We start from the raw sequence: 107,534 nt of genomic DNA on the forward strand, positions 1-107,534 counted from the left end.
GAGAAATCTGTGTGCAGGTCAAGAAGCAACAGTTAGCATGGAACATGGAACAGTGGACTGGTTCCAAATGGGGAAAGAAGTATGTCAAGGCTGTATATTGTTACCCTACTCATTTAACTTACATGCAGAGTTGCTGCTGCTAAGTGTCTGACTCTGTGTGACCCCGAGGACGGCAGCCCACCAGGGTCCTCTGTCCCTGGGATTCTCCAGGCAAGAATACTGGAGTGGGTTCTCATTTCCTTAAAATGCTGGGCTGGATAAATCACAAGCTGGAATCAAAATTGCTGGGAGAAATATCAATAACCTCAGATATACAGATGACCCCACCCTTATGGCAGAAAGCAAAGAGGAACTAAAGAGCCTCTTGATGGAGGAAGAGGAAAGTAAAAAAGCTGGGTTAAAACTCAACATTCAAAAAACGAAGGTCATGGCATCCAGTCCTACCACATAATGGCAAATAGGTGGATACAGTTACAGACTTCATTTACTTGGGTTCCAAAATCATTGCAGACAGTGACTGCAGCCATGAAATTAAAAGACACTTGCTCCTTGGAAGAAAAGCTATGACAAAATCAGACATCATATTAAAAAACAGAGACATTACTTTGCCAACTTAGGTCTGTATAGTGAAAGCTATGGTTTTTCCAGTAGTCATATACAGATAGATATGAGAGGTGGCATAAAGAAGGCTGAGTGCCAAAGAACTGATGCTTTTGAACTGTGGTAATGGAGAAAACTCTTGAGAGTCCCTTGGACAATGAGGAGATCAAACAAATCAATCCTAAAGGAAATCAACCCTGGATATTCATTGGAAGGGCTGATGCTGAACCTAAAGTTCCAATACTGTGGCCACCTGATGCAAAGAACTGACTCATTGGAAAAGACTCTGATGCTGGGAGTGATTGAGGGCAGGAAGAGAAAGGGACAACAGAGGATGAGATGGTTGGATGTCATCACTGACTCAACGGGCATGAGTTTGAGCAAACTCCAGGAGATAGTGAAGGACAGGGAAGCCTGGAATGCTGCAGTCCAAGGGGTCACAGAGAGTCGGACATTACTTAGTGACTGAACAACAAGTGTTCACTAAGTGTTTGATCATTTATTCTGAAATTTTAAATACAGGTCAATATTTTTCTTAGCAGTTTAGGGCTTGTTTTTGATCTACCCTTTCTTCCTTTCTGAAAATCAGGACATTTGCCCATCTTCAGTCTTCTGGCACCTCATTCTCTGTCATTTCCTCTAAGGCAAAGATTACATCAGAGAATGCCTCCAGGTCCCTGGGATGTTATTTGTATGAGCTTAGATTATATGTGGCTTGATGCCTTATCCAATCACTTATCTTGGGCTTCAACCTCCCCCTTATGTCCCTCACTTCACCATTTGAAGTAAAATTGCCTGTGCGGCCTGCTAGGCTGCCCTCCCTTGCATATTAATGTTACATGCACCACAAGCCCAAGCCCAACGCAGGTTCCTCTGCTATCCTTATGCAAACTTTGAAAGCACTTTGCTCTGTCTCTACCAGTTTTCCTTGGCTTCTGTTCACTGAGGCTTCTGTGCTTTGCTAACACTATCCTTTCAGATCCCACTAATCTTCTAGATGCATCTTGAGTTCTGCATTTCTCATTGCATCTTGTGTGCGTGCACTTTCCAACCTGAGCTCATTGGAAAGCAACAAGCGCAGCTGCACATAATGTTCTGTAAAACTCCCTTTTCTTTCTTGCCAGCCATGTTTGCAATTCTACTGGCTTGGAATTTCCGGGTTTTATTACCTCCTGGAGCAGCCTTCTTTTACGGTATGATTTCATTCAACACATCTTGTCTTATTTTACCCTCACAGCCACACTGTGAATCCAGCTGAATGTAAGTTTCTCCATTCAAGAGATAGGTAACCAGTTGCAAAAAGTGCATGCGTGATAAGTCGCTTCAGTCATGTCTGACTCTTTGTGACCCTATATACTGTAGCCCACCAGGCTCCTCTGTCCATGAGATTTTCCAGGCAAGAATACTGGAGTGGGTTGCCATTTCCTCTATCAAGGGATCTTCTCAACCCAGGGACCAAACTCACATCTCTTATGTCTCCTGCATTGGTAGGCAGGTTCTTTACCACTAGCACCACCTCGCACAGAGAGATTTAGGCAAAACCCCAAAGACACCCAGCAAGCCAGTGGACCAGCCCTGGATTCTCCAGTTTCTTAGCTGAAAGATGGTTTCCTTTGCCCACAACGGCTGAGACAGGGGTCTGGCCCCCTACCTGGTAAGGCTGGAGCAAACAGCTTTATGGAAGACAATTTTTCCACAGACCAGGACGGGGGTGGAGGGGTAGGGGGGTAAGGGGAGTGGGAGGGCGGGATGGTTTGGGGATGATTCGAGTGTGTTACATTTATTGTGCATTTTTATTTCTATGATTATTGCATCAGCTCCACTTCAGGTCACCAGGCATTAGATCCCAGAGTTTGGGGACCCCTGCCTTAAAGTTCTGGAGGTCAGGTCCATAGGTCCCTCTCCTTTCTCCCAGGGAGGGAAATTCTGCATGGAGGAGACCTTGTCTAGAATTCCATCTCTCCGACTTTGCCGCCTGGAAGGAATGACAAATCCTTTAACGCCAGTAGGCAAGCTGTCCTCACCTGGTTTCAAAGGAGCCCCCTCTCAGGCAGGAGGGAGTGTGCTAGGCACTCGGGGCATAGAGGCTTCCAGGTCTTTCCCCTACCTCTCTCTCTGTCTCACACACATATTCAGGCACACACTCTACAAAGCACTCTAGGTCTTTCTCCCTCTCTCAGTGTGTGTCTGACTGTCACACAGACACACACACACTCAGAGTCACAGTGTTGGGCTCTGGACAGCCCTCTGCGATCAGAACACCCCCTCCCCTCCCCTATCTCTGGGCTAACAGCTCCTCAGTACCCATCGACTCGCCCCAGCCTCAGCCCCGGGGTCACTCACCGTCCATCCTGCCCACTCTGCCCTGCTCCAGGACGGTCCCCGACGGAGGGAGGCAGCGGCCCCTACGAACCGGCAAGGAACGCGGCTCTCCGGTGCTGAGTTGCTGGCCCGCGCCCTTGCCCCACAGTCCCGCCCTCGCAGGCCCTAGCCCAGAGCCGGGTCTTCCTCCTCTCGCCGCGCGGAGACCGGGCAGCGGCCGGGATGGAAGGCTCCCGAGCCGCGCCGCTGCCCGCCCGGCTCTAGGCTCTACAGCCCGCTGCCGGCTGCCAGCCGCTCGCGCTCCCGGTCCGGGGGAGGGGGCTCGCGCCGGGCCTTGCGGTCGTCATGGCACCCGGCACACCTGCGTCGTAGCAGCGCCCCCTTGCCCACGCGCCCGGTCCCCGGCCTCTTCCCAGATGTGGCTCCCTCCGCAGGGACAGAGCACCCCTCCAAAGAAAAGGACAAGCCACTGACCACTGCAGCCTTGGCTGCGACAGAACTCTGTGTCCCTCTCCCTGCGACCTCCATCCCAGCGCCTGGCCCCCACTCCTTGTCCTCACCGCAGAGGAGTCTGACCCCCAGCCAACCACCCTGGGGGCCAGGACCCTGAGGCCCTCCTGAGAAGGGGATGAGAGGCAGCTGTCACACACCAAAAGGCGTGGAGAGCAAGGGACAGTGTGTCGGCAGACAGTTAATTCCACGACTCTGGAATTAACTGGCCAGGCGCTCACCAGATGTCTACTCCGGGGCAAGTGTCTCACCTGCAGCTGAGCCTGTTTCTGCATTTGTGAAATTGTTTTGAGGGAAGTAAATGAGATGATGTCAAAGTTTCTGCCCAGCATGTAGTAGATGCCCAATAAGTGGTCCCTTGGGCTGGATGGGAGGCCACCTCCCTCCCACCTTTCCAGCCCTGGTCAGGCACTACCATAGACTTTTGTCATTTGAAATAAGATCCCAGGTTCCAGGCAGATGGAAGAGAGTGAATGGCCCATTCTTCCCTTTAGTGGGGGAGCTCTGGGGTTTATTCTGGAGGGACTCTGGGGAAACGATTCCCACCAGGCCACTTCCTAGCCTCCCTTATCCCTCTAGCCCATTCTCTGACCCAAATGGCTGGAGGAGTCTCAGGACTGGAGGGGCCTTTAGAGGACACTGAGTATAACCCTGACCTGGACAAGTGTCTTGATCCTAATGGCCTGCAGTGGGTATCTCTGTCTTCCGCTCGCTCTGCCTTCCCCAGGACAGCCCTTCAGAGAGCCTGCAGGAGGGAGGGCGCCCTCTCAGGTCTGCTCTTCTGCAGGTGAAACATCTGAGTTTCTTTGGACTTTTGGCTTCCTGTGACTTGCCTCAGTTTCATGTGTAAATAGGGATGATAGCCTATCTCCTAGAGTTGTGAAGATGAAAGAAGTTCCTCTGTGTAAAGCTCTTGGAATAGCACTTGACACAAGAGATCAATATAAGTTGGTTATATCATTACTATCTTGAGTCTACCTTCCTGAAGAAGTGCTCAAAGTTTCCCTGACAGTCAGGACCCAGAACTGGGACAGGTCTTATCGGGCCCTTTTGAGCAATGCAGAATTCAGGAAACGGCTATAAAATCTGCATACTCTAGCACTGCCATTTATTTTATGTGTGACTTTGGGAAAGTTATATAACCTCATTGTGCCTCAGTTTCCCTTCATTTACAAAATAGGGATGATAATAGCACCTGGTGGTGCTAAGTCATGTCCAACTCTTGCGACCCCACCAGGCCCCTCTGTCCATGGGATTTCCCAGGCAAGTATACTGGGGTGGGTTGCATTTCCTTCTCCAGGGGATCTTCCTGACCCAGGGATGGAACCCGCATCTCCTGCACTGCAGGCAGTCTTCTGCATTGCAGGCAAATTCTTAACAGCTGAGTCTACCATATAGTAAAGCACTTAAAACAGTGCCTGGTGCTAAATAAATGTGAGCTACATTTATTAAGTGGGCTTTTAATACTTCGGTTTCACCTTTTTTGGTTCCTCCTTTTCCCCCTCACTTTCTTCTTTCTTTAGCAGCCACATCATTTTAGTGCATTAAGGTAAGCTCGTGATCAGTTCCCCCCGCTCACCCTCTTTTTTTTTTTGAATGGTTCTGAATCAGAGCCACTTTCCTGACCTTCTCTCTCCTCGTCTACAGACTTCTTTCTTTCACCATCAGAATCTTTGTGCCATGCCCAAGGACAAGTGGTACCATTCAAAACAAACTCAGCAGTTCAGCCTCTGAGGGCCAGGGAGGGCAGTGCCATGGACAGAAACACATGGGTGTGAATTCAGTTTCCACCATTTATTACCCGTGCGGCCCTGAGTAAGTTGTTTAGGCCCTTTAACCTCATTTTCCACATCTTTAAAAAGGAATTTATCATCTTCTTCTCAAGACTGCTATGAGGATTAAAAGCCAAGGGCCACAGACCCAGTGTCCTTCCTTCTCCCCAAAGTTATGGATGGAGGCGAAACAGATAGCTTGAGTAAAAGCCTTTCCATGCAAATTTTAAAAGTGTCACCTTCCACTCCCCTCCCTACTCCAAAGAGTCTCCCAGGAAACCTGCCTACCACTTCTCTGTTTCAGATCATGCCTCCTCCTAGGGTCACCTGACTGTCAGTCTGAGGTACTGCCAGCCTTGAACCTTCAGCCAAGCAAAGCATCATCACTCTTATTTAACACGTGAAACCACGGAGGTTAATGCCTTACCCGATAGGACACAGCTGGACAGTAGAGGAAAGAGAGTGCTCCTGGGGACTCCTAGGGCATTGACTCTGTTGCCCTTCACCTGAGCCTACCTTCAAGGGTCTTGGCCATTTGGGAGCATCTGAGAAATTATGAGTGTGGTCACCCAAGGCTCAGAAGCAACCCCTGCTCCTTTGGGGAGCCCTTTGTCTTTCAGGGCTTCCCACTCTACCCATTCTGGTCAAGCCCTTCATTTCAGAGGCGCTGCTCCCCATCCCATCCCACCCCCAATAGCTGTAGCTGGACCCCTGTGTTGTATCCCCGGGAGTGTTCTAACCATCAGTTCCACCTTCCTGGGAACTGATGTTCATCTGAAAAGCTGGATGCCAGGAGGTGGCAGGGGGCCGTGGGATTGAGAAGGCCCTTGAAGGGAGAAGAGCTTCCGGTGCTGACTGGAACCTGTGTGGACACCTGCTTGGGAAAGGGTCTGAAGGGAAGGGGGAGGGGATAGAGAGAGATCTTAAATCAAGCTTTCTGGGGGACACTGAGGGAAGTCAAAGAGGCAAGAGCCTGAGAAAGCAGTAACCATCAGCCACGGGAGGGAGGGTTTAATGGGCTAGGTGAATGTGGGGGCTTAGCCAGCAGCCTGGCTGAGGTTCAGGCTGACAGTGCGCTGTGTTAGCTTGTGTGACGTTGTGTCTGGGAGTCAAGAGCCTCCGGTTCTAGAGCAAGTTCTACTTACTGTGTAACCTCAACCAAGTGGTTCAACCTCTCTGGGCATCAGCGTGAAGAGGGAGATGGATTGGAAGCAAGTCATTTGGTGATTGCTAATCTGGTCTCCCTTATGGCAGAAAGTGAAGAGGAACTGAAAAGCCTCTTGATGAAAGTGAAAGAGGAGAGTGAAAAAGTTGGCTTAAAGCTCAACATTCAGAAAACTAAGATCATGGCATCTGGTCCCATCACTTCATGGCAAATAGATGGGGAAATAGTGGAAACAGTGTCAGACTTTATTTTTTTGGGCTCCAAAATCACTGCAGATGATGATTGCAGCCATGAAATTAAAAGACGCTTACTCCTTGGAAGGAAAGTTATGACCAACCTAGGTAGCATATTAAAAAGCAGAGACATTACTTTGCCAACAAAGGTCCATCTAGTCAAGGCTATGGTTTTTCCAGTGGTCATGTATGGATGTGAGAGTTGGACTGTGAAGAAAGCTGAGTGCCAAAAAATTGATGCTTTTGAACTGTGGTGTTGGAGAAGACTCTTGAGGGTCCCTTGGACTGCAAGGAGATCCAACCAGTCCACCCTAAAGGAGATCAGTCCTGGGTGTTCATTGGAAGGACTGATGTTGAAGCTGAAACTCTAATACTTTGGCCACCTCATGTGAAGAGTTGACTCATTGGAAAAGACCCTGGTGCTGGGAGGGATTGAGGGCAGGAGGAGAAGGGGATGACAGAGGACCAGATGGCTGGATGGCATCACCGACTTGATGGGCATGAGTTTGAGTAAACTCTGGGAGTTGGTGACAGACAGGGAGGCCTGGCGTGCTGCGATTCATGGGGTTGCAAAGAGTCGGACATGACTGAGCGACTGAACTGAACTGAATCTGGTCTCCCAGTCCTCGCATTCCTAGCTCCCAGTGAACACAAGACGGGAAAGTTCTGCCTCTTTCCAAATCGGCTCATCATCCTTCCCATCCCTTGCTGTCTGTTCCTCCTGCTGTGCTGTCCTCCCAGGGAAAGACCCCCACCTGCACAGCCTGAACACTGACCAGGTGACAGACTCAGGGCCCTACGGGGGCTGGACAGGGGAGGCCAATGCATAAATGAATGTGGCCAGCCACGGCCGCAAGGGTACTCCTGCCTGGCTTCTGCCACCCAGCTCCTGGAGATCGCTGCCATCAGAATGTAGGCTGAGGGTTGCCAGTTTTTCTGATTTTTTCAGAAGCCAGAAACCCAGATATTTTTCATGAATTTCAGCTCTCAATTTTAAATGATTGGGCAACTAACTCAAAATTACTTTTAAACATTGTGCAGGCCAAACAAAATACATCTGTGGACTGAATTCAGCTCAAGGCCCTTTTGCAAGTTCTTGAATCTCTACAGGCCAGTGGTTCTCAACCTTGGCTGCACATTAGAATCCTACACAGGAACTTACCAAAAAAAAATCACCAGTGCTGGGACCATAGTGCAGACAAATTGAATCAATTTTCTGGCAGGCAGGGCCTAGGAATCAGTACTTTTTCAAAACTTTCTGGGTGATTCTAACACGTGGGCAAGGTGGAGACCCACTGCAAGCCCCTTCTTGGCTTTTCCCCTTCCACAAAGCTCTTGGTCTCATGGAGCTCACCATCAGCTATGGGGAGAAACGAATGAATGAGTGAGTGAGTGAATGAATGAATGATCCCCTTGTCTGTGGTTCACCCCCATACTATTCCCAAATCATGAATCTAATTGTGCCCCTTCTGTAGACATCCAGGTACCTCCCAGAGTAAACCTAAATTCCTCCAGGGACTCCCTAGTGGTCCAGTGGTTAGGACTCTCTGCTTCCACTGCAGGGGGCATGGGTTCAATCCCTAGTCAGAGAATTAAGATTCTGCGAGGCCAAAAGACAAAACAAAACCTCCTCCATATGCCATACAAGCCCCTCACAACCCGCAGCCTCGAGTCCTACTGTTTCTCCCCTGATCACCCATGCTTCCCTCAGCGAGCATCCCTGCTCTTCCTGTTTAAGTGCTCCATGCCTTTGCTGTGCTGTTCCCACTGCCTGGCTACCTCCTGGTGTACCACTCTTCATCTCTCCTCACCTGCCCATCAGCCAGTCCCTTGTCCCATCCTCTCTGCTCCCACATCTCTAGAGTAGCTATTAGACCAACCTTTCCCGGTAGGTCTCACCTTGGAGATTTTAAGCCCCACCCACTCCATGCTGAGGCCACACCCTATACCAATTACATCACCAGATAATCATTTTTAAAGATCCCCAGGTGATTCTACTGTATAGCAAAGTATGAGAATCACTGTCTTGATACTAAAGTACTATTTCCCTTCCCACACCTGTCTCCCTAACTAGCCTATAACCACTCCTTCTCTGTCCCAACCAGGAGCAGAGATCCTTGGTTGTTTGCTGCCATACCCTAGCATCCTTCCTTGGTGGGTGGGGTGCACGAGGCCTGTGCTGGCCTCTCCCGGGCAGCCCCTGTCCTCTAAGCATATAGAGGTGTGCTCTGAGATGCCCAAGGGAATTGGGAAGTGCCCAAGCAGAGGGCTGATATGAGGCTGCAGAGTGCCCTGTAGGATGTCTCTCCAGTGGCAGGAAAGTCAGCATCTCCAGTGGGAGACTTGATCTCTCTCCCTGGCTGGAAATGCATCCAGGCCTTTGGGGTGAGGAAGGCCACTGGTGTTGGTGTTGCTACCATTTCGAAAAGGATCAGAATCCACAGGGGAGTGGGGGGGGGGTCTCAGCTTGGCGGCAACATGGCTCTCAGGAAACAGTGACACTGCCAGCATTTTCAGCATCTGTTTGGTGATGGGGGCAGGACTAACCCTGTGAAGAGTGAGGCCAGGGGAGCTTCAGAGAGACTGAGGTTTGGGCCAGAGTGGGTTCCCTTCCTGGGAGTTAGGAGGGGCCCCTCTCTCCTTCACCAGCCAACACTTCCTTCAAATTGCTTTAAAATGCTAATTAATGAGCTCTCCCCAAGGAAGAGTTATTTGCATTTATAAATGACAAGCCAAGGTGCTAATGGCTGACTCACTTCCCACAGCACAGCCAGGGCGGAAGGAGAGGCCAGAAGCGCCAAGCAGAAGAGCTCAGGAGCCAGCAAGGGCCCCAGAAAGAACCCAAGGCCGGAGCCAGAAGCCTGAGCATTCTTCTGGGCTCTGCGCTGCATGTCGCTGGGTAAGGGCTCCACTTGCCCTCTGGAACACTCTCTCTGGAGCTCAGTGTTCCCATCTGTAAAGTGGGAGAGCTGTGGACCAGAAGAACTTCCCACTCTGGGGTCTACCTTCTCTGAGAACCCAGGCTAAGGAGTCCCCTCAGGAGGAGGGGCTGGGGCCATACCAAGGAACTCCAGCTCTCTGGCTGGGGTCCTATGCCCTGAGGAGAGGGGGGTGGATTGAAGGCTTCTAAGTCAAGGCCGGGTCAGGTCAGCATCACAGGACCAGAAAAATAATGGCAAAGTGTTAAGGCCTTTTGGGAGAGGTGGGCAGCTCTCTGGGGGCAGCGGGGCCTACTTCAGACAAGATAGAGCCTTTTGTAAACCATTTCCCAGGCCCTGGTCACCAATCCCTGGAAATATGGACTTGATTCGGTTGCCCCACCAATTAATGTCTGACCTTGGCCACGTTCTCTGTCGTCTCCAGTTCTCAGTGTTTCACCTGGAAAATTGAAATTAAAACAGTAGCTCCTTCCCAAGCTGTGGGGAAGTACTCTGCACAGTCACAGACGTGTGGTGAGCTGCTGGTATGGATTTTCTTTTAGCTACTTTTCACCTCCTCTGTGTACCTCTGGTTCTTTCCTCTCCCCTCCAGCTGTGGATGGTTCCCCATTCTTTACGAGAAACAGAGCAGGTGGTTCAGTTTGGTTCAGCTTGGTCCCAGGAATATTAACATCCTTGCAGGAGAATCGGTCATTAGAAAAGAGTACCCAAAACCTAGAGATGAGGCCAAGATGGTAACTGCATGTATGCATGAAACTCTGTTTAAAGGGCTTGACCACGAATTGTTCCCCTGTGGCTCTGTCAGTTACCATTACTTAAGGGCACAGATGCTGAGAGGTTACATGGTAATTTGTGGATTTGTGTCCAGTAGAAAAGAATGTCAACCCCACTGTTGGCTGTTTATTGCCTTGTAGGACACTGTGTACACTGTACTTTGTACAGTGTTGCATGTAACAGTGATCATATTCCAACATTATTTTTTCTTCCAGGATTATACAAACGCCCTGGGAATCAGCTTTACTGTCTTGGTTCCCTCATTTACTAATGAGCTGAATAAAATCTTTGACACATGATCATCCTGTATTTATAAAAGTCATGTTTTTAGCTTCTGAAAATTACACTTTGGCACTGCCTATCACAGGGACTTTGTGAATATGAGAGGGGATCTCAGAGTCATCAAAATCAAGCTTCTCAAACTTGAATATGCCCATGGATCATGTGAAAGTCACTCAGTCGTGTCCAACACTTTGCGACACCATGGAATTCTCCAGGCCAGAATACTACAGTGGGTAGCCTTTCCCTTCTCCAGGGGATCTTCTCAACCCAGGGATAGAATCCATGTCTCCCACATTGCATGTATTTCAGGCGGATTCTTTACCGGCTGAGCCGCAAGGGAAGCCCCTGTAAATTATGTTGGGGGAGAGGGGTTGGTGGTTAAAATACAGACTCTGGGCTGCAACAAGTTGAGAAGATTGGGGAAGGGGTGTTCTCCTTCCCACTGAGCTCTCTGAGTTTCTGGGCTTGGCCTGCTTAGGACACCCTCCTTTAGTGCTTAGTTCAGTTCAGTCACTCAGTTGTGTCTGATTCTTTGTGACCCCATGAACCACAGAACGCCAGGCCTCCCTGTCCATCACCAACTCCCGGAGTCCACCCAAACACATGTCTATTGAGTTGGTGATGCCATCCAATCATCTTATCCTCTGTCATCCCCTTCTCCTCCTGCCATCAATCTTTCCCAGCATCAGGGTCTTTTCAAATGAGTTAGCTCTTCCCATCAGGTGGCCAAAGTGTTGAGTTTCAGCTTCAACATCAGTCCTTCCAATGAACACCCAGGACTGATCTCCTTTCGGATGGACTGGTTGGATGTCCTTGCAGTCCAAGGGACTCTCAAGAGTCTTCTCCAACACCACAGTTCAAAAGCATCAATTCTTCAGCACTCAGCTTTCTTCACAGTCCAACTCTCACATCCATACATGACCACTGGAAAAACCATAGCCTTGACTAGATGGGCCTTTGTTGACAGAGTAATGTCTCTGCTTTTTAATATGCTGTCTAGGTTGGTCATAACTTTCCTTCCAAGGAGTAAGTGTCTTTTAATTTCATGGCTGCTGTCACCATCTGCAGTGATTCTGGAGCCCAGAAAAATAAAGTCTGACACTGTTTCCACTGTTTCCCCATCTATTTGCCATGAAGTGATGGGACCAGATGCCATGATCTTAGTTTTCTGAGTGTTGAGCTTTAAGCGAACTTTTCCACTCTCCTCTTTCACTTTCATCAAGGGGCTCTTTAGTTCTTCTTCACTTTCTGCCATAAGGGTGGTGTCATCTGCATATCTGAGGTTATTGATATTTCTCCCGGCAACCTTGATTCCAACTTGTGCTTCCTTCAGCCCAGTGTTTCTCATGATGTACCCTGAATATAAGTTAAATAAGCAGGGTGACAATATACAGCCTTGATGTACTCCTTTCCATATTTAGAACCAGTCTGTTGTTCCATGTCCAGTTCTAACTGTTGCCTCCTGACCTGCACACAGGTTTCTTAAGAGGCAGGTCAGGTGGTCTGGTATGCCCATCTCTTGAAGAATTTTCCACAGTTTATTGTGATCCACACTGTCAAAGGCTTTGGCATAGTCAATAAAGCAGAAATAGATGTTTTTCTGGAACTCTCTTGCTTTTTCAATGATCCAGAGGATGCTGGCAATTTGATCTCTGGTTTCTCTGCCTTTTCTAAAACCAGCTTGAACATCTGGAAGTTCACGGTTCATGTATTGCTGAAGTCTGGCTTGGAGAATTTTAAGCATCACTTTACTAGTGTGTGAGATGAGTGCAAATGTGTGGTAGTTTGAGCATTCTTTGGCATTGCCTTTCTTTGGGATTGGAATGAAAACTGACCTTTTCCAGTCCTGTGGCCACTGCTGAGTTTTCCAAATTTGCTGGCATATTGAGTGCAGCACTTTCACAGCATCCTCTTTCATGATTTGAAATAGCTCAACTGGAATTCCATCACCTCCACTAGCTTTGTTCATAGTGATGCTTTCTAAGGCCCACTTGACTTCACATTCCAGGATGTTTGGCTCTAGGTAAGTGATCACACCATCGTGATTATCTGGGTCATGAAGGTGATATTTTTTGTAGAGTTCTTCTGTGTATTCTTGCCACCTCTTCTTAATATCTTCTGCTTCTGTTAGGTCCATACCGTCTCTGTCCTTTATTGAGCCCATCTTTGCATGAAATGTTCCCTTGGTATCTCTAATGTTCTTGAAGAGATCTCTAGTCTTTCCCATTCTATTGTTTTCCTCTATTTCTTTGCATTGATTGCTGAGGAAGGCTTTCTTATGTCTCCTTGCTATTCTTTGGAACTCTGCATTCAAATGGGTATATTTTTCCTTTTCTCCTTTGCTTTTTGCTTCCCTTCTTTTCACAGCTATTTGTAAAGCCTCCTCAGACAGCCATTCTGCTTTTTTACATTTCTTTTTCTTGGGGATGGTCATCATTCCTGTCTCCTGTACAATGTCACAAACCTCCATCCATAGTTCATTAGGCACTCTGTTTATCAGATCTAGTCCCTTAAACCTATTTCTCACTTTCACTGTATAGTCATAAGGGATTTGATTTAGGTCATACCTGAATGGTCTAGTGGTTTTCTCCACTTTCTTCAATTTCAGTCTGAATTTGGCAATAAGGAGTTCATGATCTGAGCCACAGTCTGCTCCCGGTCTTGTTTTTGCTGACTGTTTAGAGCTTCTCCATCTTTGGCTGCAAAGAACATAATCAATTTGATTTCAGTGTCAACCATCTGGTTATGTCCATATGTAGAGTCTTCTCTTGTGTTCTTGGAAAAGGATGTTTGCTATGACCAGTGCATTCTCTAGACAAAACTCTATTAGCCTTTGCCCTGCTTCATTCTGTACTCCAAGGTCAAATTTTCCTGTTACTCCAGGTGTTTCTTGACTTCCTACTTTTGCATTCCAGTCCCCTATAATGAAAAGGACATCTTTTTTGGGTGTTAGTTTTAGAAGGTCTTGTAGGTCTTCATAGAACTGTTCTTAGAGTCTGAGAAAAATGGCAAATATGGATAGTGATTCTAGGCATCTTCTCATCACTGAGGTAGATAATGAAATAAATCCTGGACCTATGAATATCCAGTTTGATTCATCAGATATAAGATCCAAAATGATCCTCATTTTGTATATAAAAAGGAATATATATGAATACGTTTTCTCACTTATATTTGACATTTTAGACTAAACTCCGTATCTCTGTCAGGGTTGGCTGAGGACTGGATAAATGATGGCATATTGATACAATGGAATATTTTTCACCCATTAAAAAGAAGCAAGTGACTTTATTACATACCAAAATGGAACACGTCTTCAATTTATTTTGTTAAATGAAAAAAGTAAAGTGCAGAGCTGTCAGTGTGTATAATATAATGCCATTTGGGTAAAGACATTAACAAGTTATATATAATGTGAATATGTATAAATGAGTCTAGGGGAGTAAACAGGAAACTGTTAAAGAGTGTTGCCTCCTCAGAAAGAAACTGAGTGCTTGAGGCAGGACGTTTGGCGGTTACTGTTAGATAAATACCTACCTATTCAACAACCTCACCTATTCCTTGAACTTCCCTTTTTCAGTTTTCTCCAACTGTTTCCTCTCCCATTTCTCCCGGGACCTTGGGCTTTCTTACTCATCTCTGAGTGCCCAGCTTTTCTCAGAGAATTCACTCAAAAATTCACTCTAGACAATGCTTTGCAAATTATACTTTTTCTTCCTCCCCTTATTCACTAATGCTTATCTATCCTATTCATGCACAGCCCTGATTTTTCTGTCATCTATAAAGGGTCTGTAAAGGGTCAAAGTAGTTTCCAATCCAGGAGATGAAAGAGGATTGGTTTAAACTATTCTTGGTAATCCTGTTTCCATATTCCAGATACTTAATTTTTTAGTCTTTTTTAGCAGCTTGAGCAGTATGAAATTTATCACATGAGAAATGTGTCATTTTCCTTTAAAGTGGTCATCAGATAAGATAATGAAATGAATCTTGTAATTTTTACTTGCAAGTTTCAATATTAGTGAATAGAAGAACTATTGAATGCTGATCAAAACTTCAGAATTTTCTTGAAAAAACAATTGCAGATTCTGATTCAGAAGGTCTGGGGAGGGACCCATCCTCTGGGTCTAACATCCCCCTAGGTGCTGTTGATGCTGCTCATCTGAAGACCACACCAAGAGCAAGAGCCCCATCCAGCCTCTCAACTTTGTGTATAGGAATCCTCGAAATCCTATCAAGGGCTGCAATAGGATCACAGAGAGAGGGTGATGCTAAACCAAAAGCAATGGTCACAGTGGTAGGCTAGTGGGGGAGACCAGGGGATTCCTCCCTCAGATCATGCATACTGGCCACCTGGCACGCCATTAGGAAAAGCCCAGCCACAATACCATGGCTTGTGAGGGCGTGTGTGTGTGTGCTCAGCCACTCCACTTGTGTCCGACTCTTTGCAACCCTATGGACCGTAGCCCACCAGGATTCTCTGTCCAGGGATTTTCCTAGCAAGAACACTGGAGTGGGTTGCCCTTCTCCAGGGGATCTTCCCAACCCAGGGATCGAACTCATGTCTCCTGCATTGGCAGGTGGATTCTTCACTGCTGAGCCACCAGGGAAGCCCTGCTTGTGAGGGATGAAAGACCAAAGCAAAGACTTCCTACTGCTTGTCAGTCCTTGGGATGACAAAGGCCCTGAGGCACGTGCACACCTGGGGTGTTGGAGGAACAGTGGGAGGCCAGTGTGCGCCCCGTGCAGTGAAGTGCAGTGAAGAAGCGGGGATAAAGGACCAGAGAAGTAATGAAGGGAAGATCACACCTGGTCCTAGAGACCGCTGTAAGGACTTGGCTTTTACACTGAAGTGCCATGGAGACCCTGGAGGATGTGGGGAGATAGGGACTTAGGATTTAAAAGGATCCTCTGGGGAATTCCCTGGAGGTCCAGTGGTTAGGATTCCACACTTTCCCCACCAGGGCCCAGGTTCAATTCCTGATCAGGGAACTAATCAATCCCTGTTCACAAATCACACAGCACAGCTAAAAAAAAAATTTTTTTTAAATAATAAAAGGATCCTCTTGGTGCTGTGTGGGGGAGAAACAGAGACTCTTTAGGGTACAGAGGTGGGGGCCCTGCTTTGAGTCTGGTTTACTGGGGTTCTGGTGGGTTTGGAATCTGCATCTTAAAACTTAGTCTCTTATACAGTCCAGAGATCCAGGACCAACCTTGTCCAACCCCCAGGGCCCATGCATGTTATTTTCTAGGTTCATTGAAGGGTTCATTCCCAGGCGTGACCTGCATGCTCAGTCATGTCTGACTGTTTTGCGACCCCATAGGCTGTCATCATGAGAAACGCTGGGCTGGAAGAAGCACAAGCTGGAATCAAGATTGCCGGGAGAAATATCAATAACCTCAGATATGCAGATGACACCACCCTTATGGCAGAGAGTGAAGAGGAACTAAAAAGCCTTTTGATGAAAGTGAAAGAGGAGAGTGAAAAAGTTGGCTTAAAGCTCAACATTCAGAAAACTAAGATCATGGCATCTGGTCCCATCACTTCATGGCAAATAGATGGGGAAACAGTGGAAACAGTGTCAGACTATTTTTTTGGGCTCCAAAATCACTGCAGATAGTGACTGCAGCCATGAAATTAAAACATGCTTACTCCTTGGAAGGAAAGTTACGACCAACCTAGGTAGCATATTAAAAAGCAGAGACATTACTTTGTCAACAAAGGTCCATCTAGTCAAGGCTATGGTTTTTCCAGTGGTCATGTATGGATGTGAGTTGGACTGTGAAGAAAGCTGAGCACCGAAAAATTGATGCTCTTGAACTGTGGTGTTGGAGAAGACTCTTGAGAGTCCGTTGGACTGCAAGGAGGTCCAACCAGTCCATCCTAAAGGAAATCAGTCCTGGGTGTTCATTGGAAGGACTGATGTTGAAGCTGAAACTCCAGTACTTTGGCCACCTCATGCGAAGAGTTGACTCATTGGAAAAGACCCTGGTGCTGGGAGGGATTGGGGGCAGGAGGAGAAGGGGATGACAGAGGACGAGATGGCTGGATGGCATCACCGACTCGATGGGCATGAGTTTGAGTAAACTCCGGGAGTTGGTGATGGACAGGGAGGCCTGGCGTGCTGTGATTCATGGGGTCGCAAAGAGTCAGACATGACTGAGTGACTGAAATGACTGACTGACTGAGACTGTAGCCCACCAAGCTCCTCTGTCCATTGGATTTCCCAGGCAAGAATACTGGACTGGGTTGCCATTTCCTACTTCAGGGGATCTTCCTGACCCAGGGATCACACCCGCATCTCGTGCTTTGGTAGGTGGATTCTTTACCACCGAACCACTTGGGAACCCATTTTCTAGGTAATTGGTGCCAATGAGCTAGAATGCCTCATGACCGGCACCCATCGGAGTTGCGTTGTGTGGCAGTTCTGCATGGTCCACCCCTGAAGACACCCTAATTTAAGTGTTTTCCATCTAGAGGAGAGAGGGTGTCCAGGTACCCTTGGCTGGTGAGAACCTGGATGTACACAGAGGAGCATGAGCCTCAGCTGACTCCTGGCCAAGGCTCTGAGTCATACGAGTTATTAGTTGTCCTTGGCGGCCCAACGCAGAACCTCCTAGATTCCTGAGCTGTGAAGATGGGGGACCAGTGAGCTGTCTGTCTTGTCATTTCCTGTGGGATGAAATCTCCCATCAGCATCCAGATGTCCTCCAGGGATGTGTGACAAACATCTCTGTGCTTCCCTGAGAGACAGGTTCTTGTCAGGGCACTCAAGTTGAGCCCACACAAAGGCTGGTGTAAGCAGAAGGATGAGGAAGCTCTTAGGTATATGAAGTGGGCATAATGCTGACTGCCAAGAGCTACTTACCTCTACCACCTGAGGTGTGACGGGAGGCAGTCTTAGCACCCATTTTATGGATTAGAAAAGCAAGGGTCAGGGGCTCTTCACAGGAATGTGATGGGAGAAAGAACATGTGAGTTGGAAAAAAAGCAATGGCATCTCCCATTCCAGCCAGTCTTCCAGCTCAAACTCCAGCTCTGCTTCTTCCGAGGAACACATTAACCCCTAGGCCCTAAGGCTGTCCTCATCTGCAGAGTGAGGACCAAGGGTGTGTTGCTGATAGTAAATGAGAAGACAGAGAAGTGCTGCCCAGAGCTGATAAACAGTTGGGGCCCAATGAGTGCTCCTGCTCGGACCTAGAGCAGCTGGGCTTGTGCCCGTTTTCTGAGGGACAGGTTTAGCCCACTCAGCCCTGAGGCTCATGTTCACAGAGTGATCTGACTGCTCTTGGACCCAGCCCAGCTCATGTCCTGCCCAGTGGCCCAGTGATGCAGACTCTCAGGCCCACCCTTCTTGGCCTTGGCATCTCTCCCAGCACTCTGGCCAGAAATTCTGGGCCCCTGCCAACGCTCTCTTCCAGGAACTGCTCCCCGCCCCAGGGCCAGCTTTCTGAGAAGGGACAGGCACGTTTCAGTAAAGTAAAGGGTAGCTCCAAAGTAAGGCCTAGGGTCCAACACCGAATCTGGGGGAGACTATGAACCAAACCCCTCTATGTGTGGTGATAGATGTTAACTAGACTTACTGTGATGGTCATTTCACAGTTTATACACATAGGGAATCACTGTTATACACCTGAAACTAATATAATGTTATATGTCAGCTGTATTCTCAAGCAAAGCAACCCTCTAGCCCCACACATCTTACTGTCAACATTATTAAGTCTTTGTATCTTATCATAATCAACACAGCAGTAGTAATCCAGGAAATTCTTGCCCAGAGAGTAAAAGTTATAAATCACTGTATTGTTCATTCTAGGAAATCCCTGAAACCATCATTTAAAGGAACATCAGACTGCCTAACTCTTTAGTAAACAGCATCAAAAGAGAGCTTACAAGGACTTCATTGGCCATCCAGTGTTAAGAAACCGTATTCCCAATGCAGGGGGCACAGTTTCAATCCTTGGTCAGAGAACTAGGATCCCACATGTCACTAAGCACAGCCAAAAAAAAAAAAAAAAAGAAAGAAAAAACTGTTTTTTTTTTTCGTTTTAATAAATATTTCATTTTTTTTTTCACTTTTTTAAACTGAAGGATAATAGCTTTACAGAATTTTTTGGTTTTCTGTCACACATCAACAAGAATCAGCCACAGGTACACCCATGTCCCCTCCCTCCGGACCCTCCCATCTCCCTCTCCATCCCACCCTTCTACATTGTCGCAGAGTTCCTGTTTGAATTCCCTGAGCTATACAGCAAATTCCCGCTATCTATTTTGTACAGGGTATTGTAAATTTCCATGTTTCTCTCTCCATACATCTCACCCTCTTTCTCCTCCCCTCCCTGTGTCCTTAGGTCTGTTTTCTATGTCTGTTTCTCCATTGCTGCCCTGAAAAGTAATTCACCAGTACCAACTTTCTAGATTCCATATATATGCGAGAACATATGATAGTTACATTTCTGACTTACTTTACTCTGTGTAATAGGCTCTAGGTTTGTCCACCTCATTAGAACTGACTCAAATGTGTTCCCTTTTATGGCTGAGTGATACACCAACTCGATGGACATGAGTTGGAGTAAACTCCGGGAGTTGGTGATGGACAGGGAGGCCTGGCGTGCTGCAATTCATGGGGTCGCAGAGTCGGACACGACTGAACGACTGAACTGAACTGAACTGAGTATTCCATTGTGTATATGTACCACAGCTTCTTTATCCATTCATCTGTTGATGGACATCTATGTTGCTTTCATGTCCTAGCTATTGTAAATAGCACTGCAATGAACGTTGGGGTACATGTGTCTTTTTCAATTATGGTTTTCTCAGAGTATATATCTAGGAGTGGGATTGCTGGGTCATATGGTGATTTTATTCCTAGTTTTTTAAGGAATCTCCATACTGTCTTCCATAGTGGCTGTATCAATTTACATTGATACAGCAATGCAAGAGGGTTCCCTTGTTCCACACCCTCTCCAGCATTTATTGTTTGTAGACTTTTTGATGATGGGCCATTCTGACTGGTGCAGGGTGATATCTCATTGTAGTTTTGATTTGGATTTCTCTAATGAGTGATGTTGAGCATCTTTTCATGTGTTTGTTAGCCATCTGTATGTCTTCTTTGGAGAAATGTGTTTAGGTCTTTTTCCCACTTTTTGATTGGGTTGTTTGTTTTTCTGGTATTGAGTTGTATGAACTGCTTTATATTTTGGAAATTCTTGGTCAGTTTCTCCCATTCTGAGGGTTGTCTTTTCACCTTATTTGTAGTTTCCTTTACTGTCCCAAAGCTTTTAAGTTTAATTAGGTTCCACTTGTTTATTTTTGTTTTTATTTCCATTACTCTAGGAGGTGGGTCATAGAAGATATTGCTTTGTCATTGAGTGTTCTATGTTTTCCTCTAAGAGTTTTATAGTCTTTATAGTTTTTATAGTCTTTATAGTTTTCTGGTCTTACATTTAAGTCTTTAAGAGCTTACATCTTAAGAATCATTGAACTCCTCGCCTCAAAACGTCTCCTTGTTGTGTCCACCGATCCTAAACTCTATCACGATCTTTATGCTATCCTAGTCAAGGCATCCTTCCCTGCACAGAAAGCCCCACCTGAAACCAGACTCGGAAATCTCCTTCTCATGACTGTGCCCTCCCTACACTGGCACACTGGGAAGGCATGGTAAAGATCTCCCTAACCCGGAGAAGAGCTGTTTCGGTTCTGTCTGGCCAACAGCTCTCAGCCTGTGATATTTTTGGTGAACCAGCATTCAGCAAGAAGAAATGGAGTCAGGGGAGTCTTCTGTTTGACCTTTGGGGTGGGGTGCGTGGCAGCCTGAGTCCAGGCTGATCCAAAAGACACAGCTATAGTGAAGCCCCCCAGAACCACAGACAGGGTGAGTTCTAGAAAGTCTCTTGGGGATCTCCTTACAGCCCCTTCTCTTTACAGACAGCAAACAGGGTCCAGAGAGAGGAAAGGAATTTGCCCAATGCACAGAACTCACTGCACTTGTTGGTAGATTAAATGAGTTAATATCCATCATGTGCTTAGACACTGCCTGGTGTGCCCTAAGCTCTATATGTGTTTGTAAAACAAAAGTGATGGCAAGGCTGGCCTAAAACTCAAGGCAAACTTGGGCTGATCTCCCAGATTTAGAAACAAAAACTGACTTAAACCTCAAAGCCAGGAGCAGTTTCTCACGTGCATCAGAACAGCTGGAGTTAAAGATTACTAAAGTGGCGTGCTGGGCTCCACCTCCAGAGCATCTGATTCTGTAGCTGTGGAGTTGGAGTGAGATCTCTAACCAGCTCCCCGGCTGGTCCTGAGACCCCTCCTTGAGAACTTTGGACCCTGAGAAATGAACCACTAAGGGTGTAATTTCTGGCATCAGTCAGGGAGAGATGGCAAGGCGGGGACAGTGGGCCCCTTCATCCTTCTGCGGGTACCAGGTCCCCCCAGACTGATGTTTAGACCTCTGCAGCCGCACAGCGTCAGGGCAGGCATCAACTCTGCCTGGCTGTGCCTCCGCCCACTGTGAATATTCCAAGCCACACTCGGGTCAAGCTGCTTTACCCCATAATTTCAACCAAAGGGGCAGCCCCTCCTCTTTGCCGATGGATGGGGTCACCACCCAGGCCATGTGAGATCTGTGCCATGAGAATGAATCAAACACCAACAGGCAGATGAAACCAATGCATTCTTTATTGCAGACTGAAGCGAAGGGTTCACTCACACAGTGGGCTTTGATTTGGGGCCTTCTCTGAGTGCCCAAGCTTTCCCAGCAGGCATGGGCAAACTCTCCAAGCAGAGTAGAAAACAGCTTCCAGAAGCCACCCCATCTAAGGGCTTTAGGTGACAACCTGGGGAAGCAGTAGAAGTTACCCAGGAAGGCCAGGCAAAGCCAGCTCTCCTCTCTTGGTGGCTTTGGGTCAGTCCCTTCACTGGGAGCACCACACAGCCTCTGGAAAGATAGAAGGGGCCAGGGTCTCTGGGGGCTGGTTTAGGGGGACATGAACAGACTTAGACTCCATCAATGGTGCAGAGGGAGAGCCGAGAACCTTCACCCTCTTCTCTGAAAATGTCCCTAGGATCGCCCCAGGCCCCGACTTGTGGGAATCAGCTCTTCTGAAATGCAGTTTCTGGTTCCAGAAGTCTAGAATAGGGCCTGGGATTCTGCATTTCTATCGAGCTCCCATGGATGCCAACTCTGCAGGCCCACAGACCACACTTGAGCTGCAAGGCTCTGGCTATACAGTGTATTCCTGCATATTGGAAAAGTGCACCCCTTCTTTGACAAGGAAAAACCCCACTCCAGGACACAGTCTAGGGTATCCCAACCAGCCTGGGCTGGACTACAGGCTCACTCGTCCCCACCATCCACAGCTGAACTCCAAAGCCCTAGAAGATCCCATTTTAGTCTCCTCAACCTGAAAACACTTTCTCCCAGAGCTTCACCAACCAGGCCTTGAAAGATGAGCACAGCGAACATCGATCATTCATCAATGGGCCAACAGTGGCCCAACCAGTCAGCCTCTTGCCGAGACCGAAGGCCTGGGCAGGGGCAGGCCGTGGAGCCGGGGAGGAGGAATGGGCCTGGGAGCATTCTGAGAAAGGGTTAGTGCTCTGAGCAGTGGTCTGAGCTGTGAACAGCCTAACCTCAGGACAGGAAGAGGGCCACTAGTCCACAGATGTAGGGTCCGGGTAGTCTGGCTTGCTGCAGACTCCTGAGGCCTCAGCTGTCTCCTGTAGACCAGGCCAGGTGGGCTCTGGGCTATGAGTATGCTTGCTCCACAGATGAGAAGGTGGGAGGTAGATATATCTGGGGACCAAGGGGTCAGCAGCTGTCCAAACCACAGGTGTGGTCAGGAAGCCAGAGCCCCAGGCCCCATGGAGGGACAAGCTGCCCATTTGCTGAGTGCTGTCCCAGTGTTAGCGCTGAAAGTCCCACGTCCCAGGAAACCCCTCAGTCCCGGGCACACAGAGGTGGCTGGTCACACAATTTCCTGGCCACACCCTAGACTCCAGATCGAGGGCCTAGAGATGACTAGGTCATCAGGGCTCTGGGTGGTGGCGGCCTGGGAACTGGTCACAAATCCAGGGGTCCATGGTGCCTTCTGCCCCCACGTGGACCAATGACAAGGCAGCCAGACAACTGTCTGAGGGCGACTGTGTTGAGCGTGGCACAGGTGCAGATGTCTGTGTTTCTCTCTGGGCCGTCATTCCTGCAGCAGGACCGACGCCAGGCAGACCCGGTCACCACGGGGGAGGGATGCAGCAGCCTGGACTTCCAGCCCCGCTGACTTCTTAGTCGTGGGGAAGCACAGGGCCTACTGGATATGCCCCCGCCGGTCCCTGGGCCCCTACACAAACTTTCTCAGCCGCGCCTCAGCGCTGGGCCACACTCTCTCTGCAGCTTTCCCGTGAAGCCTAGTTCCGGTTCGCGCCAATCCAGGGGCCCAGAGGGCTGAGGACGGGGCACAGTGGAGGGCCTCATCCAGGTCGGTACTCAGGAGACAATTAATAGATGGAGGTTGTCTTCTGTCACTCTCAGGGCAGCTGCTGGCTCTCAGCACTAGAAACAAAGCCTCAAACCCACAAGGGCCCGGAAAGTATGCAGCAATGCTCATCCATGGGCCCAGAAGGTACTGACGACTTGCAGGTAACTTGGAGGTATGTGTTCTGCCAAAAGCCTTCAAGGAGCCAAAAGGAGGCAAAAGCCCCTGCCAATGCCCCCTTTCTCAAATTGCACGGCTCAGAGGACCTGCCCAGGTTTGCACAGAAGCTGTGAGTGCCGGTTGCCTGGGCTCCAAGCCCCTCCTCGCCTCCTCCATCCAGGTACTCCAGGGCCCACTGCCGCTCTACGCTATCTACCTGGGACCGCCGCACCCTCCCACCACGCGCTACTCAGCCCGCCCGCCCCCAGCCCCCCAAGCTTGGCCTCACACAGGCCCATGGGACTCCCTCCCCTGGGGCGCCGGGCCAGGTGGCCTCCGTCCCCTGCTGGGTGGGCATGAGGGGGCAGGCCTAGGGTGGGGGGGCCCGGGCGCCCTCTGGAGACATGAGCATGTCGAACTTGATGAGGGGTGGGGCGATGACGCGCACCTCGGCATTCAGCGGGTTGAAGCGCAGGTTGATGCGGTGCAAGGCAGGCATGGCAGCCAGCTTCTCCACGGGCACGTCTGTCAGGGAGAAGGGGACAGGTTAGGTGGTCGGGGACACGCGGGCAGAGAAGAAGGATGATGGATTCACTCACTGTATGTGGGCTCAGCGCCTGGCACCCGGCCCCCTGTGAGGGGCCATTGGGACCCACCAGGGAGATACAACCACAGGCAGGAAAGCATCCTATTAAACACAGGATTACTACTTATCCCAGCCATGCTACTCCTGAGTGGAACTCACCGAATTGCAAACAGGTACTCAAAACACTTGTGTACATGTATCCACAGCAGCATTATTCACCAGTGTCCACCGATGATGAATGGATAAACAAAAAGCAGTATAGACAAACCACGGACTATTAGCTTGACACAGGCTACAACATAGATGAACCTGAAAAACGTTATGCTGAACGAAAAAAGTCAGACATAAGAGCTCACAGAGTACATGATTCTATTCTTATGAAATGTCCAGAACAAGCAAAACCACAGGGACAGAAAGTAGATTAGTGGTTGCCAGGGACTGGGGAAGGAAGGACTGGAGAGGGACCGTGCAGGGCCTCCTTTGGGGTGATAAAGTATTTTGGAACTAGATAGAGTTGACAGTTGCAGAGCAGTGTGAATGTATCAAATGCCACTGAACTGTACATTTTAAAATGGCTAATTTTATCACATTTTCTTTAAAGCTATACTAAAACTTGGTAACATTTACAGTTCCTCACACCTAAACTTTAGGATCCCTTGGTCTCTGGTTCAAGTCCCAGGTCAGCCACATAACAGCTGTGTGCCTAAAGCAAATTACTAAATTTCATGTCAAATATACGGAAAAGACATAAACTCTAATTTGAAAAGATACATGCACCATAATGTTCATAGTAGCACTATTTACAATAGCCAGGACATGCGTGCAACTTAAGTGTCCATCAACAGAAGAATGGATAAAGATGTCGTGTGTGTGTGTGTGTGTGTGTATATATATATATATACACATATATATATATACATGATGGAATACTACTCAGCCATAAAAAAACAATGAAATAATGCCATTTGTAGCAACACAGATGGACCTAAAGAATAATATACTGAGTGAAGTAAGTCAGATAGAGACAGACAAATACCATATATCATTTATGTGTGGAATCTAAAATATAATACAAATTAAGTTATTTACAAAACAGAAGCAGGCTCACAGACATGTAAAGCAATGCATGGTTGTCCAAGGGGAAAGGCAGGGTGCATGTGTGTGTGCTCAGTTGTGTTTGACTCTGCAACCCCATGAACTGTAGCCCTCGGGGCTCCTCTGTCCATGGGATTTTCCAGTCAAGAATACCAGAGTGGGTTGCCATTTCCTTCTCCAGGGGAATCTTCCTGACCCAGGTATCGAACCCAAGTCTCCTGTGTCTCCTGCATTAGCACTGGATTCTTTACTACCAAGCCACCTGGGACTCCCAAGGCAGAGTGGAGGAGCGATAAATTAGGAGTATGGGATTAACAGATCCACACCACTGTATATAAAAAAATAACAAGGATTTACTGTATAGCATAGGAAACTATATTCAATATCTTGTAATAATCTATGTGGGTAAGAAACCTGAAAAAAGTATATATTATATTTGTATAGTTGAATCACTTCACTATATACCTAAAACTATACTTTAATTAAAAAATAATAAAATGAACTTCATATCAGGATAATAACAGTATATACCTCACATGGTTGTTTAAGTGTGAATAAGAGAATATCTGTGCAGTGATTCCTCAGAGACACTGTGGGTTTGGCTCCAGCCCACTGCAACAAAGTGAATATCTCAACAAAGGGAGTCATCTGAATATTTTGGTTTCCCAGCGCATATAAAAGTTGTTACCCTACCCTGTAGTCTATTAAATATGCAATAGCATTATGTCTAAAAATATATACACGTACCTTAATTTTAAAATACTTTATTGCTAAAAAAAAATGTTCCCCATCATCTAAGCCTTCAGCAAGTCACAATCTTTTTGGGGATAGTAACATCAAACATCACTGATCACAGGTCACAGGAGTTTGCTCTCCCTTTAGTACCCTGGGGTGACTGGCTCTGAGCTCCCTGGGGACTGGCTCTATCAATTAGACCAAGGGTCTAGTGCTGGAGACAGGAGAAATTCTTAACCTCCTAAGTGTAGAGTCTTTTCTTTGTCCTTGAATCCCCAGGGCCAAACACCATAGGTGGCACATAGACATGGTGGGCACAAGAACATGTTCTGGGCAGCTGGCATGGAGTTACTAGGGTGGGTCATGGCTGGGGCTGGGTCCCAAGCAAGACTGGCTAGAGGGCTGCCGGGGGGCTCCGTTTGACAGACAGGAACCTACGTGATGGATGAGAGGACAGGAGGCATGAAGGAGGTGATGGGGAGGGACCCAGAGCCCAAGGCAATCATGAGGCTCAGGTAGGGAAAGAAGCAGAGATAAGGCGTTTCCAGATCACTAGGTTGTGAGCAGACGCTGTTCCTGAGAGTGGAGGAAAAGCAAGATCAACTGCTGTCAATGCCCACTCAGCTTCTGCTTTCTCTGGAGCACATCCGCATGCTAATGTCACATTAGCCAGTTGCTAGCAGCCTGCTCCCCTATGCTCCTTGCTGGGCGGGGGGGCTGCAGGAGTGGGAGCCAAAGGAAGGGGCTGCCTATAGAATTCCTCGTCTCTCTTCACGCACAGTGAGCTCCCAAGTGCCCTACCAACAACGGCTGGGAAGAGAAGGACTAATGACTTGGAAGCTTCCCCTTCTCTGTATTGGCATACCAGCTTTGTAACAGCCATGGCCAACAGCACAGCCAGCAGCTGGGCACGTGTGACAGACATCATTCTCTCTGCCCCTGATGGCCCAGATAAGAAAATCCTCTTGCCTTGGGCTCTTAAGAAGTCAGTTCATGGACCGCCCTGGTGGCACAGGGGATAAGAATCTGCCTGCCAAGGCAGGGGACACAGGTTCCATCTCTGGTCCAGAAAGATTCCATATGCCTTGGAGCAACTAAGCCCCATGTGCCAAAACTACTGAGCTTGTGCTCTAGAGCCCTCGAGCTACAACTACTGAGCCCCTGCACCCTAGAGCCTGTGCCCTGCAACAAGAGAAGCCATTGCAATGAGAAGCTCATGCACTGCAAGGAAGAGCAGCCCGCACTCACCACAACTAGCGAAAGCCCGCACACAGCAATGAAAGACCTGGCTCAGCCAATAATAAATAAATAAATAATTTTCTTTTAAAAGTCAGGTCATCAGTAAGCTCGAGGCATGAAGCAGGGCACTCAAAGCTGGTGCTCTGGGACAATACAGAAGGATGGGGTGGGGAGGGAGGTGGGGGGGCGTTCAGGAGGGGGAGACACGTGCACTCGTGGATGATTCACGTTGATGTATAGCAATAATCACAGCACTGTAAAGAAATTATCCTCCAATTAAAATTAATTAATTAATTATTTAAAAACTCAGATCATTTCACAGAGTATTTACCATTCTATCCCAGGTGACACAGGAGATAATCAAGGCCCAGGGAGGTTAACACATTGTTATTCATAAAATGGGTCCCAGAAAAGAGGCTGACTCTGAGAATTGATATTTGAGGCCCTGCACTAGATGGTCCTTCATAGTGACCCATTTGGCAGATAGGGAAACTGAATCATAGAGTCTCTATGCTGACAACGATTCTCTGACTCTACTCTAGCTCCCCTGGATTTTTCATCTAGGCCTGACTTTTGCACTTCTGTGTTCATCTCTCATGTTCAATGTTAGCAAGAATTCTGCTAAGTTGGTTGAGCCAGAAAGTTTCACTCTCAATACCTAATCAGGTTTCCCATCATCCACCATCCCCTAAGTGATGTCTGTTCACCCTGGCCTGCCTTCAAGCAAGAACTAGGGGTTGCTAACGACCTCTCTCTCTGAACTATATGACTCCTCCATCCTGCAGCAAGGGTTATAAAGTGGCCAGTGCTCCTGAGATGGGGAGGAGGGTCTCCCTGAGATGCCCCTGCCGAGGTTTGCTGGGCATGGCATGAAGACCTGCTGCAGCCCAGCCTTAGAGCAAATCTGCCTGACTCCAGGCCTAGAGAGAGCAGCGCTCCCCGAGTTTTCAGTGCTCCCTGAGTTCTCAGCCTGTCATTTCCAAGTACCACCCACGGAGTTGGCCTCTTCAGAGTCTTCAGTGTTCTCCAAATGGCTCTGCTGGAGGAGAGTGATAGCGTGGGATTAACTGTATTTCTTTCCCCTGGTTAAACATGAAGGTCATTTGAGCAGCTTAGAGGAAGAAGCAATGGGGCCAACAGACTGCATTAAAGCTGGCAGAATCAACTGGCCTAGCCAAGCTAGCAAACAATAAGCCCAAGAGGCAAATGGAGAGTTTCTGGATAAAGCACAAAGGAGAACAGTCAGTCTCCAAGCATCCTAAGAAGAGAGGGATGTGGCTGGATGGTGAAGAAGAGGATATGAAATGATCTGCATTTTGTGGGTGGTAAAACTTAGGCTTAGAGAGGTTACATAAGCTCCCTAGGGCTACATGGTACATTGGCATCATGCTGCTAACAGAAGCCAGATCTTTGGACTTTGGCACACCTGGAGAGGAAGAAGAGCCCCAGCCCACCCCTCCCGTGGGGGCATACCCTCATCCCCATTCACTGAGTCTTGTGGATCCTCATATTCCAGCTCAAAGGCCCCCTCCTCTGTCTCTCCCTCTGGTCCCCATTCAAACTCCCGTACCACTTGACAGGAGAACATATCTTATATCACACTCTGGGGCTATGTTCATGCTGTAAGTACAGTACCTGGCACAGTGCCCACAGGTGCTCAATAGCTATTTGTTGGATGAATGAATGAACAAATAAATGAATGAACGTTTTACCTCCTGAACTAGATCATAAGTTCCTTCAGGCTCAAAACCAACCTGAGCTGGGCACACAGTGGACCCACCATCAACACCATTTGATTAAACAACTCTAACTTCAGGACTTTCAAGAGTTGGGACCCTTCCTCTGACCTGACCCACTCTGGGCACTTTTGCTAGTCAGGGCCAGGCCTCTGTGGGCCAAGGTTGTGATAGGTTACTAGTTCTTTAGCACAATAATCCAATTTGGAAAATGAGAAAATATTGATGAGCAGAAATAAAATCACCCATGTTCCACCATGTAGAACCAATTACTTAATGTGAGGTATATGGTCTTACCAACTTTTTTATACTTGTATGTGTGTGTATGTATGTGTGTTCACAACTATGTTTCAACAATGGCCTCCTAGATACTATGCCATAACATAGTTTTTCTTTTTTTTTTTTTTTTAACATAGTTTTTCTTGATGACACATTGTAAACATCTTTTCAGGTTACAAGTCAGTGACAGTATTATGGCCATTTGGTGGTCCAAAGAATGGAGCAATCACGCTTTGGCTCATGTTTCTACTGTTAAAGACATTCAGGTTGTTTCCAACTTTCATTATTCCAGAAAATGAGAGATGACTCCAACCCTCTTTCCACCATAGACCGCCCTCCCAGACTCCTGCTTATGTCTGTGGAAGCTTAAAATAATCAATAATAGCAGCATCAGAATGGACAGTGTTTAGAGAAAATTACTTCTCCAAGGTTAGCTTGAATTCTCTTCAGTAATCATGGGCACTATTGACTGGCAAACTTGTTTCATGCCAGGGGCACAAGCTAGACGCAAGATGATAAAAATGGTCCCTCCACGGCATGATTCTTCATATGTGTGGCACTTCTGGTCTAAAAGGATGCTGACAGGAGAAGGAGTCTGGGCCCAGGGAAGTGGCAAGTGTTACTGAGTGAGCTCCAGAAGTCACAGCAGAGGCCAGTGGGACTTCTGATTCCCACTTCGGGTGGAGCTGAGGCCCTCTGGTCCCTTCCAGAATTGGGATCAGAGGCTCCCCAGCCTGGTGGCCTAGGGCCCTAGTCCGCCAGTTTTCTTGGCAGCTTAGACACAAATCATGGTGCCCTGTGGGCTGCCCAGGCTGGATCAACACTGTAAGCAACACTTACACATGGCTGGCAGTCTCACTTCTGATCCAGAAGATAACCCTTCCAGCCAGAATGCCTGAATTTTCAGGATTTTTTTCAGCATCTCTGCCTCAATCCCCAAGGAATCCCGAGCAGTGAGTATGGAGCCTGATGCCTCCTTCAGTGGGACCTGGGATGCTGGGTAAAGATGCAGGGCAGCGCCCCAGCCCTGGGCTTTAGACTGGTGGGCAGCACATGGGGGCTATCTTAGTCTCCCTGGGGTGGGGGTGGGGGGCTGCAGGCACATTCATGCTCGAGAATCCAGGCTGGCCTGGCAGCCAGAGCCAACCCCACACCTCAGCCCTGACACAGCTCCTGGTGCCTGGAGCCTGCAACAACTACGATCAAGGATACCGAGCTTCCAGCCCCTCTTGAAATGCCACAGGACACAAGCAGGCAAACTATGGTAAACTGGTGGGACAGAGAATCGTGCCTGTAACAAGGAGGGACACTGACAGCCAGGGCTATCCCTTCAGAAGACGGGGTGGGGGCCGTGACTGAACCTCCTCCGCCCCACAGCGCTGGACGGAGCCCTGGGTGTGTGGGGCGGGCGCGGCACAGGGAGAAGGCTGAAGCTGCCCCGGGCTCAGGCGGCACAGGTGGCACCACACGCACCCGCCAGTCCTGCAGGCCGAGTCCCTCGGGGAGGCTGTGTGCGGGCAGTTCTAAGCCCTCTGGTGAAGACAGGCCATCTGCGGGAGAGGACGGGGCAGAGATTCGGGCCCTGACCTCAGATCTGCCACTTGGAGTTGTGCAACCTCAGGTGGGCCCCTGACCTCTCTGAACCTCAATCTCTCATCTTTAAATGGTCCTCTGCCTCATGAGGCTACAGAGGCCCACAGAAGGGACCAGATGGTGCTCCCCAAGAAGGTGCAGACAGCATGGCGGGCAACCCTATCAAGAGGATGGGGAGCACAGTGTTTTAAGGAATCCACCAATGAACCTTGAGACACTATGTTTCCCTAAAGGCAGGGTTCCGGGGAAAGAAAAACATAGAAGGAGAAAAGCCCCACTGTGATTCCCTCCTCCTCATCACAGGCTGGCCAGCAAGGTGAGCCCGTGGGCTTCTAGTGTGGCTGCCTGCCAGAGGCACTCTCCAGCCCAGATCTGATATGCAGTCAAAGCCAGGTCATAATGATTCTCTTCAGAAATAACACGGTTGGGACTTCCCTGGAGATCTAGTGGTCAAGACTCTGTGCTCCCAATGCAGGGGGCATGGGTTCGATCCCTGGTCAGGAAACTAAGATCCCGCATGCTGGAGATTGTGTCCAAAATAAATAAATAAGAAATTAAAAATAAAGAAATAACATAGTCCTATTTCTGGCTGCTCTGCAGACAGCCAAGTAAGTAACTCAGATTGCCTGGCCCAAGCCTGGCAATTTGTCTTCCAGGGCAGATTTCCCCTTTTTCTCTCCTGTGTCCCTCCCCTTCCCCACTGAAGTCCCTGCACCCGCCCACCCCCACCCCGCTGCTCCTCCAACTGTTTCAGTTAGAAGCTCTGGGAGGGCCTCAGGAAACAATGGCAGTTTTGCTGTGACCTCCCATTAAGTATCTGCCGGTCCCTCCTTTGTGCTGGAGGATGGAGGACAAGAGCCGCCTCATCTGCTGTGTGTACAGCAAGAGTCTGGAAGTGAGGGGTGAAGGACACGTGGGATGGAAAAGGAATGGCCTCCTGAAAGCTCCTCTCCCAGGTGGGGGTGGACGTGTGAATGGCTCCTTTGTGAATCCTTTGTAAATCCTCTCCGTGGTCAGAACCTAAGCTCACTGCTACCAACTTTACAACTCTTTCTGCTCAGACTTAAGATCATTGTCAGCGAAATCAGACCTCCTTTACAAACTGGAAAAATAGGAAGAAACGCTTTTAAGATAAGCACTAGGTGGGAATGAGTACGGGAGGGCCTCACCAGGGAAACCAGCTTCTAGAAAACAAAATGAGTTACAGGTGGTGGTGGAGGCGAAGTGGGAGGGGTGGGAGGGCACCAACAAGGAAGTGATGAGCTGGCTAAGGTTTAACACTCCACTTCCCGGAGGGAAACATCCCTGATTTGTGGCATTTGCCAAGGTTTTCTTTTTTTTTTTTTTGGTTGTACTACACAGTGGGATGGCAACCCATCCCGGTGTTCTTGCCTGGAGAATTCCATGGACAGAGGAGCCTGGCAGGCTACATACAGTCCATGGAGTCTCAAAGAGTCAGACACAACCGAGAGACTAACACACAGTGGGATCTTAGTTCCCTGACCAGACCCTCAGCAGTCAAAAGCCCTGAATCCTAACCACTGGACCACCAGGGAATTCCCAGCATGTGCCAATTTTTTCATAGTATAAATATTCCTACCATGGTCAATTTCAAGCTACCAAGCTGAGGTCATTGAACTTGAGTGAGCATGTCCAGTACTGGGGAGCCAAGTCAAGTAGGCCACCCAGGCAGGACCACAGGCTCCCGAGCACACGGGGCCAGAGCTCAGGCCTATTCCTGTCTACTTACACTATGATTCTTTGGAATAAACTTGAACTCTGGGAACTGGCCCACAGTTTTGCTATCTATATGTTCTCAGTTGCCTTTGGTTCATTTATAAATGAAAACGCTAGGTGTGCGACAAGGAAATCAGGAGGGGCAGTTTGTGGGACAGCAGAGCACCATGCCCAGGGTCCAGTAGGGTCAGTGGGAAAAGAGGCCAAGAGGCAAGTCCACAGAGCTCACCTCTGTCACCCTCCCAGCCAACTGTCAGCTCTCACGGCTGGGCTGATTGCTCTTCCCATCCTGATGTAGCTAAGCATGCGTGCACACACACACATACAACTGACATAGGGAGGAGAAGGAAGGAGGTTACAGTTTCCTGAGGGATGGAATGTATGTTGTTGGAAAGTTCTGGTTTAGCTCAGTGATTCTACCTTGCCTGCACATTGGAATCATTGGGGAGCTTAAAAAAAAAAATCATCAAGCCCCAAACCCTCCATCAGAGATTCTGACTTAACTGGCATGGGGTATGGTCTGGACTCAGGTACTTTGAAATCTTCCAGATGATTTGAATGCAGAGCTAGTTTGAATACCACTGGTCTTCCTGGTGAAGCTTAATGAGAGAATTTGGTGAAAACACTCATCTAGCACTTCCATCCTAGGATGCTGCCCATCTGCTGCACTGTGTGGGGCGGAGCCGTCAACAGCCAAGCTGATTGCCTGAATTCATGGCTTAGGAAATCCTGCCTCATTACCTTACCCCCATTCTCTCCACCCCAAGGGAATTTCCCTCCAACCAAAGTTGTGTGCTTCAGCCATAATTTTCCTGTGGCTTTCAATCTCCCTCCAGCTATAGGTCCCTCTTCTAATGCAAAGCACTGTCTTCAACAGCTAGGTTTCTGGAGAGAGACTGTCTGGGCTGGGATCCTGGTTTTGTCCAGGCAGCATGACCTTGACCAAGTTATTTAACTTCCCTGAGCCATGGTTTCCTCACCTGGAGAGAATAATAGTACCTGCCTCATAAGGGAAAAATTGAAGGCAAAAGAAGATTGCAGAAGAGGATGAAATGGTTAAATAGCATCACTGATTCGAGGGACACGAATGCGAGCAAACTCCGGGAGATAGTGAAGGACAGCGGAGACTGGCGTGCTGCAGTCCATGGGGTTGCAAAGAGTCACATGACCTAGCAACTAAACAACAACATAAGGCTGTCACCCACGTTAAACAAAAGCACACTTGAAAATGCTTAGAGAGGATCCAGATGTGAAGTAAACAGTCACTAAGTATCAGCCAGGGTAACTGACATGCCACGACCCTGAAAGAACAGGGAGCGTGCTTTGTCCATCTCCATCTCCAGCACAGTGCCAAGTGAAGAGCAAGCTGCCCAGTCAAAAAACAGCTGGTGAATGAACATTTCCCCATTGCCTAAGTCTGTGTTTGTGCCCCTGGGAGCCTCTTACTCCCTGAATAAGATCCTTGCAAGGCTGAGTTCTGAGAGTCAGAGCATCTGGGCTGCTCTCCAGCACTCTGGACAGAGACAGGGACAGACCGTCTCTTAGTGCTTTGTTTTAAGCAAATGTCAGAGAACTTTTCTTGCTCTTCTCCTGTGTGCTACCGACAGAGTGTAACGAGCATCCTGGATAATTGGAGGTTCTGGGTAATCAAGGTTTTACCACTCACTGGTTGGCACAGAGGATGCCATTTGGGCAGAGACCAGGTGTGTGAAAGGTCTTCTGTCCAGAGGCTTGGCTTGCTAGTTCCCTCCAGGCAGACACATGTGCAGGAGCTGCAGCAAGAGCTTTCCTCCCCTCCCCGTCTGGAAGCCAAGTCTAATTGATGTTGAAGACTGTTTGTTTACTCCAAGCTTCTCCCTCAAGGGGCTCCACAGCCAGCAAGCACTCCTACACTGTGTCTAACGATGGCTTCACGATCGATGCATGCACTGACTTCTCACTGACGGTGGGGTACGCGGCAGCACTCTGCTGGTGCTGAACAAGGACATACTGGGCGGAGGGCATGAGTCCACCGTGCCACACGGACCGCTGCCACCTTGGAGGGCGAATTCTCTTCTCCCGGGCCCTGTAACACTTAGTGCCTGGTGGAAGGGGTAGGGCAAGGCTCAGACTGTTGTATGCTCGGGGCGGGGGGCGGGATTCAAACCCAGTGCCTAGGAGTCCCCTCAGACAGGCTTAGAGTCCAAGATCCAGGGGCAGGAGGATAGTGTCAGGGATTTGACGTTGTCTTCCCAGACCTCCTCTGCTGTGACACGTCTTAGGGATTAGCAGGGCTTCCCTGGTGGCTCAGACAGTAAAGAATTCGCCTGCAAAGCAGGAGACCCAGGTTCGACCCCTGGGTTGGAAAGAGCCTCTGGAGAAGGGAATGACCACCCACTCCAGTATTCTTGCCTACAGAATTCCATGGATAGAGAAGCCTGGCAGGCCAAAGTTCATAGGGTCGCAGAGTCTAACACAATCAAGCGGCTAACACACACAAACATGCACAAGTTAACAGCCTTCTCTGGCAGGCAGGAAGCTACAGGAAATGTGCTTGCCAATTGGCCCCTTGTTAATAGCAGCTAAAAGCCCTTGTAGTGTGACTCCTTGCAGGGAGAGCTCCCTTCTCTGCCACCATAGGGATCGTGCCAGGGCTGAGCAAGACCAGGGTAGGAAAACTCTCCCCTTGTGACCTGGCCAACATCATACTGGTGCTACCAGACATGTGGCACCTGTACATGCTTCTCTGGGCGCCACCCACACCCTCCACACCCAGCACATGTAGACCAGGCAAGCTCTGGAACACCAAAGACAATGTGGGCCCAGGAATGCCAAAGACCTGGGTTCAAATCCTGCCTCCACCACACACCCCTGTGCAATCTGTTTACTCTCTGAGCCTGTCTCTTAGCTGTCAAGTGAAGGTAACACCTCCTATCCAGAAGAGAGGCCTGAGCAAATTAAATGAGAATTACATAAGAGCAGTGTCAAGCAGCCATGGCTGTTAGATTTTGAAATCGGTGCGATTTTATCTTTTCAGATCAAATGGAACATTAGTTCCACTTCTGCTTTTCTAGGGTTTCCTCTATTTAAAAACTATTTCCTGGGCTCTTATGAAAGAAGTCTCCTTCTGTCCCCCAAGAGGCACAGAGAGGCTGTGCTTCAGAACAAGAGGACTGGGCCCCACTCACTCCTGCTCCCCAGGAAGCCCTTCCCTGCTCAGCCGCTATGTGGCCCTCTCACTTAGCACTTGGTACTCAGTGCTAGTGGCTCATCTCCCCACCCCCTCGAGAGTTTCCAGAACAAACAAACAGAGCCTGCAGAACCTCCCACTGAGGGGCAGCATGGTAGAGCCCCAGAGTGAAATAAAGCCAGGCCTCTCTGCTCCTGTGATGCTGATTAACTCATTCTGTGAAACAGGGTGAGGCTGGCATACTGACACCAATGCAGTGGGAGGGCAATCCTGAGGCCCTAGTGGGCACCTGTGCCCCAGGCTCAGGGAGGACACCCTGCAGACTTTCTTCTATTGATGGAGACCAGAGTGAAGCTGTGGTTCCCTGCAGGGATCTGCCTCTTCCCCCCACCACCTTCCCAGAGGAGGGAGAAGTTACTGCGACAGAGGGCCTGGGCCCCCAGAGATACATTGGGCTGTGGCAGGCGTGCAGGTGTCCCCTTGGGGCAGGAGTGCTCCCCCCAAGTCTCCACAGTGCCCCCCTCATTGTCATCCTTGTATCCCAGGGGATGAGGGTCCTGTACTTTGTGGAAACCTTATGTTTGAGGGCTGGCGCCATGGCCCAGATAAACTATGATGAAGACTGGGAGTCAGGGGTGGAGGTTGTGAAGTATGAAAGGAAGAACCAGTTGCAATAGATGATTCAGAAAGCAGAGTGGGCTGTACTAGGCACTAGCTGGATGGATGTGAGGAAAGGAGAGAATGATAGACATCAGTTGCACAAATTTTCGATCAACACACCACTGCCTCGCCCAGGGCACGTGTTAGAAAGGCAGATTCCTGGGTCCCATCCATACAAAATCTGATGTGGTGGGTCTGAGAGGAGACCCAGGAGCCTTCCTTTTTAACAAGCGCTCCAGAGGGATCCAAATGTGGATCTGTGGCAGGTACCCTGAGGAATTCCATGAGGCTCAAGGAGCACTGTGCTTGGGAGGAGGGCGGGGCCAATTAGCAGGCACTGGGGGCTTTAGGAAAAAGGTCCTGCTGTGCACAGAAGGCACCTGGGTGTCTTTCTCAAGTGCAGATTATGATTCAGGAGGTTGGAGGTGAAGCCTGGGTGTGCTCAGTCACCAGTCATGTCCAACCCTCTGCAACCCCATGGACTGTAGCCCACCAGGCTCCTCTGTCCATGGAATTCTCCAGGTAAGAATCCTGGAGTGTGTTGCCATGTTTCTGACCCAGGGATCGAGCTCACATTTGCTGCATCTCCTGCATTGCAGGCAGATTCTTTACAAACTGAGCCACACAAGAGAAACTGCTAGTCACTCAGCTTTGTCTGACTCTACAACCCCATGGACTGTAGCCCACCAGGCTCCTCTGTCCATGGTTCTGAATTTCTAACATGAACTCCACCCTGCCCCTGGGTGACACCTGGAGAAGCCAGAGCCTCGACGGGGGTTCTCAAACTTCAGCATGCGTCTGCATCATTTGGGGGCAGGGTCAGTGATTATTCATATAAATCGCCAGGGAGTTCCCTGGTGGTCTGTTGTTGTTCAGGCGCTCAGTTGTGTCTGACTCTTTGTGAGCCCTTCACCAACTCCCGGAGCTTGCTCAAACTCATGTCAATTGAATTGGTGATGCCATCTAACCACCTCATCCTCTGTCGTCCCCTTCTCCTGCTTTCAGTCTTTCCCAGCACTGGGGTCTTTTCCAATAAGTCAGCTCTCCACATCAGGTGGTGGTCTAGTGGTTAGGATTTAATACTTTCACTGCCATGGCCTGTGTTCAATCCCTGGTCGGGGAAATGAGATCCCACAAGCTACGTGGCAAGGTCAAAATGAGAAAACAAAACCATTTGCTGTCCACTTCCCTCCCCCAGTTTCTGATTGAGGAGGTCTGGGGAGGGGCCAGAAAATATGTACTTCTATCAAGTTCTAAGGTGATGCTGCTGGTCCTGGAACCACTCCCACCCCCACCAACTCTGAGAATTGTTGGCCTCAACAGTAAGAAGTGAAACTGTATTGGGCAGAATTAAGTAAATGCAGCCCAAAGCATCTCTGTGCAATACAGATACAGATGTATCCCGCTATCCAAAAGCAGAGAGTTCACATGAAAGCTTTTGTAAGCAGAAATGGTACAAAGTGAAGAAGCAATCACCTTAGGACACATCTTGTTTCCCTGATAGCTCAGTTGGTAAAGAATCTGCCCGCAATGCAGGAGACCCCGGTTTGATTTCTGGGTTGGGAAGATCTGCTGGAGAAGGGAAAGGCTACCCACTCCAGTATTCTTGGGCTTCCCATGTGGCTCAGCTGGTAAAGACTCCATCTGCAATGCAGGAGACCTAGGTTCAATTTCTGGGTTGGGAAGATCTCCTGGAGAAGAGAAAGGCTACCCGCTCCAGTTTTCTGGCCTGGAGAATTCCATGGACTATAGTCCACGGGGTTGCAAAGAGTCAGACACAATTGACTGACTTTCACTTCCACTTACTAACAGACACACAAAATAAATGGAGATAAAGCACAGATGTTCACAGACACAATTCAAAGCAATGGCGGCTTGATGCTGAGTGGGGATCCTGGGTAGAAGCTTGGCGGGGCCACTCTCCCTGCTCAGGATAGGAGCTTCCTCTATTAACACTTGCTGCAAAATGAATGCTGAATGCTGTTTGCACTTTTCCTAGTTTTTCATAAAAGTGAAAATCCTCTTCAGATTTCTTTGACTAGTGAAATCAAAGTGAAGTGAAGTGAAGAGGTGTAAAGCAAACCTTCAAAAAACCAAGGATAGCTGTACTTTTCCTTTTACAAGTACCATTGCTCTATTTGTTAAACTCTTAGCAAGATTTTCTTTTCCTATGATCTCTTGCTCTCTCTGGAACAGTGAATGCATCAGGTTAAAAAAAAACAAAACAAAACAGTGAATTGAGAGTGACAAAAAGTGAAATTCTAGCTTAGCCAAAATAGTCTCCTACTTAGCAAAATGAAGGTTCTTCAGTACTTGGTTTCCCTTCACCCCACACATGCTCTAGGGCCATGTTGAATTGCTCTGCAGCATCAAGCACTTCCAAGTTCTTCGGCGTGAACACTGCTTCAGCACCCACCTTCAAGCCCTCTGTTACGGCTGCCGGGGTAAAGCACTGACTCCCTGGCTTTCATAGGATGAGTGACCCATCTTCTCCTTGTGTCAGCATTCACAGTCAGACTAAATGGCTCCACCTCCTCCAAAGCTTTCCCAGGGCTCTCTTGGGAACCCCACCTCACAAGGATAGTTGGATGGCCACTCAGCCCTCCCGACCATGTCTGGTCTTTTTTTGGCTGTCCCAAAAGACATGCAGGATCTTAGTTCCTGACCAGGGGTCAAACTCATGCCCCCTGCAGTGGAACATGGAGTCATAACCACGAGACCACCAGGGAAGTCCCCCGACCATGTCTTATCTAGCAGCTTACTCTCCACTTCCACTCAGACCTCCCCTACCGTCTGTAAGCTGCTTGAGGTCAGGATCTGTATCTCCTTCATCTCTGTAGCCCCTATCTCTGCAGAGACTCTCTCTCCCCAAGCAGTCTTGTTTATACACACTCAGAAGTTTCCATATACCTCTTTCTGGTTTGGAAAATATAAGGACCATCCCATATCCCAGAAACCTGTGATGCACTGTTGTTGGAATAAACACTCTAAGCTACAAACCCTTTTCTCTCTCTCGGGAGTGCCTGGAGGAAACCACCATGTCCTGGCAGGCTTGTCTCCAAGGACCCAGGAAGCCTCCCATCTGGATGGGGGCACTTGCGGTGTGTGTGCTGGGAGCCAGCGAGTGGGGGAGGGAGAGTCCTGTCACCTGCACCACTTCCTGTTCATCTGCACCAGGCTCGGACCTGCACTTGGGGGGTTAGGACAGAGGCAGGGAAAATGGTAAGACCAGAGGCAGGACTTCTGGACTATGAGCTCAGGCCATGCAGGGTGTGTGAGGTGAGGTGGGATGGGGTAGAGGGCCAGGTAGCACTGAACCTACCATCTACCTGGCTCCATACTCAGGTAAGAGGAGAGCTGAGATCATCCCCTCAGCTGGGGCCCCACAGCCCATCCTCACAACACTCCCAACAACTACTCGCCAGGAGGATGCAGTGGTGGTGACCAAGATGGACAGAGATGCGGGTGGAGATGGGAGGAGGGAAGAATGTAGCGTAGCTGAGGGAGGAGAGCTGAAGGACAGGGAGCTAGGCCGGCTGAGCACAGACCCCAAGTCACTGTGGGACAACTCAGAGAAGCAGCTTTTGTTATTTTCTCATTGTGACTCACAGCAAGAAATACATTTTAGGACTTCCAGTGGTCTAGGGGTTAGGACTCCACGCTTCCACTGCAGGGGGCATGGGTTTGATCCTTGGTCAGGGAACTAAGATCCCACAAGCCTCGTGGAGTGGCCAAAAAAAAAAAAAAAGAAATACATTTTACATCATGACCCAGTACCTATATTTATGCAGCATATAGAAAAACTGAAATAAAGTCACAAAGTGGTTGTGTATCATGCTACAGGTGAGGTACCCTGGCACATGCTGGTCTCACAGCTTACTAGTGGGTCACAGCTGGCAACTTGAAACAACTGGCCCTATTCAGTATCAGTCATTTCAGAGAGCCTTTGAGACTTTGGGATGCCTGCTCTGCACTGTGCTCCCAACCAGCTGCAAGCTGGCTGCATGCAGACACCGTGCTCACGCTGGCTCTGGACATGACAGGACTTGAAGGCCAAGTCACACACAAACCAGAGGACTGTCTGTAGGAGGCAGCAGCAATGAGGCCTCCACGTGCCACCCAGATCCTCAACCTGAGGGCCTCCTGCTACCAGTGAGCACCAAGGATGAGCATCCTCCCATCACCCGCAGTTGAACCAGAAAGCAGAGGGCAGTGTCCCTGCCTCTCCCAGCCTGCATACGCTGATGAGGCCCTGTGTCTTCTCCCCTCCATGGACCTGAGCCGAGCCTCTCTCCGCATCATGGCCCAGAGAGTGCTGGCCAGTGGCACTGTTCAGAAACAAGATGCCACTGCTAGGGGCTTCCCTGGTGGTCCAGTGGCTAAGATTCGGTGCTCCCAATGCAGGGGGGCCTGGGTTCGATCCCTGGTCAGGGAACTAGATCCTGCATGCCGCAACTAAGAGTTCACAAGCTGCAACTAAAGTCTTAGCATGCCCTGTCTGGAGATCCCACACACTGCAATGAAGATTGAAGATGCTGCGTGCTACAGGTGAGACCCGGAGCAGTCAAATAAATAAATGGAAAAATAAATAAATATTAAAATTAAAAAAAAAGATGATGCCACTGCTCTTGGAAGCTTCCAGGCCTTCCTGAGGCTGGGCCAGAGGCATCTTTTGAAGAGGTCCCTTCAGATGCACCTGGAGCTTGTTTCAGAGCTGCTGCTTCTTTACGTACTGAACTAAAGCTTTAAGGAGATTCATGCACCTCCAATTTATTGCTTTAGAAAACATTTTCTTGAAAATCTTCCAATCCCCTCTGAGAGCTCTGAGGGGAAAAATAAGCCAAACTGAAGACATCCTAAGTTCCTTCCACAATTATTCCAATGAGCTCCTGCGGGAGATTGTCTACAACCAGCCAACAGTGCAAAGCTGTTTCCACAATGAAGGAGCATGCAGCCCTCACCTACTTCACTGTGATTACAGCCCTCCTCCCTCCAACCTGGGCTGTAAAGGCTGTGGCCTGGTCTTGCACTGGTCTGGGAGTCAGGAATCCATCCAAGTAACTAGGGTGGGCTGGAGAGAGGTAGAACGTAGAAGTAAGGAGATTCCAGCAAGGAACCACCACTGCCCCTCTCTACCCATGTGCCCCTCTCTCCATCTGGTGTGGGGAGAATGCCCAGGGCATCCCACAGTGGAGCAGTCCTAGGATCAGCCAAGCATCTCTAGGAGCCATTGGGCACCTGGGGAAAACTTGGAGGCAAGGGCATTCCCCAGTATCCCCATGACCCCCAGGCCTGGGCAGCAGGAGACTGTCACAGACTGAACTGACTGGGAAACACAGCCCAGTGGCTGAAGTCCCTGTTACCTGGCCAGGTGTTCAACAGACACTTGACCATGAAGGCCGGGGGAATCTTAGTGCCTCAGTTTCTACATCTATCAAATGGGATGATCACCCTCTTGTCTTGGGCCTGCACATGAGCGTTCTTGGTAAACTGCAAGATGCTTCCATGTGCAGAGTTATTACTGTCACTGTAGAAAGGAAGAGATATGCGTACAAAAGAATAAGCTAAAACAGCTGATCTAGGTTCTGGGAGCTGTTGCTACTAAGGAATGTTGTCAACCTTGCTGGAGGGAGGAAGACTAGGGGATCTGTCACCCTGTACTTCTCATTTCGGGGAGAGTCACTCCTTATGCTACAGCCAGAAGAGATGCCCACTCACCCTGCTCTCCTGCTTGAGGAAAAGCCACCTTTTGGGGCAGGGATTTGGGGAGGGTCGGAGAACCACCATGTGAAAGCGGAGATGAAGCAGAAGCTTAGAGAAAGGATGCAAGTCTTTCAAAGATACAGTCAGTAAGTGAGGAAGCCATTGGCCAATACTTATCCTGACCTGCCTGCCTGCAGCTACCCACCCAGCTCTGGTCTTGACATTAGCCCAAACAAGTAGCCCTTTCTTGGTTACTGCCCCATTTGGAAAAGCCGCAATCAGGAATGCCTCGAAGAACAAAAGGCAGCAGAGGAAGGGACCAGCAAGGAGGGCCTGGCCGAGAATGAAGAGCTCAGGGCAAGACCCCAGTGATCTGGAAAGTAAAAGTTGCTCAGTCGTGTCTGACTCTGCATTCCCTGGACTATACAGTTCAGTTCAGTCGCTTAGTCATGTCCGACTCTTTGCGACCCCTTGGACTGCAGCACACCAGGCTTCCCTGTCTATCACCAACTCCCGGAGCTTGTTCAAACTCATGTCCATTGAGTAGGTGATGCCATCCAACCATCTCATCCTCTGTCTTCCCCTTCTCCTCCTACCTTCAATCTTTCCCAGAATCAGGGTCTTTTCCAGTGAGTCAATTCTTCGCATCAGGTGGCCAAAGTATTGGAGTTTCAGCTTCAACATCAGTCCTTCCAATGAATATTCAGGACTGATTTCCTTTAGGGTGGACTGGTTGGATCTCCTTGCAGTCCAAGGGACTCTCAAGAGTCTTCTCCAACACCACAGTTCAAAAGCATCAATTCTTCGGTGCTCAGCTTTCTGTAAAGTCCAACTCTCACATCCGTACATGACTACTGGAAAAACCATAGCTTTGACTAGACGGATCTTTGTCAGCAAAGTAATGTCTCCACAGTCCATGGGATTCTCCAAGTCTGAATATTGGAGTGGGTGGCCTTTCCCTTCTCCAGGGGATTTTCCTAACCCAGGGATCGAACCCAGGTCTCCCACACTGCAGGCATTTCAGTTCGATTCTTTACCAACTAAGCCACCAGGGAAGCCCAAGAATACTTGAGAGGGTAGCCTATCCCTTCTTCAGAGGATCTTCCCAACCCAGGAATTGAACCAGGGTCTCCTGAATTGCAGGCGGATTCTTTACCAACTGAGCTATGAGGGAAGCCCTAAGTGGTCAGGAGCTATACAGTAAACAGGCACTTCTGTTTAAAGACAGCACAAAGGCCCAAGAGGCCAGGGGTTGCCAACCCAGGGGCCAGACATTCAGTGATCCTGGTCTTGGGATGGCAAGTCTGAACCAGAGCCCACCCCTAGGGCCTTCCCAGAGGCCAGACAAGGGAAGCCCTCTCCAGGCATAGGGCTGAGTTTTAGAATCATGTACTCTTACCCCGGCATTTCTGTGGTCTCACTGTGCAACCCCATGCTCTCTCATAACCTCTCTGAGCCTCAGTTTACACACCTGTAAAAGGATGGACCCCAAAATTCAGAGCTTAGCTTGTTCCCCCTCCCACTCAGCCAGAGCCTGAGCCCTGCAGGCAGCATCCTTGATAGAAGGGAGGCTCACCAGTGCACTAGGCAGCGCCAAACCACCAGAGACCTCTTGCTTTTAATCTAATAGCATAATGCCTGTAAAAGAGCTTACAAAAATGAATGCATAACTGAAGGGGGTTATTATTAACCATCAACATTAGAGGCAATGTGAGAGAAGGCAACATGCAGCTGGAGATGGGCTTCCAGAGCCTGCCAAAGCAGCTGCAGGAGGAGCCGAGGAGGAGGGGTACCGAGGGACCCTGTGAGTGCCGGACTCTCTCTTGGGGAGGCTAGACAGCAGTCGGAGAGGATGCTCAGGCCAAATGAGACCAGGAGGTATGCAAGTGTTACAAAAGGAAGAAAGGAACCCCTCTTCTACCTCAGAGGAACCCAGCTTGCTGGGGTCTGCTGTTTGCAGGAGGCACACCTCCGACTCAGAGGGAGAGAACTTCTGCTTCCCTGAGGGGGAGCATATTTGTACTGGAAGGCACAGAGAGGCTGTTCTGAACATGTTTGCCTAGGGGTTCCTGCTTAATAATGGCAAAGAGCTCCTGTGAAGCCAGGGAGGGAGAGCCAGGGACTCAGGCAGGAGTTAACACATAGGTCTGAACTGAAGGGTCGTAAAGGCAGCCAAGGCTGGCAGATGGAGACAAGAGAAGGAGAGCCTGAGGTCCAAGATGGCCCAACTAGTTCAGGGCTCGCAGTGTGAAAAGCCAAGACCTTCCACCTGCCAGGTGAAAGTAAGTATCCAGCCTGGCCCCTGGCAGGCAGCAGGACCTCATAATAGTTACCTTTCTAGGCTCAATGCCCTGTACTCAGGAAACTCAGACCAGACAGCCCAACCTTGCACTCTTGTCTATGAAACTCTGCCTCCAGAGCCCCATGCCTTGTGCCCCAGAAGGCCCTGTGAGCCTCAACTCAGGCAAGGGAGCTCAGGGCAGGCTCTGTAGACAGAGGAGGGGCAGGGCCACGGGCTGGGTCCACTCACCCACAATCTCATTCTCTTCCAGATTGATGTTCTCCAGTGCAGGCAGGGTGGTGAGCTGCTCAGGGAAGTCGCGGAACTGGTTCCGGGACAGATCAATGGCCTTGAGGTGCTGCAGGGTGCTGACCTCATTGGGAAGGCGGTGCAGGAAGTTCCCTTCCAGGTGGAGTTCTGCCAGGTGGGAAGGAAGAATAAGGAGGGGGGAAGCAGAAACAACCCAGAGCCCACAGTGACTGCTGGCTGCCTGGGCCAGGAAGGCTGCGAGGAAACCCAGATGCAAAGGAAGTCCTTCCAAAGGGTACATTCCATATTCATGCACAAGCAGGGGTAACCCTGACCACTGCCACCCATCATTCCAGCTGGGCGCCCTGCTTTTGGCTTTGGAAAGCAAGGCTCTCACCCCTGCTTAGGATGGCACATCTGGGGTCCTTCCTGAGGTTGGTTTAGGGGCGACAGCATCCTTGCACTGAGGTATCCAGAATGACCAGACAGGTTTTCCTTACTGCAGCTCAAACAGGCTCTTGAATTTGTTCCCCCCAGTCCCTCTCACCTGGACCACTCTGGCAGCCTCCTCCCTGGACTCTTGCCTCCAGCCCCTTTCCAATCAACACTGCACAATGGGACCTATTTCACTTCATGAGCACAGCTCTGAGCTTGTAACTCTTCAGTACACCCCCAAGGCCTCCTCCGGAGAAGGCAATGGCAACCCACTCAAGTACTCTTGCCTGGAAAATCCCATGGATGGAGAAGCCTGGTAGGCTGTAGTCCATGGAGTCGCGAAGAGTTGGACATGACTGAGTGACTTCACTTTCACTTTTCACTTTCATGCATTGGAGAAGGAAGTGGCAACCCACTCCAGTGTTCTTGCCTGGAGAATCCCAGAGGCGGCAGAGCCTGGTGGGCTGCCGTCTATGGGGTCGCACAGAGTCGGACATGACTGAAGCGACTTAGCAGCAGCAGCAGCAAGACCTCCTCCCCCAGGTAATCCAGGCCCTTTATGATCAGGCCAAGGATCTGCAGGTCCAGCACTCACATCTGGGTCTGGGCCCCGGTTGCCCTGGAATGTCCTCTGGGGTGATCTTCACACAACACACGAGAAGTCATACAACATCATCTTGCTGGACTCCAGTGCGGTACTAAAGAAGCAGTAACAAGAGCTCCATTTTCCTGTTACTTACTATGAGTCCAGATGCCACCAGGAGCAGACACTTATTGTCTCATTTGATCCTCAAAACAGCTCTGCAAGATTTGTCTTACTCTGTTCCATTTGATGGAAACAGAAATGGTGACTTAAGAGAGGTTAAGCAATTTGCCCAAGATAGAGAAGCCAGGATTGGAAGGGCCTGGATGCCCTGGTACTGGTCACCAAACATGGGATAAACACGACCAAGGTGACAGGAGACAGGTGTGAATATTTAACGAGTGATGCTATGTCCCAGGCAATGTATTAGTTGTTCATGAAATCTCACAAATATCTCCCAGTTTACGGATGAGAGCACTGAGGATCACAGAGGTCAAAGAACCTGCCCAAAGGTGCACACACCTGGCAGATGTTCCCCATGTCCCCTGAGATTCACGGATAAGAGAAGGAAGGGAGGAATGGAATGACAGGCTCACTTCCTCAGGGAAGTGGGGTCGGGGAGGGGTCCATCCAGGCACTGATATCAGGTCAGGGCTGAGTGGGGCCTTCAGGGAGCAGAGCCTCTGAGGGAGGCTGGAGACACCTCCGTGCAGAGCACAGTCTGTGAGTCCTGCTGGGGAGATGTGCCTGGGATCAGCCGGGAGCATCTCCGCAGTTGAGAAGCTGAAAAGCTTTTCATGTGACTGACAGCGTTTTAATGAAAGCACAGCGTGACCTGCCAGCTCTGTTTCTTTGCTGTTCAATAGCTTTTCTCCACATCTCTGTCTTGCTGCATTCATGACTCAAAGGCTCTTTAAATTCCCTGCCATCATGTGTGGCTACAATGAACATCATCCCCAGGCTTTTGCATCATCACGTCCTCTCCTCTCAGGGCTGGGGGAGAAGCAGGAGGGCAGGGATCTTTTCTGTTCAGGCTCAGAGCCTGACAGACCCGTGGGAGGCTTGCTCTTCTAAGCTTTACAAACCAACGTCAACTCTCCACATCCCAACACCCAGGTGTCAGAAGGTCAAGACTGCTCCCTTATCAGTGAGGTTAATTAAAAAGCCCAAGCTACGACTTCCTTGGTAGTCCTTTGGTTAGGTATACGCCTGCCAACGCGGGTTCAATTCCTTGTCTGGGGAGATTCCACGTGCCTCGGGGCAACTGAGCCCATGCACCACAACTGCTGGGCCTGTGCTCTGGAGCCCGTGAGCCGCAACTACTGAAGCTCAAGTGCCCTGGAGCCCATGCTCTGCAACAAGAGAAGCCACCACAATGAGAAGCCAGTGCACCACACCGAGAGTAGCCCCCACTCGCCACAACTAGAGAAAGCCCGTACGTGGAAAGATGACCCAGCACAGCCAAAAATAAATAATAAAAATAAGTAAATAAAAATTTTAGAAAAAACTCCAAGCCAAACAAGGCATTCCTGTTTCAGGAATGTTTGCTCAAGAACCACTCTGAGCAGCAAGTTCTTCCTAAGCTCTTTTTCTCCTCATGCTTTCTGGCTTGATTCCATCTGGTCAAACCCCATTCTAGAAAAGGGCAACTCTCACTCCTATCAAATTACAGATTATTTTCTCACTAGGTGGTCCATCCCAAAGGTACAATAGATCCTCCTGACACCTCTGGATACCTCAGGTCCTCTTGGGAGGAACAGACAGAGTCGGGACATGACTGCACAAGGGGACCGATCACATAATGATCAATAGAGCAAACCATCTTGAACACTCACTACATGCCGGTACCCTCTTTTCAACGTTACCACGTTTTACCTCAACTTAATCCTTACGATGACCCACTGAAATGGCGTAGAATGGATAGCATCATATAGATCAGGACATTAGCAACAGCAGAGCCAGGTTCTGACCTGAGGCCAGTGTGGTTCTAGGTTCTGCAATTGTAGTCATGCCACTTACTGACTCTCCACACCCTCCTGACACACACACAGGGTCGCTTGGCTAGCTACCATGGACAACGCTTGCAGCTGGTTTATCCAGGAGAAGCTTCAGAAAGATACACTACTTAAAGTTAGATGTTCTTGCTGAAATTTACTATCATCAAGGGAAATTATTGTTGTCACTGTTTTATTATTTTCCCCACTCTGTGCACAGCCCTCCTGGGCCATATTTGTGCTGACTTATCTTCTCAAGAAAATTCAGGTCTAGTCCTCCATCACCACTGCAGGCAGCAAGTCGCCTAGCACTCAGTTGTGTGAACAGTGCCGATAACCATCACAGACAGTCAATGCTATCCCAACTGTAAATACAAACTTTTGTTGTTTGAAGCCATTGAGATTTAAAATTATTTGTTCCTAATGCAAAACTAAGGCTTCCCTGGTAGCTCAGATGGTAAAGAATCCACCTGCAATGCAGGAGACCCCGATTTGATCCCTGGGTTGGGAAGATGCCCTGGAGAAGGGAATGGCAACCCACTCCAGAATACTTGCCTGGAGAATTTCACAGACAGAGGAGCCTGGCAGGCTACAGTCTATGGGGTTGCAAAGAGTCAGACAAAACTGGGTGACTTTTACACTCACTTTAATCCAAAACTGGCCTATCATAACCGATACAGTTTGTTTCACTTTAAATGCATCTTCTACTGATAAAAAGCAATGAGTGCTCATTGTAAAAATAGAGACATCACAAAATATGGAACATGGAAAATGAAAATCCTGTTTCCAACCCTAGAACCACAGTTGTCTGGTTGTCTCTAGTCTGTATTTTTCTACATACATACTAATAGATAGATGGATGGATGGATACTATTTTTTAAAAACAAATGGAGGAGGACTTCGCTGGTGGTCCAGTGGCTAAGACTCCATGCTCCTAATGCAGGTGGCCCAGGTTCAATCCTTGGTCAGGGAACTAGATCCCACATACCGTAACTAAGAGTTCCCATGCCACAGCTAAAGATCCCATATGCCTCAACTAAGACCCGGTGCACCCAAATAAACATTTTTTAAAAATGGAATCATAGACTATGTACTCTTTTGATTCCTGCTTTTTTACTCAATAAAGCCAAGGCAGCTTTCCAAATCATCGCTTGGTGTAAACTCCTCTAGAGATCACTGCCGTCAAGATTGAGACTTGGGGCTACAAAATCACACCCCTGCCCAGCTTCTTGTTCCCCAGGGAAGGTTGCTCTCTGAAGTCCAGCCTTTTTTTCAGCTCCAAGCTCTAAGGCAATGCTCAGCTGCAAGGAGGAGCTGAGGCTGCCTGAAAGGCAGCCTCCCCACCAGCTCAGAAGCATCATTGAAAAGCAAAAGGCGCAGAGAGAATTGTGGCTGGAAAGCAGGGTTTGCACCCTTGGCGTTCAGCTCCTTGGTTGCATTAGGGTAATCAGAGGGGCTGTGCTGAAACTGGGAAGGAAGGGAAAGTTTTCCATTACTGATCTTCAAAGGGGGCCCAGATCTGCACTAGAAAGGCAATGTGAACCCAAGCCAGTGAGTCAGGCTCCGGCTGGGTTAACAAAGCATTGAAGTGCTGGGATTGGATGGGGGAGGGGGTTCCAGGCAAGAGCTCTTATGCCAGATACCCAACGTCTCAGGATATGGGGCTTGAAACAAAAAGGAATCACGATGGCTAACATCTAAGGAGTAGCACTCTGCTCCAGGCACTTGTTTTCTGGGGTTTACACACAATCATCATTTTCATTGTACTATAATCTGTTACCTCCAATTTACAGAGAGATGAAATAACTTGTTCAAGGTCACACAGAACCCCAACCTCTCCCCTAGCTAATCTGACTCTCCTCTCCCAACCCCCAAACTAGGATGCAAACCCCAGCCAGCTTCCCCAAGAAAAGTGGACCTTCTTTTTCCAGTTTTGCGTGCCTAATTCCTGCTGCACCTGTCCTCAGAGTAGATCCTCAGCAAGTCTCTGCTAATTTAGTGGTGAATGAATGATGGGATAAAAACCAAGAGGACCTAGTACTGACCTAACTCATCACGTGTCCTTAGGCCCATCCTCTCCCTGAACAGCCTCCATGAGAAGGTCCTCCCTGCCCATTCACAGCATGGCTGTGAGAATGAGTTGTGAGTCTTGTGAAAAGCAGGATGTGTGGCAAAACATAGATATTTATTAAGCACCTACTGCATGCTCGGTCCCATACTTGAAAATGAAAAGGATAATCTCTGAAAAGTAAAAGCACTCAATAAATGGAACTGTTTTCTGTTAGAGGGATATGAGATCCACAAGACTTAATTACTGGATTATTGAGCTTTTTGTGGGGAAAAAAAATTAAAAGCTAACATTAAAGGCGAGAATCAAAAGATAAAAGAAGAGAAGGTGGTTGCAGCTGGGACACATGGCTTCCAGGAAAATCAATCAGACTTTCACAATTATGCCCAGGGTCTCAATACCCTTTTGGCCCAGGGAGCTATATTCAAGGAGCTCCACATATTTCTTCCTGCTGTCTTGTGCCAGGGTTCAGAGTCAAACAACCTGGGCTCTCAGGACAGACAGGGGCTCTGGGAGAACGTCCTCTATCCCACTCCCCAGACTGTCCCCCGCCTGAGAGCAGACAGGCCTGACATTCACTTATTTACTATCTCTTCTGAACTGTGGTTTCTGGTGTCAGCTAGATGGATCTCTCCTTCCCACAAGCTCCTCTTATTATTTCTGCATCATCTTTATCTTGGACAATTGTCAGGGCTGATTCAGGGGCCTCAGACTAACCCCAGGCAAGAGACAAACCCTGCCGATTCCATTAAGGGACAGATGTGGCCAGCCTGTAGTAATTACTCAGTCTGGTGGTAAAGGAATGTGCCAGCTCCAAAAATACCCGCCCACTGAGGATCAATCAGCACCTTGGCTGCTGGGACCCTGCAACACTGAGCAATTACTGTTCTGCCTGCAAGGGCCCTCCTGCAGGGCAGAGTCAGCGGGTTGGGTGGGACAATGATTGTTCTTCAAATGGCCCATACTCAGCACTGAAGATGCTTTGCACAGAGACAGTTGCTGCCTGTGGGGGACAGAGGGGAAAGGAGTGAAGTTTCTGAAAGCCACATCTACTTCTTGGGTAGACAGAAAGAAGGGGGAGAAAACTCTTCTAACTGACGAATCTGGGACAGACTAAACTGAAGTGTTAATCGTCCCACCCCCATGAAAAGGACAATGTGGGTCTCACTGTACCGACATTAACCAGTTCCTAAAATCTATCGCCAAGTAAAAGCGGCAAGTTGCAAAACTGTGCAGACACTTACTCCCGTCAGTAGTTTATTAAGGAGCTCTGGATCTGGACCCACAGTCCTGACCCCATCCTCTCACTGTGTGACCTCGGGCAAGTTCCTTAAGCTCTCTGTGCCTCAGTTTCCTCATGGAAAACAAAGATAATAGGCGTACTGACTTCCCAGAGGCTCCAAACTTGGAGTAAACATCCCCTCACATTATGATGTGGTTCTGTGCTTAAACACCTGCCTCCTTGGGAGACTGTGAGCTCCTCAAGGACCGGATCTAGCTCTTGGTTTTCTTATCCTTCCCAAGTGTCGCTGCTATTGTTAGGGGAAGCACACTGACTGAAACTGCCCACCCTGGCCAGGCACCATAGTAACCATATGCATGAGTTGTTTTTACAACAGGAGGTCCTGGTAAGGAACACGGAACTAATAAGCCACCACCAACTGGAAGAGTTCAGGAAAGGTCAAAATGAGACACCACCTGTCCGACCACCTCCCAGAATCCTTCTCTCTGGCGTCCATCTTGGCTGAACAAGGCGTGCACCACCAGGAAGGACTCTCAGTCAGAATGATTGGCTAAAGACAACCCGGAAACTAATCCCATCACCATAAGACTGCCAGCCACGGGGCAGAGCTGTTCTCCTGGGTTCCCTTACCCTCCTGCTCTCCACCCGGGGGGCCCTTTCCCAATAACATCTCTTGCTTTGTCAGCACATGTGTCTCCTTGGACAATTCATTTCCGAGGGTTAGACAAGAGCCTAGTTTCGGACCCTGGAAGGGGTCCCCCTTCCTGCAACACCATGACAGTGAAATGAGATGACACATGTAAAACCCTCAGTGTGGAGCTGGGGATGCTAAGTGCCCAGTGAATTTGGGTCCAGTGTTATTAGTCACTTGTTCATGCCCTTGCCAGGCCCAGAACAGGTGCTCAGGAGAAGCCAGTGAATTGAGCTGAAAAGCAGGCTGTGAGACTGAATATACACACAGACAATGGCCAGACCAAGTATAAAAACAGGTCTGCAACCCATAACCTGCAGCATCCTGTCCAGGAAATCATCCTGTTAGTAAAGCAACCACCTAGGAAGCTAGCCTTCTGTTAAGTCAGACTTGTAGGCAGTCAGACTACCATCTCCATCAACTATCCAGGAAGCCAAATAACATCCTCTGTAACAGTTGGCCTCAAATGGCCAGAACTTGATTACTAACTGAGTTTCCCTAATGTTTATCCCAATATCCCACACAGGACCAACTGGAGACAGCCAGAAGTACATCCTAAGCAATCACATAGGACGCCCTGCAGCCAGCTGGCCCGCCTGCCTCCAGGTTCCCCGGGCTCCCAGCCTGCCTTCAGGCATACCTGAGGCCTTCTCCCTTTCATCCACTATAAAGCCTTCCCATTCCTCTGTCTGCCTTTGACTCCCTGCTAAATGCAAGTGACAGTGGCTGAATCCTTGGCTAGAGCAAGCTCTGAATGAAACGCCTCTGCTGGTTCTCATTTGGATGGTCTTTGTCTATTTCTGCAGGTGTATCTTGGACACCTCTGGCCTGGCAGACTCAGGATACACTCAATAAAAACACTTGAATGACCTGCATTGGGAGGAAGTGGAGAGATGGGAACATGGGAGGAAGAGACGGGCCAGAGGAGCCACAGGCAGACATAGGGACCCGCTCTCGGCAGAGCCTACTTGCCCTTGGGACAGATACAGTCTGTGCCATTGTCCATCTCAGATCTTGCTTTTTCCTACTATAAGTTGGGTGAAAGATGTCAAGGGGATGTAACCAATAAAGACGACCCTGGTGGCCCAGTGGTTAGGACCTAGCACTTCCACTGCAGAGGGCAGAAGACGGGGCACAAGTTGGATCCCTGATTGGGGAACTAAGATCCTGCATGCTGCATGATGTGGCTAAAAAATAAAAAAATAAAGTGAAAAAAAGACCATCCAACTTCAAACAGGCCATGACTCCAGCAAACGAAAGTGTCCAGGGTACCCACAGGAGACCACTTGCCAGGCACAGGCGGGGAGTAAGCAGGCCACTCTCTCCCCAACACTGAGGCAGCCAACTTTCTCTGTCAAGGACCCACAAGAGGATGCCAGCAGGCGGTAAGGAGCTCAGCAACGCCTATTCAAGCCTCCTCATCACACTTGAAAGGAAAAGGTTTTTCTATCTGAAGGAGAAACCAGAATAAAGGTTGGGACCCAGAGCCATCACTGTGGGAGCCAGGTGAGTCTCTCCACTCCAGCCCCTCTATTCCTGGTCACCCTCCCTGGGTCCATTGCTGCCTCTGTGAAATCCAATCACTGGGCACACCAGGGCCTTCTCTTTGTAATCCAAGGTAGTATAGGGGAGGCAGGAGTACCAGGGCACAGGAGGGAGGGCAAACAGCATCCTTCTACAGACCTCCGATGGAAGGCTGTCATGATAAGTATATTTTCATGACTGACTGATGGAAGGGTATCATGGTAAGTATATTTTCACGACTGAGGCATAAATATAGGTACCCTAAATGTATTTCTCTGGCACTTGCTCCTGTGTCCCCTGGAAGGGGCCTGCTCACTCATTCCACAAGGTGCTGCCAAATGTCAAGTCCTCTCCAGGAGGCCCTTGAGCTAACTAATGCAGGTGGTCTGGAAAGGCAATCCCGGCTGCGGAGTGGGTGACATGAGTGTCCTGCTAGAACACCCTGGCCACATCGCTTCTTTCCCTGACCTTCCTTTTCCACTGTGAGATGAGATGGCAGAAACAGCGCTAATATTTTATGGGAGATTCTCTCAACTGGTGGCCCACAGGCTAAGTCTAACTTGCAAGATGTGTTTTATTGGCTTCCACATTAAAGTGAAAATGGATAAATTTCACATAAAGATCCACCTTTCTAGCTTCAATTGAATAAAATAATCCCAGGGACTTTCCTGATGGTTCAGTGGTTAAGACTCCACACTTTCACTGCAGGGGGCACAGGTTTGATCCCCAGTTGGGGAGCTAAGTTCCCACATGCTGCACGATGTGGCCAAAAAATAGAAGATGGGAAAATAAGAACAATTCCATGGCACATCTGGCAGAAGTTGAGCAGGGCAGGTACCAGTTGGCCACAGCCCCCACCACTCCTTATCATTACCAATCTGAGTCACTCATAACTTCATGCTAGTCTCTTCGGCATTTGCATTTATAACTCCTAAACTATGGTCTCAATTTTAGCTGCCAGCACTTTAGAACAATTGATTTAGATTTTAACAGATGCCTACACCCAGACCCACACCCAGACATTCTGATTCAATGGGTCTTGGGGTAAAGCTGCGGCAAATTGATTCTAATTTCAGCCTAATTCTAATTTCAGGCTGAGAACTGCTGGTCCAAGGGCCCCACTGGCTGGGAGGACCCATCTCACCTGTGTAAAGAAGTAGGCACAAGAAAAGGAAGGATGGTAAAATGGTCCTGGTGAAAACCATTCACAGATGCCCCCGGGAAAACATGTCTTGCCCTGGGATTCCTTGACTCATCCTCCATCATAAGCACTTTTAACATTTTAGGCACAAATGCAAAGAGCTTTGTGAGCTTCAGTCAGAAACGACCACACAGATCAATCCCTCCTCCTGGCCCTTGTGTCTGCACCCAGTCTAGGTCCCGCCTGTAGCTTTCTCCCAAGCCACTGTCCAAGAAGCTTCCTATCCCTGGCCCAGGTTTGCCAATTCACAGTTCCCTCTCCTTTCTGGGCTCCACCAGAGTCCACATCTCCTCTGGGAAGCTGCAGGAAATAGGCTGTTCAGGTCCCTCAGATTCCATCAGCAGCATTTTACATACTGGTTTCTCTAAACAGACTCTAAGACCCCTTTCATGCCCTTATCAGACAGAGAATTCCAGAAGGCAGGAATTACCTCTCCTGTGCCCTTCCCAACTCTCCCTCCCACCCCACCATTTCATAAACACACACCAAGCACCCAGGCTGCAGCTCCACCCCACAGGTCACTGGGCTGAGCAGCAGTGAACTCCTGTGGAAGGATGAGGGACTCGCAGAAGGATAAAGGAGTGGGGAGTGGCCACGCAGTGGCCACTGCATCCTGCTCCTCCATCCGGAGGAGAAATTTCATATGCATCTACAACGCCCACCTGTCAGCCTCCTGCCCGTCTCTGCCAAGCACCCAAGTCCACTTGCTCTGCATTGGCACAGCAGAGAAAACAACATCCCTGACATGTCACTCCTGAGCTGAAAACAGCGCTAGATTGGTGGGGTGCAGAAGGGGGCTTGCTAACAAGTCTACCGAGAAAAGACTACTCCAGAGCTGCAAGACCCCAGATACCCTGCTGTTCTATTCAAAACAAAACAATCACTCCAGGACCCACGGCCTTAACCATGAGTCAATCTGACTGACAGCCAGCTAGAGGTAGGGGAGATATCCAGGCTGCAGGGAGGACACCCTTAAAGGCCCTCCTTGGGAATTCTTTCCTGAGACTAGCTGACCAGGGCACCAGCCCTGGTGACAGTCCCCAGAGAGGGTCGGAGCCTTCAGGGTGAGAGCCAGAATGCCCTCCCGGCCTACCTCGGAGCTGACAGAACGTGGTCATGAACTTGCTGGTGAGGGACTTGAGCTCGTTGTTGGCCAGTGTGATGAGGTGAATCTGGTCGGTGACATTTCGCAGGACCTTGTAGATGCCGATGGGGAAGGAAACCAGCTTGCACTCGGCCAGGTCTGCAATCAAAGGACAAAGACCAGAGTTAGCAGCCACAGTTGACCATGGACTTGCCCCCAACCCCAAAGAACCTGACCCTGTCTCTCCTACTGCCTCCCTTTTCCCCACCCATCTTCCCTGTGCCAGGCTCAAGACCTTGTCCTCACTCCTCCAAGAGCCTTCATTACCATTCACCACACTTGTCCCCATCTAGCTCCCTGAACTTAGGGGGTGATTCTAGCACAATCTCTAATAGCACGGCCTGCTAGCCAAAATGCAGAAGGCAGAGCTCTGCCAGCACACCGATGACCAGGCCACATGGCTGTGTGCCTGAGGCCCTGCAGGACCCACAAGTCCCTCCGGGATCATCAGACTCGACAGTGAAGTCGCAGTCTTCAGAGTGCTTTATAACAGTCTACTTCTTTAAAAAGAGGTAATTCACACAGACTTTGTGGTTTGACCTTCTTCCCTGTCCTGTCACTCTGAAAATAGGTCTGTCTAAGAGGCAGCAGGGAAGCCTCTCTGAAGAATAGTCTGGTAGTTCTTTGAATGGTTAAACCTAGTTAGCACATGACCCAGCAATTCCACTCCTGGGTGTATATATGGGAAAGATGAAATCACGTGTCCATACAAAACAGTGCACATGTTCACAGCAGCATTACTCATGTTGTTATTGTCCAGTTGCTCAATCATGTCTGACTCTTTGCAACCCCAGGGACTGCATCACACTAGGCTCACCCGTCCTTCACTAACAGTGTGCTGAAACTCATGTCCATTGAGTCATGATACTATCTAACCATCTCATCTGCTGCATTATTCATAATAGCCAAAAAATGGAAACAGCTCATGTGTCCATCCACAGATGAATAGATAAAATATGGTATATTCATTTTGTTTGGCAACAGAAAGGAATAAAATACCAATATATACTATAAAATGCTGCTGTTGTTTAGTCACTAAGTCATATCTGACTCTCTGTGACCCCATGGAATGTAGCTCACCAGGCTCCTCTGTCCATGGGATTTCCCAGGCAAGGGAAAGGTTGCCATTTCCTTCTCCAGGGATATTCCTGATCCAGGGGTTGAACCCGCATCTCCTGGTTGGCAGGAGGATTAGACGGGCCTTAAAAACACTATGGTAAGTGAAAGAAGCCAATCACCAGGACAATATGCTAGATGAGGCCATTTACATGAAAGGTCCAGAATAGGCAAATGTAAAGACAGGATGTAAAAGAAAAAAAGAAAAGACAGGATGTAGATTATTGGTTACCCAGGGCTGGGGGTACTGAGGGGTGAGGGGTTTCTTTGCAGGGGTAATGCAAATGTTCTACAGTTGAATGTGGTGATAGCTGCACATTGAACATACTCAAACCACTGAACTGTACACCTTAAATGGATGGACTATATGGTATGTGAATTATATCTCAATAAAGCTGGTTCATATATATGGCAGCAGAGAGACACTGAAAGCACGGAGGCTCAGAAATTATCTATCCAGCTCATCTAAGTCACTTATCTTTGCTGAGCCTCAGTTTTCTCATCTTTAAAATGGGAGCATCATTGTCTACCTAGTAAGCTGTCAGGAAAAGTAAATATAATAAAAAGTACTCAGTGGGGCTTTCCTGGTGGCTCAGTGGTAAAGAATTCATCTGCCAAAGCAAGAGACACAAGTTCCATCCCTGACCTGAGAAGATCCCACCTGCCACAGAGCAACTAAGCCCGGGCACTGCAACTCGAGACTGTACTCGAGAGCCCGGGAGCTGTAACTACCGAGCCCACATGCCACAACTACTGGAGCTGGTGCACCTTAGAGCCTGCGCTCAGCAACAAGAGAAGCGCCACAGAGAGGCCTGTGCACTGCACCTGGAGAGTAGACCCCACTCACCGCAACTAGAGAAAAGCCTTTGAAGCAGTGAAGACCCAGCACAGCCAAAAATAAATAAAATTATATTTTAATAAAGTACTCAATATACTAACCAAGTGCCTAGCAGGTAAACATTGGGGCTACTACAAATGTTGCTTCCCTCCCCTTCGCATCCTACCCACACCTGTCCATGCTGCAAGGCCAGGTCCCATCCCACCTCTCCTAGAAGTCGTTCTGGATGCCCGCATTGCTGGTGACTGCCCCTGCCAGGAGCACTCACTGCCTCAGACGGCACTGATCCATCTCTCAGCAAACTGTGGTCTTTTCCCTCAAGAGGCCAGGCTTCCCCAGGCCTCTAAGCCTTTGAAGCTTGTTCCAAAATTAATACACAAAGTTCAATAACATTCCTATATGCCAACAATAAAATATAGCTTTTAAAGATCCTATTCTGTGAAGAAAGTCAGACAGAGAACAAATCTTTCTCAGTTATATAAGAGTATGATATCACTTATATGTGGAATCTAAAAAAATGGTACAAATAAACTTATTTTCAAAACAGAAATAGAGTCACAGATGTAGGAAAAAAACTTACGGTTACGGGGTGAGGGGCACGAAGAGGGATAAATTGAGATTGGGATTAACATATACACACTACTATTTGTAAAAGAGATAATTAATAAGGACCTACTTCATAGCACAGGGAATTCTACTCAGTACTCTGTAAGGGCGTATATGGGGAAAGAATCCAAAAAAGAGTGGATATATGTTCATGCATAACTGACTCACTTTGCAGTACAGCAGAAACTAAGACAATATTATAAATCAACTATACTCCAATAAAAAATTTTTTAATTTGTATTTTAAATATTTTAAAGTATGCTAAAGAGAAGATAGGAAGAAAGGAAGGGAGGGAGGGAAGGGGGAAAGAAGAAAGAAACAGACCCTATTCTGAACAGCAGCAAGAATGCAAAGTCTATAGAAATAATCAAAACCAAAGCCCTTCATCCTTATCTGCCTCTAATAGCAGCTCAAATGTCACCTCCTCCACGAAGCCTTCCCTGACAACCCTAAGCTCCAGTCCCTGAGTCTTACATGGTATGAAAAAGACCTCTTCACCCGTTACTGTATTAACCTCCTTTTGCATCTACTTTCCCAGTGGAGTAGGAAGACCCCCAGAGAATGTTACCAGCAGAGGTGGACCAGGCTCAGCGGCAGGACAGAGTTACTGGTGACCTCACTGAGCTGGTCTGAGGAAAGAAAGGGGACAGATGGGGGTAAGGGCAAAAATCCAAAAGACTGAGGAACCAGAGAGGTAGGGCATCCCATTAAGAAGTGTCTTCAGAGACTCCCCTGGCGGTCCAGTGGTTGAGAGTCTGCACTTTCACTGCAGGGGGCCCAGGTTCAACTCCTGGTCAAGGAACTGAGATCCCGCAAACCTCGAGGCTCAGTCAAAAAAAAAGTGTCTTTACTGTTTCCTCTGGTCCAGGGCTAAGCTAGGTGACTCCAGCCCAGCTGCTGTCCAATGTCAGGAACCTGCTCTTAGATCAGCAAGATGGGGTTTGCAGAAGAGAGTGCAAAGTCTTACGGGGAGGGATGAATGCCCAGAGGTCAGACTTCCAGTAAAAAGAGATTGAGGACTGGATCAGCCCTGCAGGCTTGAAATTTGGGGCAAGTTGAGGATTCTAGAAAAAGCAAACCTTCCAAACAATGAGCCCCCTATTGCTTTGTGCCAGATGCTCAAAGGTCCAGAAAGGTTTCTTGTTGTGGTTATAAATCATAAGAGCCCCTGTGGATAAAATCAATAGATCTCAGACCTGCTAGGAACAACATCAAGGAAAGTATCAGAAGCTTTCCCTTTAAAACCAAGAGCAAAATAAGGATGTCTTCCATCATCAGTATCCCTAAATATGGTCATAGACATTCTGGCCAAAGAAATAGAAAGCATAAACATCAGAAACAGATAAAATGATGATTATGTATATATGAAATGACTGCATAACCTCAACAAAGCAGTCGTCTGACAAGGTACACAAATTAAAAAGATCTCAGCAAAGTGGTTAATCAAACTAAACATGCAAAGTTCAATAATATCCCTATATGCCTACAATAAATATAGTTTCAAGGATCCTATTTCAAACAGCAATATAATATAAAATATAGAGCTCAAAAATACATAAAAATAAAAATTTTAAATAAAACAAAACATAGAGCTAATCATAATGGAAAATGCATCTGACCAATATTAAAAAAAGTGGGAAAGTTCACAAATATATTTTTAAAAATGGGTTTGTACACTGAAGATATATAACATTCATTGACAACAAGTCAAAATACTGTAATAATGGTGATTTTTTTTAAGAAGTTAAATTATAGATTGTTTAATGCAGTTCTGACCCAAATCCCAAAAAGTTTTTTTTTTTTAACTTGATGAAATGGTTTTAAATTTCAACTAGGGAATAAGCAAGCAAGACTCTCTAAAAGAGAAGAAAGTAGGGAGATAAACAGTTTTATAAGGTTGCAGGGATTAAAACAGAGGGTAATAGGAAAAGAGATCATATAAAGAAAACCTACAGTCCAGAAAATACAGCCCCTAAATTCAGTTCAGTTCAGTTCAGTCGTTCAGTCATGTCCGACTCTTTGTGACCCCATGGATCACAGCACGCCAGGCCTCCCTGTCCATCACCAACTCCCGGAGTTTACCCAAATTCATGTCCCATCGAGTCGGTGATGCCATCCAACCATTTCATTCTCTGTTGTCCCCTTCTCCTCTGGCCCTCAATCTTACCCAGCATCAGGGTCTTTTCAAATGAGTCAGCTCTTCGCATCAGGTGGCCAAAGTATTGGAGTTTCAGCTTCATCAGTCCTTCCAATGAACACGCAGGACTGATTTTCTTTAGGATGGACTGGTTGGATCTCCTTGCAGTCCCAGGGACTCTCAAGAGTCTTCTCCAACTCCACAGTTCAAAAGCATCATTCTGGCACTCAGATTTCTTTATAGTCCAACTTTCACATCCATACTTGACTACTGGAAAAACTGTAGCCTTGACTAGATGAACCTTTGTTGGCAAAGTAATGTCTCTGCTTTTTAATATGCTGTCTAGGTTGATCATAACTCTCCTTCCAAGGAAAAAGCGTCTTTTAATTTCATGGCTGCAATTACCATCTGTAGTGATTTTGGAGCCCAGAAAAATAAAGTCAGCCACTGTTTCCCCATCTATTTGCCATGAAGTGATGGGACCAGATGCCATGATCTTAGTTTTCTGAATGTTGAGCTTTAAGCCAACTTTTCCACTCTCCTCTTTCACTTTCATCAAGAGGCTCTTTAGTTCTTCTTCACTTTCTGCCATAAGGGTGGTGTCATCTGCATATCTGAGGTTATTGATATTTCTCCCAGCAATCTTGATTCCAGCTTGGGCTTCCTCCAGCCCAGCGTTTCTCATGAGGTACTCTGCATAGAAGTTAAATAAGCAGGGTGACAACATACAGTCTTGATGTACTCCTTTCCCAGTTTGGAGTCAGTCTGTTGTTCCATGTCCAGTTCTAACTGTTGCTTCCTGACCTGCATACAGATTTCTCAAGAGGCAGGTCAGGTGGTCCTGTATTCCCATCTCTTTCAGAATTTTCCACAGTTTATTGTGATCCACACAGTCAAAGCCTTTGGCATAGTCAATAAAGCAGAAATAGTTTTCCTGGAACTCTCTTGCTTTTTCGATGATCCAATAGATGTTGGCAATTTGATCTCTGTCATAATCTAATAAGTGCTAAATGAGGCCTCACATAAATTAGGGAAGAAAAGGGTTGATAACTGATGTCAGAATAGCCAATGAACAATTGTGGGAAAATAGGAGAAAGACTCTTAACCTAAGAAAATAAAACTCTTTTTTTTTTACATTTTAAATATTTTTTGAAATCAAATCAAAATATCAGAAGTAAACAGACTTTAACATTTATACAGCCCCTTAATTGAGGATGACTCTTTCAACGTAGGAGCCATAAAGAACTACAAAGGATAACAAACCTGGATGCTTAAAAGAAGATAAAGCAAGCAACAGATTGTGAGAATGGATCTATAAACCGAATAAGTTGTTATCTTGATTATTTTAAAAACTCAATATAACTCAATTAAAAAAATTAATCCACCAGATGATAGATAATTCGCCAGGGAGAAAATATAATTAATAAACAAATATATAGCCCCTGATATATGCTGTCAAACTGCTTTCCAGAATATTTACATCAATTTACATATATCCTGGCCAATGGCAACCCACTCCAGTACTCTTGCCTGGAAAATCCCATAGATAGAGGAGCCTGGTGGGCTACATACAGTCTGTGGGGTCGCAAAGAGTCAGACACAACTGAGCAACCTCACTCATTGGCCAACAAATAAGAGGACCATCAAAAAATCTTTGCTAATATGATCAGTGAAAATTATATCCTTTGCTGTCATAATGAGACTGGTTATCTTTTATGATTAATTAACCATTTTTATTTCCTTGATGGAATATCTTGCTTGGGTCTCTGGCTGTTTTCCTACTTGGAGTTCTGGCATTCCACATGCCTCACACCCTCTCCAGGTGTTAGTAGAGCTCCCTAAATAATATTATCAACCTACATCTGTTCATTGTTTTTCTTGTTTAATAGTTCAAGTTACAGCATTTAGGTGTTTTTTTAAAAAACAGAATATAAAAATTATATGCACACAATAATTTCAATTATGTATGAAAGTATACATGCCTGGGAAAGAAGACTGAAAAATATAAGCAGAATGTTAAACAGTTATTATAAAGGATTAGAGCAATTTATTACTATTTATAGCCCTGCTTTTTATTTTGTATAAAATAAGTACCACTATTTATTTGCATAAAAATATTTTCAGCATATACAGTGATACTCTACCTTTAAAATTGAAAAACAAATGCATCATAAAAAATAACTTTTTTTGGAAAAAATAACCTGGCGTATTCAAGGATAAACTGAAGTCAGCCAGCTCTTTAATACGAAAAACAGAGAAGGCAGACTCATGAAAAAAAGATAGTAGCTCTCTGTCCTGGACTGAAGTAGAAGTTATGAGATAGAGCTTTCAGGACTCAAGTACTACTCAAAGAAACATACACAGCACCCTGCTCTCCTAAGTGGGGACAGAATGTGTTCTCGATGAAGGCAGAAAAGCCACAAAGCCACTCAACTTATTCCCAAGAATGCTCAAAGCAGCTGTCTTCTCAAGAAGATGAAACACCCAACCCACAGCCTCGTTCCTCCCACCTGGGCTGTCCACATGCCGTCCCACCGCACACCACCCCACTCTCCCACTCCCAGTGCAAGCAACACGTGGCCTCCACAGCTTCTCTTGCCCACGAATAGTCACAGAAGCACATGGCCCGGCACCTGAGGGGTGCTGAGGGCCCGGATGCAGCCACACCTGCTGCTTTCATTTATCCTCTGCAAATAGCTATCCAGGCCCGACTGTGTGCCAGGCACCATTCTGTGTGCCCTGTGGCTTCCCTATGATTATTTTCTTCTTGGGGACTCTGTCTGTTTCCCTCCATCCTTTGGTGCACAGGTAGGAGGGTGCACCACGATGCTCCTGCTCACAACAGTCTAGTTGCCTTTGATGGTAAAGGCCCCCAAGGATACCTGCAAAGAGCCCTGCTGGGATGTGATGCAAACACCCCCTCCAGGCCATGTCACCAGCCACTAACACGGCCTGTGAAGTCCCCTCCCCTGTGGGGAGGAGAGGCCTGTGATCTCGGGCACAGCCCTCCATGGTCACTGGGACAAGACTATGGAGATCCAGGTACCCAGACATGTGTGAGCATGTCGCAGCCTTGCCCGGTCACCTTGCCATCTGTACAGAAGGTGCAAAACACCTCATGTCCATTCCCTGGGGGTGGAGATATTAACCATAAATAGCAGCACTCACTATTTCACATAAGCTAGGCTGGCAGACCTATCCTCTCTGTGCACATGAGGAAACTACAAGTGACTTGCCCAAGGTCATTCAGCTAAAAGTAGTGTAAGATTTCGATGCAGCTTGATCAGGCAACCAGGGGTCCTAACCATTTTGCTATTCTGCGCTGCTGAGTCAAGAGTGTGCCCAGGTGTCTGCATCTAGGCCAGAGAAAGGGGAGTCCCTGCTGAGCAGCTCAGGGGGAAACCAGGGCCTTGGCTACAAACTCCTGTAGGCCTTTCCAGTTTAGCACCCACAATCCAGGGATAGAGGCCTCGCAGCCTTCTTCATGAGCCTTCTGTCCTTAGGAACTTCTTCTCCAGGTCTTTATACCTCCAGGCACCCTTTATACCTATTATGCCTGTGTGAGGTAGAGACAGGCCCCTGGGTTGAGTCAAATTCAACATTCACAGGGGCACATAGCATGACATCCAGAAAATACAGCCAGGATATAGCTAGGGCCAAGTCGCACTAAAGGAGGAGGACCAGGGAAAAGAAAACCCAGGCTGGAGACAGGCGAGTCGTCCTCTAGGTGGCACAGGAGGTCACCAAGAGTTCCATTCTCTATGAGTGCTCAGAGCTGACAGGATGGAGGCTAGTTTAGCAGTCATAAGGAAAAGGCTCCAGGTGAGGAAGTGAGTGCAACATCATGGGGAGATCAGGTAGGGTTACCACCGAGAGGACTCCTAAACCAGATGGAGGCCAGGCGATCTCAAAGGTCTCATTCAATCAAAAGAAAACAAGTGGAGCTACTTGTACTAACTATATGCCAGGCACAGTAGTAGCCCCTTTTATGTATTAACTTGCTACATTCCCATAACCCTAAGTCACCCTCACAGGTGGAAAATGAGGTCTGTGGTGATAGGTGAATTGTCCAAGGTCATTTCAGGGAGATGATGTGGAGTACAAAGAACTAGAATGCAAAGATTCCTGTAAGGTGACCAACTTGTCTTAGTTTGCCCAAGATGTTCCCAATTTTAGTACTGAAAGCCTGACAGCCTGGTGGACCCCTCCTTAATCCCAGATGACAACTGGTCACCCTAAAGTCAGCTACATGCTGACGGATGAGAGATTACTAGAATTAGAGAGGAGGGGGGAAGGCAACTTAGCGTGAGCCATGGCATGAGCAAAGACCTTCATTTCTCTGGAGCTCAACCTTTGAGCCCCACCTCCTCCTGTAACTTCCTAGAGCTCAGGAGGTTGGAAGATTCCAGTCTCGAAAACATTTCAGGCTCCTTAGTGGTGCATACAATCCCACAGACACCATCAGGGGCTTGGGAATACCAACAATGGGGTCCTCCATCAACATCTGAATGGCAGCTGGATTCAAGCGTGCCTTTCCTTAGTGCCCTTGTCCCTGACTCCTAAACTATAGCAGAGAGCAGAGACCTTCAGGCAGGAGGCACTGTAATAAACACAAAGCATAATTATCCTCATAATTATAACTATCATTGCAAGAAAGTCAAACTGCATGTCTCCAAATCTCTAATTAGGATAGCGTTTTGTGTTAATAAAGAACCTTTTTAATTCAAAATGCGTGGGTCCTTCATTAAAGGTTATCCTGTAAATTCTAATGAATGCCTGGTGAAAAGTAACCGGTGGGCAAAACAAGCAAAATCCCAGCAGTACACAGAACACTGTGTGGGAAATCAGGAGGGCTGAGTCAAGCTTGTATTGTTCTTTAGAAACTCAGAACTGACCCAGCTCAGTCCCTGCTGAGAGGTGGGCCTGGTGACAGAACTCTGTGGCGGGAGCAGAGAGGGTAACCAAGCCACAGGGCCTGAGAAGGAAGTGTCAGGGACTCAGGCCGGCAGGTGCATGGGCTCCTCAGCCCAATCAACAAACAAGACTCCCCAGGCTGTGGAAGGAAAACTGCCACCAGTGTGACCAGTCCCACCCAGGGTATCTCTTTTCACAAAATACCTCTTTTCACAAAGTCTTTTTTTTCATAGAATCTTTTTTCCAGGATTAGAAGGTTGAAAGTCATTTAACCCATGTTTTCCAAACTTCCCACTTGGAGAGGTGGGTCCTAGGAACCTACCCTTGAGATTCTGTCTCAGGGGGTCTAGAATGGCAGCAAGGAATTTGTTTTTTAACAAGTATTCCTAGGTGACAGTTACCAATAAGCAAACTTGGGGAATACTGAGTAACACAGCCTCCCACCTCAGACCTGAAATTCTCTTACTGTCTCCACAAGAGGGCACAGAGTTCTTCTTGAATGCCTCTGATGATGGGGCACTCACCTCCCTTTCACAGAATGGTTTTAACTGTTAGAGACTTCTTTCATGAACCATATGGTAACTGTTACCCTGCCACTACCCAGCGGTCCTTCTGCCTTCTTGGATTACATATAGCTATCTGCCCCCAAGTGACAATGCTTTAGATACATGAGGATGAAGGACACGATAAGTTTTTTTCCAGGCAAAGCAGCTAGAAACCTCAGTCCCACGGTTTTCAATGCTCCCTTCAGAGTCGGGACTGGCCCAGCTCAGACCCTGCCAAAGCCAGAACTGACACCTGTGCAGGCTTCCCGTCTGTAATACATGACCATAGCCACCACTCACTGACACCAGGTGCACGTCCAAAACTTCCCAGGGCCCCCGACCTACAATCTCATCTACTCCTCACAGGTACTCTGTAAGGTCAGTTCTATACTTACCCCCATTCAACAGAGGAAGAAACTGAGTCACAGAGAAGTTAAAGACTGGGTTGTTCAAGGTTGCGTGATTTATTCAAGGTCACCCAGTTAAACAATAATTAACATTCATAAAGGGCTTTCTACATGCAAGCCACTTAGCATTGTCATACTACCTTTAAATTTTTTTATTTTTTATTGAGTTTTAGTTGATGTACAATATTTTATGTTTCAAGTGTATAACATAGTGATTCACAATATTTAAAGGTTATATTCTATCTGTATTTATAAAGTACTGGCTATATTCCCTGTGCTATACAATATATCCTTGTAGCTTATTTATTTCATCCATAGTAGTTTGTACCTCTTAATTCACTACCCCTATCTTTTCCTTCCCAGCTTCCCATTCTCCACTGGTAACCACTAGTTTGTTCTCTGTATCTGTGAGTCTGGTTTATTTGGTGGTGTTATATTCATTGAAAAAAAGAAAGTGAAAGTCGCTCAGTCATATCTGACTCTGCGACCCAGGACTACACAGTCCATGGAATTCTCCAGGCCAGAATACTGGAGTGGGTAGCCTTTCCCTTCTCCAGGGGATCTTCCCAACCCAGGGATCAAACCCAGGTCTCCCGCATTGCAGGTGGATTCTTTACCCTCTGATCTACAAGGGAAGCCCAAGAATACTGGAGTGGGTAGCCTATCCTTTCTCCAGCGGATCTTCCCAATCTAGGAATTGAACTGGGGTCTCCTGAATTGCAGGCGGATTCTCTACCAACTGAGCTATCCGGGAAGCCCATACATTCATTAGTTTATTTTCTTGATTTTTTCAGATTCCACATATAAGCAATATCATACAAAAGCATGTGTTTCTCTGACTTATTTCACAAAGCATAATACTCTCCAAGACCATCCATGTCCTAAATGGCAAAATTTCATCCTCTTTTATGGTTAAGTGGTATTATATTAACTATTTGGGGGAGAGGGTTGTTGTTTCTATCTACTCATTTTTTTTCAGTATTTCATCTCATTTAACTTTTTATTATTATTTTTATTGGAGTATAATTGCTTTATAAAGTTGTCAGTCTCTGCGGTACAGTAGCTGATTTGAATCAGCTATATGTATACATGTATCCCCTGCCTCTTGGACCTCCCTCCCCAGCCCCATCCCATCCATCTAGGTCATCCCAGAGCACTGATGACGAGCACCCTGTGCTATAGAGCAGCTCCCCACTAGCTACTTTACACGTGGTAGGGTGTACATGTCAGTCCCAATCTCCCAATCGTCCCACTCTCCCCTTCCCCGGCCCCATGTCCCATATTAACTCAACCCTCACAACAGCTCCATGAGATGGGAACTGTTATCACCATCTCTGTTTTCAGAAGAAGAATCTGAGACACACGCCTGTGGCCTTGGTTAGTAAGTGGCACAGCTGGCCCTGAGCTGGTGCATCGCTATGTACACAGCCTCCCTAGGATGTGTCACTTAGGATGGTCAGCTGCTCTGAAAGAAAACAAGAGATTCTGAGTTCCAATGAGCAGACAGATCTTACAAGATTTACAGTGGATTGCTATGGACACTGGTATATTACAGTTACCATGGAGCTGTAAGGAGGCTTAGAGTTGAAAGAGCTGGTGAAAGAATTATCCAGTGCCTGGATGTGTCAGTAAGTTGGCTCTGGGACCTCAGGCAAGGCCCTTTGGGTCTTCTGTGTCTCAGGTAAATGCCGAGGTTGGAGCTGATCAACTCTGAGACCCCTCACGGCTGCCACTGTGAAATCTAGCTGGTGGTTGTCAGACTTGGTGACACACCGAGCCAGTCACCTGGGGAGCTTTAGAGACTCTCGATCCCTTAGTCTCATTCGCAGAGATTTCAACTTAAACAGTGTGAGCTGGGGCTTGAGGATCAGGGGTTCTCAAGCTCCCCTGGTGATCCTAACACACAGCCAGGGTAGAGAACTCTGCACTACACCATTACCTCTCTAACTTTACTGTACTAACAGATTACCCAGGGTTCCTATTAGGATAAGGCTTCTGATGGTGAAGTCTGTGTCGGGACCTGAGACCCTGTATTTCTACCAGGCAGGTCCTAGGACCACTCTCAGTAGCAAGGACTAGTCCAATGCAGTGGTTCTGAAAGCGGGGCCCCTGCACCACAGCATCTCCCCAGAATCCATTGTGAATACACATTCTCAGTGCCCATTCCAGACCTACAGAATCAGAAGCTCTCGGGGCAGGGCCCAGCCACCTGTGTGTGTGTTTTAAGATGTTTATTTACTATTATTATTGTTATCACTGATCACCTGCTGGTGGTTTTTCACTTTTATTTATTTTTGGTTGTGCTGGGTCTTTACTATAGTTGCGGCAAGCGGGGGCTACTCTCCCCTTGCAGCAGCCAGCTCCCCATCGAGGCGGCTTCTCTTGTGGCAGAGCACAGGCTTGAGGGCACACAGGCTTCAGCAACTGTGGTGCGCAGGCTCCGCAGTTGTGGTTCCCAGGCTCTAGAGCATGGGTTCAACAGGTGTGGGGCACGAGCTTAGCTGCTTGGCGGCATGTGGGATCTCCCCAGATATGGGATCAAACCTATGTCTCCTGCGTTGGTAGGCGGATTCTTTACCACTGAGCCACACAGGGAAGCCCCATCTGTGTTTTAACAAGCTCTCCAACTTGAGTGTGAGAATCACCCTGGCTTAGAGAGACTGGGCTTCCCGCAGCTGTTGTTTCCTGGCCCTCATGGATGGTGATGAAGGTGACAATGAAAGCAACTCACACTCACTAAGTGTTGCCTGGTCTGTGCCTGCGTGGGGGCTTCAAGTTTGCTCACATGGGGAACGTTATTTTGCCCTGGGGGCCTCCTGCTTCTCATCAGATTGGGGGATTTCAAGACAGAGCCACTGTCTCTTCATCCTTCTCTCTTGCTTGTTCATGTTTCTGACTCTGACAGGGGCACAGGTGACCTCTGGTGTAGAAGCAGCTGGGCTGGGCTCAGGAGGCCCGCATTCTTGTCCCAGCCCCCCTGCTATTAGCTGTGGGGTCTCAGGGAAAAGAGTTCTCCAGGGGCCTTGTTTTCTCTTCTGTAAATGAGGATTTAGACCATGGGATCTGGGGAGTCTCAACCAGACTGGACATTCTGTGACTCTATGAGTCTTCTGAACAAAGACCTTTGGCCAGTGCTCCTGTCAAAGAGGAGAGGCTGCAAGCTGCAGCTAAGTGTTCCAGAATTGTCTGTGCCTTAGAACATGCTGGAACATGTACTATAATAGGGGGATCTGAGGTTCAAGTCACCCAGGCCCATGAGTAGAGAGCTGGGATTTGAACCAAGAAACCCAACTCCAAAAGCCCACGGTCTTTCCACAACATTACATCACATCAGAGTACACCACACCACCCTCTCTCCTACCACGGTCAGAAGATAGTCCTAAAAAAGGTAACATGGGGACTTCCCTGGTGGTCCAGCGGTTAAGACTCTGCACTTCCGTTGCAGGAGGCATGGGTACAAACCCTGGTCAGGGAACTAAGATTCCACATGCCTCGTGGTATGGCCAAAAAAAAAAAAAAAAAAAAACACCCAAAGGTAATACAATAATAGCTTACCCTTATGTGGCACACCTATATGCTTAAGACTTAATTTTCCCCCCAATTATTTTTATTAGTTGGAGGCTAATTACTTTACAATATTGTAGTGGTTTTTGCCATACATTGACATGAATCAGCCATGGATTTACATGTGTTCCCCATCCTGAACCCTCCTCCCACCTCCCTCTGCTTGAGACTTTAAATAGCTGACACACTTTGCCCACTTTAATCTTCACAACAACCCCATGAAGAAGGTAGTATTAAGTCCATTCTCAATTCATCATTGTAGACTGTGTGTTAGTCGCCCAGTGGTGTCCAACTCTTTGTAACCCCGTGGACTGTAACCTGCCAGGGTGCTCTGCCCATGGGATTCTCCAGGCAAGAATACTGGAGTGGGTTGTCATTTCCTCGTCCAGGCATCATTGTAGAAACAGGGGCTGAACAGAAGAGCTGCAATGTGACCCGGGCAGTCTGCCCTGACAGAGCGCAGTTTAGTGGAACAGCACAGGGGATGGTGTGAGGAACTCAAACCAGAGGCCCTCGGTGGGAGGAGACTCTCATTCAGGAGGCTGGTATAGAGAAAACCATATGAAAAAGTAGAGACGTTACTTTGCCAACAAAGGTCCATCTAGTCAAGGCTATGGTTTTTCCAGTAGTCACGTATGGATGTGAGAGTTGGACTATAAAGAAAGCTGAGCGCCCAAGAATTCATGCTTTTGAACTGTGGTGTTGGAAAAGACTCTTGAGAGTCCCTTGGACTGCAAGGAGACCCAACCAGTCCATCCTAAAGGAGATCAGTTCTAAATATTCATTGGAAGGACTGATGTTGAAGCTGAAACTCCAATACTTTGGCCACCTGATGCAAAGAGCTGACTCATTTGAAAAGACCCTGATGCTGGGAAAGATTGAGGGCAGGAGGAGAAGGGGACGACAGAGGATGAGATGGTTGGATGGTATCACCGACTCAATGGACACGAGTTTGAGTAGGTTTCGGGAGTTGGTGATGGTCAGGGAGGCTGGCATGCTGCAGTCCAAGGAGTTGCAAAGAGTTGGACATGACTGAGCAACTGAACTGAACTGATAAAGAAAACAGATTTTTCTGAAACATGAAAATGAAAACTTAGACATGGGCCTACTAGCAAGAGTCAGTACTCCTTCCAGAAGATCAAACTCCAGCACCTTCGCATGTATTCAGGGGCTGGGGCTAGAAGCTGGCATCCTGGCATAAGAAGCAAAGGGCTGCCAGCCTCTGAAACACCATTTGGTCTCTAAAGCTGGGAGGTGCGGGATGCAGAGAGCAGGTGAAACAAGTCATCAAGGACTGGCATCAATGCACCACTGCACTCAATTAGGCTGTATCCTGTTATCTGCACACAGCACTGACAGAGCTAACTAGCTGTAGAAGGTTTAAGACAAAAAGGAGCCCTGGACAACTGCCTCCTGGCAAACCCCCTTCTCCGGAGACAACCACGTTAAGCATTTTCGGGGATTTTGCTGGTGTTTAATTGCCAGTCCCTAGAGCAGGCTTTTCCTGGCCTTTTCCCATCTGCCTCATGCCACCTGGAAAGGAAAGGTCACAGGAGAGCTCATTGAGTAATCGTAGAGGTCCAGAAAATTCCACTTCAATAGTGGTTATACTGGGCCCTGGCAGGGAGTTGAGAAGAGCAGAAAGGTACTCAGGAAACGGGCAAGGTGCAAAGCATCTTCTGGAGACAGGGGGAGACCACTGAACCTGAACATGACCATGGGCTTGTTGTTTCTTCTATGTACTTTACAGATCTCTGTATTATGTGATATTTTTACAAAGTTACTTCTTACAACTATCCTCAGTTTAAGGAAAGTAACATCCCTAACATCCAGCTACCCATGGGGAACAGGCTAAGGAGGCTGGGTTGGTGGAGATCTCTCTTGATGGGGACGGGGGGAATGGTTTAAAATCCTGAAGGGCCAAGCCCAGAAGGGCTACCGCAGAGTATAGTCGACAGCCCAACCACAAACACGGCACACGTGAGGCTCTGGAGCTCAGAGGTGCTTTCTCTACCTCCTGCAGGAGTCCCAGCCTCTCTGGGACATGATGGGACTGCAGAGTGTCTGCCTCCCAAAACAAAGCTGAGCTTCTGGCCCCCAGCCAGTGGCCACCACACCCAACAGTAGGGAGATGCTCCAACCACACAAGAACAGCTAGAGATAGTAAAGAAGGAGGAGGTGTCTGAGAGCTCCCTCTTCCTCCAGATCCAAACTGAGGCTTTTTTTGGGCCGAGGCTTTCATGCTGTGGGTTCTCAGGGGAGTTACTTAGCCCCACCCTCAGTTTCCCCTTCCATAAAGTGAGAACAAAAATTCACACAAAATCCTCTACATGCATGTTCACAGCAGCATCATTTGCAATAGTAGAAGTAGCTCAAAAAAGTAGAAATAGCTCAAATGTATACCAACTGAGGAATAGATAAGAAAAAGGTGGTAGCTCCATACACTGGAATATCACTTGGCCTTAAAAAGGAATGAAGTACCGATACAACAGGATGAATCTTGGGACTTTCCTGGTGGCTCAGTGGATAAGAATCTGCCTGCCAATGAAGGGAACAGGGTTCAATCCCTGGTCCGGGAAGATTCCACATGCCACAGAGCAACTAGGCCTGTGTGCCACAAATACTGAGACGGTGCTTTAGAGCCTGCAAGCCACAACTACCAAGCTTACGTGCTGCAACTACTGAAGCCTGCAAACCCAGAGCCTGTGCTCTGCAATGAGAAGCCACTTCAATGAGAAGCCCAAACACCGCAACCAAGAGTAGCCCCCACTCGTCCCAATTAGAGAAAAGCCTGCCCATAGCAACGAAGACGCAGCACAGCTAGGGGAAAAAAAAAAGGATGAACCTCAAAAAAATTATGTTAATGAAGGAAACCAATCACAAGAGGCCATATACTGGATGAATCTCTTTACATAAAATGTCTAGGATAAACAAATCTACAGAGACAAAAGGAGACTGGGGTTGCCAGGGGTTGAGGGAGATTTGAGAAATCTGGAGTTCTTGCTTAGTGATACAGGGCTCCTTTCTGGATGATGAATATGTTCCAAAATTGATCAAGGCGATGGTTATACAACCTGTGAGTATATTAAAAGCCACAGAAAGTTACACTTTAAAATGGTGAATTTTGTGATATGTGAATTATTCTTCAATTTAAAAAAAAAGTGAGGATAAGATGATCTATCTAACCAACAGGGTTGTTCTGAACATGAAAGAAAATGTCCACAAGGGGCCAAGCACAGCATGGCAGGCAGTGTGTACTCAGTAAACAAGAGATCCTGTTACAAGGCTGCAAAGACATTGTTTTGATGTGAGAATTCATTACCAGGAAGTGCTTCAGCTCTGTTGTTCCTTGAAGGAGGAAGAAGGCCCCTGGCAGTCACTTATTCCAAAAATCTCACAGCAAAGAGACAACTGTGTGTGTTATTGTGGAATCTGGGACTTGCCAAAACAATTCCTGTTTCTTCTTGGCAAGCCAGCTAATCGCTTAAAAAAAAAAACCCTGTATTTAATTAAAATCAAAAGTTAATACCACACAGAATACAACCAAGTGATGCACAGTCACTGACTCGAGATATTAAATTACTTTGTTCAATCAATGACTCATTGCTAACATGCAGAACAAAAGGAGATAGAAACAGGAGCCACGCTGACGCCAACAGCGTGGCCACCAACAGCTCTGAGGCGGTCACAGCCAGGCTGAGCAGAGGTCAGCTGCTGAGTCAGACTTTGGGGAGGCCTGGGCCGGCCCTGAGGTCGTCTACAAAAACAACAGCAGGCAACACTGACTGAGCATCACCTCATTTAATCCTGACAACAACCCCTGATGAAGGGCAGTACTGTCAGTCCCCTTTTGCAGGTAAGGAAACTAAGGCCCAGAGAGGTTAAGAACGCACTCAAGGTCACACAGTGAGTAAGGATGGAGTGGAGCTTAGCTTCCTCTCAAGGACGTCGCCCTGCAGAGCGAGTCTGGAGAACTGGATTCTGATCTGCTGTTGCTCTTAACTCATCAAACGACCTTGGGCAGGCCGTTCTTGGAGTTTAATCTCCTTTTGTGTAAAATACAGAAAATGAAAGCCCATCTCTCTCCAAGGGTGGGAATGTACAAATCTGGCAACAAAAGAACAGACTTCTCAAGTTGTAATGTGCCCATGGGTCACCTGGAGACCTTGCCAGGATGCTGGTTCTGAATCAGGAGGTCTGGGATGAGGCCTAAGGATATGCATCTCTAACAAGTCCCCCCAGGGATGCTGATGCTGCTGGTCCTCAGACCACACGTTGAGAAGGACGTGGATGGTGATCACTGTGCAAATAACAATCAGACACACAGCAAGAAAGTCCCATTTCAATTTCTCAGTCCTCCAGGACTTGCTTTTGTTGTTCAGTCGCTCAGTCATGTCCAACTCTTTACAACCCCATGGACTGCAGCACGCCAGGCCTCCCTGTCCATCACCAACTCCTGGAGCCTACTCAAACTCATGTCCATTGAGTCAGTGATGCCATCCAACCATCTCATCCTCTACCGTCCCCTTCTCCTCCCACCTTCAATCTTTCCTAGCATCAGGGTCTTTTCAAACAAGTCAGTTCTTTGCATCAGGTAGTCAAAGTATTGGACTTTCAGCTTCAGCATCAGTCCTTCCAATGAATATTCAGGGTTGATTTCCTTTAGGATTGACTGGTTTGATCTCCTTGCAGTCCAAGGGATTCTCAAGAGTCATTTCCAGCACCACAATTTGAAAGCATTAATTCTTGGCATTCAGCCTTCTTTATGGTCCAACTCTCACATCCATACATGATTACTGGAAGTCCTTGCTTTACCTCCTCTTTAGTCGGGGAGCAGATTCAAGCCTAACCTGAGATTTCATAACAGTGCTGTGTTTTAATATTTGTTTTTATGGTTATCAACTATTAATGAAAAATTATGTTGACTTTTCATTTATAGTAATGACTTAAGTTCTTTTTAAATTAATATACAAGCTAAATCTATTTAAAGAAAACTGTTAATTCTGGCAAAGCAATAAAGCTATCCTTTGCTACTTCACCCTACCAAAAAAAGATGTTAAGTAAAAATAGTCATAGTTTATACTCTTACAGCACTGAGCATACTCCAACCACCACTCTAAACATTCATGTGCGTTACACAATTTTCATCTTCACAACTCTAGAAGGCAAGGACCTTTTAGAGATGAGAAAACTGAGGCTTAGATCAGACTTCACTTGATCAGAGAGATCAAGTAACATGTCCGAGGTCACACAGCTAATGAGTGGCTGATCCAGGCTTCAAACCAAGGCAGCCTGACTTAGTCAATCACGTTACTCCACCTATGACTGAGGCTTAAGCAATACGTGAACCGTGAATTTCCAGATGTTCAAGCTGGTTTTAGAAAAGGCAGACGAAGCAGAGACCAAATTGCCAACATCCACTGGATCATCAAAAAAGCAAGAGAGTTCCAGAAAAACGTCTATTTCTGTTTTATTGACTATGCCAAAGCCTTTGACTGTGTGGATCACAATAAACTGTGGAAAATTCTGAAAGAGAGGGGCATACCAGACCACCTGACCTGCCTCTTAAGAAACCTGTATGCAGGTCAGGAAGCAACAGTTAGAACTTGACACGGACCAACAGACTGGTTCCAAATAGGAAAAGGAGTACATCAAGGCTGTATACTGTCACCCTGCTTATTTAACTTATATGCAGGGTACATCATGAGAAATGCTGGACTGGATGAAGCACAAGCTGGGATCAAGATTGCCGAGAGAAATATCAATAACCTCAGATATGCAGATGACACCACCCTTATGGCAGAAAGTGAAGAAGAACTAAAGAGCCTCTTGATGAAAGTGAATGAGGAGAGTCAAAAAGTTGGCTTAAAGCTCAACATTCAGAAAACTAAGATCATGGCATCTGGTCCCATCACTTCATGGCAAATGGGGAAACAGTGGCTGACTTTATTTTTTCTGGGCTCCAAAATCACTGCAGATGGTGATTGCAGCCATGAAATTAAAAGATGCTTACTCCTTGGAAGGAAAGTTATGATCAACCTAGACAGCATATTAAAAAGCAGAGACATTACTTTGCCAACAAAGGTCCGTCTAGTCAAGGCTATGGTTTTTCTAGTAGTCATGTGTGGATGTGAGAGTTGGACTATAAAGAAAGCTGAGTGCTGAAGAATTGATGCTTTTGAACTGTGGTGTTGGAGAAGACTCTTGAGAGTCCCTTGGACTGCAAGGAGATCCAACCAGTCCATCCTAAAGGAGATCAGTCCTGGGTGTTCATTGGAGCGACTTATGTTGAAGCTGAAACTCCAATACTTTGCCCACCTGATGCGAAGAGCTGACTCATTTGAAAAGACCCTGATGCTGCGAAAGATTGAGGGCCAGAGAAGGGGGTGACAGAGGATGAGATGGTTGGATGGTATCACCAACTCAATGGACATGGGTTTGCGTGGACTCTGGGAGTTGGTGATGGACAGGGAGGCCTGGTGTGCTGCGGTTCATGGGATCGCAGAGTCGGACATGACTGAGCGACTGAACTGAAGCTGGCCCTCTGACATAGTCAAAACCATGACCATCACATGTACATGTTTGAGTGAGTGAGTAAGTGAAGTCACTCAGTCGTGTCCGACTCTTTGCGACCCCGTGGACTGTAGCCTACCAGGCTCCTCCATCCATGGGATTCTCCAGGCAAGAATACTGGAGTGGGTTGCCATTTCCTCCTCCACATGTACATGTTTAAAGGGAGGTAAACACTTGTTCCTTGCAGGAAGAGGCAGTGCCTTTTCCCCTCCCAGCCTCCTCAACACCCCCAGTGCCCAGCACATTGCCTAGCCCACAGGAAGAGTCAGTGCACATCCCAGAATATATTTTCCTAATCTGTGTTACTGGCAGAGGCGATCTGACAATACTCTTGCTATAGTTGGAGCTGCTGGCTACAGGGCAAGAGCTCACGTGTGTGTTTGGGCATCTCCACGGGTGATGAGAGGCCAGACGACTCAGCTTGGAGCTGGCTTCCGAGCAGGGCAGAGGACAAGAGGGCCGCAGCTGACAGCAAGAGAAACTGCACTTACCCAACAAAGGCAGTGCCCTGGGCACGACACGGCAGCAGTTACTAACTGATTAGACGTTAATAATGCCTTTTCTCCTCCTCAAACTGTCTCTCAGGCTTGAAATAATGAGGAATCCTACCCTGGAAGGAATGCTTTCTTGAAGCAGTAAGTGGGCTTCCTCAGGTCACAGCTAGACAACCGAATAGACCCAGGAAGTGGCAGCAAACGCCTCCACGTGCTCAGCATCTGACCCTGCCAAACACCAGTGCCTGGCTGCCAGCTCCAACCCCACCACCACCACCCGCCTGCCAGTTCTTGATGTCACTCATCGCCCAGACAGGGCTCATGCCATTCCACAGTCTAGAATGCCCTTCCCTCTCCTCTCTGCCTCCAAAGATCCTCCTGCCAGCCCAGCCCCACCTCCTCCAGGAAGGGTGCCCCAGTCTCCTCACCTCCAGCCTCAGGACACTGCCTGAGTGCTTAAGCAAGACCATCATCTCCCAACTGGTAAACATCAGCAGACTCGCCTTCAGGGTCCATGAGCAGTGAACTTGACTGGAGGAGCATGGGTCTGCCTGCTGACGACCCCTTGGGCCCAGCACAGAGCTGGGCAAACACTTCGGGACCTAACCATACCCCTCACCACCAGGAAGCTTTGTTGTGGGGTCCCCCTTTATAAAATGGGGGTTCAAATACCCTTTCAGGGAATGAAGAAAAGAATGAGCTAATATCTGTTTAGGCTTTGAACTCATGGTAAGAACCATCCTGTCAGTGGCAAAGATGTGATTATTCTATTATGGTTTTACGGTTAACTGAAAGAAACCAGCTCATTAACCCTGAAATCCATCTTGACCATGACCATGGCTGCTTTCTCACTGAGGACTCTCCCTAGCCTCCACACCCTGCCCCCAGCACTCCACCCCCATCACCTGAATACCTCTCTCCATTCAAGAACCTGCAGGCCTCCCCAGCCACACAGGATGAACCCAATCTCTGCAGCCTGGCATTCCCACCAAGGGATCTGGGTCCAACCTCCCCTCTTAGGTACCCTGCTTGAGAGTAATGCCACCCTCCACCTGACCCAGACTGTTTTTGGCAAACTCCCTTTATTTTCCCACCTTCGTATTTCTGCTGCTTTTGTTCCCATTGAGTAGAATGTGCTCCCCTATCCTCAAAATCTTTCTTTCCCATCAACACCATGTTACAAGGTCTTGTCTAAATGTCACCTCTCCAAGAAGCCTCTGCCCACGTCCTCATGTGATGGGACTGCTCCTGCCCTTATGTTCCCATTGTGTGTTTGAGCCTGTCAGGGCACCTCGCCTGTGTGTCTTGTGTGGGAATGACTAACGTGTATGTCTCACTCTTCCTGGCTGGGTGGAGAGCTTCTCGAGAGCAAGGATTAATGAGATCCCACTGAGGCAGGAGAGGCCAACAGACTCAAGTTCAAACTCCAGTGTAAGATTTGCTGGCTGTGAGAATCCAGGTAAACCACTGCAGCTCTCGGAGCCTCAGTTTCCCCTTTCTATGAGTGACATGAAAACACCACCCGTCCAAAGCTGTTGAGAATATCATATGCAATCATTTATGTGACAAAGATCTCCTGTGTATCTAGTACATGCTAGGGAGAATACAGTGATGAGCAAGACAGCGTCCCTGGCCTCAAGGAGCTTACACACCAGTCTGGGGATTAGAGTGGTAAATACAGTGGCAAATACTGAAAGAATGTCAGGCAGTGACACTGCTCTCAAAAAAAAAATAAACTGGTGTAGTGGGAGAGCAGGTAACTGAGACAGAGGCAAGGGCAGCAACCTCATTAGGGTGGTCAAGGAGGGCTCCTTGGAGGAAGTGGCATTTAGCTGAGATAATTAAAAAGAAGGAGCAGGGTATGCAAAGATCTGGGCAAAGGATGATCCAGGCAGCAAGACCAGCAAGTGCATAGAATAATGCGACATCTGCTATAGCTCAGTAATCAGCCCCCTACTCCTCCTCTCACCTTTCCATCCTCTGCAGAGGGTTACACAGACAAATACAGCACACAGTGAATACATGTTGCCAAAATGAACTTGACAGAATTATAAAATTCTGGGGACAAATTGGAGCATGACAAAAATATGCATCCTAACAAAACACAGTCAACCACGATGAGGCTAATGCCAATTAAGCAGCTCATAATTAAACAGGTCTGAATAAACTACAATTTCCTAACATTTAAAGGCAAACACAGACCACTCATTTCAGCCTGGGTTGCCACACTTACAGCTCGGGATGTGTCAGGGCTCCATTCCAACAGGACTGGCTTTGCCAGGCCCCTGCCCCACCTCCCCTGATTCCCAGCTGTCTTGTCAGCCAGAGCCATGCTTGCATTTCTGAAAGCATTTCATTTTAATAACCTTCTCAACCTTGCTAAATCACCTCCCCAAGTCTAAAAATTAAGTAATGCAAGCTTTTGATGCCACAAAATTATCTATTTGATTATCCTTCTGAGCAGAACATTTTCATTTTTTTACCAACATACATTTTTTAAAGCTGCATAATTATCCACATGGCTTCAAAGGATATTCCTCTTTGTCTTCAAAAAAATGCATTTTCCAGTGCCAAGGACACAGGGCAGCCAGGCAGCCTGTGTAACCACCTGCTTCTTAGGACGCCTGCTGGTTTGTCCTGGTGGGAGGGATGACAGATACACTGGGGCTGTCAGGGACACCAGAAGTAAGGCCTCTCTGGGGCAGCAGCACTTCTGCCCTTACTTCCCTGCTATGTGCTTCTTCAGGGGTGTCCCTTGGGGACCCCGACTCATCAGAGTCCCCTTATCCCCCAAACGGCCCAGGTGTCCCTGTTTCAGCTACATCGTGACCATCTATGCCCCCCACAACTAGTCAGCTGCCCAGCCCCATCCAAAGCCTCTCCTTCCTTACACCCTCCTGCCAGCCCCCTCTCTCAGGTCAAGACCACACCAGGATAGGCCCAACCATGGGAAATGCCTCTTCCTTGCTATCCCTTCCACGATCTCACATCCATCCTATGCCCTGCACTGCTCCACCAGAACCCAGCTGGGATCACCTCACGCTACTCCCCACTCAGAATCTGCCAGGGGCTCCCCACTGCCGCCCAGACCAGCAGATGGAGCCCCCATCTAACTTACTGAGCTCAGATGCTGAGCGTGACACTAGTGTTTTTCAAGGGACATGTTTCCTACAAAGAGGGTGTGGGACGGCTCTCCACAAGCCGGCAATGTCACCTGGTACCCAACCATCAGAAGAGTCTGCCCCAGGCTGCAGGTGAACACAAGGGTAAGAACGTGGGCTCTGCAGTCTCAGCGCCTGGTGCAACTCCCCAGACTTGTGGAAGTTGCTTAGCTTTTCTGTGCCTCAGTTTCCTCCTGTGGGAAATGGGGACAATAACAGCAGTTACCTCCTGAGGCTGAGTGACAATTAAATCACAGGGCAGTGGTGAGGACTGAATGAGCTGTGGGTATTAAATACTTGTAAGCTCAAGGGTTCCCCTGGTGGTCCAGTGTTAAGACTCCACACTTCCACTACAGGAAACATGGGTTCAGTCTCTGGTTAGAGAATTAAAATCCGCATGCACCACCGTGCAAGCAGGAAAAAAAATCAAAAATACACGGAAGCTCACTATTATCTGTCATGAGTCATTTTGACTCTGAAGATCACTTTTCAGGCTCTCTTTAGAACTTAACCCCTGTGTAAGACAGAAGCGTCACTGGAGGAATACTTAAGGTGGCACTCGAGGCCTTCTGAGATCTGAGCCACCCTCTACCTCCTATCTCCGCTCAGCTCCCTTGGTTCTCCCGTGTCTCAGTCTTGCTATTCTCATCACCCACACCTACCTGCACGCAGCCCCACCTTTGCTCAGACAAGCTCACTGAGACCACCCCTCTCCTCACTCCCATCCCACACCTACATCCCTACACCTGCTCCATCCTTTAGGTGAAGCTAAAATGCTGCCTTTTCTGTGCAACCCCCTCAGCACGTATGCTAAACTACTGCCCAGTGCGTACACATCTCAAGACAATAGAAGGGGAACTCGTCCTTACTTAGTTCACTTTAGGTTCTGCACGTGTTCGACACGCCATGCAATTGGCTGGCTGCCCAGCGGCCACCTCCAGGACTTGCAGCATCTCCGCAGGTCACCGCACCACCTAGGTCCCAGGGTCCCCACTGTGATGAGACCTCCATCTCCCACCGGGCTTCCCTGGAGGCCCCTCATGGCTAGACCGGCTTTCATAGCTGGGGTGGCTTCTGTAGACTGAGCAATGAACAGAAAGCTAAGGGGAGAAGACTGAGCAGTTTGTACCCACAGGATGAAGGAATTCCTCCATCCATTCAATCCATGTCTTCTGAGCATCAGCACCGTGTCAGGCAGCATCCCAGCAAACGGGGACTCAAGGAACAGGGGGGCTATACTGAGTGTCCACCACAGACCCCCACGGCCCGCAATCCTTATTCTCCCTCCTTCCAGAAGTCTGAGGTCTACAGCACGGCTGGGAGGGAACGGGTGGGGCTCTGGCCATTAGAGCTTCTTCCCCTGAGATGGGGACTCAGGGACCCCCCCCAGTAGAGAGACTTAAGCCACAACTAAAGGGCTTTGGGATCCTGTCCCACCACTGCTGTAAACTGAAGCAACCTCAGGACCCATCCTCATCTCTAGCACTCTAGAGCCAGCCAGGGTAACATCGTAACAGCCCCTCTAGTTCCACAGCACACTGGTGGTACCCGCTGGTAGCCGGCAGACCAGAGGACAGGATGGGGAGAAGCCCAGTCTCTCTGCTTACTCTGTGGGCCTTGTGTTTTGTGCACTAGATACATGGAAAACTTATTGTTTTAGGTTAAACATACACAGATTTTTTAAATTGGAGTATAATCGCTTTACAATTTGTGTTAGTTTCTGCTGTACAGTGTGAATCAGCTATATGTATAAATACATATCCCTCCTTCTGGAGTCTTCCTCCCATCCCTCTTAAGTGAAGTGAAAGTGTTAGTCACTCAGTTGTGTCCAACTCTTTTGCGACCCCATGAACTATAGTCTGTCAGGCTCCTCTGTCCATGGGATTCTCCAGGCTAAGAATACTGGTGTGGGCTGCCAAGCCTTCCTCCAGGGGATTTTTCCTGATCCAGGGATCAAACTCATGCCTCCTGAACTGCAGGCAGATTCTTTACCGTCTGAGCCACCAGGGAAGCCCAACTCCCGTCCCCCCCACAAGTTAAACATATACAGTTTTAAAAGTATTTCTCAGAGTGCAAATGCCCAGGCTGGAGCCACAGAACACATTTCTCTCTCCATCTTAAGAGCGGTCTTCCAAGACTAAGCTGTTCCCTTTCCCTCACAGCCCCTTTTATACGCAAGGCTGGAGCTCCAGAAAGGCCCCAGTTGAGTCCATGCCAATCTGAGCGCAAAGAGGCAATGCCAGACCATGGCATGGTGCAAAAGGATAGCCAGAAATCCCTACCCAAGCTCCTCCTCGCCTGCCTGAACAGTGAGCTCAGTCCCGCCCACCTGGACATGGCCCTCTCTCTCCATCTCTCTGGGTCAGTTCAGAAGCAGCCAGAATGCCACAGGCACGCTGGGCTGGGTTGACATCACTCACTCATCTCTGAAATGAGAAGGGCAGCCCAGGCCCAGGCCCTGCATTTCTGCACCACAGGCTACTGCCTTGTGCCAATGAAACCTGTAAACGCTCTGAAAGCTCTATTGGCTTTCCTTTCCACACTGATTATTTACCCCTGAATGATACGCTCACACAGCAACCCCCCAGCAGGGTCTCACCTCCACCCCTTTCTCTGCACTAGCACATCCTGGTGACACAAGACCTCCTGATCCCCCCTGACCAGCACCCACATCCTGCTCTCTCCAGAACCCAAGGGCCAAAAACTAAAGAAGAGCAAGATCAAACTAAAGAAAGGAAGGAAAAGCTCATCACAACAGTCAGGAGAGTGGTTACCTCTCAGGTGGGAGGGACAATATTCCATGTCTAGACTTCGGTGGTAGTTACATGAGTTTTCATTTATAAATGTCTGCTGAACTAACTATATATGATCTTATGAACTTTGCTACTTGTGTATACCTTTTCACAGCCTTTTTTTTTTTTTTTAAGAAAAATGATTGTGTGAAGGCCACTTAGAAAAGAAAGCCAGGGAGACCTCTTTGAACAAGAAACATTTAGTTTGAACCTTAAGGTATGAGAAGGGCCCAGCCATGAAGAACAAGGAACAGCATCCCAGCAAAGAAAACATGTGCAAAGACCCTGAGGCTGGAAGGAGTTTAGCAGTCCAAGGAACTGAAAGGTGGCCAATCTGGCTGGATATAATGAGAGAAATCCTGAGAGGCCCAAAGTGCAGTGGGAGAAATTGACAGGTGTCAGTCACTCCCAGGTTTGCAGTACCGGCCTGGGTTTTACTCTCTGTGCAGGTGGAAGCCAATGAGGGTTTAAAAGAGAAAAGCTTTTAAACAAAAGCTCAGAGATGGAGCCTCACCTTTACAGACAGGAAACTGACCCATAGTTGGGGTTAGGTGAGATCCAGAACCTCATCTTCCTGATTTCTGGATCAGATCCCTTTCCACAAAACAGAGCTCCCATCTTCTTCTCAGCTCACCAACCACACTCCACTTGGCTCCAGTCCTGCCACAGCAGAGCTGACTGTACAGGCCATCAGCCTCAACAACTTACAGGCATGACCTCCTAGAGCAGTGGTTCTCAGTGGAGGGGAGTTCTGCTGCCAGGGGACCCTTGGTAGGGCCTGGAGACACGGTTGTCACAACCTGGGGGGAGAGCAGCAGAGGGGACTACAAGCATACAGTGGGGAGAGACCAGGAAAGCTGCGGAATGCCCTACAATGCATGGGACAGCCCCCCACCAAGACTCATCCAGCCCCCAGAGTCTACAGTGCCAAGACTGAGAAACACCCAGTGAGGGATATAAAGCCTTCACTTCAAGTAGTGCGGAGCCCTCGAGGAGAAAAGCCCTCTCTGCTCAGGGGTGTAAAGGGGAGGGGAGGATCAAGGTCAGTTCTCAGCCTCCCAGGACCCCCTATCCAGAGAGACCAAGCTTAGAGGTGGAGTTTTAGGCAGAAGGCTTCGAGTCACCCCTCACATCATGCTTTCCTCTTAGGAAACAGAGTGGGGAGAGCAGCAGGGGTTATCCCTTCCTCCCCTGGCAAACCCCACCCCAGCCCGCTTCCCCATTTGAGAGGCAAGAAGTAGAGGATGGCAGGTTTGAAGCTTCCAGCCTTCATGATAAACAGACAGGCAGTCCCAGCCAGGCTGGGGGCTGCCCTGTGAAAGCCGGCTCCCCACTCCACGCCTTCAGAGCTGACCTGTACCCAGCTGACCCTCAGGACTCCCCAGGCCCGGTGACACAGCAGCAAAACACACAACACACACCCCTCCCCCACGAACACCACCAGCCTCCTGGGCGCTAGGCTAGGAACCGTAGACCCACAAGTCCCTCCTGGGGCAAGAAAGACTGCTCCCACCACAAGCCCTGGCTGCCCCCCTCCCGCGGGGTGTGTGCGCGTCTGCCTCCTCCTCTAGACTGGGCACTTCTGGGGCACTGAGTCCTCCGGGGAAGGCACATATAGTACGTGCTCATTGTGTGTCTGTTGACAAAGGAGCCGGTGGCAGTGTCTGACCCAAGGGAAGATGTTATTCTGATCCAGTGAGTATGTACGGAGTGCTTCCTGACACTTCCTCAGCACCCTTGCTCAAGAAAGGAGCTGTCAAATCAGATGGCTGCAGAGTCAGCTAGGACGGGAGACACAGAATGTGAGCTGGCCTGGGCGGGGAAGCCCTTGTCGGGACCAGGCGCTCACGCCCAGCGACAGCCTGGCCAAGGCCTGGGCTCAGCTGCCTGTCACCAGGTCAGCTGGTAACAGGGTGCCATCTACTGGTGAGTCAGGAGAAAAGTGGCCCAAGTGTGAGTGAGCCTTGGAGGAGGGAGGGACGGCTGGAGGGGAAGGGGGAGAAGGTCTTGGTCTCCCCACTTGGTTATCTCACAGCACCCACCCTAGCCCCTCAGTTCCCTGGGGACAGTCAAGTCCATGTTCATATTCATTCTCTCTGTCTCACACACACACACACACACACACACACACACACACAGATATCTAGAGACCTACCGAGATAATATCTCCAACCCCTGGCCAGTCCCGTATAACATGCCAGGAAAAGAAAGTTCCAGATTGTAAATAGTAAGCCAGTGGTTCCCAAAATTCAAGGCAGGGAAGAATCATACAGAGTTCATGTTAACATGTAGGTCATCACGCCCACCTTCTGAGATTCCACTGTGAAAGCTCTAGAGTGGGGTCCACGGTTTGCACGTAAGCAGATATAGCCTATGAGGGCGGCCCTTTCTCCTCACCACCTGACATCTTAAATGGCCAGGCAGATATTAGACTCTCATTATTTTCCTCCTTTCAAAGGACAAGGTAGGCTGACTGTGGTTCCAAAATGGTGTGGGAGGAGAGGCAACCTAAGGAGGGAGGAGGATTACTCAGGTCTCCAAGTTCTCCTCTTCCTGGCCGCCCCCTCCCCACAATGGGGGCAGCAGGGGTGCACGGGAAAGGCAGGGCTAAGCTACTCAGTGCTGTGCTGAACCTGGCTCCACCTCTGAACAGCTGTGTCACTAGTAGGTCATCCACACCCTCAGCCTCAGCTCCAGCACCTGTTAAACAGAGGAAGCTCCTACTTCATTTCTTTTTTTCACCTTTTGGGCATGTGGGATCTTAGTTCCCCAACAAGGAATTGAACCCGCACCCCCTTTATTGGAAGGCAGAGTCTTAAATGCTGGACCACCAGGGAAGTCTCCTACTTCAAAAGAAATAGAGCAGAGGGGACAAGGCAAATACCCTAATGCTAAGGAACACTTAGAAACACTGCATTAAAAAGTTCCATGCTCCAGTTTCTTCATCTGTAAAATGGGGATATTAATATCACCTCTGGCTTACAGTTGTGAGAATTAAATGAGTCAAAACCAGTAAAGAGCTGACAGCGATGCCTGGCATTTAATAACTGCTCCTACCACCTTGATGAGGGAGGCACAGTTACCACCCCCATTTTATAGATGAAGAAACCAAGACTCCCACAGGTAAAGCAATCTGCTAAGGGAGCAGGCTAGTAGGTGGCAGCCTGGGGGTTCAAACCCAGGCCATGTCAGTGGAGGAGAGCCTTGAGCATTCAGGTAAATGCAACCACGTGAGTGACCAGCACAGGATTCCAGAGTTCCTCTCCTGAGGGCCCTCAGCTCTCAGCTCCCCATGCAAAAGCTCTCCCCTCCCCCACTCCACACAGTCCCCTGCCAGGCCTCCCTCCCAAATCAAAGGCTGAGTTTTGTGGTCCAGGGGCTAAGACTCCATGCTCCCAATGCAGGGGGCCTGGGTTTGACCCCTGGTCAGGGAACTAGATACCACATGCCACATGAACCCACATGCCACAATGAAGACCGAAGATCCCATGTGCAGCAACTAAGAGATGGCACAGTCAAGTAAACGAATAAATAAATAAATTTTAATAATAAATGAATATTTTTTTAAAAAGCCAATGGCTATCTTCAAGTCTGTTTGCTGGCAGAGATGTTTCTCTCACTATAGTTCAGTTCAGCCAACACCACTATATGCTTACAAAGTGCCGGACACTGCTCTGGCGCTTGGCAGGTGGGGGACAAAAGACACAGGATCTCTGCCCTCCAGGGACACTGAATGAGTGCTCCAGAGGAGGAAGGGAGCAAGGGGTGGATCAGGCAGGGCTGAGGCCTTCCTGGAAGAGGTGGTGACCAAGCACATCTTGAAGGCTGAGTATCCCTCTACTTTCTGGGCCACCACCCCCTGCCCTAAGACCCTCAGAGACATCTGACCAAAGGCTGCTAGCAGAAACACTCCACCTTCCCAATCTCTCAGGCAGTAACTTTCTCGGAAATGCTCCTCCCTGAGACAGACAGACAGACACAAGAACACACATGCCCACCTGCTGGTGAAAGTCCTCTCTGTGTGCCAAAGGCCCAACTCAAATCCCAATCCAACCACTTGTACAGTCATCCCCTGGGCAGGGCTGCACTCACCTCCTCTGTGTTCTTGCCACACACCTGTGACTCTAAGGGGGCACTTAGGTCCCAGCAGGTCACACACAGAGACCACACACACACACACTCTTATATATGGTGGAAAGTCAGTAAATATCTGAAAGTGAATGAGTTAGTCACTCAGTCGTGTCCAACTCTTCGCAACCCCATGGACTGTAGCCCGCCAGGCTCCTCTGTCCATGGGATTCTCCAGCCAAGAGTCCTGGAGTAGACTGCCATTCCCTTCTCCAGGGGGTCTTCCCGACCCAGGGATCAAACCTAAGTCTCCTGCATTACAGGCAGATTCTTTACCATCTGAGCCACCAGAGAATCCCCAATAAATATCTACTGAATTCAATTAAATGGGATGGTTTGCCTATGTGCTGACAGCCTTAGGGTAGCTACGTGGGCTAAAATCCTATGACCAGTTCAACAATATATATGACATGATTCAATTAAAACAGTGGAGTGGAAAGGGGCCTCCTGGCTGGGTGTCCTGGAAAAAGCCCACTTGGCCTTCACCCTCCATCTCCTCATCTGAAATCTGTGGATAGTCATGCCTGGTGAGTAACATCCATCACGGGGAGGCTGTGAAGATTCAGCAAGGTCACACTCATGAGGCACTTGTGCACATCCTGGGGCTACTTGGAGTGTCATCTACCATCACCTGGTCCAAGGGCACATACATATTTGCAGCCGTCAATAGTCTGAGGGCAAGCAGACAGGCTCCCAGCAGATGACACCCCTACTCAGCGCTTTCCAAACCTCTTTGATTACGACCCATAGCAAGAAACATGTCTTATGCTGGGACCCCATATATACAAATTGAACACAATTACAATAAAAGTCCATGGAACACTGCCCTTTTTGCCGAAGGGTGCATACTGATACTGTGTCTTTCACCTTCTCCTTCTATCTCATTTCCAGCCCGATTCAATAAACCATGGAGAGGGGGCCCTGCAGCTAGAAAAGTTGACACCCTCACTCACCCAGTGTGTCGGAGCCGCTCTCCACGGTCTCGTTGACCTTCCTCGCAACTCTGGCCACGGCCTCACCCATCTTCCTCAGCATGCAGATGCGGGTATCCTGTCACCAGCCACCAGGCTGGTCTGCTGCTCACAAAGGAACCTGCGCCAGGGAAGACACAGGGCCATGAAGTGCCCACCCACAATCAGCCAAGGACCCACCCCTGACCCGCCTTACCCAGGGACCCAGGCTGCAGGAAGTCTGCAGGGAGGGCCCCAGGCCACTCACCTCCTCCTGAGGGGCCCAGAGCACAGGCGACATCTAGCTCGGCCTTCAGAGCGCCTGATCCATCCATCAGCCCGGCCCTACCAGCTTCCTGGGAGGGTTAACATGTGTGACCTCGCCAAGACCTCAACCCGTGTCCAGGCAGGTGTGAGGACTCTGGTGTGTGCTGGCCTGTGACTCACTGAACTGGCAGGGCAGTGGGGAGGAGGCAAGGTGCAGCCAGGTGCAAGTAGAGACACCTGTTCCTCCATCCTACAGCCTCAAAGCCCTGTCCACTCCTCCAGTTCCCAGTTCTCCTCACCCACCTTTGCCAGGCTCCTTCCACAAGTGGGAAGTGAGGACACAAAATCTCTGCTGGGTCGGAGCTCACCGTTTGGAGAGTGGGTGGTCTCTAAGAATTCCTTCCCCATGAGGCAGTAAGGAGGGAAGGTTACAGTTTTAGTCGCAGACCTAATTGTCACCCTGATTCTGAGTTTATCGGCAAGACCCCAGGGGAAAAGAAATAGGGGCAGGAAAATGAGAGGAGGGAGACTGGATCACTGCATAGAAGAGGGTTAAAGAAGGGTGAGGATGGGATTTCCCTATGGTCCAGTAGTTAATACACCGTGCTTCCACTGCACTGGGTGTGGGTTTGATCCCTGGTCTGGGAATTAAGATCCCACATGCTGTGTGGCAGAGCCAAAAAGAAAAAGGATGAGGACACAATCAAAATGATCAAGTGTTGAAGACAATAGGGACTCAGGAAATGCCTCCAACTCCTTTTTATTACAGAGAAGGAAACTGAGGCAGAGAGACTGAAGGAAGCTGGCCAAGGTCAAACAAAGTAAGTAAATGGCAATAATCTAACTGAACTCCACATCCAGTGTTCTCTTCTTTACAAAAGTCACTCACACCGCCAGCAGTAGCACCCCATGGAGAAAATGAACTTGAGGCCAAGGTCACTGCCCTTTTTTGCTCCTGGCTTGCAATCCCAGATCCACAGACAGCTCAAGGAGCTCTAATGAACACATCTGAGAGTCAAAGACAGGACAATGTGAAGGGCAGAGAGAAGCGGGTGAGGGTACTGCTCAGAACTGCCAACAGACACCAAGGAAAAGTCCACATGAGCTCAACTGGACATGGAGGCCCAGTCAAGCCCACTCAGCTGCTCAGAGAGAGTCAGTGATGAGTTCAGTGTGTGCTTGTATCTCGCCAAGGATATACACAGGCCTAATGCCCAGCTCTGGCGTTCTTAGTTGAGAAGCCTTGAGAAAGATTCTTAACTACTCCATGCCCCAGTTTCTTCATCTGAGTAAGAGATCTAGTAACACCTACCACCCTGGGTTCAAATGAGGATTGAACAAAAAATACATACCTTTCTAGATCAGGGCTCGGGACACGTAAGTTACTTCCTAAACGCTAGCTGAAAGGATGAAGCAGGACATGTGCAGACGTGACGCCAGCACCTAATCCCAGTTAAATATCCATATGACTCTGAACGAATAAGTCAGTGGAATTCATCTTTAAGGAATGAGTAGAACTTCTCATCTCTGTACCTCCAGGAAATCTTCCCAGATTGCCCCAACACTCAGCACTCTCTCCTCCCTGAGTTTCAGTAGCACTTAAAGCCTTGGCACAAACCTGGGTTATTTATGAGCTTTTAAAAATATACATACTTGTCCCCCCAGTTGGCCTGCAGGCAACTTAAGGCAGGGAGCAGCTATATACTGTGCTTTCCCCCTGCACTTTATACCACATACTAAGAAAATGCTCAGTTGGTATCCCCCAATGGTAACATCGATCAACAGCCATCATTTGGGTTTCAAATCTAAATACAAGTCAACCAACTCTTACAACAAAGATACTGTCTAAATAGGAGGGTCATGAGTCGTAACAAGGCCAGGTGGGCAATTTGCATAAGATGTGCCAGGGTAGAACAGAAGGGAATAGTTCAGACTATGGCAAACTGGACTCAACACCTTCCCCCTGCTACCTATAAGACCATCCTCCTAAGCCTGAGTCACAGCAATGCTGTTGGAAACTTGTGGACTCAGTTGAATGCCTTTATGAATGAGAATCCTGAGGAACCAAGAAGAGAGGTAAATCAGCTCAGTTCAGTTCAGTTCAGTCGCTGAGTCGTGTCCGACTCTGCGACCCCATGGACTGCACCACACCAGGCCTCTCTGTCCATCACCAACTCCCAGAGTCCACCCAAACACATGTCCATTGAGTCGGTGATGCCATCCAACCATCTCAACCTCTATCATCCCCTTCTCCTCCTGCCCTCAATCTTTCCCAGCACCAGGGTCTTTTCCAATGAGTCAGCTCTTCACATCAGGTGGCCAAAGTACTGGAGTTTCAACTTCAACATCAGTCCTTCCAATGAAAACCCAGGACTGATCTCCTTTGGGATGGACTGGTAGGCTCTCCTTGTTGTCTAAGGGACCCTCAAGAGTCTACTACAACACCACAGTTCAAAAGCATGAATTCTTTGGCGCTCAGCTTTCTTTATAGTCCAACTCTCACATCCACACATAACTACTGGAAAAACCATAGCCTTGACTAGATGAACCTTTGTTGACAAAGGAATGTCTCTGCTTTTTAATATGCTGTCTAGGTTGGTCATAACTTTCCTTCCAAAGAAAAAGTGTCTTTTAATTTCATGGCTGCAATTACCATCTGTAGTGATTTTGGAGCCCAGAAAAAATAAAGTCAGCCACTGTTTCCCCATCTATTTGCCATGAAGTGATGGGACCAGATGCCATGATCTTAGTTTTCTGAGTGTTGAGCTTTAAGCGAACTTTTCCACTCTCCTCTTTCACTTTCATCAAGAGGCTCTTTAGTTCTTCTTCACTTTCTGCCATAAGGGTGGTGTCATCTGCATATCTGAGGTTATTGATATTTCTCCCAGCAATTTTGATTTCAGCTTCTGCTTCCTCCAGCCCAGCGTTTCTCATGAGGTACTCTGCATAGAAGTTAAATAAGCAGGGTGACAATATACAGCCTTGATGTACTCCTTTTCCTATTTGGAACCAGTCTGTTGTTCCATGTCCAGTTCTAACTGTTGCTTCCTGACCTGCACACACAGGTTTCTCAAGAGGCAGGTCAGGTGGTCTGGTATGCCCATCTCTTTCAGAATTTTCCACAGTTTATTGTGATCCACACAGTCAAAGGCTCTGGCATAGTCAATAAAGCAGAAATAGATGTTTTTCTGGAACTCTCTTGCTTTTTCAATGATCCAGTGGATGTTGGCAATTTGATCTCTGTTTCCTCTGCCTTTTCTAAAACCAGCTTGAACATCTCAAAGTTCACGGTTCACGTATTGCTGAAGCCTGGCTTGGAGAATTTTGAGCATCACTTTACTAGCGTGTGAGATGAGTGCAATGTGCGGTAGATTGAGCATTCTTTGGCTTACCTTTCTTTGGGATTGGAATGAAAACTGACCTTTTCCAGTCCCATGCCACTGCTGAGTTTTCCAAATTTGCTGACATATTGAGTGCAGCACTTTCACAGCATCCTCTTTCATGATTTGAAATAGCTCAACTAGAATTCTATCACCTCCATTAGCTTTGTTCATAGTGATGCTTCCTAAGGCCCACCTGACTTCACATTCCAGGATGTCCAGCTCTAGGTGAGTGTGAGTGATCACACCTTCATGATTATCTGGGTTGTGAAGATCTTTTTGTAGAGTTCTTCTGTGTATTCTTGCCACCTCTTCTTAATATCTTCTGCTTCTGTTAGGTCCATACCATTTCTGTCCTTTATTGAGCCCATCTTTGCATGAAATGTTCCCTTGGTATCTCTAATGTTCTTGAAGAGATCTCTAGTCTTTCCCATTCTGTTGTTTTCCTCTAGTCCTTTGCATTGATCACTGAGGAAGGCTTTCTTATCTCTCCTTGATATTCTTTGGAAGTCTGCATTCAAATGGGTATATTTTTCCTTTTCTCCTTTGCTTTTCACTTCTCTTCTTTTCACAGCTATTTGTAAGCCCTCCTCAGACAGCCATTTTGCTTTTTTGCATTTCTTTTTCTTGGGGATGGTCATCATTCCTGTCTCTTGTACAATGTCACGAACCTCTGTCCGTAGTTCATCAGGCACTCTGTCTATAAGATCTAGTCCCTTAAATCTATTTCTCACTTACACTGTATAGTCATAAGGGATTTGATTTAGGTCATACCTGAATGGTCTAGTGGTTTTCTCCACTTTCTTCAATTTCAGTGTGAATTTGGCAATAAGTAGTTTATGATCTGAGCTACAGTCTGCTCACGGTCTTGTTTTTGCTGACTGTATAGAGTTTCTCCATCTTTGGCTGCAAAGGATGTAATTAATCTGATTTCGGTGTTGACCATCTGGTGATGTCCATGTGTAGAGTCTTCTCTTGTGTTATTGGAAGAGCATGTTTGCTATGGCCAGTGCATTCTCTTGGCAAAACTCTATTAGCCTTTGCCCTGCTTCATTCTGTACTCCAACGCCAAATTTGCCTGTTACTCCAGGTGTTTCTTGGCTTAGAAACAAAAAAACCTAACTCCCAGACTAGGTTTCTTCCTACATACCATTCTCCCTTCTTTACTTATCTACAGTGTTCATCATTAATAATCACAAACATGTATTGAGCATAGGTTAGGGCTTCCCTGGTAGTTCAGATGGTAAAGAGTCTGCCTGCAATGTGGGAGACCTGGGTTCGATCCCTGGGTCAGGAAGGTCCCCTGGAGAAAGAAATGGCAACTCACTCCAGTATTCTTGCCTGGAAAATCCCATGGACAGAGGAGCCTGGCAGGCTACAGTCTATGGGGTCACAAAAAGCAACTCCCCCACTGAGTGACTTACACACACAAGGTACCGGGGGAAAGCATTGAGAGGAAGGAAATACAAGAAATAGCTCTGACTTATGATTCTGATGAGGAAGGCTTTCCTAAGGAACATCACCAAGGCAATCCTGGCCTCACAAAAGAGGGTAAAGGGAAGGTAAATCTCCAAGCTTACCCAGGGTCTGTGCTAATCCTGGTGGGATTGTCTAGGCTGCTTTCCTTCAGGCACTATACCTGCAATTTCTACCAGCTGCCGCCAGGTGGGAGCAGTAGCGCCTTACGTCAGAACCCATTGATTAAAAACTAGTCAAATTAAAAACCTCACCAGGTGGTGGCAAGCTCAGACATCCTATAACGTGGGTCAGAGAACGGACCTCAAAGCAGGAACAGGAACAGCCTGTAAAATCTGGCTGTCAAAGTAAATGACTAGAAGAGGCCCTTTACAATCCAGAGGATGCTTTGCATACAACGCAGATATGCCCTAGACTCCCAAGAGGTTCCAACTGCCTAAAATCACCACTCCACTATCTGGGTAGGAAACCACACTTCCTTCACCTAAAACCACCCCTCCACCAAGAGAGAATTCCTTATAAAGTCCAGCTGACAGTCCCTCTTGCAGGTCAGGCGACCAAGGCCTGTTACTCTCTGGCACAGGCAGGGCTGAGATGGGAGGGTTACCGGACCACAGGCATATGAGGCCCAAGATGGGGTAGGAGGGCCCCAGAATTGAAGGAAGAACAAACTTGAGATGATGAGAGTCTAGAGTGTGTCCCCAAAAGCGACCCTACAAGGTTGCCCAACTTCGCTGACAGCGCCTTTTCAGCACCAACCCAACACTGAACCTCTTTGACCAAAAAGCAGCAAGAATTTATTGAGCATGTAACAGGAGCCGACAGGGAAAGGGGTTGGGCCGAGGGTTGGGGGTTGTAGGTGGAATAAAGCAAACTGCACTTTTCTTTTTGGTTTTAAATTGTTTTAAAGAAAAATAGAGAATTGTCTGAGTTACACATGAGTGACGGAGAGAGATATGGGCCCACTCTTCATTAAGTGTGAAGCCCCGGCCACCCTAGGATGTGAGGGGCCCCTGACTAAATAAACAATTTGAGCCAACCAAAATCTTCGTGTCAGCACCACCACTCTGGCTGCCCGTTCTCATTCAGTTCCATGAAAGGAAGATCATGCTAGCCAGCAGGAGCAATCAGTGTGCAAGGCAGCACTCCCAGAACTAGACCCCAACCACAGCACCCCAAGACAAGTCAACCACACAGGCTCAAGTTCTGGGCTCCTTGAGACATCTGGTCAACCCCACAGGCAGGGAAAGTGGTAGCTGAAAATCAAAGAGTGTCCCAAAGGAGATAAACAGGACCCATCAGCCCACACAGGTCTATTCTGGGCTTGGGGTCCCAAGACCAGAGGGTAGCCTTAGAAAATTTCAAGGAAAGTGCTCTAAAGCCTGAAGACCCTTCAGCACAAGGTCCAAACTCATACTCACACCATTGTTCCAGCAAAACATCCCTCTCCAGCTCCTCTTTCCTCAGAGTGTGTACCATTCCTAGGAAATGTTCAATCCAACAAACGTGACCTGGGCCCTTGTATTAGGCCCACAATGGAGGAGCAAAGGCGCAGAGACAGAACATGGCCCAGGATGAGCGGCCCATCAGGTAAGAGAGACTCAGTGACAAAAGGTGGGATGAGGCACGTGCTGGAGGTCACGACGACAGCCTGAAGAGCAAGTGTGTCCTCTGCCATGAGGGCACAGGCCATGGGTGGGAAGAAGAAACAGGGGCGGGGGTGAGCAGAGGGACCCAAAATGACGAGAGAAAGAGGGAGAGAGGCAGCCAGTCTGTCCCTTGATTCCCGGGGGAGGGGGCTGGAGCCCATCCTACAAGTCTTCAGGCAACTATGGGAAGTTTTTTTGAGGAGATTATCACTGTTGTGAGCAGTCCCATCTGTCAGCTGGAAATACCACCCTCCTCACTGGGTTGTTTTGAGAAGTAAATGATACATAACTTTTGAGAAATCTTTGCAAACTGTTAAGCACTTCCCACACTAAGACATTACTAGTATGTGCTTAAACCACTTCAGATGGTAAGTTAGGATATAATAAATGTAATGCCAGAAAAGAAGTTTTCCTCCTTTGTGAGTGCTGGCAATAGAGCCCTCTTGTATCTATAATCTGGTTTCACCTGGATACAGGTTTGGGAAGACATGATTTTTGCTTAAAGACTGACCACAGCCCTCCCCCAGGGCTCCCGCCCTCATCGGTGAGAGTTCTACCTTATCTGAAGCCCCGAGATCTGTGCAAAGGAGCTGCTGCAACACCCCGTGCGCACCAGCTGCTCCTATATTTAGTTACTGCTGTGGTCACTTGGGAACTTTAGAGCCTGGCAGCCGCCCCGCAGGGCAACTGGAGCCTCTTGCGCCATGGGTGCAAGCTCCCCACCACCGCTGGCTGCAGCGGGTCCTCTGGACCTCGCCAAGTTAAGAAGCCACTGGAGAAGTGAGAAGAACTCGGCTGGTTCGGACCCAAGTGGCCCCGAAGGCCCACTCGAGGCCAGACAGAGTTGACCCACTTCTCCACCCAAGGGAAGAAGCCCGCTGGGGCGACAACGCGACGGGCTGGCCGCCCTGTTTTTGAGCCAGGGAGTTCGCAGAGCCCGGGGCACGCTTCTGTATGGGCATCTAAGCATCCACGGGCCGCACCTCCCAGGACTGAGGGCGGTGGCCAGGTCAGGGTCCCCAAGCCTCGCTCTAGGGGGCCCGCCTCACCGTCTTCCCCACCCCCGGCGCCCGCAGCCAATGGCTTCTCGTCGCCGGCCCTCCGCTCGCTCGGCAGGCGGGGACTGGGAAGAATAAAGCCGGCAGAGGGGTAGAACGCTGGTGATCGCCGAGGGCCCGGGGACTCCCGCGGTACCCCAAGGCAGAGAGGTACGCTCTGGGACAGGCAGTTCCCCAGAGCGGAAGCAAATCCTCAAAGTGTGGCGTGAGGGACGAAATTTACAATAGCCTCTTCGAACAGGGGCGCCTCCCACGGGGAACGGAGGCCCTCTTGGAACGGCTTCCCCGGGCTCCCAATTTCCTGGTACCGCGGCGCCCGCTCCCCCGAGCCAGCTGCGGTCCAGCCGCAGTCTGCAAGCCAGAACCGGCCTGGCGTCGGGCCCCTTGGCACTGCTAAAGTCGCAAGGGGTGCACCAATGCTCCTTCCACCGGGTGACTTGGGGGAGGGGAGGGTACTCTCCAAAAACAGGGGCATTTCTCTCCCTCTCTCCCCCAGCCCCTCCAGCGCTTAACCTCAGACTACGTTTACTTTGCGGGGCACGAAACTGGTGCCCGATTCCGGGCCGATCTCTGCTCCACTTACGGCGACAATGCCTCCTAGCGCCCTGCGCAGCGCAGTCACGCTCCCTCGGCCGCCGGCGGCGCCCCATGCAACAGCGGGTAGGTGAAGCCGGCCGGGAGGGGCTCGAGGGGCTGCAGGCTCTGAGCGCGCGGCCGCTTGGCCAATAATTGTGTCAGGAGCGGCCGCGAGGCGGGAGCAGGCTGGCTTGTGCAACCAATCAGCGTGCCGCTCCCCACGCCGCGCCCGGCAGAGGTGCGCCGGGAAAAGGCGGCCCGCGCGCTCGCGCCCGCAGGGTGGATCCGCTTTGTGTTCGACTTCTGGAGCAAAAACGCTCTGGATGGCCGGAGTGTAGAACCGAATGCGCGACAGTTTCCAGGATCCATAAGACTGAGTGTCCGGATTTGTTTTTCTCAAGGGAGCAGAGTTGAACTAGCCAGATCAGGGAGATAGGGACAAGGAAGCTTTTCTCGTAATGCCTCATGGCGCCCATTAAGGTTTTTCAGTTCAGTTCAGTTCAGTTCCGTCGCTCAGTCGTGTCCGATTCTTGGCGATCCCATGAACCACAGCACACCAGGCCTCCCTGTCCATCACCAACTCCCGGAGTCCACCCAAACCCATGTCCACTGAGTCGGTGATGCCATCCAACCATCTCAACCTCTGTCGTCCCCTTCTCCTCTGGCCCTCAATCTTTCCCAGCATCAGGGTCTTTTCAAATGAGTCAGCTCTTCGCATCAGGTGGCCGAAGTATTGGAGTTTCAGCTTCAGCATCAGTCCTTCCAATGAAAACCCAGGACTGATCTTTGGGATGGACTGGTTGGATCTCCTTGCAGTCCAAGGGACTCCCAAGAGTCTTCTCCAACACCACAGTTCAAAAGCATCAATTCTTCGGCGCTCAGCCTTCTTTAAAATCCAACTCTCCCATCCACACATGAGTACTGGAAAAACCATAGCCTTGACTAGATGGACCTTTGTTGACAAAGTAATGTCTCTGCTTTTTAATATGCTGTCCAGGTTGGTCATAACTTTCCTTCCAAGGAAAAAGCGTGTTTTAATTTCATGGCTGCAATCACCATCCGCAGTGATTTTGGAGCCCAGAAAAATAAAGTCAGCCACTGTTTCCACTGTTTCTCCATTTATCTGCCATGAAGTGATGGGACCAGATGCCATGATCTTAGTTTTCTGAATGTTGAGCTTTAAGCCAACTTTTTCACTCTCCTCTTTCACTTTCATCAAGAGGGTCTTTAGTTCTTCTTCACTTTCTGCCATAAGGGTGGTGTCATCTGCGTATCTGAGGTTATTGATTTTTTAGAGGCAATTAATTCTGGCTACTGCTAAGTTACTTCTCCCCTCTAGATCCCAATGTTCTTCTCTATAAAATAGAAATTAAAATGTATAAATATCTACTTCACAGGTCATTGTGAGGGTTAACACATGAAAAGTTTAGTGGGGTGCCAGGCATGATGGCTCAGGGAAGGGTGGCTACTTCATAGACCTAAGTTTACAGAGGATTTCCTATAGATTCTATTTTTTTTTTTTTTTTTTTGAAGGTAAACCAAGACCTGGCTGCATCAGGTCTTGTTGGGGATGGAGGAATCTTCCTTGCCTCACGCAGGATCTTTCATCACGGGGCACTCAGTAGTTGCCCTACCACATGTGTGATCTTAGTTACTGGACCAGGCATCAAACCCACCTCCCCTGCATTGCAAAACAGATTCTTAACCATTGGCCCACCAGGGAAGTCCTTTCCCATATATTCTTTTCTAGGCACTGTGAGGAAGACCAAAGAGATGAGGCCCCAAACTCAACCAGCCATGGTGGTCAATGAGTCAAATGCTCCAATAAACAGAAGCGTGTGTGTAAATGTGTGGGAGCCCTGAAGAAATAATGTTTAATTCTGCCCTTGGGGATTGGGGCAGTTAGACAAGGAATATACATTCACCTGGGTCTTGATGGATGTTATTGGTTAAATTGCATCTCCCCCCAACCAAAAAAAGAAAAAAGATACGTTGAATTCTTAACTCCCAGTACCTGAGAATGTGGCTTGATTTGGAAATAAGGTCATTGCAAATATAACTAGTTAAGATGAAATCATACTGGCATAGGGCATGACTGGTGTTCTTATAACAGAAGAAACACATAGACACAAAGGGATAAGGCCTTGTGAAGATGGAGGCAGGGTAGAGTAATGTGTCTACAAGCCAAGGAATTCCAAGGATTGTGGACAAGGATTGGAAACTAAGAATAAGCAAGGTACGGGTGCTCCCTCAGAGCTTCCATAAAGGAACCAACTCTGCTGACACCTTGATTTCAGACTTCTAGCTTTCAAAACTGTGAGAATAAGTTTCTCTCATATTAAACTACCTAGCTTGTGTCAATTTCTTATAACAGCCATGGGAAACTAATTCAGTGGGTGAGTAGGAATAAAGGGAAGGGAATGTGAAACACCTGCGAAAAAGTCTTGCAAAACTGAATGCCTAGTGTATGCAAGGCCCTGTGTCATAGGGTGGACCAATGTGAATCAAACACAGACTCTGCCCTCAAGAGATTGCCACTCGTGGGGTGGGGTTGGGGGGAGGGTGGCAAGCAGCTGGTTTTCTGACTCCTTGTGCCTTCCTGGGAAGAGTACAAAGGCCTCTCCCCACCCTCGTCATCACCCCATCCCTGCCACACACATGCCAGGAACCAGATATAAATAACAAACAGATCAAGTCCCATCTGCCCAAGCCAAGATTCTCACTAGCCTGGACAAAGCAGACTCTGCTGCTCCTGTTTCAGTTAAAACCAGCCTGACATTTCTGGCCAACTTCTACATACAGTTGCCAAAAACTTGGCCTCTGTTCACTGGTGCCGAATAGAAACATGGAGACTGAACTTTGGAGGAGCAGAAAAGAGTAGCTTTTTTTTTCTTTTAAGAGTAGCTTTATTACTTTGTCAGGCAGAGGGGGGCACGGCAGGCTAAGGCCCTCAAGATTGTGCCTCACTTCCTGGGAAACAGGAAATGGTCTTGTAGCTTCAGAGTGGAAAATAGGCTGTCGATAAGGATCAGGACTGATGTAGTCTTGCATTCTTCTTTCCTCCTAGAGACATTGAGATCATTAGGGCTGGTGGCAGGTGGTTCCAGAACAGGTTCTGGTGGTCCTTGAGGTCATCATTCTGTGACCTTCCTTCTGGCATGAAGAATACTCACAAATAAAAGGAGTGTTAGGGAGTGTTGTCATCAAGAAGTAAACATCAGGTACATAGTACAACTTTGGCTAGAAAGCAACCATTTTCAGAGTACAATTAAACAAGAGAGGGGGAAACAAAACATCTGTAGGAGACTGTATGGGCAGAAAGAGTAAGAGATGAAAAAGGGCTAACATAATGGGGCTGCCTCAACTAATTTCTGCTACAGCAATATGGCTGTCTTCTCTCTCCTGCTAGGCCTCATGCAGACCTGGGATGGCCTGTGTAATGCTTCCATGCACAAGGTAAGTGCTCAGTAAATACCACCGATGGCCCCAGCCTGGAATTTCCCATGTTCTTGCCTTACCTCACTCATTCTCCTCTCTCAGGAATTTCATCCTGGACCAGCCTACTGCACAGGGACATGACGCCTCCCCATCTCACATGCCATCTCTTCTATTCCTGGTGAGTTTGCCCTCCACAGCACTTTCTGCATCACACCCAGTATGGCACATTTGCACAGGCCTTTGCTCCCAAGACTCTGCGTGCTTTCAGATAGACCAGAGCCAGGGCTTGGCGTGTGGTAAGTGCTTGTATCAGTCAGTACATTTTTAGTTGTTTTTTTTCTTGCATGTTAGAATACCTCAGAACTTAGAGGTGGCTTTAAAACATATTAGTTTATTTCATGATTTTTGTGGGTCAGGATTTTAGGTTGGGCTCATCTGGGTAGTTCTTCTGGTCTCCGCTGGACCCGCTCATGCTTTTGGGGTAGTTGCTAGGGAGCCAGAGGCTCTGCTTCTTGCAGGTGGCTATCAACTGAGGTAACATGAGGCCACGTGTTCCTCATACATCATCAGGCTAGTCCAGGCTGGTTCACAGGGAGCTGGAGGGTTCGATGAGCAAGACTGGAATCATGCAGGTCTCTCAAGGCCGAAGTCAGAACCTGAACTGTGTCACTTCCATAGTTGTATTGACTAAACCAAGTCACAGCAACACCCTGATTCAATCTCCTGATGGCAGGAGCAGCAAAGTCACATTGTAAGGAACACAGACACAGGGATGGATAGAGAGCTGGGGCTAGTTTTGCAGCCTACTGCTGTACTCAAAAACATTCCCACGATATCTACCACGTAGTGAGTAGTCAGTAAATACTTATTGACAGTGCTAAAATTTCCAATCACAATGTTTACAAACTTCATTCAATGCAATTAATTGGCAGAATTTTAGCCCTCACCCATAAGCTATCCGTTACCACCTTCGGTTTCAGAATAGCAAAAGAGGGCATCAGGAAGACAAGCCTGTGTGAGGGGAAGTCCCACTGAGGCTTCTCAGGGAAGAAGTTCGGTTGGCCCCAAACAGCCTCCTCTGAAGAGATCCAGAGCATCTTTAGAGAACTGGGTCCCCAAGGGACCTGGTCCAAACCTGGTCACCTGATTGAAAGCCATCCATCTTTACCTGTGAATAGAGAGAGAATTAGATGTTAGCCAGGGCTCAAACACAGTCCCTATTAAGCCTGATAGCCTAGCAAGCTGCCTGCCAGATAGGAAACAATTTTGTGTGATGACAAAATTGTTATCTGACTGTTTCCTTGAGGGTCTACCCCTCCACTGAGCAGAATAAATTCTCAGGGCACTTGTGGAGGGGACATATCCTGTGCATAGAGCCAAGAGCTCAACTCCTGTGACTGAGAGCCCTGATGGGGAACACTTCCCATCAGAGAATCACTAGAATCAATCTCCAGGCCTGCTGCAGTTTGAACTGCATCCTCCCCAAAAGATACGTTGGAATCTTAACCCCCAGTGCCTCAGATGACATTGTTTCAAGATGGAGTCTTCATAGTAATAAATTAAAATGAGGTGAGCCACGTAGACCCTAATCCGGTAAGACTGATATCCTTGTAAAAGGGAGAAATTTGGTCACAGAGAGACAAGCATAAAGGGAAGACAGTGTGAAGGGACACAGGGAGAAGAGGGCCATCTACAAATCAAGCCAAGGGTTGAGACCTGGGACGGATCCTTTCCTTATGACTCTCGTCTTGATTTGTCAACTCAGCTAACATCTGGTTTCAGACTTCCAGTCTCCAGAACTGTGAGATAGTAAACTACTGTTGCTAAGCCATCCAGTTTGTGGTCGTCTGTTATAAAAGTGATACAAGGCCTTCAATCTCTCCTTTTCCATTCTGTTCTCCTCATATTTGTTCTTATCATACACCCCTTGAGAGAAAAGTACTTTTGGGTAGAAACAAAACATGAAGTCTCAGTGACATGGATGAGGCAGACCCATGCATCATCCTTTGCCTCCCTAAGTCATCCACCTGGGGCCACACCTCTGCCTAGAGCCAAGTTACCATTGACAGAAGCTCAAGGTCACTCCAAGTCACTACCATCCTAAACAGAAGAGTGGTTCACCCCGTCCCTCTTCCAGAAAGCTTAGCCTAGTGAAAGATACCCACCATGAGCCCCCCTATAGATAGTGCAGGCTTTGCAAAGATGATCAAGAAGCAGTCAGTTCACTAAAGATGCTTGCTGTTTGCTATGGGGAATAAGATTAATACAAAAAGTGACTATAACAAAGTGCTTCTCAAGCTTCAGGCATTGCCATAGCACTTTCTGGATATTTGCAATATCTGAGCCACTCAACAATGAGCTTGAGTCACTTGTATGGACCCAGAGGGTGCATCCTACACTTCTTTTTCCAACCCTGCATTTAGTGGTATCATGTAGGTTATTGGAAATAAGCATGGTGACAAAATTTACAGTGTGGAAACCAGCACACACTAAAAATCAGGACTTTTTTGGAGGGAAGTGGTAATACAGTTTACTTGCTGCTGCTGCTGCTGCTAAGTCGCTTCAGTTGTGTCTGACTCTGTGCGACCCCATAGACAGCAGCCCACCAGGCTCCCCCGTCCCTGGGATTCTCCAGGCAAGAACACTGGAGTGGGTTGCCATTTCCTTCTCCAACACATGAAAGTGAAAAGTGAAAGTGAAGTTGCCCACTCGTGTCCAACTCTTCTTGACCCCATGGACTACATGTAGCCTACCAGGCTCCATGGGATTTTCCAGGCAAGAGTACTCCTTTAAATTCATTTTTCCTTTAACTTAAAAAAAAAGTTTATTTTATAGCCAAGACATGGAAGCAACCTAAATATTCATTTACAGATGGATGGATAAAGAAGACGTGATATATATATAGAATACTACTCAAACATAAAAAGAATGAAATCATTCCAGTTGCAGCAATATGGATGGACCTAGAGATTATCATACTAAGTGAAGTAAGTTAGACAAAGACAAATTTCATATGATATAATTTATATGTGGTATCTTTAAAAAATGATACAAATTAACTTATTTACAAAACAGAAATAGACTTACAGACTTAGAAAACAAATTATGATTACCAAAAGGGAAGGGGGGATAAATTAGGTGTTTGGGATTAACAGATACACCTTATTATATACAGAATAGGCAGAGCTACCCAACAATCCCACTCCTGGGCATATATCTGGAGAAAATGGTAATTTGAAAGGATGCGTGCACCGCTATGTTCACTGCAGCACTATCCACAATAGCCAGGACATGGGAGCAACCTAAATATCCATCAACAGAGGAACGGATAAAGAAGATGTGGTACCTATATACAACAGAATATTACTCAGCTGTAAAAGAAACAAAATAATGCCATTTGCAGCAACATGGATGGACCCGGAGATTGTCATACAGAGTGAAATAAATCAGAAAGAGAACCACAAATATCATGTCATATCACTTACATGTAGAATCTAGAAAAATGAACTTATTTCCAGAGCAGAAACAGAGTCACAGATTAGAAAACAAATTTATGGTTACCAAGGGGGTAAAGAGGGAGTGGGATGAATTAGGAGACGAGATTGACATATAGACACTAGTATATATAAAATAGATAATGAATAACAACCTACTGTATACCCCAGAGAACTACATTCAATGTCCAGTAATAACCTATAATGGAAAAAATCTGAAAAAATACATATATTTGTATGTACATATATATGAGAATCACTTTGCTGCACACCTCACCTGTGACTAACACAACATTGCAGTAATAAGTCAACTATACTTCAAATTAAAAAAATTTTTAGTTTAAAGGAAACTTTGTATCATTACTACAAGTGGAAACTCATATCATTTGCTATAGAAAGTAACATTAAAAATAAACAATAAGTCAATTGTATCTCAATAGAAGTGGAAAGCATTTTAAAATATAATTAAAATGAATCAATGTTATTAAATTGTAGCAAATTATTGTTGCCTGCTAAAGGTCTGCTTCTGGGACTTATAAAGATTTGTTCTCTTTATAAAAGAGTCTAGCAAATGTTAGGGAGATGGTAAAGCATACCAGTGCCTTGATTAATTGAAGATGATTGAACAAGATTTGAAAAGGGAATAGTTTTCACATCAGTGTTCCTGGAGCTCCAGGAATCAGCTCCTTGGGAAAGACTTGTCATATTGCAATAAAGAGAAATTTGAGTTCAGCAGTACCAAGTAAAGAGTTCCAAAAACAGGCTGCTCCCAATGTGCCCACCAACTGCAGGGGGTAAAAAAAAAAAGGTACTTGAATAAATCTTGGGTTGAGTTAAATTTCAATAGGCACAGAATAAGAGTGAGAAGCCAGTGAGGGTAGGAAAGGAGTAGGACAGGGAAGACCATTTCTGGAGGAGGGCTCAGTTTGAGCAGAAGCTCAGAAGTCAGCAAGTTCAGTGTATTCCTGCCCGAGGCTTGGGCTGGGGGTTGGAGGGAAGGAAACAATGGGAATAGTAGGAAAGGGTGCACTGATCTGCCCGTGAGAGCCTTCACTGCCAAAATGACGAGGGCATACTTGATTTACTTACTGGATGTTTCACTTAGCTGTTGCTTTGCAACAAACCTCACTGAGCATGAGTGGCTTACAACCATAAATGTGTATTATTTCTCTCAGTTCTGTAGTTAAGCTGGGCAGTTCCATCTGAACTGGTTTAGCTGGTCTCTATAATCATCGGGCACCTGGCTGGGGCTGGATGATCTAGGACAGACTCACACCTGCATCTGTCAGTAGGGCTCGCTGTTGGCTGACGGGCCTCTGCTCCCCGTGGTCTCTTATTGCCCAGGGGGTCAGCCCAGCCTGAAAAGCAAGCCCAGAGTGAAAGCACTTTTCAAACCTCTGCTAGTGGCACAGATTTTCTATTACCTGATTAACCAAAACATGGCCAAGCCTGGAGTCCATACGGAAGGGCACCAAGAGCGTGGATCGAGGGAGGAGTGAACATTTTGGCACTGTAAAGGCATCAGTCTCCCATAATAGGTAACAGAAGATCTCTGGAAGCCTTTGAGCAAGGGAGTGGTGTGACTAGGGAAACACTCTGGGAGGAAGGGACAGAGCATGGGATGATTTGAAATAATAATAACAATGATGATTTATACTAAAATATCACTTTTTCTACTAAGCTGTTACTTTATTCAGTCTTTACATACATACATACATACTTATACAGGCACACACACCTGTTAGTAGCCCCATTTTAAAGATGAGGAAACCAAGCCATGAAGAAATAAAAGAGCTTGTCAGAGGTCATAGAGCTACTAAGCGGAAGCATTAGGATTCCATTTCAGGTAGCCTATCTCTATAACTCTGCATGTATAACTACTGAACTGTTGACTGAAGAAAATGCAGAACCTAAAAGTTGTGAGTTATGTTTTATTTGTCAGATAGTCTTAGGATTTCAAGCCCAGGAGACAACATCTCAAACAGCACTGAGGGACTGCTCCAAAGAAGAAAAGGGGAAGGCAGGGTATATAGGAGTTTTTGCAGCAAAACCAGGTAGTCAGAACATCAAAAGATTATTGTTAATAAAAGAAAACCAGATATCTCTAGTTAAGGCAGTTAACACTTCTCTGTATATAGGAAGATGCAAGAGCCTGGGCTCACTTAAATAATTCCTTTGATACGCACCTCAGCTATCTGGGGGCAGTGTCCTGTGTTTCCCCATCCTAGGTTTCCTTAGGTGCGCTCTGGGGTGGTGGTGATGGGGGTGACTGCTAGATGGGCTTGGCAATGGGCTGCCTGTTTGTCTCCATCCTGAGCTCTCTCAGGGCTCACCATCCAGGTGGCCGTAATGTGATGGGTTGCTGGCTGTAATATCCTTTGTTTACTGATACGGCAGACAACAGTTTAGTTCTCAAAACTATGGAAGGACTCAAGAGAAAACCCTTCTGATGGTCGATGTGAGGAAGGGAAGGGCCAAATTTAGGGTAGGTGTAGAGGGGACAAAAAAAAAGAACAGATTCAACAGATAATTCTGAGATAGACCCTGCAGCACTTGGAAACTGATGTGGGGGGAAATGTATGGGATGTGAGGGCTGGACCATGAAGAAGGCTGAATGCCGAAGAATTGATGCTTTCGATCTGTGGTGCTGGAGAAGACTCTTGAGAGTCCCTTGGACTGCCAGGAGATCAAACCAGCCAATCCTAAGGGAAATCAACTCTGAATACTCATTGGAAGGACTGATGCTGAAGCTCCAATAGTTTGGCCACCTGATGCGAAGAGACAACTCATTGGAAGGGACCCTGATGCTGGGAAAGATTGAGGGCAAGAGGAGAAGGGGGCAACAGAGGATAAGATGGTTGGATGGCATCACTGACTCAATGCACATGAATTTGAACAAACTCTGGGAGATGGTGAAGGACAGGAAAGCCTGGTGTGCTGCGGTTCATGGGGTCACAAAGAATCAGGTACGACTTGACAGCTAAACGACAACAAAATGTATGGGAGAGGTGTCAGGTGTGGGGGACTAGGTTGTGCCTTGCATGGGATTAAAGTACCTGGAGGTCTTGCTGGTGTAGGGTGAATAAAGAGGAGGAGGATGTAGAATATGCTGAGAAGAATGTTAAGGGGATGTCCGTTTGGAGCTGTCCAACAAAGTCTTGGAAGTAGAGGTCAGGAGGTGCAGAGAGAGACCAGGGCTGGAGGTCAAGGCTGCAGTCTCATAGGTCAGAGGTCCTGGCTGAAAGCTGTGCAAGGAGAAGGATCCTCAGAGAGAAGAGAGGGGAGGGCACGGTGAGAACTGGCAAGGTCTGAGAATGGACACTAGAGCAACATCTGAAGGTGGATGCTGGGTGTGAAAGAGAAGTCAGCCCGGCAGAGAGGGCAGAAAGGGCTCATAAAAGGTGTGGGTCTGGAGAGCTTCAGTGGAAACTTGGGCAGCAGAGAAGTCAGATGCTGCAGGGAGGCGAGGAGGGAAGAACTGAGAAAAGTTGCTGAGTTTGATCATTTAGACATTGCCGATGAGCACTGCTAGGGGCAGGACCAGACAACTATAACAAAACCACAGGAATAACACCACATAGCACTTAGTATGCATCAGGCACCATTCTTAGCATTTTACACATATTTATTTATGTACGCCTTATGACATCTTTGTCCTCCTCCTGCCTTCCCTACTCTCAGATTCCTGAGTAATCCTCAGACTCTAACCACAGTAGACGTAAGACATGGTTTGTGGCCGCTTTGATCCTTCCCCTGAGTAGAGTTCTTCGTGGTCACATCCTCCTCTTCCAAGCATTTCTGAGTGTGGAAGAATCCTTCTGTGAAGGCTGTATTTGCCCCTATAAGGAATCCCCAAACAAGATATCTCTGTGCTCATCACAGTGGTCTGTCTCAGCCTGGGCGAACCTCTCACTTACTTCTTCTGTCTTTGAACTCTGCCCCACAAATATATGCATCCTATTAAATTATGGATCCTCAAAAAACAGTTAAAGCTCTTTGAAGGCAATGATCAGGACTTATTCATCCTCAATCTCTTTTTGATGCCCTCCTCCCCGCCCCAGAATAGGACTTGCATCTAGAAAGTCAACACTCATCAGCAAGTTGAGAAGCCAGTTTAGTGACGGTATTAATTATCTATTGCTGCATAAGCAATTACCCCAAACTCAGTAGGTAAAATAACATTTATTCTGTCCTGGTTTCTGTGGGGCAAGAATCTGGGCGTGGCTGAGGTCGGTCCTCTGGCTCTGAGTCTCTCACTGTCTCTGGAGGCTAAACTGAAAAGAGCCCTCTTCCTGCTTCACTCACAGGGTTGCTGGCAGGATCCAGTTCCCATGGGCTGTTGGACTAAGACCTCAAATCCTCATGAATTGTTGCCAAGAACTTCCCTCGGTTCTTTGCCATATGGGCCTTTCCACAGAGCATCCCTCAACACGGGAACTTGCTTTATTTAAGCAAGCAAGGAAGAGGGCAAGAGGGAGTGTCAGCAAGAGCGTGCTGTCAGTACACAAGTCACAGTCTTCTGTAACCTAATCCAGGACTTCCTGTCACTTGACACCTCAGCACGTCTGCTGTGTTCTGTTGATTAGATGCAGGTCAGTAGGTCCAGCCCACACTCAAAGGGAAGGGATTACATAGGGTATGAATATCAGGAGGTTGGAATCACTGGGAGCCATTTCAGAAACTGCCAACCACAGTGGGTAATACTAACATTTCTTGTGAATGGGATAGAAGAGAATGGAACGGGATAGAATACAACAGGGAGGTTCGCATGTGATAAGGGTATTATTTAACAAAACGTT

The 107,534-nt window shown here is 48.1% G+C and overlaps 1 protein-coding gene across 4 annotated transcripts; it reads right to left on the minus strand.

Moving 5' to 3' along the window:
* Positions 1 to 21,257: 21,257 nt before the first annotated feature.
* LRRC20 (leucine rich repeat containing 20) lies at positions 21,258 to 95,942 on the minus strand. Of its 4 annotated transcripts, none has more exons than XM_043926381.1 (5): positions 95,811 to 95,942; positions 87,401 to 87,539; positions 55,122 to 55,271; positions 44,290 to 44,457; positions 21,258 to 23,752 (listed from the first exon to the last, which is right to left on the minus strand). In XM_043926381.1, the coding sequence occupies exons 2-5, from the start codon at positions 87,480 to 87,482 to the stop codon at positions 23,598 to 23,600; spliced, it is 555 nt and encodes a 184-aa protein (XP_043782316.1). In that variant the 5' UTR covers positions 87,483 to 87,539; positions 95,811 to 95,942; the 3' UTR covers positions 21,258 to 23,597. The 4 variants fall into 4 exon arrangements, with proteins under 4 accessions (XP_043782316.1, XP_043782318.1, XP_043782319.1 ...); XM_043926383.1 differs by having other exon boundaries at positions 95,757 to 95,844; XM_043926384.1 differs by lacking the exon at positions 95,811 to 95,942 and adding an exon at positions 87,666 to 87,755.
* Positions 95,943 to 107,534: the final 11,592 nt, after the last annotated feature.

This window comes from Cervus elaphus, chromosome 15 (genome assembly GCF_910594005.1).
Source record: "Cervus elaphus chromosome 15, mCerEla1.1, whole genome shotgun sequence".
Taxonomy (NCBI): Eukaryota; Metazoa; Chordata; class Mammalia; order Artiodactyla; family Cervidae; genus Cervus; species Cervus elaphus.

What these genes read in the sequence shown, in the direction of transcription:
- LRRC20 (XM_043926381.1), bottom strand. Translation starts at nt 87,482, where the DNA reads ATGCTGAGGAAGATGGGTGAGGCCGTGGCCAGAGTTGCGAGGAAGGTC. An exon ending in GAGCGGCTCCGACACACTGG is followed by an intron (nt 55,272 to 87,400) that starts GTGAGTGAGGGT and finishes CTTTGATTGCAG; the next exon opens with ACCTGGCCGAGTGCAAGCTG. An exon ending in CACGTTCTGTCAGCTCCGAG is followed by an intron (nt 44,458 to 55,121) that starts GTAGGCCGGGAG and finishes CCCACCTGGCAG; the next exon opens with AACTCCACCTGGAAGGGAAC.